General features: G+C 40.9%; 2 protein-coding genes across 6 annotated transcripts; both read left to right on the top strand.

Moving 5' to 3' along the window:
• Positions 1–24,027: 24,027 nt before the first annotated feature.
• Positions 24,028–120,029, top strand: OSBPL8 (oxysterol binding protein like 8). Of its 5 annotated transcripts, XM_075724807.1 has the most exons (25): positions 24,028–24,073; positions 45,294–45,333; positions 56,373–56,474; positions 61,864–61,900; positions 66,937–67,074; positions 88,703–88,773; positions 93,400–93,480; positions 94,394–94,495; positions 95,735–95,938; positions 100,536–100,620; positions 101,790–101,961; positions 105,097–105,331; positions 106,719–106,903; positions 107,676–107,757; positions 108,320–108,418; positions 108,852–108,948; positions 109,293–109,391; positions 110,576–110,673; positions 112,044–112,133; positions 112,720–112,856; positions 113,172–113,357; positions 115,886–115,973; positions 116,372–116,474; positions 117,050–117,155; positions 117,410–120,029. In XM_075724807.1, the coding sequence occupies exons 3-25, from the start codon at positions 56,403–56,405 to the stop codon at positions 117,543–117,545; spliced, it is 2,703 nt and encodes a 900-aa protein (XP_075580922.1). In that variant the 5' UTR covers positions 24,028–24,073; positions 45,294–45,333; positions 56,373–56,402; the 3' UTR covers positions 117,546–120,029. The 5 variants fall into 5 exon arrangements, with proteins under 5 accessions (XP_075580922.1, XP_075580966.1, XP_075581103.1 ...); XM_075724851.1 differs by lacking the exon at positions 45,294–45,333; XM_075724988.1 differs by lacking the exon at positions 61,864–61,900 and having other exon boundaries at positions 66,940–67,074.
• Positions 120,030–121,856: 1,827 nt separating this feature from the next.
• On the top strand, positions 121,857–124,060 carry BBS10 (Bardet-Biedl syndrome 10). The gene is made up of 2 exons (XM_075724850.1): positions 121,857–122,041; positions 122,113–124,060. The coding sequence occupies exons 1-2, from the start codon at positions 121,857–121,859 to the stop codon at positions 124,058–124,060; spliced, it is 2,133 nt and encodes a 710-aa protein (XP_075580965.1).
• The last annotated feature ends 20,119 nt before the right edge of the window (positions 124,061–144,179 follow it).

The raw sequence follows: 144,179 nt of genomic DNA, 5'->3' as shown, positions 1-144,179 counted from the left end.
TTTAATATGGACCAAAAATACATTTTCCATTATTCTTCTTCTCAGAAATTTATCTTGCTGATTTTTGAAGTACTGTTGGAATTGTTTAAATTTTTGTTCTGTTTTGACAACAAAGGAATATAGCTGGCTACTAGCAACCTTCCCAACTCTTCAAGCAGCATAAAACTGGTTCCTGTGCCCCAAGCTGGTCACACCAAATGCTCTTCTTGCATTGTTGGTCCCTGGCTGACACACACTAGTTTCTCGAGGCTGTTGCCAGCCCACCTAATGCAAGCTGGCATATACTGCAGCTCTGTACTGGCTCTAGCAGACTCATGCAGACAGAGGGAACAATGTTTTTTGCAGGAAGACCAGGAAGCTATCCTAGACTGGATCTTCTCCCTGCTATCTTCACCCTCAGACTGTCTCCCACAACATTGTAGGAAGCATCACCACATTCACCAGGAGAGGCAGAGACAGACCAAGTATGGAGCAGCACTCACTCATGCCATGAAGTGAGGCTTCCAGGACAGGGAGCTTCTGCATGACCAGCAGGGTGGCAGCAGAAGAGTCTCCATGCCTCCCTGGAACTGGTAGCCGCTCTTCCTAAGCACAGCTGAATGGAAGGGTCCCTTCAGTGAAGTACATGCTAATCTGGATGTTAGCATTAGCCAAGGGAGGCTCTTGAGATCACCATGAAGGGCTAGATTATTACCCAAAGTCATATTGAATCAAGCTGGGGTGGCGATATTCACTGCTGTGTCACTATAGCACAAGTTTTGTCACACACCCCTACCACACCACTTTCAGCTCTGCTCTGTTAAATACTTACTTCTTCACCGTTTTGGCTTCTGAAACAAGGGATGGGGATCTCCCTCTCCATTTATCCCTCTTTTCTTTCTATCATTAGATTTTATCAGCCTCTTGGACTTGCTCATAAAGTATCCCTCTCCTTCCCAGAGATGGTTCCTGATGCCATCCCATCTCCTCAACACAATCACATAATATCCCAAATCCTGCAGTCATTTACAGAGAAAAATAACATTAGGAAATAACTGTTTGGCTGTTCATTGATGCACCTTAGTACCTGAGGAAAAATCAGAATGAGCGCTCCAATGCTACTTTCTGTGCATAACCAGCAATTTCTCTATGAAACCTAGATATGTGACTCTAGCTGTGACAGAGAAGCAGGTGTGAAAAGGAAGTATGGCAACATCCTCCAGTGTCCCACCATATGGCTGGTATAGAACTCACAAGGTGAAGCACTAAGGAAAGGAATACCTGTATGGAAACCATGAACTACCAAAGTGCATCCATGGCTGAAAGATTGAAAAATTCTAAGACTGTGTCCCAGGGCAGAGGAAAGATCACTGAATCAATAGATATTATTTCTTTTTGGGGTGTTATTCCCAAGTCACTCCCTCTGCTAGCTCTAGAAGCATCCTCCTTCTTCCTGTCTCCAATCTTATTCCATCCCCCCCAACACAAGAAGCTACCCACCTTGATTCTTCACTCCCCCTGCACCTTGCAGAGAGCTCGACTGTGCTCACAGCTTCAGTTCTGAGCAACAGAGAGGATAGCTGGCCATCTTGCAGATAGTTATGCCCAGAACACACAGCAAATTCACTTTCACCCTTCCTCCTCTTCCTTATTCCCAGGTTGCACAACAGTAAATTGCTTTTTATTTGCTGGGTCTGCTGCTCTGACCAGCAAGTAGATCGAAATGGAATCAAGGCTCTGCCCTCTGCCTAGCTACATATGGCGAGGGGAATCATATTAACAGCTCTGAACATTCAGGTGTCAGGTCCTGGCAGCACCCTTACGGTTGTACCTGAGCTTCTCATTTCCCAGCACAAGTATATGGCTTCAACACAGTCTAACTCTAAGTCTAACCCTAATCTGTGGGGCTCTGAAGCTGTTAATTCCTGCTGCCTGCCTGCCAGCTCCCGGCAGCACCAGCACACAGCAGAAGGCTCCAAATGGTGCTCTTGCTGTCAGTGAAAGCAGTAAATTCTGCTGGGGCATATTAATGCTGCTGTAGGTGAGAAGGCAACAGATGGAAAATAGGTTTAGAAGCTCTGGGGACATCCGTGATGCTCCAGGGACTGCAGATGGCTGGGAACGATCACAGTAAAAGCAACAGTAAAATTATTCAGGGCCTCTTACCTTACTAGAGCCAAAGGAGCAACTTGGCCACCTTTTAAACAATGCTCATGACAGATGGTTGAATATCTATCTATTCAGAAATTGCTAATACAGGGAAGTATTATGGTAAATGCTGAATTCTGCTAATCCACAAATTCTAAACCTGCACAAAAGATACATAGTAAGGTTCACTCAGAAATCAAAGAGCATAAATAAAACCTACACATCTGTAGAGATGAATTAGTACTTCCTTACCCTTATCTAACCTGGCTCATTAGAAGAACAAGAAAAATATGAGAGCTGTTTTTTTAAGTGACTTTCTCTCTGTTCCACTGACCTTGATTTTGAAAAGAATGCATGAATTCATGCAGATCCACACTGCATTCAATCCTCTCCTTCATGAACACAGGGGGAAAAAGTTCTTGAATCTCCATCTATTTTAAATTATGCTTGTATTAAGAGAACACAGACAGAAGCATTACCTTTTGTTGCAGGGTTTCACAGCGGGGCTGCAATTCAGTGAAGACACAGAAGCTGGTAGGAGAGCAGGGGACAGCGCTCTACTTGCTGAGTTATCCCATCAATTCTAACGGGTTGACTTGCAGAATAGGACACCATATAAGAAAGGTGCAAGAAGTAGACCCTGAAAAAAAAAGTATTTAACCACATATTTCTGTAGTTGAGAACATTTTATTTATTTATCATAAAAATCAAGCAACACAGAAAGAGTACCTGATAACCAGTTTCTGTTCCCCGTGGCTCAGGAAAACCTTCCAACGTGGGCTATTCTATGATTCTATGAAGTTTCTAAACCCTCAACCAACAAGTTCAACAACAAAATGGAAATTACAGGCAAAAGCCTTCTATCATGAAGGAGAGCTGTTCTTACTTTGCAGAGCTTCACCACTCCAAACCCAGATGTGTTCTGTGGTCCTGTGACTCCTCATTTTGTGAGTGGAGGTGAAAGAACTCCACTTAGGAAATGAAGGTAATGGTTTTAGTAGTCAGAATAAAATAAGAATTTAAACACACAAATCCACCTGACACAGTAGGAATATGTTAGAAAAAATAAAGATCTATCTTACTTCTACAGGTTACTCCTGCACATAGTTGTTTACACATAGTTGTTTACATGGAAGATAGTAGGCCTAAGTCTATTTTGCAACTTTAGATTTGTACCAGTACAGTTATAGTGGCTGAACACCTTAAAGTAAATAAACAAAAATGAAAAAAAATAAACCTACCTAATCTACCATTTTAACAAGAATGAGCGGTTATTCTTAGCAAACCTGAAATGCAGCATTTGGTAGAAGATGAGATCTCAGGAGTTATTTCAAAGTTTAGCTAAAAGGACGTATTTAGATAAAGAGTTCATGCTTACAGTCGATCTTCCTAGCCATCATTCCTAGCCATCAACTGTCCTCTATTTTATCTGAGCATCTAATAAAGACAAAGTCATCCAAAGAACATATCCTTATCTCTTGAGGGCATTGTACCCAATTTGCAGGTAGAAAGCTGAAAAACTGACTGATGAGTGACTTGCCAAAAGACATACAGAGAATATCTCTATCGATGCCGGGAGTTTAAAAGTTGCTGCCTTACCTACCAGTTCCTTCCCCACATAGCAGTGAATAAGAACTTAAATAATACCTGTAGCAAAATTTTCTTTCCTCACATTGTTTAAATAATTTACTAGAGTAAGTAACATAGCAAAGTATCATAAGAGCAGCCATATAGGGTCAGATCAAAGGTCTGTCTAGCCCAGTATCCTACCTCTAGCAGTGGCTGAAAATAGGTGTTGAGAAGTATGGCACCCAGAAGGGTTCAGATCAGTGGAAAAGTTCAGACTCAAAAGCTGAAATATCCTTCTACTTGGCGCATTTTCTTATCTGATCTCCCTAAACTGCATGTCAAAGCTATGTGGAAAAACACTGTCTGTGGACTTTCATACATATTACAGACAAGTCCTGGCATTTCAGCTGTAGTTTAAACCTGAGCTACATGGACTACTGCTGGCAGTCCTGACAGGTAACTTCCAAATCTTCTCCAGCAGCTTTTGCTCTCTACTGAACTCCTAACTCCACCAGATTTTTTAGGAATCTGCAAGTCAAAAAAGGATGGAGATTGCTTCTTTAAAGATTAGGTTTCAGGTGATTCTTCTTGCTGTTGCTGTTGCCTGTTTGTAGCTGAGAAAATCCTACCATCTGCTGGAGAGAAGAAAATAGAATCATAGAATCATAGAATAGTTTGGGTTCGTCTAGCCCAACCCCCCTGCAGTGAGCAGGGACAGCTTTAACTCCATCAGGTTGCTCAGAGCCCCGTCCAACCTCACCTTGAATGTTTCCAGGGATGGGGCCTCCACCACCTCTCTGGGCAACCTGTTCCAGTGTTTCACCACCCTCATTGTAAAAGATTTCTTCCTTATATCTAGTCTGAATCTACCCTCTTTCACTTTAAAACCATTACCCCTTGTCCTATCGCTACAGGCCCTGCTAAAAAGTCTGTCCCCATCTTTCTTATAAGCCCCCTTTAAGTACTGAAAGGCTGCAATAAGGTCTCTCCGCAGCCTTCTCTTCTGCAGGATGAACAACCACAACTCTCTCAGCCTTTCCTCACAGGACGTGTTCCATCCCTCTGACCATTTTTGTGGCCCTCCTCTGGACCCGCTCCAACAGGTCCATGTCCTTCCTGTGCTGAGGGCCCCAGAGCTGGACGCAGTGCTCCAGGTGGGGTCTCACCAGAGCAGAGCAGAGGGGCAGAATCCCCTCCCTCGACCTGCTGGCCACGCTGCTTTTGATGCAGCCTAGGATACGGTTGGCTTTCTGGGCCGCAAGTGCACATTGTTGGCTCATGTCCAGCTTTTCATCCACCAGTACCCCCAAGTCTTTCTGGTTCCTGCAGCTGTAACTACTCTTCGTCTTCCTGCACCTCTTGTGCTCTTGTTTCATCTTTGTTTCAGCACCCTTTCTGTTTTGTTTTAAGTAAGCTGATGGTTTAATTATACTGTGTGCACAATAATTTGGCTAAGTCATTTTGTGTGCGTACACATGCTGATATCTCAGATGTTCACTCTATTTTGCAACTCCCACTGCTGTTTCACAATAAGACAAACACAGCCTCACAGTAATTAGAAGCTTCATGGGGGGGGGGGGGAGGGGGGAAGCTTACTTCATCATATTTTTATTACTTCTTGAGATATAAGGTGACTTGATCTAGTATGTTTCTGAAAAGCAGGATTTTCATGCTGACTAAAACAGAATATAAGCAAATTAACCCAATAGTAGTGCTCTAATCCAGTACAGCTCTTTACTTGTCACTTGTTGCTCCTGGGAAGCAAGACCAACAAGACTACTTGTGCCTTTGTCCGGGAACAGAAACAACCCGAGTCAGCTCTTCAAATTCTGGCCAATATTGCAAGCGGACTGAGCTGCTTGAGCAAAGCACTTGTCACAGCAGATACTTTTTCATACTTTAGCGGCCATCTAAGCATGAAAGCAGAGAGAAGCCTCTGCACTCCATAACCTGCTGCGAGGTTTGCCCACCATTTCTTCTTAAAGCACACAGCAAACGCAGCACCGACCCATGCACTGCCTGTCGCTTGCAGCAAAAGGAGTGCTGTGGAAGACTAACATGGTCTGACTGCTTTTGGTGAACAAGACATCTCACCCAGAATCCAACTCTTTGGGACCCTTTTCACAGCCAGCTCTCTCCAAGACCCCAGCCCAGTATAGAGCATATGCCCGTTACATATTTAAAGCATGTGAACAGTTTCTCTTCATCTGTCCTGCCAGCCTGGTATCTGTTTCAACATAGTTCAGGTTATCTGAAGAAAGAACATACTGTAGAGACCCCCCGCCCCCAGTCTATGTTAATGCATTAAATCTTCATTAAAGAAAACAGAAGGCCAGCATATCTGTCATCCCTAGCACATGTTATTTACATCCTAGTTTAAACACAGGACACTGCTTTTTACATGCAAGCACGCATGCATGCCTACAGGCTTGTTCATGCATCTGGGCTCCAACTGCCAGGGGTTTGATGGATGCATGGGTAGGAATCAGAGCAATAGTTATGACCCTCTTAGCCTTCTCCACTAGCACCATCCTGACTCCTACAGCAAGCCCAAGAGCAAAGACACCAAGAATGCATTCTTGGATGGGCCTGCTGGGGTCACTTGGAGCTTGGCCATATCACAGACATTTATTGCAACTCTATCTGCCCTTTTACCCATGTAAATCCTCTTGGTATTTTCTCTTCCAGCTAACCCTAGCCTTTGTGCTACGATATAGCATAACAAAAGCAGGAAGCCAGGCAGACAGAAAAATGTTTTTCCCCCATTCTCCCTCAGTTTTACCAAGGCCCAAAATGTAACCCCAGAATTTGCCATATATCCATTTACACTCCCAGTTTTCAAACACTATTCATAATGACATACTGTCCAAGAGTCCAACTCTTCTATGACTCTGTAAGTCACAGGTTTTAAAAAAAATAATAAATTTTATTCATTCTACCATGTGTAAAGCAAGGAAACCAAAAGCTAAGTGACCTATATTTTGAACATTGTTAATTCTGCTTTGGGTGTATGCAGTAACATCGTCAAAAGAAACAGAATGATTTATGGCCTAATATGTAGCTGTCTGCATTATGAAACAGTAAAACAGAAAGGAGCACATAAAAATCCAGGCAGGTAGCGAAAGTATCTTTGATGTCATATATTATTTATCTCTTCAAGTACCTAAAACAAAACAGTAGATTTTGCTCTGCATTCTGTGCATCTTATACCTAGAATAATAATACACAATCATGTAAAAAGACCCTTGTCTAACAATCCAAAATCCTTTCTATGAAAAGGCAAAAGTCCATCCAGCCCACAGCTGTTCCTTTCTGGACAGCCAGGGAAAAATGAAAGAAAAGATGAGTTCTGCAGTGTATCCAAAGACTGAATAATCTAACTCTGGCAGATGATTGAGTTCCCAGGGAATTTTCTACATAAAGGAAGTCAAGTACAAGCTGACAGGGAACGAGGGCTCTGGGAGATTTTATTACGAAGCTACAGCCTGGAGCAGTAGTTGCGAGATGCCCCTCCACCGATTTCTGTTCCGTGCAGTTGCAGCAATCCAGCAGTTAGCATAAACTTCAGCCTGACTAGAATGTGTTGGGTGTTAGGACATTTTTCTTGTTATGAGCTTGTTCCCACTGCTGTAGATTATAATTTCCTTGCATCATTCAACCAGAAAGGAATATAATGTTGGAATCTTTTGATGCTTTAGGTTCTAATGGAAATGGCTTCTTCTGATCTAAGGCCACATACAGAGTTGAAAAAAAATGCTAGGAAAATATTTGTTTGCACCAAAATCTGTCCCTTGGTGCACATAAGGCAAACTAAACAGGAACATCATAGATTTTCTCAGGGAGTGTCAGAAAGCAATGTTGTAAATAATTTAAATTGCATATAACTAGTTATGAGATGCTACTGTATTGCAAGGAGATGCAGGAAAGATGTAGAAATAAAAAAACTGGAAGAATTAGAACAGCGAATTCTTATGATGTTTGAGTAACAAAGAGCGAGGATAGAAAATACACACTAGAATCTTGCCTGTGGACACACCTCTATTACTTCAGCTAAATTATAACTTAAATTGGCTTATCTAATGTAACAGCTATATATAGACACCCACATTATGTTATCATTTATTTAGATAACCAGCTTGAGAAAAATCAACATAAAAAAACTTAGGGCTACCTACATGTTGGCCTGCACTGGTATAATAAAACAATTTCTAAAAATGTCATTGAATTCTGTGTATGGATAAGACTTGAAATATCTCACTGCTTGATCACAATAGCAAAAATACTTACAGGGAATTCACCAGTATCAGTTCCATCATTCTGGAAACCAAGGTTAGAGAAAAATGCATTTTTTCTCATAGGCCTGTGAGTGAAATGACTATAAGCATGTCCTTGTTTATAGCTGTTTGATAGCTCTTGCTCCTTGAGACACCTAGGAATCTCAGCACCGCTCAGGTTTATGCAGGCAGGGCCACACATCCCCAAAAACTGGCATCAGAAGAACATCAGTGCTTGAGAAATGCAGCAAGAGCCAGGAAATGACCAAGAGAAGGGTGCCTGTGCTGATTAGTTTCATCGTGTGCATGTGACAAGATGCAGTCTTCATGCAGTACGATTACTTTTTCGGATCGGGACTCCTGCCTGACACAGCGAAGAGGACGTACCTGCCCTGGGGATAAGCAAACAGTAAGCAACGGGTAAGGAAACAACAGAGGCCTTCAGAGATCAAAACAGGGATATCTTCAAAGGTAACATATGCTAGTAATAACATTCAGGCACTGGAGATGTTAATTCAGTTTCTAAATCATGTTCAAAAGGTCACCATCATTAAAAATTTCTAAAGCTTTTTTAGTTAGGAAAAAACCACACCCACCAGTGGAGATGAGAATTCTCACCTGAGCCTACCCTTACCAAATCAGCAAGTTAGAGTCAATGTCTCTCACAACCATTCTGCTTAGCCTTGCTCCATCTATAGATGTCTTGCCCTCACCCTCAAGCTCTTTTCCTCCCAAACCCTAAGGCTTTCTGTTCACCCTATTTTTTTTCCTATAGCCTTTTCTCTCTCAGAGTGCATCATCCCATATTACTCCCTCTCTGCAACTGAGACAATTTTAGGTGCTTCCTTCACCTGCTGTCTTGCACCCCCCCCCAAGTAAAAATTTCCTTGAAAAAAACTCAACATGTAGCACAGCCAATCTGCATTTAATGTCATTTATTCCAGACATGATTGTAGAAACCCAATCCAAAGCCCAAAATACTTAACAAGCAGCATGAAAATAGCTTCCTATTGCCAGCAACAGAGCAAGAAGCTGTGAATTCTTTTTTTCTGACAGCATGTTGTTTATAGTAAGCAGGCAAGCACAGGGGTGACTGCAAGTGACACCAGGCCAAACAGAATGATGGTGAAATCTGTCAGGATATGAGCTCGCCATCACTCCCTCTCACTGAAAAACAGGGAATGAGGATTTTCTGCCTGATACTCCAGGCTTTCAAATAGCTTGCTCTCTACCTTGATAAGAGTACAAAATAAAGCAGGCATTTCTTCCTGCAGTGGAGTGATCAGCAAAATGCTGAGGCATGGGTTTTCCTGAGGGTTAAGTTCAGTGTCTTGTGCTTTTTGGCAAAACTCTTGCAGTTTGGGATGAGTTTCCCTGCCACCTCCTAATGAGTTATAATGCCCAAGATGCTGAAAGAAATAGCAGGCAGATGGAGCTAGTGATTTACGCATCATCGGGAACAGAGGATAAGTGTGAGCGTTTATAGGAGCCATCTGCAGCTTTATACACTGATCCTACATTCATTATATTTGGGCTTGACACCAGCAAGAGGATCCTTCGGTACATAAGCAGCAGTGAACTATAGTGAAACTGTAGTAAGATCAGTTGTAACGAAGATTTTGAGCTCCCTGGGAAGAGTAGCTTCTCTCAGTCTTTTGCTGAAGAAGGAAGCTCCTGCTGAAGATAGCCCAATGTAACAGACATACTAGTCTTTCCAGGGTAAAGTTTTCCTATGTTTGAGAAACAAAGTCATAAATCTTGGCATGCTTATCCTGTGTAACTCGGGTTGAATCCTTTGACTTTCTACTTCAATATTTCCATCTATGAAAAAAGAGGATACTTTATTTACCTTATATAGATATTGTGAGGACATTTTTGTATTTCTATATTGCTTTTAACATGCGAACACACTCTACAGTGGAATATAGTGCATATTACTTTGAAAGGCCACCAGCCCACATTTTAGGACTTATGAAGCATGTGTTTCAAAACTGTTTTTCTTATGCACAGTAGAGATGGGTCCAAATTATAGTAATTCAGACAAGGCTCACACTATACCAAAACACTGTGTTATTTAGACTTGGAGTTCAAGGTCAGGTCTGCCTCCTATGAACAGACACTGTTCATGCATTAGAAAATACTCCATGAAAAGTGAAATTAGAAAAAGATATAAACATTAGTTTTAATATAACAGTGTGCTGATGTATTAGAACTGGAAAATAATAATCAAATGAGGTCTTCCGAGTGCTCACAAGTGTTTTAAGGTTCTTTCTCTCTATCCACACAGCAAAATTTGTAATGACATTCTTCCCAAAAAGTAGTATCCTAATAACTACCTTTTTACATGGGAAAAGTAGAAAGGGTAAAAAGAGTATAGAGAAATCCCATGGCATCCAGATAAGGGTAAAATCCTGGTCCCATTGAATTTAATCAGAATTTTGACAGTGGTCCTATTTTAGCACTTTGGGATGGAAAGTTTTGACAACGTCCTTTTGTTATCCCTCAGCCCCTGGCCCATGGATCTGGGTAAGCAATATTATGTTCCGGACTTAAAATAGAAAGAGGACTATTGCAGTGCATCCCTACAGCTCTCGAAAACTATAGGCTGGAAAGTGCTGAAACAAATGTGGTAATTTATCAGGGAGACATTTTGCCCTGTAATTCAATACACAAAGGGAGGGCCCAGGGCTAAAGCACCTCTTCACTGATGTATACAAATCTTCAGTGACGTCTTGAAAAATCCTGAGCAAGCTGGGATAGTCTTGACATTGAGGAAATGAGGAAATGTAGACATTGTTTCATTAAGATGCTAACTTAGCAAGAAAAAAAAAAAAATATCCATTTAGTACTAATGGCAAACTGATTTCTGAGATTGTCCTTCACCTGACATCTCTGAAAGTAAAGCAAGAGGGAAAAACTTTGTGCCTCTGGGGTTTTAGATTAAGATCGCTTAAGAAGGCAAGGCATTTTTGCAACCAGTCATCACCCTCACAGAGTGGTATCACAACTAATGTTTTCTGTAGTACACAATTTGCAGAGACAGAAGAAAGCAGGTCACATCACAAGAACTTTCTCTCTTTTTCAACAAAAAAACTTAGACTTCTGGGAACAAAAATAAACTTAGCTACCACTTGATTACATTACTTTTTACAAGTGGGTGCCCTAACAGGGGCAGAGTACCTGGAAGTATTTTGCCTTGATTTTGGTTTGCACCACATGGAGCCATATGTTGCAGAAAGGTTTAGTAAGAGGCAGTCTCTACCCCATCATCAACAGGCTGATGGCTGCTTTTAGCAGACACAAGAGTTGTACCTGATGGAAGACAGAGGAGGGTATTTAGAGGCGGAAATATGGAATTACACCTGGATTTGGTCTGGATGTAATTAGTAGCATTTCAGATTTTTTCAGTTTAAAATTTTTTAAAAGCAACATTTTCTTTTTAAATTTTTTTGCATGTATGTGACTAGTGGTATCAATAATTCTACCAGCAGCCTGCCTAGCCATTTTTGCAGTACCATACAAACCCATGGATTTACCAGAAGGAAAAGGTATTTAAGACCTCTGTCACAGTTGGGGATGTCATGGAAGATGCAGCCCCAGGGAGGCCTAACGGGGAGGAGAAGGGAAGAGCAGCAGAGCACAGCCGTCACACACCAACAACCACCACCTCCCCGTGGGACGACTGAGTGTGACCCACAGTGAAACAGGGGACTAGGACAGGGGCAGGAGAGATATTTGGCTAAAGTGGAGCCCGGGGAAGGAAAGGTGTTTCTTAAAGTGTTGAATTATGTTCCCTCTTTTTTTTTTTTTCTACCCAATATCCAAATAAGTGATCAGAAGCTGGTGCTAACTGGCAGTAAATTAAATAAAAATTCCCTGAGTTGGGAGTGTTCTGCTTGTAACAGGATGGAGAGAAAAACCCACAAACCCAGCCATCTCCCCTCCTTGCAATTCCTGGAAGTTCAAAACTGTCATGTCCTGTGTTCCCCCACGCCCCCCTTTTTTTTTATAATTAATCCAACAAATGGGCTGGTTTTGCTGACACTCACAGGCTGGGTACCTGTCTGCAGTTATTCTCTCCCCTTCCCACTTGTGCAGCCCTGCCCTTCATTGTCCTGCTGTCAGGCAGGCTCTCTCCTTTCCTCTCATTTGCTTTCAGGTCTCACCTCCACATTTTTTCTCCTGTGCCTATTCGTATGCCTCCCTCTGCTGTTGATTTTATTCTATATTTCACAGCTGTATCATTTGTATGAAGTACTGCATGAAGAGCAGGACAAAACACATTCTCCTAACAGGCAGGGCTCTTCAGAGGAGCACAGGGAGTGCTGCAGAAGGGGCTGGTGGTTTTTGTCCTACTCATAGTTACGCTGCACTGATCACTCCACTGACTTAATAGAATCCTGCCCATGAAGGCAGGATCATGTTCAGAATCACTACAATTTATTAGAAGTAATCTTCTAAGTTCTGATTCGGCCATTTTTAGTGATGAGAAGCATTACTTAATAGAGCTATTTGCTAAGTTAAAACTTACATTTAAAAAAGAAAATATCAGGGAAATCCTGTTTTTCAGCTTTCTGGATGCACTAGGCTTGAATCTGCACCTACCCCCACTGGTGCAACTCAATTGGAAGAGGTGGGTTCATTTCTGTGGTATAGAAGTATTGTGGAGCAGAATTGGGTCAGAAATACACACTGGAGAATAATGTAAAAAAGTGTCCAACTGCAGAGTTTGGGTTGTTTTTTTTTTTTTTTTTTAAATATATGTTTTCATGGCTTTTGAAGGGAATTGTAATGGTGCAAATCCTTTCCTTTAACAAATAAACACTGTGCATAGGCATGTGAACATGAAGTTGCCTTTACACAAGCAAGAAATTATTAATGAATGTTTTTTAACATTCCTATTGAATACAGCCAAGCTTGTTCAAAACCAGGAATACTGTGCCGACTTGCTATGTGGGATTTTGTAGCTCCACCTGCCAGGCAGATATTCCCAGTCTTCCTCTGTATTTTTTCCATTCCTCCCTCTCTTGGAAAATTTTTGTTAATAGAAATTGGCTTCAGTTGTGTTAGCAAAAGACTTTAATTCAACAAAATATTTAAGTGGATTCCAGCCTTCTTCCATCATAGTTACATAGGGCTAAATTAAGGTTGGTGGATTCCTCCTATGTGTCTTTCTGTTCTCCATTGGACTTTGTTGTAGATAAATTATTCAGCACTCTGAACTGTTATAAAGACTTAATAATTTGCATTTATTTACATCAGGGATATGTAATTCTGTCTGCTTTTATATTAAGCATTTACTAGACCATTGTACCACATGACACAAAACTAAGTTGAGAAAAAAATTCCAAAAAATTCTTTAATTCCAACTAGAGTAAAAATGTCCAGTGAACTAGATGCTTAACATCATTTTTAGTTCCCCTAAAATTTTAAGCCAGTCCTATCCATTGCCAGACAAAGGATGCTTCACTTAAACATGACCAAAACATAACTGCTATAAATGTCACTAGCGACTAGAGAGTATTATATGCACAGAATTTGGAATGGAGCACTACTATGCAATGATTTCTTCTTTAAATCATTTGAAAACATTTCCTAACCAACTGAACATTGACTACTGGTCACTTGAAAAGTAATTGCTGGATGCAATTCTGAAAGCAATTGGTCCTATTAGTCACTGACAACCTCTCTTTGAGCAGAATAACACCTTTAATATCAAACACATTCAAAAGCAGTAGAAAAAAAATGACTAGATTCTAGCTTTCCTGTTTTCTCAAAAGAAAAATTACCCATATAGGCAAGCCAGATACCAAATGGTACGGAGACTGATACTGCTGATCAACACAGTATAAATATTACCCATTAGTCCTACTACTGTAATTAGCAATATAGCAACTCAGCTAAGAAAAGTCAGTTTGGAACCATCACTGAGGGATTAAACACTACCATCTTCCTGAATGCCTGATTTCCAGATACCACCTTGACCCGCATGGGTACTGAAATTCTGTTCATAAAGTAGGAGTTGTGTCAGGAGGAAGCAGCATTTTTTGTCCTGTCAATAAGCTTCATGGACCACCTTGGTAGCAAGAGCATTTACCATTCACTAGATTTTTGTATACTATTGGAAACTTTCAAAAGGTTTTAATCTGCTAGTTAGATGATTTAACTATGAATCCCACTGCATTACACTTCTTGGAAAGACTTTCTATTCAAGCTAAACAATAAGTTAAATTTATGGCCTACTGCTGGGCTCTTATTTGTTCAAAAGTCTGGTTTTTTCACAGCAACTCCTGCCCAGTGTGCTACTTGTGCAAAACTAACTTCTTTTCACTTTGTGTTGCTGCTTTCCATAGTTTAAAATTAATGATAGAGGAAAATGAAAGCCAGCATAACTATCACTACCAGAGAATTTTCACATTCATTTCAATAGAGAACACGGAATTAAGGATACTATCATGTTTCCTTTAACCCTTTTCTAAAACCCCTAGGAGCAACTGACAACTTTCCTGTTTCTCAAACCAGAGAATTAAGGGTAGATTACATCCCTACCTTACAGATGTTGTATGTAGACTTACCAAGGTATTACTAAATTTAAGACATATCACATTGACTTCTTCCTATTCAGAAAGTTCCTCAGGTAGAGGAAATTAGGGTAATTTGACATGATTTGTTCTGATTTTTTTTATGCCAGCTGTTGCTCATCACCTTGTTATCTTCTAGTGCTTACACATAGATAATTTATCCTTGTCTATTTCTAGGAAGGGAAAGTGGGCTAAGCGTAATTCCCTTGGTTGTCTTCTTCTCCCCTTCCATCCTTTCAAAGATAGCCACTGTGTTTTCCATTTTGCAGGGCTCTAAAATTTCCCTTGTCCTTGGTGATGTATGTTCTCTTCTGCAAATAAATAAAGGGCTTGGGACTCCTGGGCTGTGACTCATGGGCAAGCTTCATGACAACTGTACTCACACAGATAAAACCTAAAAGGAAAAGACAGTTCAGATATTTCATGAGACAGAAATGCAGAACCATCTAGGCAACTTCCAACTAGATCTGTAGACAGCAAGGTTACAGCAGAGAGGAATGACAAGAAGTTTCCTGTAGCTGTGGCAATGATGAGTATACACATTGTAATTCATTTGTGGCGTTTATAGCTAGCAAACATATGCCAAAACGAAGGGCATAGCTCTCAACTTGTCAAGATCAGCCTGTCAAGGTCCAGGTGTGAGACACTGGCCTTGAACATATTAATAAGGTAACAAAAACATCGTGAAGAATGAAAAATAGCATTGCATAACATGGAAAAGACCTAAAAACACATGGGATGAGTGCTTTTACATAGTTTTCTGTGCATCAGGCTTTCTTATGACAGAAATAAAGTGTCAGATAACACAGGAGCTAAAATAGAGAAAATTGCCTGAGTTGCCTTTCCCTGATTAGAAAATGTTTCATGAGTTTCTGACAGGCTGGAGACCACATAATCACAACACACATTTGCAGAGGTGGATGGAGTCTTGATTCAATTGCCCTACTGCTAAATAAAAATCTTAACAAGACTCTGAGAGATGCCTGTGCTTTGTGCTGAATTAATGAATGCCTGTCTGTGAGAGGAAAATCAAATGTGACAGTAGACTTTTTTTGACAAAATCCCCCAAGTGCTGACTTGATAACCACCCTGAACAGTGAATATATATGTTTTGTTTTCAGTAATGGTGTGCTAGAGACCAAGTGCTTATAAGCTAAGTGAACTTAGCTATCTACCAAGAAAATGAGGGAACTGAGACATGGTCAACCCCGCTTAAGGTTAAGATGAGGCCTGGAAACAGAATATGCTTTGAGGATTATACATTAAGGACATTCAATAAAAAGACATAAAAACTACATACATTAAGGGTATGAATCGAGCTAGCAATCAAGGGTCAGGAGGGAGGCTTACGGCAAGACACAAGCTTTAATTTGCAATCTGCTAGGGATCAATTGCAGTTGCTGCTTCAACTGAAGCATTGATCTCAACAGCTAATCACCAGGGGGACCATATTCGTAGCTGTCATGGTCTAGCTGAATGGGCTTGCTTAGCCAGCAACTGATAATAGGTCTGAGAAAAGGGAGGGCCTGGGCTCACTGTGAGTTAAAAGCACTTGCTTTTGTCCAAATTTAGGCCATAAAATGGTATTGCATCCGATAGAGTAGACAGCTATTGAAAAGATAACGGGGAAAGAATGATCTCAGGGAACAAAAAGAACCACCACAAAAAGAGACTGAGAAGAGAGCCTTGATAAAAAGCCTATTATGGAGGGACCAGCAGATATTGCCCACTGACTTGACAAGGGACCAGAAAGAAGCCTCGCAGCTATGGAGGTCCATTCCTCCCCCCAGAAGTAGGTTATCTCCTTTTGGAAGAAAGCTGTATGACTTTGAGTATGTTTTCTTCCATTCTGTACAAGAGTCCACACTGAGAAGGAAAATACAAAGAACATGTCAGCAAGGAGTTCTGGAAAAGAAAGTTCAACCTGGAGCACCTTGATCTTAATGTGCGCATGTCTTCCTTCCTTCCTGCAAAATTCACATGTGGTGGAGGAATTGTGGCAATGGGTTAGCCCCAGCCAGCAGCTCAGCACCACACAGCCGCTCACTCACTCCCCCGCAGTGGAATGGGGAGAGAACCAAAAGGGTAAAAGTGAGAAAACTCGTGTGTTGAGATAAAGACAGTTTAATAGGTAAAACAAAAGCTGTGCATGCCAGTAAAGCAAAACAAGGAAATAATTCACTACTTCCCATCGGCAGGCAAGTGTTCAGCCATCTCCAGGAAAGCAGGGCTCCATCACACGTAATGGTTACTTGGGAAGACAAACACCATAACTCCTTATGTCCCCCCTTCCTCCTTTTTCCCCCAGCTTTTATTGCTGAGTGTGATGTCATATGGTATGGAATATCCCTTTGGTCAGTCGGGGTCAGCTGTCCCAGCTGTGTCCCCTCCCAACTTCTTGTGCACCCCCAGCCTACTCACTGGTGGGGCAGCGTGAGAAGCAGAAAAGGCCTTGACCCTGTGTAAGCACTGCTCAGCAACAGCTACAATATCGTTGTGTTATCAACGCTGTTTTGTCACAAATCCAAAACATAGACCCATACTAGCTACTATGAAGAAAATTAACTCTCTCCCAGCCAAAACCAGTACACAATGGTACTCCAGCAATCCCACAGATCTCTGTAAAAGCTGTTGCCTTACACTCTTGACAAGACATGCAAGTATGGAGTAAGTGCTAGACCACTTACACTCCTCCCACTCTAACAACCCACCACTTGGAGTCAGGGGGCGGCAGATAAGTGGGGTGCTTAATGGTGGGCTTTGAAAGGACAAATGTTAGGATCAGATGGGAGTCCCTGATCACAGTGTCCACCTGAAAACAGAGCACATGGATGACAGCAGTCAGTCAGGTGGGATAGTCTGTGCAGAAGACTACCACCGTGTAGTCTTCCAGGTGTGGTCCTGGCCACGAGTTTTTTTGCCATGGCTCATCACCTTTACAATGTAATGGTGCTTCTGCAGTAAATGTTCTGTGAAGAATTCCAGTTGTGATGGCCTGATGACTGTGATGATCCTGGTCCTGGACTAGGAGAAGGCTGGCACCACAAATTCTTGACAAAAATATACCCTTGGAAGCAGGGGAGTTGACTTTGAGCAGACACTAGAGAAGCATATGCAGCACCTGCAAGAATCCCATCCTGTCAGCATTGGCTAACAGGTTGAGAAGAATTAGATGGATCTCAACCCTACAGTGGTCCAGTTCAGAAACCCACTTAGGATTTCTGTGAAAACATTACAAAGACTAGAAGTTTCTCCCTCTGCAGTGAGTCATAATTTAAGAACTTTATTTCATCAGTGAGGATCTTTTTTGATTTTTCACTGAAAAAGTCTTTCAGATTACTTTTTCAGATGGGGGGGGTGATATTAATCATTTAACTATTTTTAGACAGAGGAAGAATTATCTACGCTTCTACCTAGGAACAAGTGCCAATGATATGTGAAGGTGCAGAACCAGACCTATACTCTTCAACTGCAAAATTCAGATCTGGATTCATTAACGACTGTGTACTCTTGGCCTAACAGGTTCTGGTCAATACTGCTGTCAACCAGATATAACTGCATGCTAAGAAGTGCACTGGGGCCTTTCACCTTCTCCCTCTTTGTTCCTCTCCTCCCCTTCAAGACCCTGGCCAATCTGAACTTCTCAAAACAAAAAGAAATGTTTCAAACCTGGGGAAGAGCTAGTCTGATGGTGCCACTCAAGCCTGATGCATCTGGTATTGGCAGAGAGCCTTATAATGGAGAGTGATGAAATTTATTATTGGCAAGGGTTATTTCAAACCCAGGAGAGAGCTGACATTCTATATGATGTGTGAATGTTTTACATCCTTTATGTACCTTTACCCTTTAGTGCAAGAGTGGATGCATTTTTGTCTTCTGTTTCCTCACAATACCAAATACTAATACAAAGAGTTCTGGGAAAACTGACTGCAAAGGTATGCAAGCTGAGTGGCAGGTGAAACGGGTGCATTAGGTCTCCTTGCTGCCAAGAAATCCCTCTCAGGAGGATTACTGGATTAAAATCCTACTGATACAGCTAAATATAATCTTATCAAGCTCAGTTCATTCTACATGAGAAATGTGAGGTTCTCTACATGAAGGTTTGAGGCTAAAAGGAGACAGATGGGGAGAAGGAGCTTTTCTAAGGCAGAGGAGCTGATACAGCAGATACTTAAAAAGGACTTGTCAGACAAGAGCATACTGAAAACTGCAAAAATGACAAGACAGATGAGGGCTAAGAATACTTGAACACTGGGGATGCAAAAGAATAAAAATATGCTGGTGCTTGAAAAATGCCTGAGTTGAATTAAAACTCTTATAACATCATGTCCCAAATAACTAAATATAATGCAGAAGAGCAGGACTGACATATTTCATAGAGACAAGCTTAGATCTAAAGGAAGGAGGAACATACGTAATGGCATTCTGGAGTGCCAGTGCCTGTGACAGAATGAGTAGTTCTAGCATCTTATAAAATAAAAATGTGATCTAACAGTGGAAAAATAAGTTTGTTTGGTTTTTTTATGTTAGTCCCGTGAATGAATGGAGTAAATGATGGATTACTCTGGACAAGAGTAATTCATAAGGATAGCAGTTGTAACTGTGAGCAAACTGAAGACAATGAGAATTACTGTAATGTAAATTAGAAATACTTCAGATACCTGCAACGCAGCTTTTTGGATCAGAGTTGAAATGTTGTCATCTCGTTTTTAATTTTAATCAGTACAACCACGCTGACTCCAAATCATAAACTCAAACCATTCTTAGTAATGTCAGCAGTTTTAAAGCTTCAAAACATTTATTCTAAAACAACCACAGGTTACCAAACTTGATGATAAAGAGGGTACTACTAAACGTTGTCTTCTGTCATGAACAATGTACTTACAACCAAATAATAACCCTTTTAAATTTTAATTAAAATTTTAATTTTACTAATGCAGATAGTGTCTCTAAACCAGAACAGAGCAACGCAGTGAGACAAGAAGTGTTCAGTGGCTGCAGAGCTGACAGATCCATAAGCAGTGCTAAGGCTCTCCCGCAGAGGGCAACGCAGGACCTTGGAAACTGGTTTTCCTTCCATCAGAAGAGGCTAAAACCATCTTAGGCAAACATTTAGCTAAAAAGTCTTTTGCTGCTCTGTCCAGCCCCAGCTGCTTTTCAATTATAACCAAGTTTTGCTGATTATAACTAAAGAGCCCAATTTTTACTTTTATTATAAATATTGTTTTCAAGCTGACAACAAAAGCCTCAATTCCCTTTGAGATGTGGGAAGCTGAAACTTCCAGGAAAACCAAGGAAAGGGCAGCTTCCCAGAAAACATAAACCCATTGATATCTTTCATAGTAATGTTTTTAATACAATATCTCTAGTTTGTTTCTGGTTTGGTTTTTTTTTTCTTTCTTTCTAATTTTCAGAGCTGTGTGTGCCTACAGATATAGCAGGAAGCTATACTATACACTTCAGAGAAACCGGAAAAAAAAAAAAAAGAGGGGTACAGAAGGCTTCCTTGCCAGGACTGCACAATTCTCACTTTACTTCAGACTCTGCTGTTGCTTTTAGTCTTTCTCTGTTTTCCTTTACCAGTAAAGCCCCATGTGGTATGTGTTACCACTAGATAATAAGATAACACCTAGCAAGGTTACAATGAATAATCCTCTAGTGACTCTGCAAGTATGTTATCTGAGAATAATGCCAATTTTCTTATCTTCTTTTCTGAACAGAGCTTGTCTGCATTCTTATAGCACCTACAGGCCCTAATCATAGCCTGCAAAGATAGGCACAACCACAAAACAGAACGCTCTGCCTTTTTGTTGTTCACCTTCAACTCTGAAGTACTTTATCTTGTTTATTGAACATGCAGTAGAGAACACACGAAGCGGGGAAGGAACCGTGAGATGGCGGTGCTGTCATGAGCTCCCACGCTCCACGTGGAAGATGTTCTTGCCTGCCGCTGAGCCTCACACCTAGCATTCAGCTCTTCTGCTCACCATTTCACCCTTCCTTTTGCAAGAGTTGAGTCAGGAAGGAGCGGCTGTAGGTCACTGAGGTGAAAGGCTTGCCTCAATGTATTATTGCAAATTTTACCCTGTAAGGAAGAAAGGGGCTAGATGAACTCTTTGTGGGTCCTGAGTGCACTAATTATTGCCGATAGTATTCTTTTATATTCTGAACATAATCCTCTGTTCTCAATAGATCTTCTATGACCATGAGATTGATCTTCATGAACAAGATATCTTTTTTGATAAATATCCTATAGGAAAAAGCTATGTTCAGGATATAGATATTGAAACCATATTCTGTTAAAAGAAAATGATCAGTTCAGTCTTACAGTAGTCATGTTTAACAGTCCATGCATAGATGAAAATCACAACACAGCATTGGTTTTTAGCTATTTATTCAGATCTACTCTCCAACTTTATTCTCCAATTCTGCCGAGGAAGGAATGGTATTGGAGTATGTATACTGAAGACTAATACACTTATAGCACATGGATTTTAGCAGATTATAGCACTCGCACCCATGGGCCCAGGAGCTCTATTTAAGCTCAGTCCTGGGTCTCCAATCCTCATCTGAACTGTGTTAGAAGAGTACTGCGTTCCAGTTCAGTTGTGCCTGTGCCATAGCAATTCTTGACCTGGGCCTCAACCTGTGGACTGTCTTCCTGGCTTGACTTCAGCCTGGTCTCACTGCTACGGCTCTGCCTTGGTGGTTGCTGGACCTGATCCTAACCGTGACTGAGGGATTTTGCTCCTGGCTTCTCCTCGGGCCCCTCTCTTCATCACGACGTTGCCTTATGATCTGGACTCCTGGCTGAATGTGACCTCTGTCCCCGGGTCTGTCCTGCTTAGGTGCTGTGAGAGTGGGTCCTGGGTGGTGAGGTCCCTGCCCTGCCCCATTAAATTATCCACTTTGGCTCCCAGCTCACTTCTCCTTAGGGAACAATCCTGTTCTTGCTGCTCCCCGACAACCTCAAACATCAGGTGCACCCTTAAGTCACCTGAATCCCTGCTATTTTAAAGGGGGTGGAAATATGCCCTAACTAATAAGCCTATTTCAAAGCTGGAACAGAGCTTCTCCCCTTTCATGCAACAGTCTCCGCCTCCTTTTCCTGACCCCCCACATTCACAAGGGTTGGTAGCTGTAGTCTTCCTACAGGAAAAATAGATCATTCTTTCTCTGCTACCTGTGGGCCTCCTGCTGTTTTACACCCGGTTGCAGGTGCATGCAATGCAGGCAATGTGAATTAAACCTCTACAGTGAGAAAGCCCATGTGTGTAACTCTTGTTGGAGTGAAGTATCTCAATCCAGGGCCCTCCTTTAGGGAGAAGTATTGTTTAATTATAGAAAGCTTTGTACAAAGAAATGTCATACCTAATGATGAAAACGAAATTGTTCTCTGTATTTTTCAACATTTTATACCTCATTGCTGAGAAGAAAAAGCAATCTTCTGCAGTCAGGAATAGACACCTATCCTTCTACAGAAGCATTAAAAAGAAAAAAGTACTGAGGAAAGAATGCTTGGCCTTTTAATTAGATTATTCAAGGAACAGAATGAAAAGATTGTGAGTGGAACATTAGCCCAAGATAATGGACTCCTAGCGACACTGCTACATAATTGAGGTACAGCGGATAATTCTGTGAAAAATAGATTGAGCTAGAAGGCTTATTTTCAGAGTTGGAAACATTAGTCCTTTGACAACTTTCCTGTGTCATTAGTTAGCAGGTCGGTGCTGAAGGTGCCAAACGTTTTCTGAATGTACTGACAGTACTTTCCCTTGAAATAAGTGGAAAGAAGATGCTCAGCGTTTCCAAAAGTTATTTGGCATTTTGCAACTGTTTTCAGCGATGTCAAGTGGCAGGTGATGAAAACGTGAGGTACACGCTGTTTTTATTTTAGAGATGGTAACATATGTAAGCTGCTCGCAGTGGTTTCACGTTACCAGGGACATGTTTAAAACTGCTAGGAGGGGACGCATTTTGAGATGGAAAATAAAAATCCAAAGCCGGGTTCCTGCTAATATGTTAATCGGCAACCACCTCTCTTGCTGATTTATGGGTATGCTTCAGAGCACATTTTATTTCTGTTGTTACTACTTTTTGGCTGCCCAGGTTAGTACTTCAAACCACGCCTGATGATGAATACAATGCTGGCGTGCTGTTTATGACTATACTTTTTCCATCACTCTGCACAGTTCAGAGTTCCTACTTGAAGGAATAGTGCCGCTTGAAGGAAAGGGGTTTTCTTTTATGACAAAGAAGTGCGGCATCAACACCATTGTGGTGGGTTGACCCTGGCTGGATGTCAATTACCCACCAAAGCCGCTCTATCGCTCCCCAACTGCACAGGGGAGAGAATATAGAACAAAAAAGCTTGTGGGTTGAGATAAGGACAGGGAGATCACTCATCAATTGCTGTCAGGGGCAAAACAGACTTGCCTTGGGAAAAATTAGTTTTATTACCACTCAAAACTGAGTAGGAGAGAGGAGTGAGAACATGTGTAGGGTAATGAAAAATAAAAAATAAACCTTAAAACACCTTCCCCCCACCCCTCCTTTCTCCCTGGGCTCAACTTCACTCCCAATTTTCTCTACCTTTTTAGCAAGGCCTGTCGTGAGAGGACAAGGAATAACGGATTTAAACTAAAGAAGAAGAGATTTAGAGTGGATATAAGGAAGAAATTTTTTACAGTGAGGGTGGTGAAGCAGTGGAACAGGTTGCCCAGAGAGGCAGTGGAGGCCCCATCCCTGGCAACATTCAAGGTGAGGTTGGACGGGGCTCTGAGCAACCTGATGGAGTTCAAGCTGTCCCTGCTCACTGCAGGGGGGTTGGGCTGGATGGCCTCTAAAGCTCCCTTCCAACCCAAAACATTCCATGATTCTATGATTCTATGGTTCTACCTCCTGCCCCCAAGCAGCGCAGGGGGACAGGGAATGGGGGTTGCGGTCAGTTCATCAGGCAAACCCCAGCTAAAACCAGGACAACTGTGAACTTCAGCAGCTTCCCCTACAGCGAGGCCTCTCCCTCCGGGCGCTCCCCCCAAAAACATTTTGGCTTTGCCCGCTGGCTGACATCGTGCCTTGCGGAGCGGCCTCCGGACCCTCGCTCCCCGCCTCAGCCGCGTCGCGGATCCAGGGCCCCCTTCAGCGACCGGCAGCCCGCCCACCCCCTCGGAGAGGGGGGGGGGGTGTCAGCCGCCTCCCGGCCCCAAATCCGCCGCCGTTCCCCTCCCCGGGGCCCGCCGCAGGCTCCGGGGCCCGCCGCAGGCCGCCGCGCCCGGGCAGCGCTCACGCCCGCCCGCCGCGGGGTGGCGGTGCCGCCGCCGGCCGCTGCCTGACGGGGCCGGATGAGCGGATCAAGCGGCGACCGGTAGCGGGAGGGAGCGGCCGGTGCCGTGCGGCGGCAGGCGGAGCCCGCGGCGGGAGGGGAGGGGTCCCGGCCGCCGCTGCCACCGCCCCCCCCCGGGCCGCCCCGCCCCGGTGCTTCGCGCCGTGCCTCCCGCCTGGAGCTGGCTGCGGGGAGAGGTGAGAAAGAAGCCGGCGGGGGGCTGCGGCCCAGGGCCTGCCGGGGCGGGGGGACCCCCGCCCCGGCAGGCCCTGGGCCGCAGCCCCCCGCCCGTAGCCGCAGCGGGTGGAGGGTGGCGACGCCTCTCAGGCCCCCGCCGGTGCTGCCGGGTGGGAGGGAACTTCTGGGACACCCCCACCCCCCCCGGGGTCCCCGCCAGCCCCTCGGCCCGGCGCCCACCCGGGGCGGGGGTGGTCGTGGCGGAGCTGCGGGAGCTCCCTTGCTGCCTCAGGCGGGCCGGGCCGTGCGGGTCGAGGCGTGGCGGGGTTCTGAAGGGCTCCGGCTTTATTTAAGGCCGATGGTGAGGGGCACCGGGGCGCCGGGTGCCTCGGCTTAGGGGTGTTTGAGGCGCTTCGCCATCGGCTTTGCTTGTCTTTAATTGCCTTGCTGGGGCCCGTGAGGATCCGCAAGCCGCGGTTTGGTAGCGGTGGCGTTAAGTACCGAATGCGGGTAAAATTTAGCTCCTTTGATTGTCGGTAACCTCCTTCCCCTCGCCCTGGGAAAATAATCTTCTGATTTAGCAATGCCCCAGGGGAATGAAACCTAAATCCCTATTATTGTCGCTAGTCCCTTACTGCTGCCAGCCGCTCTTCTGTATCTTTATTAGCAGGCCTTATAAATGGCTCGCTTCCAAAAGAGCGCATCGGCGGGTTGGCGAAAGGCGTTTCGCTTAACGCACTTGGTGGTAATTCAGATGAGCTTCGGGCATTTGCTTGCAATGATACTCTTCGTAAATTGTGCGCTACAGAAACGCTGTATAGAATTCCTTTTCCGAAAGGAGGAAAGCCGTCGATTCCTGTGTGTCGCTGAAGATGTTTCTAATGTGAGATATTGCTGCCTGTGTGAACGCCTGTCCAGACAAAACAGAGTGCTTGGGACTGAGGACAGGAAACCTTTTAAAACTGCTGATTTTCATCTGGAAGTTTTCTTAACTTCGGTCATTTCAACTTAATCGCAGGAAACGTAAATCTGTTTGATGCATTAAGTGTTAACACAGTTGAGGCCCTGCTGGTGCGTGTTTAACATCGACCTGATGTTCGAAGTTTGGAACAGACAGTAGTTGATAACTGAGTTGTTAGCCCGCAGCAAACGTTAGGGGCGGCAGGAGAAGTGTGTATGGAGTGTTGCTCCCCACTTGTCTTTGTCCGGCCTGTTCTCCAGCTAGTGAGAGGTTAGAGCTGGTATAGTACTGGCCTTAAATGAAGGGGAAAAAAGGAGAAGAACACGGTTTCACTTGTCGGCTGTCAAGTAGCTGTAGAAGGGACTGGTGAAATTCTCTGTGCGCTGTTTCATTTGGGCGTTCCCTGCAAACTTCTGAGGGTGTTTGTTGTTTTAGCCATGTACTAGTTTTTCATCAAAACTCCTGAGCTTTGAGGTGATTTGTGTTGTGAATATATGACTTTCTAAAACTAAGCTGTAGAGCCCTCCTTTCCAGATGCTGATTTAATGCAGTCTGCTTCAAAATTGGAGCTAGTTGAGAAGAGAGAGATGTGTGATTGTGGTCACTTGTGGGCTCTTTGGCTTTTTTTCTGTTGTGGAGTCGTGAAGATGTTGTACGTAAACTGAGTTTGTTGAGACTGATATAGCTTAGACCTAGCAATGAATAGATCTTTTTCCTACTTTAACCATGGGTCAGGGAAAGAGCTCCTTTTAAACATGCTGCTCTGTCAAATTAGTTACAAACTGACTTCAGTAAGGGCCATCCAGCTCATATTTCTGCCACAAGCATGAACTTCTGGGGTACTTCAAACTCTGGTTTTTAAATGCTTGTTAAAGCTTGTTAACTTTTACAACATAAGGAGGAATTTTCTGACATTGCGGGAAAAAATGTTGGACTCGTATGCTTTTTACAGGGAACTGAATCAGGACAGAAAGTCAGACTGCTGTGCTCCTGTTCTTTCATTAGTGCTTACGGTATTATCTCAGGGGTTTACTTCAAAGGGAAATAAAATGCTGCAATTAGTAAAAAGTAATTTGGGGGGAAAAGAAATTTATTGAAGACTGCTCTTTTTTAGATTTTTTTTGTTTTTTTTAAATTCTGTTGAAGTGATCAAGAACTGTCTTGGGTGATGCAGTACTTACCCCTTTTCTTTTGTCTGCTCTTACACTTTCAGATAAATGTTTGTGCAATTACCTAGTACAAGAAACTGTGCAGGTTTTCTATTCTGTGAAGTTGTGTTCCAGCCCCCTCTCCCTCCAGTAAATCTTTGCATGGAACACTCGGCCAGGTTTTAATAGACTGTGTCAAGTCAGTTATTAGGCTTGCATCTCTTCTACTACTGTTTTACCACCTGCACACCCCCCCCCCCCCCCCCTTGCATTTCCCACAACTTCTGTTTCCTTAAGCCTGCAGGGGGGTTTCTAAGGGTTTTTTTTCTCCCTTCTCCCTCCCCATGCTGTGAAATTTCGTCACTTTAGGCTGTCAAGTAATTTATCTGTTAGTCTCTTGGGCCTCTGTTTCTGAACAGAAAATAAACTTGTTGCAGAAATTACATGCCATCATATAGTTAAAACTTCCAATGGGCCAAGCAGTGTGGTTTGTTTTGGGGTTTTTTTTTTATTTGTTTGGGTTTTTTCAATGAATCTACATCAAGCTCTGGGTTACTCAAATTTATGATTAAACACAAAAGAACAACTTCTGGTTTTCAACAAACCAGAGAATTGTGAAGAGAGACAGAAAAAGACCTTCAGTGGAGAAATAGAGACAGCTGTTTTCTGGGAAACAGGATAGTCTTACTACCTAAAAGTTGGGTTTTTCTTCAGTATGTGCAATGTGATAGAAGCAGTACAAGCACAGAAGCTGATGATCCTATTCCCCAGACTGTGATGTGGAAGTCTTGGTCAGGTAAATTGTGGTTCAAAATACAGTATGCTGTTAATGAAGATCTTGCTTCTATGGTAGATGTACTCTTGGGGAGGAGGGGAGCGGTAGCTGCAAGCTTTTTGAGGTGAATATTTTTACAGTCCGTGTTTTTACAGGAAATGAAACAGCACAGTTCTTCACCTAGGCTGTTTTGGTGAATTGGTGAGGAAGTAAAAAAATACTACTTCTAAATCTCAAACAATTCTTTACTGAGTGAACTGTCTTTTTTTTTTTTTTTTCCCCTTCCCCTCCCATTCTGATGTGGTCATAATGATGTTGAATTAATAAAGCTTTTCTATTTTGTTAGCCTTTACAATTAACTTTTATAATAACAGGTAGTTGATGGCAATATAGTTCAGAAATGTATCTCTTTTTAAGATGCAAGAGGTGATGGGCACAGTCTTGGTAGTGTTTTGGGTTTTTTTTAAACAAACAAAACCCACAACAACAACAAAATGTTTTTTCCCAAAGGCTTTGATTCATTTTAGAGGACTCTTTCTGGATTTTGCTTGAGTGATTTCTTTTGCTGTTGTCTCGTTTTGGGTAAAGTTGATAACCTCTCTGTTTAACTTCAGCTTGTCAATAGTTTCCTTCCTTCCCTCTGCCGCTTACAGCTCTTCCAGTAGTAATACAGAGTGGAGAGTCATGCTCAGAGTCTGCAGCTGGAGCAATGTAAAGGGCTTTGTAAGCCTCTCGCTTTCATTGAAAACGTATGAGCAAATATTGAGACTAGTGTGACACTCACAAGTTTTCTCAATGTTGGAAGGTCTAATTGTAACCACAAAGTAGAAAAAATAAGTTATTTACTTTGAAAAGTTAACATTCGCTTTCATGATATTGGGAATTAGTAGAGGAGATATATTGTTACTGCCTTGTGGACTTACTTTGACCCTGGACTTGAAGAATCTGCGTCATTTTGGGGATGTTTTTATAAATTAACTTCTGATCAAGGAGATGGTTTCGCTGCCTAAGAAACTCCATTGGTTTCGACACAGTAGAAGCAGCTCTGTGTAGCTTTATCTTAAAACAAACACTTGGCCAGCTTGTGGGAGCAGCAAGTTGCATGCTTTTCTGGTAATTTGTCTCAATTAATTGATTTCTGTAATTTCATGCCATAGTAGAGGGACTTGGTGGAGCTTGATGTTTTGAGGACTGACATTGACTTTTAAAAGGAAGGCGTATGTGCAGTGTTGAACCCCATAACCTGTGTGAGTGATGTTTAGGAAACAGTGCTCGTAATAGGGCACTGATTAGCAGCAGATTCATTAGTCAGAAGTGTTTTGCTGAGAGTAACTGATTCTGGATTGTACACAGTCGAAATCCGGTGCAGTATTTTGCTATGTTTGTTATAAAACAATGTTTTATTCCATCTGTACTCTACAACAAGAAAATCTGTTGCAGATGTAATGTATATAGTAGCATAAGAAGCCTCCTGAGAGCGGCTAAAAGTGTTTGACAGATGGTAAGAGGCATTTGGGAAGTGAGACTTTCGTTTTGAGGAAGTGGCTTGGACTTCTGGTGTTAGGAGAAGAATAAATAAACCTCATTTTCTTCACACTCTTAATGGTGGGTGTGAGGTTTTGTCTCGGCTTGTTCCCTCAGCACAGGGTGCAGCACTGATCCTTCATCCACTAAAAATGTTATGTCTGTCTCCTTGGAAGTTCTGGTGGTTCTAGTGACTTTGACACAATGCAGGAGTGTGTGTATCTGATCTTCCTCTTTTTTTCATTCAACCCTTCATTCATCCATTGTAAAGCGTTCCTGTTGCATCTAAGCTTGGGCTGGTTCATATGCTATCTATGTGTTCATACATTTTCCAGTGCAATAATCCTGTCACCCAGTGTTTGTATTGTAGTACTGCAGAAGCTATTAATATGACTGTTCAGTTGAGATAAGGGAAAACGGCTTGTTTCTTCCAGAGTTATCTTTCACTTGCCTGCAAACTGAAGCCATAGCATTTTGAAGGTTATTTTAAAGACCAGCAGGTTGCTTTTTACAAGGCTTGGACTTGGAAGTGCAGCTATATTCCTGGTCCTTTAAACGTGTGAAAAAATATTTTTATCGAATTCAGTGTCCTTGCACAACTTTGGCAAGCATGCATATTGTAGGTGATTCACAGTTTTAGCTGTTTAGGGAATTATGCATCAGAAGAAAGTAGGTTGGTTTTAATACTCATGTGTTTGAAGCTGATAGTAAGCAGGTGGCCCAGTAAACTGAGTTGGGTACTTGACTGTGGCTGGGATTTTACTTATCTTAGGAATGCTTTATTTATCTTAGGAATAGCTTTAATAAATTAAAGGATAGTTTTCATCTCTCCTTTCCCCTCCAGAGTAACGAATAACACCTGTAAATGATTTAATTGACTCTTCAAATGGCAGAAGCATCATTCCAAACCTGGGTTTGTCTCATGTACAGTGGGTCTTTTTTAAGTACCTACAGAGCGCCTCATCTCAGTGGTTGACATATTTTTTCTCAAAAAGATGTTCCGTAGATGTTGTACTTCTTATAGATGGTTTGGAGACTTAAGACAAACAGCTTATTACTTATAACTAGATGATGCTACTAAAAAGAGTGTTGTGTTGTTGATACGAGATTTGCGTGGTAAATTATAGGTTCAGTTGGTGTCTGGTTCATGAGCTATAAAATATTTCTGGCTGCCTTCTAAAGGAGAAATGTGACATTTTAAGATTCATGAAACACTTATTGCCAGGTACACAGCAAGTTCCTTTGCTTGAAATTTTACGTGGAATTTTTGTTTCTAATTACTGTTAAGACATGTAGTAAAAAGGATGCTTTTACAGGCAAAGTGAGTACTTTTCTAGGTAAAACATGGGCAACATTTGCTTAAATATTGCATTGACTGGTCTCATTTTTTAGTTAATATATTCAGATTTTATGGTATTGCAGTCTTTGCAAATTTAAAAAAAAAAAGTATGATGATGCTGTATATCTGTGATTAGATACTCCTCAAGTAGCACTGAATTAAGAAACGTGTTTGCTTGAGAACTTAGCTTCCCTGGTCTAGTTGCAGTATAGTGGAAAAGCTCACTCAGTATGAGGACATGCAGTAATGGATATAAGCCCTTTTCAGTACTAAATAGCATATTTTTTCTTTGTTCTTGCATGCTAAATTCTGATGTAAATACCTGCTTATGGAGCACTGTTTCTTCTTTGAAGCAGGCCATGGCATGAGAGGCCCTCCATGGTCTCTTTCTGCAGGTGATGTAAATACTGTAGAGCAGATGCCTGGAGTGAGTGAAAAATACTGCTCTCGGATAAATCTCCACCAGTTTGTCACCCCCTGCTGAAGCAGTTCCTTCCAGACCGGTCTTAGAGGTGGCTGCCCGAGGGCCCTGGTGCGGCGTGCTCCTCCGTGCATGGGGACATGTGGTGGAAAGGAGCAGGGAAAGGAGCAGCGACCAGGAGTCTCGCTCCTGGTGCAGTGGGATGCCGGTGTTGCCGAGAGGAGGAGGCGGCGGCCACTTGCTCGCAGTGGAGGTTTTAGTGCGACTTGTGAACCTTTACGCTGCATAAAGCAAATACTGTTCTTAAACACAGAAGGGATAACTAGGATATTGTTTAGATATTAAACCAGTGAGTCTGCATAAACTGCAGTTTGTTGTTTTGCCGCTGTGGGAGTTGAATCCTGCAGCGCCATACTGTACCAGGAGAGTGGGTTTACCATTGTTCGCCACTGGAGAACTAGTCTAAGAGAAGGACTACAGCCCGAAAACAAATATTTAATGTGGCTCTAGAAGATCGCCAGCCTCTTTCTTTGTGTGACTTTACCTTTGTCCGATAAGAGCTCCATTATAAGGCTTTCGATGTAGGCAGTTTCTTTTGCATAAGTGAGACCTCTTATGGTATTTCTTTCAGTATTTTTTCCAGTGGAAAGCAGTCACAAGGACAAGTTTATTTGTGTCTGTGAACTGAGCTGAGCCAGTTTAGATACCCATTCAGAGTAGTGCAATCAACTGCATAATGCATGGAAAAGGTTTTGGTGGAAACAAATGTATTACGACTCAACGTATATAATGCAGTGTATGTTACCTGGGCCTGGCTCTGAGTGTGATTAACGTTTTCTCCCCCCTCATCCTTACCCTCACATGTTGTAGCATGAAAATGAGGCAGCTCATTTGCTGGGTGGATTAATTTATTTGTCCGCTCTTAGGCAGTTTACCATTGGTGTATCACTCCACTTGTAGAGAGGGACAGATAATCTTTGTGCTTCTTGTGTAGGAAGGTGGCAGTAGCGCCGACTCCTTGTCTGTATTGCCACCTGCACCCTGGCTGCTGAAGGTGAAGCTGCGTTTGTGCGTGTGCCTTACTGAACGTTGCCTCCCTGGAGTTACCATTGGGAGCCAAACTAAATGTAACTGCTAGGAGCCGTGCTGGGTGCAGGACCCGTTGTGGAGGACCAGGGAAGCTTTGTCTCGGGCTTTGCTCATTTCCAGGTGAAGAGAGCCTGTGAAGTCAAGCAAGCACTTTAGAAAGTGGACCTCTTTTCCCCTGAATAGGTGGGTGTATAATTTAATGTTTTGGAAAGAAGTCACCTGCTCTATGCTCTAATACGACTAGTGCTAGTGTTACATTGTTTTTCCAGTAGTCCTGGAAGCTGCTGCACTGAGGAACTGTGGGACACTCAAGATTACTGAATTATTCTTTTTTTTTAATAATCTAGAAGACTGAGTAACTTTAAAAAAAGAATATATACTTTAAGTACTTGAAACACGCTGATCTTATTAATACATAGTCCATGTATAAATACAGAATACAGTATCCACCAACATTAAGATGATGTGTATAGGATGGTAGCTAAGGGAAACTAACTTTTTCTAATATACTAGTCCTAGAAATATAGGGGTGGTCCCGAGTTGAAATATTAACATGATGAAAATGACAGAAATTGAAGAAAAGTGGCACAGCTATTGTTCCTTTTAGCAAACAGTCTTTGAGTAATTACTAAAATGTTTAATCCAAGTCTGGAGGAAACAAAGTCTGCGTAGAAGCTGAAGCAGAGTTAAAATAAAAAAAGCTTTAAAATGATTTGTTGAAGACCTCAAATAATAGCTAGTGTGATTGGGAGGAAAAACTGCAGAGGAAAAGTTCTGTAGACTTGGGTCAGAACCAGGCATCAATTCGGTGTGAATTCATTGTTCCTAACAGCTCAGTCTCTTTCCAGTTGACATTAGCATGTGGAGGTACAGCACATCAGCTAAGCTTTGTTAACAGTTTTTGCACTGTAAACCTGGGGCAAATGTAGTGATAATTTGGCTTTGACTTGTCTCTGTGGGCTTGTTACATGCACTAGAAAGCCAACATACATTTATTCTGAGTATGATATACCAGGTTGTATCTAATTTTGGATAATACGTAAAATTTTGCTAGTATGCACTGTACAGTTGAGTAACTGGTTATGCTGCAGCGGAAGTTAATGCAGAAATGCTCTCTTCCCTTAATGCTCATTCTTCTTCATGCTCTCTTCCCCCTTTGGGAGGGGAAGAGAGAGGTCTGTGCATCTGAAGAAGTCATTTAGGTCTTGTATTGGGTAGCCAAGATCCAAGGTCTACAAGAATAAATTTCAGGATCAGTAATAGCGTTTAGACTTGCATGATTTCCAGCTCACCAGATGCCAGACAATGAGTAAGTCTCTGAATAAGATAAGTGCTCTTCTGCTGTTTCTCTTTCTTGTGGGGAGAGCTTACAAATGTCCTGTGCTTCTCTGTGCTATTGCCTTCTTTTTTTCCCTTGGTCATACTGGTTTTCCAATTCGGGCAATGTCATGAAAGTTACGTTGATGTGGAGGAGGGGAGCAGAAGAACGTTTGAGTAAGGCTGTTAAATTCTTACCTGAAGCAGCAGGTAGCGTTTAGTGTGACTGAACAGCTGGCCATGCTTCTTGTAGCTTGACATCTAATATACTTAAGGTGGATCTAATGTGCATGTCCCTACCGGACGAGTATCTTTTGTGAGCGAAGGTGACTTGCATCACTTTCCTAACCTAATGTCATCTTCTCTGCCGATGTTGAGGTGGCCCTTTTGCTTCTCTTCTGCGTAAGTAGGATGGTGATGGCCTTCTGCTTGTTAGTTTTATTGAGGAAAAGACATCTAGGATTATTGTTTTCTTGTGATATGTGACCTGTCTGCTTTCTCCTGCAATTCCAGCTACACAACCTGTTCCAGTTTTGTTGGTTACTTGCCAGCTTTGTCCTGCCTTGGTCTTCTACACAGATCATGGTTAAATTGCTGCAGGGCATTTTCTGTCTCATTTCTTGTAACTCTAGGCACCATCTGACTCCTCATGACTTTATCTGTTTTCAGAAGATTATAGTTTTAGAAGAGGGCATGATCATAACCTTGTATTCCCTCCAGATAGCTCAGACACTGCGGAGAGCTACTAGCTGGGGGAGGGGATTGGGTGTTTTGGGTTTTTTTGAAGCAATATGCTTGCCTGTGTTATAGACAGTGGTATGTGCTGTCTATATGTGATACTGTGCCTATGTAGTATCTGCGTTACTTCAAGGACTTGCTTAACCTGTCAAACATAATGTGTGTGTGTGCATGTATGTATTTGTGTGTATAAAAGTGTACTAGTAATACATCAGAAACCGATAACCTCCTGTAAACTGCTAGCTGGCAATCCTCAGTGTAAGACTCTCAGATAGGTCTTCAGGCTATCGCAACAGTAGGGGTAGCTGTGACCTGAAGTCTTTCATGCTATTTGCAGTCTCCTTTAGAAAAAGAAGCTTTTTGCATGGATAAGCAAAGCAACTTTGATTAATCTGTAGATGCAAATTGTAGACTTTCAAGGTACCTCTTTGCTTTGATTATCATCTTTAAAAAAAAAAAAAAAGAATTCTAAATTGTGTCTGTACAATACATGAGAAGAAGTTGCAATTCTAAGCCAGTAATTCTAGCTTCAAATTTACACTAAAGATTTTGGTAGGCTGTCCATTATGACCTCTTAGAGGCTGAAAGATTCATGTAGCAGTATGTATTTCCTGTACTGAAATTACAATTTTGTGATGTTTCTTTTGTGATCAAATGAAAGTCTCATCAGTAATTAAAACGTCGTCTTTGTGATTGTAGAGAGAAGCCAATAAACTAACATTTGAATCTTGTTTTGCACGCAGAGTTAAGGACCCCATGCTAACCTATCTATAAGGATTTACTGCTCACTGTTTTTAAAAACACTGCCTCGATTCTAGCTTGCAAATAGGATAAGTTATATTTAACTGTCGCTAACCTGTGCTGCCTTGAAAAAGGACTAGATAAATCTTAATGCAAATAACTACATTAAAATACCAGTGATAGAAAATCATCAGGGGAAAATGCGGGCTTAAGGCCTGTGGTATTTACAAGCAAAAAGAAACCTCCTCTACACAAATGCTGATTTGAATAATGCACAAAATTACTGAGTGTAAGGAGAGGTTTTAAGATGGATTTTTGAAATCATCAAGAAGAATGAACGTTTTCCCTTGATGAAACAAGTTCTCTTTCATTAAAAAAGAAAGCCTGCTGAGGCAAAGAAGCGCTGAGTAGAAAGCTTATACATGCAAATCAAGGTAGAAAACAGAATGGAGAGTGACGAGCTGCCCTACAAAATAAGGGAAAAACTGGTGAAATATAAACCTGAGAGAGTATACAGATGAGTCTGTACAATGTCAGCTACTTGAATTAAATATTAACTATACAAGTTTACTGTCAGTGCTTTAAAGAACAGAGCTCAATATTCCTCTCTAGGCATAACAGGAATATTTTCTTTTAAGCTTAATAATCAGTTCCTTTCAGTGTCATCAGCTCCATTTGGTTCTCAGCTTGGAACAGGAAAGCATGCTTGCTTTCTATGTTAGCTAAGAATTGGTATAAGGTAATGAGGCCTATGATGTGAGAAGGTTTGGTTTTTGGTGGTTTTGCTTTGTTTTGTTTTTCTAAATTTGTAGGAGACCTGTGTCCTGGTCACTGTCAGATCACAGGTTACAAATTGTGCCACTTTGGTTTTCAGAGGCATGTTCTTGTTGAATTAAACCAAGCTTTAGTACTTTTTTCCCTGTCTTTGGCATATAAACAATATTTGTCTTCAGTGAACTTTAAGAAGTTGTCCTTGTATATCTTAACTGTTGATTTCCACTTTCTTCCCAAACAGAGTTTGATTTATATCAGAAAGAAGATTAAAGATCTAGTAGGTGGTCGTTACTTTCAAGCATAATAAATCAATGAATGTATGTTGTACCATTTATTGAGTATAAATATTTAATTTTTGTTAATAAAAAGTGACCAGAAGAGAATTTTTATGCATATTTTTTGACTATGTATTTTGTTAACTATCAAATAATACTTGATCCCTCTTTATGAAATGAAGAAAACTGGTTGTTTTTTGCTTATCTTAAGCCACTTTGTGACTGACAGATTGTTTTTGTAAATACAACCCACTTATGAACAGGACTTGTGTTAACTTGTAATGTAAATATACTGAAATAACTTCTGTTTTATTAATTGTCATATAAGCAGCATAGATGGAATCAGGGCATGAATAGAATAAGACAAAAGCGAACATCCAGCTGTACTGTTTCAGTTGCTGTATTCTGTGAATGCTTCCCCCTATCACTTGTAGTCTTTAATTCGAAAAGAGAAGAAATTATTTATCTTTACGTCCTATATAGATTAAATACTTGCCAATAGGAAGCTCAGAAAAATGTATTACAGATGTCACTCTACTTACCTTCCTGCATTGTAGTTCCTCTTTGTTCCTTTATGTGGATTTATTTCTGAACTCTGTTCCTTAATTATTCTGTATAATGAATTGTGGAGTCTTCCTTCCTCTTATTACAGGTACAAGAATTCATTATGCCTCTGAAATTCTTGCCAGCACAACAATACTCATGCTGTGGACAGTTAAAAATTGTATCTTTCTGTCTAATACATTTGTTTTTCAGCAGAACTCTTAGCGATTCCTTATGCATCAGGTTATTGAAGATCCAGCAGAAAAATTACACTACTGCATGGCTTAGTCTGCTTTTGGAAAAAGAGACCACTAACTCTTCTGTAACGCCGTGGTCACTCGGTATTGCTGAGTAGCAGCGGGAGGCTCAGGCCTCTCAAACCTCTGGCTCTTTTGGTGTTTTTTTTCAATTTTAAACTTCAGGAGGATAACGCTTGTTGCATCTTAAGTAAATAGCGTAAAGGGTAACTTGATTGTGTGTTGTTCATGAGAACTGTAGACTAAAGACAATGAGTTTTTAATTTTTTTTAAAATTCTGAATGCAGGATATTGTCTGGCAGTTGACCTTTTGTGAAGATGGTATGTACAAAAGCATTTGTGCTGGCAGGCACGGTAGAGGAAAGGGAAACTAGAGTGACAGAGACCTGACACTACTCTCAATGTATAGAGTCCAAAAGTGATAGCTGAAACATGTCTGAGATATTGCACAAAAGTCTAAACTATTACTCATTGTAAGCATTTTTTTAAACCCACAAAAATGTCTACAGAAATGCCTATATATCCAATCTTAGCAATCAATTTAATTTCATTAGGTTTTTTTTTTTTACTGTTAGTTTCTTGTAGGTGATTAAAAAGTAAACTGCTTGCTTAGCAGATTTCTGTCTTAAAAATGCAGACTTAATAAGCTTGGGATGTCTCTCTTGCAAGATGAGTAGCATCTGTTGTGATTTATACGGCTTTAAGGTGTTGGGGGAAGTGTTGTAGAAGCAAGCTCTTGACTCATAGAATGATTTTTCTGAATATAGTTGGAATATAGTTTAGTGCCTTGACAGAGATGATGCTTGAATTTGAGCCTCTAACTGAAATGTTGGATGGCGTGAAGGAAGGGAGGTGGTTTTTTGGTTTTGTGTTGTTTTTTTTTTTTTCTTTTCCCCCTGGTGTTTTCATGACTTGTAACTTGCTATAGCTGACATTCCACAGCCTGCACTGTGTGTTCTGTGGCAGGGCAGCCCAGACAGCAGAAATTCTAGACTAGTGAAAAGTAATTGCTACACAAGTTTTATGTCAGTGAAAACTTGGAAAAAGACCTGAGTGAAGGAAGGTGTGTGTATGTTATCAGGGTTTTAACTTGCAATCTGAAAGCCCTCACTGAATCCTCACCCCCTTCTCCTGTGTCAGGGGTCCACAGAGTTGAGTCTTGGAGGAGAAGAGAGGATGGGGCTACACTTAAGGGTGCAGTAGATACAATTTTCTGACTTCACTCAGCACCTGCCCTCTTGTGACACAACGTTGCTGTTGCCATCCATATGGAATGAAAGCCTACTTTAGCTCTGGCAGGCTTATTCTCTGTCCTGTTACAGGGTCATGTTTGCTTGAAATTTATTCTGTGTTTTTAAAAAAAATAGCATTTTTTAATTTCCATGTTTGTCCTGTTGCTCTGTGTCATTAATCGTTTCAGTTATACTCGTCTGATGCTTTTAAATGCCTTTTCTCCATTCCAGCTTTATTCTCAGGTTTCTGCTTGGATAACCATGTTGTTTAGCATCACACCCATCACACCTATGATTAGCATCATACCTTGCATTACCATCTTCCATGTCCATAATAGTTTTATCTTTAGCCCCATGCACCTCTCTCTCTCTTCTTTCACTTAAGCAGATAGTAGCATATTTGTTTTTCTTCTTGGCTGCTATCCTATCCGTCTTAGCAACTCAGAAACCTAGTAGCATTCTTCTGTGTTTCTTTACTTTCTCTGGAGAAAAATACAGGTGTTCACTGATTTGAGCTTGCCAACATACATGCATATTTTGCTGTTGTGAAATGTTAAAGGTCTCTGCTTGAATCCTGTGTGTGGCAATCTTTGCTGCTTAACTTGCAAAGGTCATGCTATTGTCACAGTGTGGGAGAATGCAGCGGAGGTGTTTATGTCAGGAAGTATATCCTCCCTCCCCAAACAAATTACTACAAGCAAAAGCTGTACAAGCAAAAATAGTAACACTCTGCTCCTCCCAGTACTGTGTCCAGGGAGGTTGTTATCGGCATAAATTTACTTGCTAGGACCAACACTTATAGGAGCCAAAATGCTGATACTCTGGTGGAATGCAGTGATACCGGTCTGCTGTCCATTGCAGCCTTGGACTTTGTTATATATGCAGGCTTAACGAAGATGCCGTGTTATTGTGTCTTGGCTTCTGCTCCTCCTTCATCACCGTTTCTGCTGTCTCATGCCTCTTGTAGTTCCCAGCAAATATTTTGCTGAGTAGTGATGACAGTAGTTTTGATCTTAAGAGAAGCAGGCTGTCCTTTCTCATAGGACATGGGAGTGCCAGTCTTTTATGAATTCTGATTTGTAAGCATTATGACAAGAAGCTCTCATGCTTGGTGTCCTGGGAGAACCTGTTTCAGCTAGCATTTATGTACTTAGCTTGAGGTGTGTAATGAGGCTGACAGCTAGGAGAGAGTTTTTAGCTGGGGGAGCATTGAAATTGCTGTTGAGGTGGTTCCCAAAACTGTTGACTTGCTAGTGACTGAGCCATTTTTCTACCCATTATGAAATAGATATGAACCCACCATGATGGCGCATGGGATGTTCATAGTTGTGCTCTTAATTCAGTCTGTGCAGCAGAATCTGTAAGAGTTGTAGCAGTGGGATGTAGCATAGTTGCCTTTTCTCAAAGAACTCCAGTTAAAATTTTAGGAAGAAAGGGAATTACAGGTCAAGGCAGTATATGCCTGAATACATGTCACTGATGATTTCCAGGAGTGAGGGGTGGTTCATTTTTGTGAAGCTCGTGCCACGCCTGTCATGAAGTGGGCAAAGTCTCCTTTCAGACAAGAGTGACTGCTTCTGGGACGTTCTGCACAGAAAGCTCGTTGCTGGCGGACTAAAGCCATCTTAAAGGAGTTGGAGAGATTAGTGTGAAACTCAGGTGTTTGCTGTGTTGGCCACTATTTTCTGGAAAGTCCGTGCCCTGATTCCAGGCAAATTGGAAGCCCAGAGGATCCAGATGTACCTCCTACATCAGAACAGCACTGTCTAGTCAGGAATTTGAGTCTATTGCAGAAAACTTATTTTGATTTTGGTCAGCTGAAGTAAAGTGTGTGTGTGCTCAAATCCCATACACAGGAACAGTTTATTGTGGGACTGTGTTTTAAGGGTGTTATCTCACTTGCAGTGACTTAGAATTTTTATGTTTAATTGGCATTATGGTACACGTCTTTAGTCAGCTGAGAAGGGACCAATATTTTGTTTTTCAAATTAATACATCTTGCATACTTTCTTACTCTGTCCGGTATGTTCTGCAAATGCTTAAGCTGAAGATTCTTGCAGCAACCTTACAGGATATTCTCTATATTGTGCTACTTAACCCCAGGTTAAGGTAGAGAGCTGAGCTGTGTAAAATACTGCCATCTACAGCATGACTAGGTGCAAGAGCTGTCAAGAGTAACTTACAGGAGTTAAATGTTTGAAATATGTCTTGACATGAAGATGACTCTGACTTTCAGCCACCTCATAAAGGGTCTGCTTTCAAAATGAATAGCTAATTCAAGCATGTCTAAATACCTGAACAGATGCTTGTTAAGCAAATGTATTGTGTATATTTGAAAATAAATTAAAAAAAAAAAAATTAATGCCACTGAACTCCAGTAGTGAATGAAGTTATACTAAGATATAACATACAGATCACTGGAAACAAAACTCTGATGATAAAACTGAGTAGTAACTATACAGCTCAGATTGACTAGAGAACCAGAAATCACTTTACGTACTTTCCCTTCTGTTGAAAAAGAAAAGTTATGTTTCTATCTAGTGTTTTACCTGGAAAAAAAACCCCATGAATTTATTTGCTCTGACACTAAACACTAATAATGATGATTAATGTGAAGGAATAGATGCAACAAGAAACTATAAGGAGATGCAGATTTTTCTTCTGTTGTCATGATGTGACAGCCTCCTATACAGAATAGCATGGAAAAATTGTAATGTTATTAAAAGAGCAGGGTTTCACACCTGGCTTAAAATCTTTTGGTATAATATGAATTTCAAGTTCAAATGGGAAAGTGTGGAAACCAGGAATGATAGTAGTAATCTACTTTTAAGCAAAGCTACAGGGTGCTTTTGGTTTGCACCTGTGACAGTATTTGTCATGCAAAATAGCGCTTGTTCAGAGTCTGGATACTCTGAAAGGCTCTTGTAAGTGGCTGGACGTTGGTCTACCCTAATCTTTTGTTCCTTTCGTTATTTAGGGGTGTGACTATAATCTTCTATTCCCTTCATTATTTAGGGGTGTGGTAATAGAATACCATAGAGATTGCCCCAGCTGCAACAAAACCAAGGGGTTGAAAAGAAACCTGATCATCAGCTAGAGAACCACATGCATCTGAATTTCACTGCAGGTCAACTTGATTTTTTTCTTTTTTAAGAGGAAATACGATACCCATTGTATAGTTGCTAAAAATGCTTTTGTCTCAACAAGGAAGAAAAATTTAATATTCAACAAAATGTTTTAAAAGTTCAGAATCACTTTTCATCAGTCTAGAGTACCTTGTGTGTCTAAACTGGAATGCTGTTACTCTTAGAGATATTCTTGAAAATGGGCAATTGTTTGTAGTGTTGTGGTATTTCTTATTATTTTAAAGACAGTTGGATTTACAGAGGCGATCTCCAAGGACACTCTGCCACTCTTAAATGTGCTTTTATATTTTTTAATGAAGCTTTCAATATGTAGGCTTTTAGTTGCCTGTGAAGTCTGTCTGAAGCCTTACCTTGCAATTAAGCATGGTAGCCCAGGATTTTCCTTGCTTTTCACATCTAGGAAAGAAGCAGTTAGAGAGAAAAATGAGAATTGCAGGTCCATCTGCCTGTCTAGTCGTTCTGCTAATTTGAAAATGGCAACCATAGAAAAAGCAGGTTTGGCAACATAAATTTTAAATAGCTTTCCTTGTCAATACTCGATCCAGAAGGCAGAATGCATAAGGGTACCTTAGTGGGGGAGAGTGAAGTTAAGCTGTGTGGATGTGATGTGCTGTGCAAGCTGTGAATGAGTTCTGGGCCATATTGATATGATTAATATCTATTGTTATAGATAAGCATGAAAAGGCAAAATCAAACTTCATAGTCCACCTAGCTCGTCTTTATCCTTTGTTTCTGTGCCTAATTTTTTCTGTTAAACCTTCAGTTTTGCTAGGATCAAAGGGTTCCCTTCATCAACCTTAAATGTTTCAGGGTCTTCATGGAGAATTGAAGAATTCTTCAATTCTTGTTAAAATGTGGTTTATTTATGAATTACAATTTTTAGTAAAACAGCTAACAGATCCTTGACAGTGTCTAAGGAGACAATCGTGCTTTGCTTTTTTTTTTTTAATTGAATGCAGTATGCCATTCTGCAGTCCCAAAGTGGATAGACTGCTTAGCATTTTAATTGGTTTTCAAGCTGAATTCAGCTTTAATGTTCAAGGCCAAAGACAGGGTTATGAAGGTTAATTGTACTTATCAACATTTGGAAACAGTGGATTCTCATTGTATGTGAAGTGTTGGCACAGTGCTTTTCTCCTGGGGGGAAAGTGGCTTATTACTTCATGATGTAACTGGAATGCTTGTGTGCTTATCTTGGGTAGGTGGTTTTGATGGAGAGGCTTCTCAGTTATTTTACAGTTCAGTGCTTATAAATGGCATTGAAATATTCAAGTGGCTATTCACTTACAATCTGGATTTTATGAAGTTAGTAGCACTACTGGAGTTACCAAGTCTTAATTTCGTGTTCCATGTGTGTTGCAAACAACCTGGATATGAAAAAGCTTAAGTTATGAATGTCACAGACTTTCTAAAAGCTGTCATGGGAGCGTAAAACATGCCATTGCATTAAGAACTACTGGCTTATTGCATTTATTTCTCAAGCTGTGATCATTAAGAGGAGAGGGCAGCTCATCCTTCTCTGAATTCTGTTGAGGGCTGCAAAATGAAGGAACAAAATCCTTTCTTATGGGAGAGATTATGCATGCCTAGGTGTTTTTGAGAATAAGGGGCTCTGCACACTTCTTGCTTTCATTGAAATCAGTATTACATGTGCTTTTGCTTGACAATTTTTGGGGGAAAAAAAACCCAAACAAGCCAACAAACCTTTATTCTCCCACGTGTTCATTATGAGACTACTTGGAGAAATTAGAGTTTTCAAAAGTTAAAGCCTCTAGTTTTAAGTACAGTGTACCTGCTGAAGTTTGCTGTTTGTATCTGTGACCACTGGTTTTGGATATTCAGTCTGGGCACTCAGTTAAGAATGGATTGAAAACGCAAGACATGAGATTTCCCCGGTCTCCCCTTTTAGCATAGCACACGGTTGGAAATGTGTAGGACCAGTTATTCTTACAGCTATTCCTGCAGGAAATCTAAATGGGTACATTCAGTTTTCTTCCTTCTGACATGGCAGTGCGGTGTGTAAAAATGAGCGTCAGAGATGGGATGTGTTGGGACATATGTTTCTGTTCAGTTATAGCTCCGAGACCTGAGCTATCGCTGTCTAGCTCCGTTTACATCATGAAGCATGGAAATTAGTGGTTCATTCTTTCCCTGAATGCTAGACTTTGAAATACATGCGTAAGCTGCCTTCAAGGGAATAAAACGTGTAACGTGATACTTAGAGGTGTAGTTAACTGCTGTGGCAGAGATACAGGGTATTGAATTGCTTTATGCTAATATTATCTTGTTAGTTAAGCTAGTGTTATCTTGGTATTGTGTGTGATTTTAAATGTGAAAGTAAACTATAGACTGCTATTAAACTGATAACTCTTGTCAGTTCCAGTGACAATATTGGAATGAGGTAATGCCGTGAAGGGAAGGATGTAGTTTTTCTCTTCTAAAAAATAAATGCATTCTGTCTTGGAAGCATTCTTTCCCTTATTTATTTATTTCCTTATTTATTCACCAACTGCATTTCCTGAAGCTCACAAGTGTTGCATCCTTCCTTCCAGGCATTTGGGTCTGTCTTCTGTTTGTCCCTGGGCTCCCAAACTGTGTGATGTCTCACACAACCTGCACCATGCTGTTCTGCCTTCCCTTAACTAGCTGAGTATTGAGGGGATGGATAGAGGATGGTGGGGAAGCAGGATTCAAAACTTCGTATCATGCAGTCCTATGGGATTGCACAGCTGGGAGGATAGCATTCATCTTAAATCACATGCTCAAGCTATCTGATGGGCCCATTAACCCATTTTATGGGAAAGAGAATTCCCAGTACTTGAGTAGACTGGAAGGGGCAGGAGGAGGTTCCTTGTGCATTCAGTATTTGTTTGGTCCTGAATTCTTTGTCCAGGATGCTAGGTTTTTTTCTCTCTTTGTTTTCTTCTCTGAAGCATTTCAAAGAACTTCCAAGGAAGTGTCCAGACTTTGTTTTCCTGGCTGTGCTGTGTGAAGTGATCTTGCAACCACTCCCTGGTTGTCAAGGGACGGAACCCTGTTGTCCCAACTATGACACATACTTTCTTTTCTGTTTGAATGAATTTAGTATCTTCTATATTGGTCCCTGAAGCAGAATGTTAAATGTACCCTGATAATGTGTGGTTCTTGCTACAGAGGATCTTGGTGTCTCCTCCCAGTACCGGGAGCAAAAAGCATTCTGCTCTTCAGAAATGGGATAGCTTTGGGAACAAATATGTTTAACTCCTGTGCTTGAGGGCTGGCTTTGAGTTGCGAAAGGCTTGGCTTCTATTTTCAGCTCTGGCAAGAATTATTTTTATGTAAATTGCTTGTTTATTGTTGCAGATAGTGTGAGCAGTTACCTAACTTAGATTAGGCAGTAACATTGAGCTAATATTGAGATATTGAGGACTATGAATTGCAGGTAAGTTGGCACTTGATTACACTTACATCTCTTCCGTAGCTGCTTGTTGTGGCAGGCTAGGTGCTTCTCATCACCCAAAGAAATGTCATGGGGGAGCATCTAATTTGTTGAACAGAAATGGGTGGGGAAACAAGAGGTCTAGTGCTAGGTCACTTGCCAAGCCTGCAATGTGACAATATTTTACAGTTCTGTGGATCAGGTTATATTGTTTAAATGCTATTGGTTCATCCTCTTAAACTAAAAGCTATGTGAAATTCTTGCAGCAGTTACAAATCCAAGTTGATCAGCAGTTAGCTTCAGAAGCAGTAGCTTCAGAAAGACAAGCTTGAATGTTTGGTGCTAAAAGCACTAGTCCTTGTTAAGCCTGTACATAGGCTATTTGAAATATTTGTTTGTGACTTAAAAAAAACCCACAAAACAACAAGAACGGAAAAACAAGAACGGAAAAACACCCACGAAAAAACACTTCCCCCACCCCCAAAAAACCTCCGAAAACCAAACAAAAAACCCAAACAAAAAACCAACCCCCCAAAAAAACCTGTGAAAGATCATGAATTGCAAACATGTAGAATAGCACTGACACCTAAAAAAACAGAAATAAGGTTCGTCAGCTCATTTTAATTAGGCAAGCAGTAAAGTGAAAAAAACCTAAACTTGGCATAAACAATGGAAATCTAAATTAGACTTTCTAAATCTTTTTAATAAACCATGATGTGTAAGCCAGATACTATCGCTGCCTGTTTGAACCTGCTGCTACTTTAAGTTAGAATTTCTAGGGTTTTTCCTATTGCAGTAGGCTTCTCTGACCTTTTGTTCTTAAACTCTCATACAGATATCCTGTGTCTTAAAATTGTGGAAACTACCGTCTAGCACTAGCCAAAAGAAATCCAAATGAAGGCCATCTCTTATGTCATCAACTCTATTTTAATATCTTTGCAGCAGTGTCTCTTCTTGATAAGACAACTAAACTGTACATGAGAATAAACATTAGGTTCCTGTTTGAAATAGCCACCATGTTTAATCCTGCAGAAAGTCCTTCTCATAAAAACCTCTCAAACACAATATAACTGTATTGCAGTCAGGCACAGCTTGGCTGAGACTTGTTTGTCTGTGTTAAGTCTTCTTTCATGTTTTTAACATTAGAACTTGCATTGATTTTTCTATTTTATGTATTTCACGTTAGAGCAGAAATTAGGATTGTAGTTACTGTCTTAGCTGAGTCCCTGTGAAGTGTGTTCATGGTTCTTATTAGCAGGACCCAGAGAGGTAATCTCAGTTCTTTGGTGAAACTAAGCCATTGGGCTATAGAAAAGTGATTCTGTACTGGTAGGTCTTTGGGAGCTCCAGATGAGGAAAGATGGTCTATTTTATTCACTTCACATTAACGCTGTAAACTAGTAGCCTGTGGTCCAGTGTTATTTCTAAATGAATGCACTTAAATGGCATCACAGTAAGAATTTGAATCGTTGTATTCTTCTTGGGCAGCTCTTAGTGAGTCACCTAAGTCATATTTTGAGATTTCTTTTTTTTTTTTTTCAGTGCACAGAACCAACTGCCTTCCCCCTTTATGAAACTTAAGGTATGAAAATTTAAAAGAGCTCTTAAGTTGTATTTCACCTTTAAAAGTGAGTTAGCCATCCTTTTCAGTTCTGAGAAGCAGCAAAATGCACAGTGCAAAGGAAAGATTAAAAACCTAGTAAAATTGCCACTAGGAAAATTGGTCCTTTGCACTGACTCAATTTTGGAGGTATATTATTTGTCCTATGAATTTGGTTTTCTTCTTTTTGCTGTAGATGTGCATTAAGATGATTCTCTTCCCCTTCAACTCTCCCTCTATTCAACAGTAACTGTTTATATTGCTTTGAACTTGAGAACCCTAGTCACATTTGGATCAAATTGAACTCGATAGCATACAGCTATGGAACAAAAGGATAGTTTGTACTCGATGTAGCTTACAGTCAAACACTGACATTTACTCTTCAGTTAAGAGATACAGTAAGAATAGCAAAGATCAGTATCTGCTTTGGTTAGCTATTGTAATTTCTGGGAAGGCTATGGTGGAACCTCATGTGGTACCAAAAATCTGATAGTGTAGGTCACTTGTAGTCACCTCCTTACACGTTCCTGCTCTTTTGAAGGTGTGTGGGTTTTGGGGTTTTTGGGTGGTTGTTTTTTGAGTATGGTCTGTCCTGCATTCTCTGAGCTTTGACCTTTACGGCTGGGTGATTCAGAGGGTACGTATAGCTATGAATGTGGTATTAGTTTGAATTTGCTTTAGTTGCTTTGGATCTGTGTCCATTGTCAAGGAATGTACTGAGAAAGATTTGATCAATTTTGAGGACAGTCATCCCATCCCTCCAGGTGTATGTAACTCCTGCACAGATGAGGGAGAGATGGTAGGTGAGAAAAGGTGGTGGCTCTCCTTAAGCAGAGGACTGTGTAGTCTTTTCGACACAGTCTTGGAAAAATGTTCTTGTCCGTCTGCCAACAACAGAGACTTTTTAAATGTAAATGGTATTGTAATATGAGTAATACATGCTCTAATGCCTGAGATAATATGGCATTTTAACGGTGTTAATATGTCCTTTTAAAACCGCAAATTGTTTGTAAACTCTTAGTAAGCAAAATGTTTTACAATGACTGTCTGACCAGGTACAAATTCTGAAATTGTGACAAGCTGGAATCCTGCTTGTATTTGCTTAAGTCAGCTCAGAGAGAAGCAATGTAGGAAACCAGCTGCAATAGCTTTTGATGTGGCAATGAACTGTCTGCGTGATGGTGCCTATCTGTCCAAGCAAAGTCACTGCAGTTACTGAAATGCAGAAACTTTACAGTACTTTAAGGTAACTTTTTACTCTATTTGCAATAGGTTAAGAGCACTCATCTAGTCACATATAGTTCATCTGGCAGTTGGTAATTCACTGATCTGCAATAGTATGATTACTTGCAATCATTTATATGTAATGTCAGAATAGCTCTCTGGAACTTTATTCCTTATGAAGTCAATTGTATTCTTGACCTGCACATGAGACTTAAAATATTTCTGTATCTATGATTGCATTATAACCAAGATGTTTAGGGGGCTTCATCACTGAAGATAGTATTCTGCATCATTTGAAGTATTAAAGTAGACTTTTTCAGCATTCCCTTATTGAGGCTTTTTCAGCACAATGAATTAGTTCTTATATGCTTAAAGTGTTTTTCATAGGCTTGAAATAGTAAGTGTCCTTCCTGCACACACCCCCCACCCCCCTCTTTTTTAATGCTTTGACTCTGTATTTGACAGTAATGTCTGTCAAGGGGAAAAGAGAAAAATGTTCCTTTTAGGAAAATCAAGGTTGGTTTTTGTTTTGGAAAGTTCCACACAGAGGAAATCCAGATCTATCTCATGTCTCAGGACAGCAACTGATTCCACTTTGGCATCAGAAATGGAAGGACTTGTTCTGCCACCTATCCATCTCGTCTGCGGAAACATCTCTGCTGACTTATCCTACTTTTTCATTTCAGAAAAACCTTTAACAACAACATTGCTTTTCCTTTTGCCTTGGCTTGTCTCCCTTCATTTCCTGCGGTAGTTTCCAGTTGGTGTTGGGCGACTCTGTAGCTGTAGACATAGTCCATGCTTGCACAAACTGTTATGATTGGAATGGAGGTGGGTTAAGAGGTAGCCCTCAGCTGTTCTTTACCACTGCAGTGCCAGGCCTGTAAGCAGAAAGGTAGATGCAAAGTCCCATGGCTTAGCTCAGTTTAAATGATCTGTGTTTTGAGAGTGTCTGGTTTAAAATAATTTGCAATAGTGGGTGTCCCTCTGACAGAAGGGGGTTAGGGAGCACCTGCACAGACAGGCCTGTGGGCAGGTCAGAAAGGCAGCAGCTGCAGTGGGGAAGGCAGAGGCAAGGACCACGTGTGGAGGACTAGTAATCTCTTAACCCCTTTCAGCTGTGTCTAGAGGAGCATGTCACGCTGCAACTTCATACAGCTGCCAACATGAGAGATGAGAAAACACAGGGAATACCAGCTGGCCTCTCATCACAGTGTAGAACAACTTTTTATTTTACTCTGAGATATTTAGGAACATCTTGGCTTCTAATGCAAACCTCTAGATGAATATGAATTGACTAGATAGATGGGGGGGGGTGTGTGTGTGAGGCTATTAGTAGCTATCTTTACAGTTGTGAAAGAAAACTTCCAACACTGTTAGAAGAAAGGCAGGATTCCCTGACTTAAAATGCTTACATTTGTCATGTTGCTTTCTTAAACCTTTTTTAGTTTGTCGGCTCTGGGCAGGAAAAACACAAGGCCCAAATAGCAAATTTTTCTTTGTGTCTGGGGTGGAGTTGAAATCAAAACAGTTTGCAGTGTGTCTAACCATTTAGTCTGACTGCATCTTTTTTTTTTTTTTTTCTTTTTTTCTTCAAAGGCTGTTGTTGACCAACTTAACCTTGTTTAAAGAGTGCTAGTATTGATACAAGTATATCTGCTGTAAGGATGGTTTGGCATCCACTTGGTTATTTTGCTGGTTGGTACTGCAGGAACTTGAAATGTGAAATAAAATGCTAGATTTGGCTATGTAAGGTTTGATTGAATCTTCTTTTCCTGCATCATCACAGCAAAGCAGAACAAATCTTTTGAATATTTTATGAAGCTTCATAGGTGCTCTCTGGTTCAAGCTTAATAAATGCAAAGAATTTAATGATTTAATGCCTCTCTTGTTCTTATCCTCAAAAGTTAGACTGAGCCCTAGATAAAATTGGCCTGTAGAGGCAAAGTGCATAATGGACTAGGTAACCAGACACCCTGATGTGAAGAAATAACCATTTTTAGTATTGAGACCTCCAGCTCCTTTGGATTGTGGGAGCAGTCTTGCAAAATACGCATCATGAAGACTGAGACAGGCTGGGGAGCTCTGAAGTGCATTTTAATGGCCAAAGGGCTCCAGAACACTTGGGACTTGAGCTTTGAGAGGATGCTGGGTTTTAGTACCTGGAGGTGACTCTTACTACCCCTTTCGTACTCTGTCATTTTTGTCAGGACAAGTTTACCTGTGGGACACCTGTTTAAGGTAGTAATTTATTAAAGTTGCAGTGGCTGTTCAGAAGTTTTCTATCCTTTTCTTGGCATTCAGTGCCATCTGTCACTCTCAAAAGATAGCTGGGGTATCTGAACTATGCTTCTGCTTTCCAAGCTTTTTCTAGGTGAGAGATATTTTCAAGTCTTGTTCTTAAGCACTTCAGCTTTTCTGGACTTCCTCCCCCCACCTTGAAAACAGCAATTCAGAAACAGAGGAAACATCTTTCTTTGCACGTGGACTGTTTATTCAGGAAATGAGAAGACAGGTGATGAAACTCGGGGTGGAAGGAAGCATTTCATAAAGGTATATTTGGTGGCTGATAGCATTAAGTGATCACAGTATGCTTGGGGGACACACATGAGGCAGTTGTTGAGTCTGGTGTGGTTATGCCTGTAGCAGACGTTTCAGCATTCAGACATTGCAGTTCAGAGTTAACATAACTATGCAGTTAGTCATCTATGACTTTCCTTATATTATTACTGGGTTTGTCAAGCTCTCTTATTTGGCCTGACTTCACAGCAGAAGGAATTGAACCTAGAGATTTACTCAGCTTTCAAATTTCTCTTCTAGAATTGCAGAATAAAACCTCTTCCTAGTTCTTCCAAGTTCTTGTTAGTGTGTAAGATGCTCTAGTTTGAAAGTTGAGAAAAATTTGCGATCTCTTTGTTTACCAGATCTTTTGCTGAATCTTTTGACCCTGTTGGTTCCACTCCATTTTTACCAGTAACTCAGCTTCAGTTCCTGCTTTCTCAGAACTGGTCTTAACAAACACAGGGTCCGTGGTGTGTGGTGACATTGTGTCATGTGCAAGAAGCTGGCCAGATCTGTAGCTTGTTAATGAAGTGTACTTGGTGTGTGGACTCAGGAACCGAGACACACAATCTGTGGCCTTGTACTACAACGAGGGAGCTGTACTTCTCTGGTGCACTGGATTCAAAGAGCCTTGAAAGTAAGACATGTACTTTTATTACCTTCTGTGCTATTGCTGCTCCCCCACTGCATGGAGCAAAGTGAAAGTGCCTTCACCCTGTCATGTGACTTCTGAATAACACTTAAATTATTTGAGAGCCTTGGTTTGATCACCCTAGTTACATTTAGGATGTAGATTTCCTTTAATCTCTTAAAACTGATCATATCCCCATTAGCTCTTAATTTTTATGAAACTTGTTGTTCTTTTTTTTAGCACTTAGATACCTTTCTCAAGGATTTTACCTTAAACTTCCTTATGGACCTTATTGAAGTGAATGTGCTGATAACCACACCTGAGAACTGCTTATCTAGGGGTCACCTGGTGATCCTGACAGGCAGTGAGTTGAACATGAGCCAGCAACGTGCCCTTGACACAAAGGAGGTGAATGGTATCCTTGGATGCATTAGACAAAGCATTGCCAGCAGGTCGAGGGTAGTAATCCTTCCCCTCTACTCAGCACTGGTGAGGCCACACGTTGAGTGCTGGGTCCAGTTCCGGGCTCCCCAGTGCAAGGGAGACGTGGACATACTGGAGAGACACCAATGAAGGGCCATAAAGATGATCAAGGGGCTGGATCATCTCTTACATGAGGAAAGGCTGAGAAAGCTGGGGCTGTTCAGCCTGGAGATGAGAAGGCTTGGGGCAGGGTGGGTCTTATCAATGTGTATAAATACCTGAAGGTAGGGTGTAAAGGTGACAGAGCCAGGCTCTTTCCAGTGGTGCCCAGCAATGGGATGAGAGGCAATGGGCACAAACTGAAACACAGGAGGTTCCCTCTCAACATCAGGAAACACTTCTTTACTGTGAGGGTGACCAAACACTGCACAGGTTGCCCAGGGAGGTTGTGGAGTTTTTGTCCTTGGAGATACTCAAATGCTGCTTAGACGCCCTCCCGCAAAAGGGGGGTTGGACAAGATGACCTCCGGAGGTCCCTTCCTACCTCAACCATTCTGTGATTCCCTGTGGAATAGCATTTCTCTGGTACTGTTGTGACTCTGTTTTCCAGCAAAGACCTAGGTAAATTTTTACCTTTCTTGATGACAATGTCAACAGCTAGGTTTCCTTTCTCTAAGTGTGCCTCGCCCATGCTTGTTGCCACATCAAATCAATGTATTATGCCTGTGTCATCTTAAAAAAAATTACAATATACTCTTATCTGATACCTGTCTTGGGCAGTTTAAGTGCATTAACTTATATTAGGCCTTAAGGAAAGAAGGCAGGCATCCAGCAGAGCTTAGCAGGTCAGTTTTGGAGGTCAGAGCCCTGGAGAACACTTCCCCTTTGGAAAGGCCAGGTCAGCATGCAGTAGCTGTTTCATTCTGCACTCAGCGCAGCCGCTTAGCAGGTCACAGGTGAGGCTGTACCTTGCCTATGAGGTATGATGCTGGAGAGTAAGAGGGTACTCTGATGCTATAAGAGATCACAAAACAGTGTCAGAGTGCAAATGCCATATCTAGTGACTGTAGGTGATAGTACCTAGGGAGAAGGCTAAAACCTGCCTGTATAATACAGTATGCAGGTGTTCAAGTAACTTGGTCCATTGATTAAACAGAAAACATATTGCATATAGGGGTCATCTCTACCACTTCCACTTTGTGGCTGCACCTTGGCTGAAATTCAGGAGCTCATGTCGGGGGGCTGTGAGGATACAGGCCATGAGATCAGGCAGAGACTTTTGATGAGATTCTCCAAATTTAGTGAAGTGTTTGAATGGAAGCTAATCTTCTGTGGGAGAAGGGGAAGAAGAGTCCTTTTGTGAATTGAATTACGGTTTTAATGTGAGAAATGTACCTCCAATAGGGTATTACTGCCATGTTCCAGGCATATTAGAGTTTAAACCTGACTACAAGTTACATATTTGGTGAGGAGCCTTTATTATGCTGGAGGAAAAAAGGGCTTGTCTTTCCTAATAACCCATTTATTCAGTTAAATGAACACATCCCTACAATAAATACTGATATAATCTGGTTAACATATGGAATTTATAAGTCAATACAGAACACCGCCAAATCTACTTGTCTGTAAAGGTGTGAATAAAAGGCATGCTGCCACAGAGACTTCTGACACGGCCAAGGCATCTGGCTTCTGCTGCTTTTGGTCTGTGACCTGTGCAACTATATCTCAGAGAATATCATGTAACATTATAGAATCATTTAGGTTGGAAAAGACCTTTCAGATCATCGAGTCCAACTGTAAACCTAACACTGCCAAGTCCACCACTAAACCATGCCCCTAAGTGCCACATCTACACATCTTTTAAATACCTCCAGGGATGGTGACTCAACCGCTTCCCTGGGCAGCCTGTTCCAATGCTCAACAACCCTTTTAGTGAAGAAATTTTTCCTAATATCCATTCTAAATCTCCCCTGATGCAACTTGAGGCCATTTCCTCTTGTCCTATCACTTGTTACTTGGGAGAAGAGACCGACACCCACCTGGCTACAACCTCCTTTCAGGTAGTTGTAGAGAGCGGTAAGGTCTCCCCTCAGCCTCCTCTTCTCCAGGGTAAGCAACTGCAGTTCCCTCAGCCGCTCCTCGTAAGGCCTGTGCTCCAGACCCTTCACCAGCTTCATTGCCCTTCTTTGGACACGCTCCAGCACCTCAGTGTCCTTCTTGTATTGAGGGGCCCAAAACTGGACACAGTATTCCAGGTGTGGCCTCACCAGCGCCGAGTGCAGGGGGACAATCACCTCCCTGCTCCTGCTGGCCACACTATTCCTGATACAAGCCAGGATGCTGTTGGCCTTCTTTGCCACTTGGGCACACTGCTGGCTCATGTTCAGCCGGCTGTCAACCAGCACCCCCAGGTCCTTTTTGGCCAGGCAGCTTTCCAGCCACTCTTCCCCAAGCCTGTAGCATTGCATTGGGTTGTTGTGACCCAAGTGCAGGACCTGAGGCATACTCTTATGGCTTTTGAGTTTTGGTTTTTTTTTTTTTTTTTTAAAGGCTGGAAATTGAGAAGAGGTAGGAAGTCACATAAGACATTTGAGTATGCATATGTATAGATAGATAAAATCCTGTTCACACAGAGTAGTAGCTTTCATTGATGCGTACTGTCCTTTGCTTCTGTCAGAGACCCAAGCAGCATTTTCCCATTCTTAAGGTGCAGCTAACTGAAAACCAGACTGTTACAAAAACTGATGCAACCTGCTAAAATAAAGATGAAATACAGATGTTAACAGGACAGGTTGTCGATCATGTGATAAGTAGGATGCATTTCCCTTTTGCTTTACATATATGCTTCTGAGCTGATCACCCTAGATCCTTTTCACAGTTGGAAAGAAATACCTTATTTTGTGGCATGATATGTCTGATTGGTACAGCTGCTTTAAAATGAGCAATACCTTTCGAAGTGCTGGTTTATATCCATTGTCTATAAAAGAAACATAGGTGATTAGCTGGGATGCCATCATATAATTATTTTCAAATAATTTCAGTTTGCGTGTGCCCTTCTGAACATTTAAGCTCTTAAGAGCTGTGATTGTGAAGTAGGAACGTCTGTTAATTAAAGCTCCAAGCCAACCAACCAGGCAGACAACCAAATTGCAAACACTTGTGAATGTGGAGAGAGCAGTAAAGGCATGTCATAAATGTCCCCCAAAAGCTAAAAAGATGATAATTTAAATTTGGGGTTGTGTCTTCAAATCTAATGGTTGGGTTAGCTGAGGTAGAAAAGAGCTCACTTATTCATGGAAGCACGCCTCATAATAACCTGGCTGCATTTGCAAATAAATAAATAAATTACCCTTCCCTGCACTGATCAGAAAGTTTTTTCAAAGCCTTGGGGCTTGGATGGTTGGAAGCATTCTGTAATTTTCAAAATAAATCTGTTCTCCAAGTTCATACTTACTTGCCTTTTTGGCAGTACTGTTTTGCTGAGAGATCCCTTTTCCCTCCTCGGTATTTATTTTGGCATATTTCAGAAGCAATATTGTTCACTTTCAGCCTTCATTTTGCCAAGAAAAATAAGCCAAGCTGGCTGTCTGCTGGTAAGCTAAACAATGTGGGGAAGGTAGTCCTTAACCATTTCTGCACCTGCTGTACTCTGTACATCTGTTCAAACATGAGCAGGCAGAATTTTCTCCTTCCCTCTCCCAGATAACTGCTCTGCATTCTTTGGGACTCTGCTGGATTATGAGTTTCCTGGGGACCGTGGATGACCATGACTGCTAAGAATTAGACATTAGGGTACCTGTCTGGTACTATTCTTGAGACTGAGATCAGGAAGGATGTAGTAGTGGTGGTGGCTACATGAACAAACGGAGGAGCAGAATACACCATGAGTGCTGACAATAAAAATGATGAGTTAAAAAATGTCTGTTAAAAACAGAGATGGGTTTAAAACTGGTTTAGGGTGAATGTTTCTGTGTCAGGAAAGATCTTTTCATTTGGGTAACTGAGTATGGTTGCAAGTTTGTAACTAAAAAAACTGAGTGACTGCTTTGAATACCAGTGTATACATCTGTTTGCAATGCCACTCATTTTTCATCTTGTTTAAGAGAGTTTAGTGTTTCTGTAAATTGGCTGTGTATGCAGCCTGGTGTTGCTGAATTACCTGCTAATAATAGAACCTAAAATGGATGTGGGGGGAGAGGTGACAAGGAGCATCCTCCAAGAGACATTACCCAATTCTGCATCCCCATGCAGGTGGGTGGAAGGTGCATGCTGTGGTGCCTGCCGCCACGGGAAACAGAGCTTCTGGGGTGCATTCCTCTTTCTGTGGTAATGCCATCTTTCATTTTATTAGTGCAAATTAATCACTTGTAGTCATCTCCCTTCAGATGTCTACTGTTTCTAATTTACATGAAAACATCTAGCCATACACCCCCTGGTTATGTGTCACCTTGGTAATTACTCAGGTACTTGAGTAAGATCCTCTTCTTTGAACTGAGTCATAGGGAACTATAAACTTTGCAGTTTCTTTAGCACACAGTTTTTTGTAAAACTTTTTATGTGTTTTAACACATAACTTTTTTAACGTAAAACTTCCTTTTGTGTTTTAGTGGCATATGTTATGGTAGCTTGCTATAGTGTGTTAATACTGTATGTTCTTCCTAAGGGATTTTTAATTCTAATGTGCTTTACATAATACAAGAAGAAAAAAAAAAATAATAAAAAAAATTGAAAGCAGTTGAACAAATGGTTGTTCTTTGTAGTGAGTTTTGTTTTCATGAGTGTGTATTTCCGGAGGCAGGCTTTGAACCACAAGATCTTATTGTGTACTCTCCCGGTCCTCTCCTTGCCCTCCTCCCGTCCTGCACCCAGATGCTCCTCAGGCTCCCTGGACAGTCTGTGATGCCTCCTCCCACCTCACCCCCCTTGCGCCTGTGTACTCAGTTAATCTGTTTCTGCTAAAGCTTGACCTGAAGCTATAGCTTGATGTATACCCTAAGCACAATATGCTAACGCCATAGCTTAAAAAAAAGTCACCTTTTCCATGCTACCTCTGCTCTTGCACAAGTGTTGGTTTAGCAATCTGGCTTGTAACTTAGCTGCTTCCTGCCTCCTCACCCCACCCAAGACAAAAAAAAAAAAAAAAAAAAAAGTCCTTTTGGGCTAATGGGCTAATTCTCTGATCAAACGCTTGCTCTGGCTGGACGGAAGGGCAATGTGGGCATGGGCTTGGGCATGGCTTCATGGACGGTGGGACTGCAGGGTTTTGTCCCTGCGGGATGCTGGCTTTACTGTTTTGAACAGCCTAGCTTGCAGCTGCTGTGTCCACTTGTATTTTTTGCTGATAGGAGCCTTGGAGAGAGAAGCAGAGCAATGGGCTCTACATGGGCACCTCTGCAGGCATCCCATCCTGATCTGCTTCCCTCCTCAAATCCATGAAATGAATGAACGGTTAAGGCATGTTTTTTCCGCCAAGTTTTGCTTGATTCCGGACTGTTTTCTTGTCTCACTGGTGACTTCAAATGTGGTGTGAATACTAAGGTTTATTGTAGCTTTCGTTCTTTAGCAAAAAAAAGTAAATAGGAAATGTCTAGAGAACAAGGCATTGCTTTCTGGGTGTGTGTGGTGACAGCCAGCTGAGCACCCACTCTGCCACCTAGGGTGCTGGCTTGCACAAATGATTTAATTTCTGTGTCTCTGTTCCACAAAGGAAAATGTGGCCATTTCTGGAGTTATGCTGGGAAGCCTTAAACTTGTGACTGCTCCAGAATAACTTTTATGTACCCAAACAGCTTGTGTGCGCATGCCTGTGGGATGGGAATGGTGTGCTGCTGCGGACTCTGGAACAAGGGAAAATACAGGGCAAAACCTGTGGTTTTCTTTCTTTCTTTTTTTTGCTTGTGGTTTTCCAGCATCCTTATTTGATGCAAGCGTAGTTAAAAGTAATCACTTGACTCTGTGAGTTGCTTTTGTTTTGGCCATTTTATTTGAAACTATCTTTTCCCTTCATTCCTAAAAAGCTGATTTTTATGGGTACTGTGCACGTTTTGCAAGGAACCGTAATATACACAGTTTACAATAGGAGACTGTTTACCCTCTTAAAACATAGAGGAGAGAGAGTGTGGCTCTTTAACGTATTTCAGCCACTGAAAGTGAATTTTTGTATTTTTCTTTCCCCCTCCAGGATCTTGAGTAGCAGGATGGAAGAACTCTGATGGAGAGACAGACAACTTGCCCTTTCAGCATGGAGACTGTTCCGGTCGATGGGGAACTTGATAGAAATTCAGTGAGTAACTTAAATGTGACTTCATGTAATCAGATGAATGTGAAGATGCTTTTGCAGGGAGAGGATTAAATGGCTTGAATCTATTCTAGTTTGGTTTGAATTAATACTTTTCTGGTGAATGCATTTAGAATATCATGTAGTATCACCCATCATTTACTAGATTCTCATGGCATGGGCTGGATATCAAGAAACATTCAGTTCTTGGATTTGATCCTTGGTGTCTCTGAGTCCCAAAAGAAAAAGGCATTCTTCTCAGTCTTGCTAACTGGCACTTTACTAGTTAGTGACTATGAACAAAAGAAAAAAATAATGTATTTCTTGGTGGAATGAGGAGCAGAAAAGGCAGGAGGAGTGATAACTGTATGTTATCGGAATCATTTCACGTGTAAGAGTTGATAATCTGTGCTGATTATAAAATTTCTGAAGTAGTGAAAATACCAGCTCTTTCTTTCTAAGCACAGTTTAAAACCAGGAAAGGCTAGTGGGTACTATGACATTTAATCATCATCATAATGTTGAAATTATTTAAGAATTAATTTTTTCCACAAGCTGTGTTATATGTAAGCACTCTAATAGTGAAGCTGGAAATGTTGTTTAGTTTCCAAAGCTGCTTTCTGATACAAAGCACTGCCTCGCAAAAGCAAAATAGGATATTTTTTCTGTAACTGAGGTGAAGCTCAAGTTTAAAACCTGATTAGTGACCAGCTTTATTTGTGACGGTTCAACTACCGCATGGAGCTGTTAATTTGATCAAATGTTTTATTACTGTTTTTATCTTAAGTGATGAATTTGGAGACAAGCTGTTTTGCAGTGCATTAAGAATATGCTTGGCTTTTCTCTGTAGTAAACACATTCACTGATTCGTTGCAGGGCCAAGCGTTCTATATCCCAGGTGCAACATACTATGAGTATCGTGTCAACTGTACAATAGGATATATTTTTTACAAAATCCTGTCAATTCAGTTGCTGTGCTCCTTGTTTCCTAAAATAAAAAAAACCTACCAGTTTACAAAAAACTTTAAAGTAACTTGAAATGTGCTAGTTTTCTTTTTGTGACATGCCTTCACAATAGCATGATTCTAAGAAGCTATCTTGAAATGAGGCTCGATATGTTTTACCAGCTCTGCTTCAGAAGAATGCTGCGTGTAAGGATAGATTTGCCTTTCACCCTTTGTGCGTAGGCAGCTGAAAATAAAGTGTCATCTCGGGATAATTTTTTTTAACTGATGGCATACTGTCATTTGCTACTCTAAGCGTTTCTTACCAAAATATCATTTAATGGGGTAATTGTCTATCATAATTGCAGTTACAGTGTGAAGTTTTGTGTGTTGCACTGCAGCTGTTAAAAACATTTTTGAAAGCTTATCTGGGAGTCTAATATCCTTGGTCTGGTGTACACAGTAGTAAACAATTGAAACTGACATAGTTAAAAAAAAAAAAAAAAAGCATGTATTTTAAGAAAGATTGGACCCAGTAATTTTGAAGACCTTGAGTGTATACAAATCCTGACACTTCCTAGAATTTTAAATTTTTTGAAGGGCCGTGTTTGAGATTGTTCGGTATTCAAGTCTTTTAGCTGCAATCTAATTTTTTTTTTAAGTTCTATTTGTCTGATTAAAATTCATGAAATACATGAGTTGCAAACATGCATGAAGAACACTGATCAACATTTTGCTACATGGGTTAAGTCATTGGGGAGTTTCTAGGAGGTACCTGAAAAAGCCTTTTTTAGAGGTGTCAGCTTTCTAATGTGTTTTTGGTTTGTGTGTAAAAGAAAAATGGAGGAGGAGATCGCAGAACTTAATATCGTGGCCTTTTCTTTCCAGAACTAGTCTAGGGAGAAAAGTCTTGTATGAAATGCTTTTCCTGTCTAGTAATTAGGTTTATATACACTGTATCTGAACACAAATTTTATGACACCTCAGCAAACTATTTTTGTAGTCTGGCAACATTAAAGTGGTGCAAAATACTAGACGCTGGTTTGAGTTCTTGTTTCAGAACAGTTTTTGCCTATGTTTCTAGAAAATAATAATTTAATTTAAACAAGCCTCACTGGCCCAGAACTCAAAACATTATATGGGAATGTTTGGTGTAAACCATTCTTTTTCTACATTATTTTTTTAGAAAACTTTTCTAGTTGGCTCTAATTTTTACCATAATATCTATTTCATAAATACATTGCCTTTGATATAACTTTTACAGTCAGTCCTTGCTATTTAAATACATCAGCAGACACAAAAGTACCTTTTTTTCTTTGAAGCATAGAATAGAGGTCCTTTTTACTGATCAGCTTTGCAGGTTGGGTTAGTGGTCCTGCATTTAAATGTGACATGATTGATCTTAGTGATTTACACATATTAGAGACTGCTTTCAGGAAAAGTCTGTCTTCAGCAGAGTGAAAACTTTGCTTTAAAACATTCATTTAAACTCTATTAAGAATTTAGCTGTAGGTTTAGATTGTAAATCTAGTAAGTATTTTTAACAAATTTATCTTTTGTAGTGTGAGATTCAGACATGTTAGCACGACATGTTTTTGCTTTTACCCTAATATTCAACAGGAAAAGGATTTTGTTTTATAGGACAAGTTGGCAGATACAATTTTAGGTTTAGTAGCAGTTTTAAGCTTTATTTCTGAGAAATGAATGTCTAAAAATAGTACTTTTCTGAAGAACAGAGCTGCTTTTATATGAAAACAGAATTATGGGTGCTGTCTCGTGATGGTTTGTATTGCTGGTTTTATTCCTTAGTCTTAATCTAAAACTGTACTGGGAGGAGGGCTAGGCCTTGTATGTTTTGGTAGTAACATTTTTAACTAAATGTGCCTCAGCAGAAGCTAAATCAGTTGTGTAGTGTTGAGAACTTCCCTTGTCAAAGGACTTGTTCTGTAATCTGTAATCAAAGTCGTCAATTAAATAAACGTGAAAATAAGGATAGGCTGTGTCTCTGGAAATAAGTGTATGTTTCTCTTAGTTTTGTATATTTAGGTTAAAAATTGTGGGAGATGATGGGCAGGGATGCCCTGAGGGCATTCTTTTCAGAGAAAACATTGAAGTAGTGAAACTGTCACGTTTTGTTCCCTTAGGGGTTTGAATCCGTGACCTGCAGTGATATGAATTGCAGATGATAGAGGTGCAATAGGCTATTGGAACATGAAGAAGTCTTTTTGGCTGAAATAGTCTCATTTCAGTATCGTAACATCTTGCATCAATATTTAGAAATATATTGTCTGCAGGTTTTAGGGAAATACACAGGCCCAAATAGTTCTGATGAAGAGAGGGGTTGACCAGCAACGGAGGCAGTTTGGTGCGTAAACAGAATGTCTATTGGAGAAGATCAGCGACAGAGTTAGACAGGCTTGTGTTTCAGCCTCTGGCGTAGGAGCTGTTTGTACCGGTTCATAGGATTAACCATGCAATGCTAAAATATTTACATAAAAAGCCCCTGCATCGTCTCGGGTGACGGGTTGCCCTGCTCTGTGGTGTCATGTTGTATCTTGGTCAAGGCTGCTTGAGAGGCAGGCAGTGAGACAGGACCTGCTACGGTGCTTTTTCACTCTCTTTCTTCAACACGTAAGTTTGCACTGCGAGTGAACATGCTGTCTGAGTCTCAGAAACTTCTGATCCTGTATGTCTGATAACAATTTATTTTTCCAGTTCTCTTGTTTCCAACTTTTAGTATGAAATAAAGCAGACCAGTGCTGAACAGTGGTATTCCCAGTCCTTCAGTCAGTTGCTGGATCTCCGTACAGTTACTGCAGGCTCCTTTATCTTGCTCTCTTACCAGTCACTATTCTCTTGAATCTAAAACCAGCATAGGGTAATACAGTTCCAGTCCAAACATAATTTGTTTCCTAGTCTGCAGTATGTTACCTGTACATTAAAAAGAAACACTTTGCCTTGAAAACCATTGAATTCTTGAATGCATTTAATGTACTAGTACCTAAACCTGTCTGGTAAGTTCATGGGTTCTCTTAGCAGTGTTTCACTCTTTGACCTAAATTTAGTCTCTGACAGGGATAGAAGGTTGTTTACCAAATGCACTTATAATTTATTTCAGCTTCTCTTGTTTAATCAGGTCCTTTTCCAGAAAGTGCAAAATTATGAAAGAAGGGTTCCCTCACCTTTCCAATGATGTGTACTGCATTCTCATTGCAGTACTTTACATTTGCATGTTGCAGTGTCAATTTAATCCCCCTAGGCAGCTGTAAGGAATAAAAATCTGTGTTTTGAGATCAGGAGTGTAAGACAAGACTCCTGCCTGCTAAGATTTTTATTTTTCTTTTTTACATTTCCTGCTGTTTAGTCCTGATAACAGAGAGGCAAGATTGGATCCTCTTTAACGCAGGGCAAGGATTTCTCTCCTTTGTGGAGCAGAAGTTTTTTGTTTGGGATATAGAAGATATAGCATGTTTGGATTTATTTTATTTTTAAGGAGGAAATGTTCCTGCTGATCAGTATGCTTGTTTTCTCCTTCCTTTCTGTTATTCGTGGGTTTCAAAGGTAGTAAATCCTTTAAGACATAGGTGGAACTTACCTTAGATCTGCACATGGCTGAGCACAGTGGGATCTTAGCCCCAATTGTGGCCTTGGGTAGCAATGATTTATAAAAGATTCCAGATCAAATGTCAGAAAGGAGTACAGAGTATTACTGTATAATTACGTTCCTGTAGTGCCTGTATTTGATGCATACAGTGGGACAGAGTGATTTTGAATACAACTTGATTCTTTGGAAATACTTTTATATAAAATGTCCTCTTAAATTTAAAACTGCAATGCTTGTCTTGCATCCTAAGCAATTTAAAATGTTACCTGTTCTTGTAGATGAACTGAATCTGTGGCTTCTAAGTTTGTGTTTGTGTGCAAAAGCAGTTAGGCTTGGATCTGGCATTAGTAGGTGCTTGCACATTACTGATGGCTTATAAGTTTTTGTGTTTCCAAAACACCTGTCTGAAAGTGGAGCTGTTTTGGCAACAAGTTTTGTGTTATTTCAGCTTTCTTCAGAGCTTTAGCCCTCTGACAACATTCCAGCTAAAAATTTCTTAAAAAATCCTGTGTATCAAGTCATATGAGCACTAAATTGCTGATGGAGAGGTTCCACTCAGAATTAGCAGTTGGGCCAGGTGCTGTTTACTAACCATATACGATGATGGCTTCTAATAATGGCTTCTCTATAAGCATATTTGCCAGTTTTGTTGCTCCAACTTTTCTGAACTGCTAAGTCTCTTGAGGTCTTGCCTTTGGTATTGAGGTGCATGTTGTATTTTAGTTATGAACTAACACTGTTTTCATTGTCCTTCTTTCCCGCTGCTGCTGCTTTTGTGCACTTGCTTCTTCCTGGCCTGGATTTTTTTGTTTGCTGTTCTTCGTTCTTCAATTGTATGTGTACACAGCATCATGGTGATAACAGAGACTTTCATGGACCAGCAAGTAAGTGACTTCCCTCTCCTACAGTATGTTTGTACATATTTCCATAATGGTTAGCGTATATCTTTGCATGTAGGCTGTTGGGCTAAATACTAGGTTTTCTTCTGTATTGTAATTGAGAAGCTGAAGTACAATGAAAACTTACTGTTGGAAAAGTATTTTACTTGGCATACTACTTACCTAAATGTTTCCCTACGTTAACTATTTTTTTTAGTGGGAAAAGTTTATTGTTTGCCTCTCCCAGTCATGGCTAGAAAAAAAAAAAATTCTTTTCAATTACTTACTTGGAAGAGGAAAAGGTATATTTATCAGTTTGAAATGAAACCTTCAAATGTTATTGTAGTATAGATAATAAAGACATGGAAATGGTTCAGAAACAGTTTTATTTTTGAGCTTGTCTGTTTATAGTGCTATATGGTTCACTTAATTTCAATAGATTTACATCTTCAGAAATGAACAGGTGCATATACTGTAATACTCAAATAAGGATTGGATCTGGTGTGGTGACAGGGAAAACTTCAGTGTGTGCATGTATGTGCGTGCACGCAGCCAAAGACTTATTAGTGCCATTGGTTCATGGGCCTTAGTATGATTGTATGATTGGCAGAATAATTTTGCCTGGGGTTAAGACTTTGCATATGTGGCGAAGGGAAAGATGCAGGCACAAATTCTTTCTTTTTGGTGAGAAATCTGTGCAGAAGCCGCCGTCTTAGCCGATATCGCTTATTATAGACGTGAAAAAATAATGCAGAACTGAATTATAATAAACCTTTTCCTATATCTGATGTCCTTGTGCTATTTTCAAGGGTGTAGGTACTTTCACATGCTCATTATAGAAACAGAAGAACTGAGAATCTGCCACTTCAGATATTTTTTTTTTCATAGCTTTATCTGATTAAATAAATTGGCTGTAAAGACCCCAATTTGTGTTTCTTCTGATGCATGAATCTTACTGACAAGCTGTATGTTAGTAATTTTATGGCCAGTATGAGGAAATTGAACAAAGTATGTATTACCAACTTTAATAGTTCTGTTGGTATTGAAATCTGCTCTCTAAGAAGTCAGGAGAAGGCTTTGATATTTACTAAGTGATGTTTCTTCTCTAAAATAACCCTCTGCTCATTTTTAAGGAGATAGATGGTATGGGTTTAAACTCACTCAGGTAAAGGAGGGGGTGAACGGAGATGGTCTTTCTCTTGAATGAGTACTGTGAAGCCTGAGTGAAAGTCTAAAAATAAATCACCACTTTGAGGCCTTTGAGTGGGAAGGAATGGTTGGCAATGCTAATGTATGTCTTGTCAGAGACGTTGAGCGTATGCCTACCAAATCCATCTTTCAAGTTGCAGAGATGGCATGTGAAACCTAAGAAGAATTAGAGTCATAGAACTGTTTGGGTTGGAAGGGACCTTTAAAGCTCATGTAGTCCAACCCCACTGCCGTGGGCAGGGACATCTTCCACTAGATCAGGTTGCTCAAAGCCCTGTCCAGCATGACCTTGAACACTTCCAGGGATGGGGCATCCACAACTTCTTTGGGCAACCTGTTCCAGTGTCTTATCACCCTCATTGTAAAAAATTTTCTTTCATATTTCCAATCTAAATCAGTCGTCTTTCAGTTTAAAACTGTTGCCCCTTTTCCTGTCACTATAGGCCTTGTTAAAAAGTCGTTCTCCATCTTTCTTATAAGCCCCCTTTATATATTGAAATGCTGCAATAAAGTCTCCCCAGAGCCTTCTCTTCTCCAGGCTGAACAACCCCAACCTTCTCACCTTTCTTCATAGAAGAGGTGTTCCAGCCCTCTGATCATATCCATAGGTGAGATGTTCCCCAGGAACATTTTTTTTTTTAAAAAAAAAAAGGTATTTTGATTGTCCTCACCAAAACTCACTAGCAAGTGTGAGTGCTTTGAAGATTAGACAGAAACTAATTGTGGTTTTTGAGGTACTCTGCAGGTACATGGGAACACTGTGAGTTTCATTTTGGTATTTTGGGCAAATAAGAAAACACGTTTGACTAGGAACATAATTTGTTCATTCATGCTAACTTTTATTTCACAAGGAGCACGGTCACTAGAGCAAATGACCATTGCTCTCTTTCAGTATCACTGTTGGTTTTATTCTGTGAATGTAGTGAAATTCCAGGATAAAATCGTTCCGTGCTTCAGATGAGTTCAAAGTTAGCTATAGGACCATCAAACATTGTCAGTAAATGGATGACTTAAGCATGTACCATACATTTTTATAGTGTTTATAAAATCAATCCATCAGAATCTATAAACAGGAGCCTCTACAAATTGCTGAGTTATCTATTAATATGTACTAATTAAATCCACTCTCTTAAAAAGATCTGCTTCCGAATGGTAAGCATTTGATTTAATGGCATCTTGAAAACTCAGGTTTGTTGCTAGCATAATTTTCCCCCCTCCTCTCTCCTTTCCAAGTACTTTTTCCTTTGCATTGTAATAGCTTGCTTTGTTTCCATCTCTTTCTTTTAAGGTTCCAGAGCTCCTGCCATAAGATGCATAAGGCATATCTTTACAGAGCTCGTTAACTGCCTGAAGGTCCTGCTGATTTTACAGTTGTGATTACACAGGCACCTGTAAAAATCAGGTTATTAGTCAGTCTTTTAGAGAAAAAAGATGAAAGCCTCTCAGTAATCTTATTCACTCTCCCCTGCTCAAAGCAACAGGTACATTCTGCCTTGCCTTGTCTTCGCCCTCACCCCAAAGCAAACATCTGAGCATCAGGATGAGGCATTTTGAAGGAGGGAGACAACATCTTCCTAGTGGCTGCTGCAGTGTGGATAGACATTTATGTTCTTAACTGATTTATTTCCATTTCTTTAGTACTTTTATAATAGTTTGTATAAAAAGGAGATTTTAAAACTCTCCTGCTAATTATCCTTCAGCTTTATAGATTGAATTTCTCAAAAGCCCACTTGATTTAAGAAGTTAATCTTGAATCCCCAGGCATGCAAAGTGCTTACCACAAGATATTCTATGTTAGGTGATACATAAACTCTGTTTTGTAGGACAGGAGCCTTTCTGACATGGCTAGCAGTCTTTGCAGGACCCAAGTTGAGTCTGCAGACCGACAAAGGGGCATGAATTTAATAGTGAACTTGAAGCTTGTAAGGAAGCCTGTGGGTGTTAACTGAGTTAACATCACTGAGTTCAGTTGATGCTTTGGTAAAACTTGTGTGCAGGGCTTGCTTACACTCCAAATTACTGACCGGTACTACCTGAGAAATGATCGTGTCTTGACAACTTAAAAAAACTTCAGAATTTCCAAAGCTTGAAGCTTAAAAATTAGTTAGCAGTGCTGGATGCTGCCTGTTCAGAAATGAACCTTCTGCACAGGTCACTTGAGGAAGGTTGTTAGTGCAATTCCTGCTGCAGAGCGGGTCTCCGATGTGGCTGGCGGTGTGGCAGGCGAGGCACCCACCCGTGGAGTGCCCACCCGTGGGGCACCCACCTGCAGAGATGGAGCGCTGCCCACGGCAGGGGGCTGGCCAGGGGCACCTGCGGGAGGGGCTCTGAAATCCCGTTCCTATGGAGCTAAATGGCCACTGGATCTTCAGGAACAGCTTTCTGCTAGTTGATTGAAAGTCGGGTGCTACTTCAGTGCACCTTAAACATTTTTAAAACAAGCGAGTGTAGTTCATCCCCCTCGAGGGGACCCATTTTATGCGAGCCTGTGAAGAAGCTGTTTCCTCGTCCCCCTTTTATTTTTCAGTTCAGATAGAGGACCTTTTGTGGTGCAGTCTCTTGCCAAGACTTCAGAAACTCACCCACTCCCCCCCTTTCCCCTTCCTTGTCGCTGCAGGAAAATAAAAAGCTTGTTTCGTGGTACTACAAGTAGAGCAAAGTCAGTCACTACTTTGAAGTATTGGCTGCCTGGCATTGACAGACTTGAACTCTGAACTGGTAAAATGAGCTCTTTACCTCCCTTGTCCATCTCCTCATGTATTTTTCCTGAGCAGCAGTCTGTGTAGGGTATAGTTTGTCTGGAGCAGAGCTTTAGATGGTTTATCTGATGTAGAAAAATAGTACAGGTGGGTATCCTGGCATCCTTGCATTCTTCATACTGCCTTGTGTTTATGCTAGGCTTTGCTCAAAAAATGTTTCCGTTACTGTAATAATAGCAGAAATAAAGCTACGAGGAGGGCCTCTGTACTTTGCAGATTCCATCCAGAAAATGGAACTTGTTTGGTTAGACTAGATCTTCTGCTGAACTTTTAAAACTGTTTGAGGAAATTTTAGGAACTCTTAAAATGAGCTGTGTCATAAGTTCCAGTCTTTTAGGCAGGCTCTCCTTTAGTAAGCATCTTTTGTTTCCCCCTGTGATCTCTTTTTGTCAGTACATCTACTTCCACAGGACAGGTGTTACTGAGTCAGCCATTCTTCCACTGTCAAAAAAGGTACAGTTTTGTTGTGTGTGGCTTAAGGAAATGTACAGACACCATTAACAGGATGGCTGGCCAGGTGATCTCACAAATAGCTAGAAGACATTGAACAAGTCTTTCAGACTGATAAGGTTCAAGGAGAGTAACTCTTCTGCTTGAAACCTTTCCCTTGGACAGAGTCTATACATGATCTTTATTAATAAGACTTATTTCTTGTGATGTGTGTATGTTCATCTTAGCTTTCTGGGGTGGTGGCACAGCTTGATCTGGCAAGCTGTTTCCTGGGTTGGCTGTGTTGTAGCTAGTTAAACCAAGAACTATCACGAAAGTGGTGAAGAAAGCAGGATTTCAGAAGTTAAGTAACAGCTCAGTGCTGTATCTGTATTCAGTAGCAGCCTTTCCTACCTCCTCCTAGTTTTTGCTTTCATCTTCTGCTTTGTGTCTTAGACCAGTCTTGTCAGCTCCTTTCTGCTGTCCACCCCAAAGCAAATCTCTGGTTTGAAATCATCATTTTCTAGAATGAAAAATTTTGCAAGACAGCAGTTGAATACCAGTTTCATAAATAATTAAGTTGTTAATAGAAATCTATGCACAAGCACATAACATCATTGAATGAGCATCCATTTTGTATTTCAGCAGTGGTAACAAGCAGCGATGAATCACAGCTTTTAACTCCAGGAAAAATGAGCCAGCGTCAGGGGAAAGAAGCCTATTTTACTCCAACCAAAGAGTTATTCCAACCATCTCTCAGCCCAGGAATTGCCCACAGTCATGGTAAGACAAAGCTATTTTTTACAGACGTTTTAACTTAAACACTGACGTTAATTATCTGTTCCGAATGTTGATTCAAAAACACTGCCTTTTATAATAAAGAGGTAAGGAAGAAAGCATATTGAAATATTGTATGTAGTTCTTTGTATCCATATGTGTTAATCTGAAAGAGAAAAAAATGCAATACGTGGTGCACTAGTTTATTAAAGCATGCTATGATTTGTGGGAGAACAGTCCACATGATGGTAAATCATTATGTGTGTATAATCCTGTAACCAATGGTCACAGTAATGTCTCAGGTATTTAAGTCATGTCTTTACGCAGAAGCATTATGATACACCACCTAAGCCTGGAACCTTTGTGTAAAGATCTTTTAGCAATTACGTCCACTGAACGATCCTTCTCTTCAGGAAAGGGGGAAAGAAAAAAGTCTCAGCACTACTTTTTGCCAGCTTTCAAACAGTCCCTCTGCCTTGCTAAACCTGTTGAAAACAAACTCAGTGCATCCATGTGAACTGATTGGGTGCAAAGTGAAACTGGTCAGTAGTCCTGACATGTTGATAGTCTGTTTAAAAAACAAAAACAAGCCATAGTTGCTCTCCTTGTGTGTATTTGCATTTGACACTGCTTGTGTTGTCCTATTGCCTAGGATATCATTAGACATGTTTGTTATGGTGTGTGGAGTCCTTAGTGAAAACTTCAGGCTTTTTTTTATTAATATTCTTTCTCCTTTTACTCTTGGCAGTCATGTTAGTCATCTGTGCTTCCTTTAGTTCTTGCCATGAGTAGTGTTCCTGAGATTTCTTTTTTTTCCCTAAATCCCATAGTTTGCTTTGTCAAAGTAATGATATTAGTCTGTCAGAGTAATAAAGGCAGTTTCTCAGGTAACTTCGAATCATTTTCCTGTTTTCCCATTCAGTACAATTCAGATAAAAAGCAAAAAGCTTTGAAACCAAAGATAGTTGTTACTGATATTGAATCTGGTAGTCTTTTAGTGTAGTTTAAGAGTTATTATGGTAGTATTTTCAGTGCTATGCACAGCTAGCTCTTATATATTTTCTAAAAACTGCTGTTATCTCACTGGAACAGCACTTGATGTTCTCTGGCTTGCATTGTGCTTAGTCTGGAATTATTTGCTGTAGAATATACATATGTAACTTGTTTGTGATTTTTATTAGGTTTAAATAAATTTTTGGTTGTTCTCTCTATGCACTGTGTTGTATCCCTTACTAGACAAATGTTGTAGTTACATAAGTGTATTTGAATATTGTAGTAAAGTCTTCCTTTTAATGTTGCTATTCCCACTAATTTATAAAGGCAAACTTGGGCTTTTTTAAGGGCCTTCACTCCTAAGAAATTCATTAAAACAGGCTTGAAAAGCACTAAGACTTGATTGTGCTACGTCAAACTCTGTGCAGATATTAAGTCTTCTCTTCTGATTTGTTTTTCCTCTGATTACTTCAGGGCTTATACAGGTTATTTTAAGCTGGTTAAATGCATCTGTGCCTTTTTTAGCATCAGTCATCACTGACTTAGTCTTCCAGGAGTGCTACTAGAAATGAGGCTGTAGTTTTATGAACCAATGAATTTGGCTTGAAGTCAGTTTCAGCAGTGAAAAGGTATGATGTGGGCTAGGCTTCAGCAACCTTTAATTACTAACTTCTAGCCTATCTGCAACTCGGGAGGTGTAGGTTTGATTTTTATAGAAGTGGTTGACCTGCATTCAGAAGTTGGGTGGTTATTGTGTGGTATTTATTCCTACAGGGAAATTACAGTGCTGGTGAAACTGTGAGCTTATTATGTAGGAAAAAGATATGCTGTGCAAGCCTGAAAAATATGAATAGAACAGAGTTTAAAGTGATGGAGTACTTGAGGCTGACTGTTGTAACTGAAATCCAATTAATAAAGGTCTTTACAATACACCTGTAATATTGTATGATGAGAATATGCAGAAATATAGGAAATGTTTAGATATAGTATTTAAAGGCATTTACTATGAACTAAATGGAGATACTTTTAGTTTACTGGCACCTTGTTGTGATTTAACCCTAGCCAGCAACTAAGCACCACACAGCTGCTCACTCACTCCCCCCGCGGTGGGATGGGGGAGAGAATCGGAAGAGTGAAAGTGAGAAAGCTCGTGGGTTGAGATAAGAACAGTTTAATAGTTGAAATAAAATAAAGTAAAATAGTAGTAGTAGTAGTAATAATAATAATAATAATAGTAATATTAATATACAAAGCAAGTGATGCACAATGCTGTTGCTCACCACCCGCTGACCGACGCTCAGCCAGTCCCCAAGCAGCGATCGCTGCCCCCCCGGTCAACTCCCCCCCAGTTTATATACTAAGCATGACATCATATGGTATAGAATAGCCCTTTGGGCACTTTCGGTCGGCTGTCCTGGCTGTGCCCCCTCCCAACTTCTTGTGCGCCTGGCAGAGCATGGGAAGCTGAAAAGTCCTTGACTAGCATAAGCGGTACTTAACAACAACTAAAACATCAGTGTATTATCAACATTATTCTGATCCTAAATCCAAAGCACAGCACTATGCCAGCTACTAGGAAGAAAATTAACTCTATCCCAGCTGAAACCAGGACAATATCCACCCCTTATTCTATACCATCTGCGTCATGCCCACTCTTTCAAATACATCCCAATTAATCACCACCACCTTTGCTGTCTTCTGATATATACACACAGATATCATTCCCTTTGTCTATGGGCCGTCCCTCTAAAATGTCTGTTGAGTTCATTTAGTCCATGACTTTGGGCTCCATCTGTCATAACAGTCCTCCGGTGGAGGAGAGATGGTGTGTGGTGTTGGATTGTTGCATGCTGAAGCCAGTCCTGGTTCCATCACCGCTGCACTTTGCTCAGTTTTATCAAAGTTCATTCTTCATTAATCTGGGTGATTCTTACTGTAATACCATTGATATGGTGTATAGCAACCATAGAAGTGATGCCATACAGTGTTATATAGCGATTAATACTGTACCATTCAGTTAATTGGCTATTTTCACCCCAAAATCAAATCCCCTTGAGGTACACATTGGACCTCTCCACCCTTTCGCATCACCCACCAAGTGCACCCAGGTCCTTGAGCAGAAGCAATCCCACAGATACGTTTTCCTTTGCCTGAGGTGGGAGTAACCTAGACTGTCTTCCCCAATGTATTTTTTACATGCACTACAGGGACTTTATCCCCATCTACAGTATGTAAAAGTTTTGACTGCACAGGGCCAGCTCCATTGGTAGATCCCCTAATGTTGACTAACCAGGTGGCTTTCGCTAAATGTGTATCCCAATGTTTGAGTGTCCCACCACCCACTGCTGTCAGGGTAGTCTTTAACAGTCCATTGTATCATTCGATTTTCCCAGTGGCTGGTGCATGATAGGGGATGTGATATACCCACTCAACACCATGCTCTTTGGCCCAGGTGTCTATGAGTTGTTTTGGAAGTGAGTCCCGTTGTCTGACTCAGTTCTTTCTGGGGTGTTATGTCACTACAGGACTTGCTTTTCAAGGCCCAGGATGGTGTTCCGGGCAGTTGCGTGGGCCACGGGATATGTGTTGCTTCCACCATGGTGAGCACATAGCGCTTGCTTTGGTGGGTTTGTGGTAGTGTGATATAATCAATCTGCCAGGCCTCCCCATATTTGTATTTCAGCCATCACCTTCCATACCAGAGAGGCTTTAACCGCCTGGCTTGCTTGATTATGGTGCATTTCACATTCAGGGATAACCTGTGCAGTAGTGTCCATGGCTAACCCCACCCTCGATCACGAGCCCATTTATATGTTGCATCTCTTCCTTGATAGCCTGAGGTGTCATGGGCCCACTGACCTATAAATAATTCACCCTTATGTTGCCAGTCCAGATCCACCTGAGCCACTTCAATCTTAGCAGCCTGATCCACCTGCTGGTTGTGTTGATGTTCTTCAGTGGCCCGACTCCTGGGTACGTGAGCATCTACGTGACGTACTTTTACAACCAGGTTCTCTACCCGGGCAGCAATATCTTGCCACAATGCGGCAGCCCAGCCAGGTTTGCCTCTGCGCTGCCAGTTGCTCTGCTTCCATTGCTGCAGCCACCCCCACAGGGCACTTGTCACCATCTATGAGTCAGTATAGAGATAGAGCACTGACCATTTTTCTTGTTCAGCAATATCTAAAGCCAGCTGGATGACTTTCACCTCTGCAAACTGACTTGATTCCCTTTCTCCTTCAGCAGTTTCTGCGACTTGTCATATAGGACTCCATACAGCAGCTTTCCACTTCCGATGCTTTCCCACAGGACGACAGGACCCATTAGTGAACAGGGCATATTGCTTCTCATTTTCCGGCAGTTTATTATACAGTGGGGCCTCTTCAGCACATGTCACCTCCTCCTCTGGTGATATTCCAAAATCTTTGCCTTCTGGCCAGTCCATGATCACTTCCAAGATTCCTGGGCAACTGGGGTTTCCTATTTGAGCCCATTGTGTGATTGGTGCAACCCACTTACTCCACGTAGCATCAGTAGCATGATGTGTACAGGCGATCTTCCCAGCTTGTTTATTATGCTCACCAGTTTACATAGCCATTTCAGAATTCTAGTGTTGAAGGCTAACTCAGCTGTATATAGCATTGGTCCTCAGATGGACTTGTAATTTTAATTATTGTGGACTTAATTTATTTCTGCCTTACCCATCATTAGGTAACTAGAGTGTCAGAATAAGCCAATCCTGATCATAATGCTGCGATTACAATTAGTTCTATAAAATAAATTTATTGAGCCTCCAAACGTCAGTGGCTTTAAGTTGGAGAATACCAAAATCCAAGTGCCATCTACTACAAAAGCTGATGATACTCGGATGTGTTGAGGTTCAACAGACATCAAAACAAACCTAAAAACTAGCTTTTTGCATCCACAGTGTGCAAGAAGGGATTTGATAAAGGCACAAAGTTGGATTAAGTAGACAACCTTTCACATTCTGTGTGGCACCACTGTTCCTAGAAAGCCAGCAATACAACTTTTCATGGGAGCCCTAAGCTCAACTACACAAAGGAAAGCTTTCTGATTATGGAGCTTCTCAGCATCGTAACTCAGGAACTCCTTGTGAAAGTGGCCTTGAGCAGCTCCACATTGAGTTGATCTTGAAAACTTTTACTCATTTTCCTCACTTTTCAGTCTATGCATTTTTCATATAGAAACTGAATTAACAGCTACTACTACTCAAAGGAGGAGCAGATCCTGTTTCTGATCTCAGCTCAAGCTGAGATTCATTCTATACGTTTAAGAAAGTGGTTTCTAGATTCTGTCACTCAACAGCTCACTCAAATGAGCAAAGCAAAACTTTGCTTCTCAAATCAGGGTGGGAAATGATCAAACAGTGATAAAGATTTGGCAAGAATTTGCAAGATCAAGCTTTCTGAAGGAAATAGTTCTTTTTTCCCCACATACAGTCTTTAATTCTAACTTCTGAAGTCTTTAATTGTCCTTTCATAACATCTGCCAAGTTTAGTCCCGTCTCTAATTTGTCAATGCTATATATTGTACATGAATGTTGTCTTCCGGTGTGTTTTATGTTCAGATCATTGTTGTTTTTCTTCTGCCTTATCTGCTAGGCAATGAAAGCTTCCTACTTCTCCGTGCCTTGAACATACTAAATGATTGTACTGTGGTTTTTGCTAAATATTTTATTTAGAATTGTCAGACTTGGAATTGGATGTAAATAATTCAGTAGCCTGTTGGTGGAAACTTTAATGGGTTTGGGGAGTTAGATTTTGCTGTAAAGCTTTGCTTATGTTTGTGGGGTGGTGTGTTTTTAGGCTCTAGTGAGGTAGTGTGGTCTTGCCAACTTACCAAGGCCGTATTTTTGTAAGTGTAGTGCATATAGATGTTAGGACTGCTAAAACATCTTTCAATTCTAGCAGTTGACACATAGATTGAACAATATTTAGTTAGCTCATTTTCTGTGTTTGCATTCAGTGGTTGAAAAGGCTATTAACTTTTAATGGGCAAACAACTAAACTTTTATCAAGTTTATTTTGGGGTTTTTACTTTTTTTAACCTACCGTAAGTGCAACCAGAAGGAATCATTGACAAAACTATTTTATTACAGTTAAAAAAAATTAACATGAAAAATACAGAGTCCAAGACTGCATTTTCAAAAGCTGTAGAGCAGAACTCTGCTTGCTGATCTAAGCTGTTAATGTTGTTACACAAATTATCCCAGGTAAATTGGATTCTTGTAAATCTTGTTAACTCAGACTTACATCGGGATACCGCTTTATTTGTTTGATAAAATGGATTAATATAGAAATAGTGATCACTTAAAATTGATGAAAAATTCAGAAGTCTCCTCAGAGGGGGTTTTTAATATTTTCTAATTTTCTACCAGTATTCATATTGTCTGTTTATGGCTTTATTTAATGAGAGTTTGTGCTGCTGTTCTTTGTGTGCCTTTGAGTGTATGTTATAAAGTATACATGATGAAATGCTTCTCTAGTTTTTCACTTGCTAGTGAATTACATATGTGTTTATTTGCTTGGGAGATAATCTCTGGGCTTATTTTTTAAGAGTGTAAGGAGGTGAAAATCCATATGAAGAAGAATGCAAAATTCACAACATTCATTATAGAAAGATTTTGCCATTTTAGATTTTTGTGGCTTTGAATGAGGACTGTAATTTGCAGGTGGCACTAATGGGAGCGTCATCCATACTTAAACAGGACCAAATAGCAGTGTTGTTTGTGTTGACAGTATTGTATTTGATACTTCAAGGCAGGCAACTCAGCAGATAACACATTAAGATTTTGGAGCTCTAGTTTCTGTGTTTCATCTGGAGAAGGGCGACCTGTGCAGACAAGCTTCCCGGCTCCTGAGCTTGACTGTGTCAGCCCTCAGTGTTTTTCCTATATTTATCCAAAGCATTGATGAGATGCAGATGGGGTGAAAATGTGAGTAGTATCTGGGAAAAGTGTGTTAGGATGATAAAGATTAAGGAGGATATATTTTACAATAATGTAAATCTTTGAGCTAAATTAGTAGCATCTTGCTGTGGTCTGTTTTGTTTTGTTTTGTTTAAGTCAGCTTGTCGAGTAAAGGTAAGCAGTGAAAAGTGTGTGCCCAGAAGGAGCTTGAGCTGAGATAAGAAACAGGATCTGCCCCTCCTTTCCAGTGGAGTAGTAGTAGCTGTTAATTCAGTTTGCAGTATGATGAAAACGTATTCTGTGTTAAATGACTGAGAAACAGAAGTGGCTTAGGTGCAGGGAGGTGGATTGGCAGTGCAAGCAGAATTACAGGTCTGCCAATAATGGTGATGATCAGAATGAATAGAAAGCAGGAGGGGAAGCTGCTTTCAGTGGAGAGTAAGGGCATTTCTGGCTGTGCTGAGCTTGTACGATAGGCTGTTTGCTCCAGAGTAGACATCTGAAGGACATGCTATTATTTTAAGCCGTAGGATGCTGCATTTGGGGACAAAATACAAATTTAACTATTTTTGTATGTGAGAGAAGGTGGAGAGTGAAAAACAGGTATTTTCAAGCACTGGGTCCTAAAGAACACTTATTAACTACTGAAGGGATGAGATGCCTTCAGCATGATGGGATGATAATGACCAAGAATATGCAAGACTTGGACATTGCTGTCTACCTGAGGCAGCTAACAAGTGAAACATGATTTGTTGTAGACCTGTACAACTTGCAGCCTTTAAAAAATGTTTGTTTCAGGTGTTTGGCTCAGTTGACAGCAACAGCAGCAGAATTTATTTGTCTGGGTGGTAAGAAATATCTGGAGCTCCTGACTTGTCATCCCTGTTCTGGCTCACTGGTGGTCAGTGTGCACGAATCATAGAATCATAGAATCATTTAGGCTGGAAAAGGCCTTTAAGATCATCCAGTCCAACCATTAACCTAACACTACCAAGTCCACCACTAAACCAATTAAGGGTAGAGTAGTAATTTCATGTTTCCTGGCTTGGCGGCTGGATTATTTTTTAATGAAAGTAAAAACTAGGAATCATTAAGGTTGGAAAGGACCTCTAAGGTCATCAGTCCAACCACCAACCCAGCACCACCATGCCCACTAAACCATGTCCCAAAGTGCCACGTCTACCTGTTTTTTGAACACTTCCAGGGATGGTGACTCCACTACCTCTCTGGACAGCTTGTTCCAATGCTTGACTACTCTTTTCGTGAAGAAATTTTTCCTAATATCCAATCTAAACCTCCCCTGATGCAGCTTGAGGCCATTTCCTCTCGTCTGGAAAGAAGCAGGTCTGGGGATGTAGCACACATCTTCTTTTAGCAGCTGTTAGGGGAAAGAGGGATTACTGTGGTCTGGTGCAAGGGAAGATACAGCCCTGTGTCAGTGAAGTCGAAGCTTTTTCAAAGCATTAGCAACGCTTCCTGAGATAGGCAGTTGGCTTCAGTGCTTTGGCCAAGTTTCTGCCAGGAGGTCGTGAGAGCCTGTTCATTCATGTGGGTGCACGAGACTGAAGCCGCAGCGGAGAGGTGCTGCGTTGGAGCTGGAGAGAGAAATCCTGCATGCCTTTTGGTTATAGCAAATGCATGCATTGAGTGTGGGGGAGGCTTTAACTCCAGCGGTAGAATACTGATCACTGCTTAAATGCCAGCTCCTGCTTCTCTTTCAACTAGCTCTTTCAGTGTGTTAATATTTCTTTTTGATAATAGTATTTGGCTTTCAGATTGTAAAACCTTGCCAATCTATCTGGTTCTAAATCAAGCTGTTTCCTGGGTAGTTGGGTTATATCTAATCTTTGATAATGATTTCTGTTTTTCTTCTCATGCTTCCTTTGACTTTACTCTCTATATCTAGACAGACTTAGTCATGGAAGTAACTTCATGCCATCTCCTGTTTCCCTCCACTATATCTGTCCTTTGAATGGAGAACCTGAAGAATGGCTAAAAAATTTATTGTCTTGACACAGTAAGAGCAACTTATCACTAAGCATGCCATGCTTTTTTACCTCACTTCATCTTTCTGTAAGTCTGTCCCACTGTCTCAGCACAAGAGAAGAAACTGCTGGAGGGCTTGTTGAGGCTCTCCGACAAGCTTATTTTTTAACATTTCCATATTAACAGTAAATATTACTTCTGAAGTCGGGCACCTTCTCTGTAGAGTAAGTGCTTCTAATGTCTTAGAAAAATGTTTGCGCTTTTGCTTTCTCCTGCCGTGTGGGAATTGTGTCTAAAACCTTGCAAGCCCTTGCACTTGGAGAGTCTTGGTCTCTCTTGCTGTATTCTTGGGAGGTGTTTTAATTTGTCTTACCTTGTCTTTTGATGCTGAGGAAGTATTTTGTAATCAGCAGTGTGTAGGAGCCATGTGGACTGGTTGTTCTTTTGGTAGTTCTGGATTAGTATCTGTTGTACTGCTGCAGGGACCTGACCCCAGTGACATGGGTGGTCACTTTTAAGTTTCATGACATGATGGAGCGTACATCACGGAGGTGAAGCCCCGGTTCTGCAAAATTGTGTGACATGACTTGGAACGGCTTTAGTGATGCTTGTCTCAAACGGGATGTGAGTGAGGTTCTAGTCACAGTGATCAAGGAAGGAGTTTGACCCCTAAATAATCTGGGTTTAGCTCGTGTTACCAGGCTGGCTTTCTTGTGAAATGCTTTAAGTTCTGCTCTGTGTGGTTAGTCTCCTGAATGTATTATCTTGACCTCCTGCTTTCTGACTGTAATGCACACTCTGGCACATTCCGCTCTGCAAGTCATTGTGTGTTTATTAAAACTTGCCATTTCTGAAATGCTACTCCACCCAGTATTTGTGGCTTGAGTAAATTGCACGTACTCCTTTCTGTGTGGGTTATAGCTTTATGAAAGTGCGGTACTGGGTTTCAAAGGCACAGCAGGGGGGATTACTGTGAAACTTCTCGAGCAAGTTCTCTTTCTCCATGACAATCTCTGCGGAGCTGGCCTACTTGAACCTGAACTGTGACCTTGAGAATTTCATAAGGGCTGAAATGAAAACTGTTGAAACCTGAGCAGTGAGCAAGCCTATTTACTTTGGGTGGGAGGAGCTGAGCAGGAGTGTTAGCAAGCGAGGAGGTGCAGCCAAGTGCAGTTGCCAGCAGGGCACTGGGAGCCTTGGTGTTCATTCATAACCACCATCAGGCATGCCTCTGGAATTACTACTTGGCTAAACTGCACTCGACTTGGAAATACCAGAGAACAGAAGAATATTTGGTGAAAGAAACTTGTCACTGTAAACTACTGACACAACTTGTAGCGTCATGGTTCAGACATTGTTTTTCTAAATCAAATATTGGTGTCTGAAGGCAAGTATATCTTTAATACCCATTCTGTTAAATAGGGGAAAACCACTTTCACTTCAAGTCCATGTGCAAAAATCCGGTGTTGGATAAAACTCATTTATAGGTATGATAGTCTAGCAGTTTGCTTTTTCTGTTTTCTGCATATCACAAAGCATGTATACTGCATGTAGAGAATTATTCATGACCTTTTCTTCTGTTGGACTGGGGGAGAATTCTACTCAAAAAGGTAGCGTTGTCGAGATGTCAAGGCAAATTACTGTCAGACTTGAAGGGCGAGTCTAAAAAGCTTCTGTCTTCTCTGCTACACCATCAGTTTTCCTTCCTCCTTCTTCTCCCTTTAGCTTTTACAGAGTTTGGTTTTAAGAAGGTTTTGGGTTTTCCTTGTATACCTCTAAGGGGAAAAAGAATATTTTTTTACTGTGCATCACTAGATATACTCTTAGTTGTATTACTGCATCAGTGTCAGTTTGTATAATATGTTCATTATTTTAAACTTCTAAAACCTATATAAAAAGGGTTATTATATTTAAACTTCCTCAGTTGAATAGTTTGGAATGTATTTGATTTGAGTTCAATTTCCATGCTTGGAATTCATACCTGTACAATTCAGAGAGGTCTTTTTTGATAAGCCTATGGTTTTTTTCAGCTGTAAATATTTTTCAGGTGGAGAAATGTTTTAAAACTAAAACCAGGCTTTGTCAAAAGTGTTTGTGCCATATTGGAATTGCATGTCTTCTATTTTTGTTTTGTATACTGAGATTGAAGTTTTGCCCCAGGCGGTATCCTAGAAGAATGTCTTAAGCATGGGATTATGGTTTGTTTTTCAGCCAGCATTTACTACTGAAGAAGCCCTGACTGAGTAGCTGATATGAGAAACGCATTCTGTCCTTTAGAAAAATGAATGTGTACAACAGATAGGTTTTCATCTAAAGAGGTGTTCAACAGATTGACTGAGAATGGATTCTTCCACCATCCCCCCCACCCCCTGAGAGAGATGAACTAAATATTTCAGTCATGGTTTTTTTTGTCTTCCTACTGATTTGGGTATTGTGTAAAACAGAGAAACCAGGAGACTTTTTCTTCCCTTTCAGTGACATAGTTAGTCTAGCGCCTGCTTTCATGAAGTACTTAACTTTTGTTGTGAGGAATCTTATTTTTTCATGTACAGATACACTGTGGCACACACCTGATGCATTTAGGCTACAGTGCAGATACTTTAATGTTTACGCAGGCTTTTCAGCTATGTCTGGCTTTTGCAGTTAGACTTGGCTGTAGTTCTATTTGTGAGTATTTTGAAATTGGGTAAACTTCCAAGCTGTGTATGTTAGTGCATTTTCTAAGTATATTAATTATTAAGGCACTGGGAAGTGATATCAAAAGGATAGAAGGCTTCCTGGGACATTAGTGTAAGATCACCTAATGAATGGTACTAATTCCGATTTTATCACTAGAGGGACCTATTCTGTCTGAATTTATTTTCAGGGAGGGGAGAAGAGGAAGAAGGATTTTTTTTTTGTCTAATATGTGATGGCTAATGAAGTGCACCTTTCCATTGTCATGTACAGAACATACAAATAAAAGCACTTCCAACTACTTAAAAGTATCTCTTTGTCCTTTCAGGAATCAAATGTATTGCAAGGAATTAAAAGGGTTTCTAAGAGCTTTGGGCGCTGAGTGTGTGGAGAGCAGAAACCCCTTTAATATCACAGGCTGATGCTCAAGAGTTACAATAAACTTAGATTCACACCATGGCGAAGAATGCTTATTTTTATTAAACGTTACAGATTCCTTTTGATCTAACAGCCTTTTGGTTGTGTGTCAGCTATCTCTCTGGCAACATGTACTGCTTTGAAGTAGTTGAAGCAAATGAACATGTGTATACAAGTATTAGCAACTATAATAAATCACAAGCTGTTGCAAAGGCGGAGAACTAGTGAATTTTTACAGCCAAACCATGTAATTAACTGTTTTACCACTGCAGATTTAAGTGAAATATGAAGATGACTTGGTGGGGGGGAGGGAAACGAAGGAGGAAGCTTAAATTAGACTTTTTTTTTTTTCTTTTCCCCCTCCTTTGCAGTGATGAGACAGACATATTTTGGCAAAAGGCACAGAGTCTGCATCTCCTATATTGCTGATGAGTTAAAGCAGAAGGTACTTAGTCAGAATACCTGGATAATGGCTTCCTTCGTTGGGAGATAGCTTCAGTGTTGAAATTCTTAATTTTATCTACCCAAAGATTTCCATTTCACTTCTAAATGGAGAGAAGGGCACAGGAAGGAGAAAGAGCTTTTTAATCTGTTCTCTTTTACATCTTGGCTACATGAACAGTGTCAAGGGACCTGAGAGGGCATGGAGAGAAATAAAGGGAAGACCTTCGGGATTACATTGTTTCATCAAACCCCTGGATGTCTAGCCACTTTTTGGTAATGTGAACATAATGTGGTAGAGAATACTATGCTGGGGAAGAACCTGGTAGGCTGGCAGAGTCGTGCTCAGTAGTGGCTCCAGAACTGGCTGGCACAGTGGCTGGAGGCAGATGCAGAAAAAGCAGCGTGGGTGGCTGGTGGTGGAGCCTCCCGTTAGTCTGTGTGACCCTGCCGATCCGGTACAAGACGTGGAAACGTCCTGATACCAGTGTCAGCAGAGCGTTCCGGGCAGGGTCATAGCCCTGACTCTGAAAGACAAGATAGCAGACCCATTAACTGGGAAAGATAGGCCTGTAATGAGAGGATACAGTTCCTTCTGTGTGTAAAGGGAGTTTTTCTACTGCAGCTTTCTCTTGGTTTTAATTAGAAAAAAGAAAATGCGTATTCTGAAGAGATTTGGACCAAGGCAGTTGCTCTGTTTTGTAGTTAGGAAGATAGATTTGGAGAAGTGATGTGGAGCTGTGTTTGTTTAAAAAAAAAAGAAGAAAAAAGTGGTGTTCTCCCCCCTTGCATTTCCTCCTCATTGCCCCACCATTCCACTCCCTAAGTTTTTCAGCTGTTCTTTCTGTTCCTTCCGGGACATCTGGGCAAGGACTGCTTCAGCTGAGGGAGGTATGAGACACAGTAATGGATAAATGGAGACAGGCCTGAACACAAGACATGCTCATGCAGTTTCTCCCCCTCCCTGTGCCCAAGTGAATAGTTTTTCACTTCTTGTACAAAAGAAGTGAAGGTTATGTATCACATATAATGGTTTCTACTGATGGCTCATACTTGTTTTTTTCAGTTACATCTTTTTTCTTGGCATGTATTGGGACATTAGTCTGTTAAGAGGCATGAAGAAATTCTAGTGATTCATAAGATCCTGGAAACTGCTATGTTTTATGCGGTGTTTTCTGCATGTGCCTTAGTGTATATATCTATAGGTACTAACGCACATACACTCTGCACAGTTAAAACCTTTCATAGGGGTTATAAAGTACTTTGGTCTACTGTATTATCCTTGAGCCAATGTGAACCGAAATTACTGAGCTACAAATAGTAAGTACACTTCTTTGCATAAGCAGCAGGAGTAAACAGTATTATTTGAGGATTAATCAAATTCACACTACCATTTATTTGATTTGTGGGATGTGTTTCACTTTGTAAGAAGAGGAGACCTCTAGTATGGAGTAAGGGAGACAGCAAGTTCTTATTTTCAGGCCAATTCTTAGTGTCTTATTTTTCTGCTTTCCAGCAAACAGAGTAGGTTTCAAAACATATCTCGTCAGAAATAAGGTGTGGTGGGGGAAAATGGGGTCAGCAGAGAAGGACCAGGCAGGAAGGAAATTCCACATATGGAAGAGGGTGGCCATGCACGCTAGTCGTCAGGGAAAAAAAGCAGCCTATCTAATGAGCGGTGGATGAAGGAGGTTAGAGAGAGCTTATTTGACTTTGTTCTGGGAGCTATCAGCAAGAGCAGTTTGGATCAGCTGATTTCTAGTTTTGAAGCATAATTTACCGGGATTTTTTATGTTTAAAATTTAAGTTGGTTCATTTAAGTGTTTCATTCATTGCATAAAGTATTTGGGGCATTAATTAAAAAAACCCTTTCTGTGGAGCTTATTTTGTGCAACTCTTCCAGGAGTCAGGCTGGTTTGTATATATAAATATGACAGAGTCTTAGAGAAGAAAAAGCTATTACCCCACCTTTTAAATAAAAATAAGAAATGAAGATGCAGAAGCCACAGCAATCAGTTGATGAAAACTAACTAGGTAAGTGCCTAAACAGGGAAGTTCAACATGGCTGCGTAACACAAAACATTGTCTCCCTTTTCAGATTCCTGTAGCATACCGCAATATCAACAGGGGAGCCACATAGCTCATGAATTGTGCTTTGTGCAATATAAATTTGGGACTTGAAAGACTAACAGAAAAAAGAATTGATTTAATAAATCTTTAAAACCAAAATAATCACCATTTTTGTGTGCTTAGAAAGCAGAGACGAGTAGGACCAAAACTGAGATGTAAAAAATGAGATGCCGTGTATTTGTGGAAAAGAGGAGCTGAAGCAAAGCCATTCTGCTTTAAGCGTCCTAATGGGTTTGATGAGAGGAGTATAGTGTTGCTTGGCTTGCTGCTGATTTGGCAGCCTCTGTCTCTTCACTGCATTTTTCATGTGTGCCCTTCGTTTGTTTCTTTTTTTTTTCCTTTTGTATCTTACTGATCAGAATGTGAGGTAAAAGGCTGTTACTGCAACACTCTTGTTCCAAGCAGCTAATGCTAACCAGCTTTCACAGAGAACATAATCCTTACACAAACACCTTAACTCATGAAGGAAGAGGGTCCAGTGCGACGTAGGTTTTCTTCATGTGCTGGGATCTCATCTGTGTTCTCTCCAAGAGCTGATGTCCGAAAGCTTGTCCGGAATGCTTCATTTGGAGGATATAACGAACTGTCTCCTGCTTTACCAGGTTTGTTTTGGTCTTGCATTTCTTAAAATGTACAGAAGATAATATAATTTCTGCCTCAATTTTTTCAGCTTGAATTAAAGTACTGAGACGTTGGTAGAAATCAGGAAGAATATTGCTTGTATGCATTTAGATAACAGCTCTTTGTAGTGGCAAGATTTGTAGATAGGTGAGTAAGTTACCTTATACCGCAGCAAATCTCTATTTAAAAGGCATTTGTTTATTTGGTACTGGCTGGCATATTTGTTTTGGTTGTTTGGGCTTTTATGACTGAAGTTCTGTGATGTGGTTTAAAAATGCCTTCCTCCCTTGTACTTTCCGCTCCCCCCCACACACAAGGGACTTGCTTTAAAATAGTAAGGTACAGCAGAAGGTTTTAATTTGGCTAGAACTACTGAAGAATTTGTGTGCTTGTCATCAGTGGTTTGACAAAATTACAAGATAGGAGTTAAGGCTAAAAGCATAGCCTTGCTAGACTCCGTAGTGCAAGATTTTTAAGCCATTTAACACCAGAAAGGTCTTGATTCTCCTTTTGCTCAGATTTGTTGTCTCCTGAAAATCAGTACTGGAATATTGAAATGAATTTCTAGAGTTTCGTTGTCCATAATAAGCACGTCTGATATAGGTACCCGAATTTCAGCAGTTTACTTCAGGAAACTTCGATGCTTGAAAATGTGTTACAAGGTTGCCTCTTCCTGAAAGGGAACATTGTAGAAATTGTACATTCTTCCCAGAATTACTCTGTATGTGTGATTTGTCTTGTGCGTGCGCACATACACGCTTTGTTGCATAGTCCCATGGGGCCAGAATGTGGGGCGTGGGGGGGGGGGGAGTGGGGAAATAAAATAGTTTTCACTTTTCATTGTATGCCGTCTGCAGAATGGCTCACTGAATTTGTAAGCCCTGGCTCTGAAGCCAAGAGTTGGGGTGCAGAGCACGGGGGGAGGTTGCAGGCTGGCGATGAGGGAGCTCTCTGCATCACTAGCCGGTGCTGGCTTGCAGAATCACTGGAGCAGCATGTTCAGCCTCAGGCAGGTGGGGGCAGTTGCTTGGGACACCACGTTCTATTAAGCTTCATGTTTTACCCTGTAACATTTCCTTTCAGTTGCTTCAGGAAACGATTAGCCTTCTACCAGGAATCTAACACTGAGTTTTATTCAAGCTGCTCAGGAAATAAAGATCTCAAAGCTTGAAAGCGTGGAGTTGGCAACTAGACAGATCCTCCCTACCTTTAAAATAAATGTGTGTAGTCTGGTAATTACTGAAACAAAAAGGGATTCATTTTCTATTTGCTTCCTTCCTGTATAGAATTCTACATTAAAGCTGATTGCTGTCCATAAGTGGACAATGACTGATTTCTTAAAATGCAGAATAAATGGAAAGAGTTTTTAATGAAAAAAAAAGAAGTGTAAACATGTAACTAAAAGAAGTTTTCTCTTTTGGAGTCTTCCATATATCTGAATAATTTAAACAATGTGCTGGAAGGTGTACTCTTTCAGTTTGGTTTAAGCAAGGAGTAGTTACTGCCTGCCTAAAAGATACTCATGTATAGTTACAGTGAGGACAATCTTTAGTTCTTGTTGTTTCTTTTATATGGTGTTTGCAAAAGAAAACATGACCGTGAGAAAATACATAAAAGGACTTTGCTTGCTTTTCTGATTACTTCAGTTTCAAAATTGATGGAGGAATCTGAATTAGTTAATATGGGATTGTATTCTTAAAACTGGTTGTCAGCAAGGTCTTGAACATCAGTCAGTTAAGAAGACTATTGTCTCTTGTGTTCAATTCTTTAAAAAGATTTTTCCTTTTTTTTTCTGCCATGTTTATTATATAACACCAGTATTGATATCTCCCACTAAGTATAGCTCATAGTTCTTCCAGAAGCATATAGTTTTTCAGCTCAATTACTTGTTCTTCACAACTACACATGCACACCAGTAATCAAATCAGGCTGTCACTTGCTTTTTTATTTGGAAGTCAGTAATATTGTTGCTTGGCTTGCTATTTGTGATCTTTTCATGCATGGCATTGCTTTTTTACAGGTTCTTCTGTTTGTTGGAAAAAAGCCTCCAGTGGATAGTGGTTCTTTCTTTTTGGATAAAATAGGTCCGACATTAAAAAGTGACATGTTTTTTCTGATGTATTTTTCTCAGGTATCCTAGTTGCAGATGGTATTTGTTGAGAGGTACAAAACCAGCATTTGAGATGTAGGAGATGTTATGTGGTTGGTTTTGGTTTTTCCCTTCCCTCAAGATTGATTGAAGGGACAGATTGCGGGTGCGACTTTAAACAACGATACCTGTGTTATGCTTCAAAATTAAAATCTCTTAACTAAACAGTTTTGTTTTAAAATGTACCCTACCACAGACTTTATCCTAGAGATTCTTTAATGCTAATCTTACAGTGTATATACTCCTCAATTGTTGAAGACGATGTTTTAGAGGATTTTTTTCTTTTGGTATTGACTGCGTGTTCCAGCTCAGTCTTTAAAGAGGCGCTGTTTGATTTTGTTTCATTGACATCTTGCGTGTACAGAGTTCTGGTTGCATGTGGTTGTCAGGCTCTTGCCTCTGTCTGAAAGCCCATCATGAGTTTTCATGTAGATTTCCACCTGCAAGGTTTGGAAGGACTTGCTGAGTGCTCACAGTAAGAACGTACTAATGGACAGTTGCCCTTGGCTTCTAAGGTCATACCATGAACTGTGGCTGACTGCGCTGGGGCTGGGATCAGCTTTCAGAGCCCATGGGGCCTGTGATGTTAAGACAAGGAAGGTCACACTGGGAGAAAGTTTACTAAGACATAGTGTTGCTCTGAACACAATCCCTGATGTCCAGAACTGCTTTAGAGGCTACAGTAGTGGAGCTTGTGTTTAGAAAACATTTTTTTTTTTAAATCTGCAAGTATGTTAAGTAATACCGGCAGCTCAGTCTGCAGCTCTGAAGGTTGATTCAAATAGCACTTGCTCACTGTCTCCTAACTCTGAAGATTGCTTTCAGGATTTTAGGTAGAAAATGATACACAAATTCAAGAGATTTAATGGAGAGGAAGTTACAGAAAGGGACTGCATCTTTAACACCTGAATTTCTACATTGTGAAATGTGAGCTCAGGTTATCTTGTTAAAGAGTTCCTGATTGAATTGCAGGATGGGAAACAGCAAGTAAGCTAAAATATTAAGCCCAAAACTACTGCTGATAAACATTGAAAAACTTGAAACTAATTCTTTTTATTAGACCCTGCCTCTAGCCTCTCATACTCTGGCAGTCTGTGCTCCAGACAATGATTCAGTGACTTTTTGTGTTACGATTTTCAGTACCTCTGGGGTGAACAAAACTAAAAAAAGAGTAATAACACAAAGCATCATTTAGAGGCACAGCTTTTTTGGCTTTGTTGTTGTCTTTGTCAGAAATCCATAGAGAAATTTATTCTTCATAACTGGTAGCAGGAAGGGAAAAAACAGTATTTCTTGTTATTGATTCTATGAATATAGTTGTTCTGTTTGATGTTGTTGTTTCCTTGACCAAGTATTTCCACAGCAAAGTGTGTATCTTCCTCAGTTTGGGCCCATATATAGCTTTTTGTGATGTTTCAGTACAAATTTTGCTGGAGGTATTCGTATAAAACTGTTCTTGTCAGAAGTAAGACTGCTTATGGTATTGAGGTCTCTCCATCTTAATAGAGGCTCCCTGGAAAACATGTTCTTACAGTGGGTGAGGCTGTGTCTGGATTAACACCTGAATTATGATTTTTTTTTTTTTAACATGCATTTTAGCACATGGGAAGAAAAGCCTTCTATCTGTATTCTGAATGGGCTTATCCCTTCTACAAAGAGGGAGGTGACAAGTAGGATGGTGTGGGATGTGAAGCTGACTTGGTGGGGTTTCCTCAGAGACCAGGATGGAGCTGTGGAAGGTGTTCCAGGATCTGCAGCACCCTGACTTGGGTTTGCTAGCAAACCTTTCAGGCAGCCCTTTGCTGTGTGTGTGAGTAAGGGAGGGAACAGTGAGTGTGGTGGTGTGTTTATAAATCAGCAAGCACGCACACCTCTTGGGCTCGAGATACTGGAAGCAAGGAGGTGTAGTTCAGGGAAACGCAACTGAGCTTTGGTCTTCGTGTCTGATTCTCGGGGACAGAGTACTTCATTCTGTTTTCATTGGTGATACCAACGGAAAGCTTGTTTATGAAAATAAAAACATATGTTAACATACATGTGTTAGATCTTTAGATAAGAATGTGTAAAGCCCTTAAAGCTGCTGTGCTTTAGAAAGCAAGCTGTGAATTATAGCTTCTCTTGTGTGAGAACAATCCTGACTTAGCACTTCCTCCTTGATTCCCATCACTAAGTGTTCTGTATGTGCCTATAAATAAATAAGTAAAAACTGGAAAGCCATTAGAAAATTCCTGCATTACATTTTCAGTGGAACTTGGTTCCTAATGAGGGATTTCTTTTGGGTATGGGGGTGAGGAGAGAACCTCATTACTATGGTTCTGGTGTGTGTTTGACTGCCTAGGACAGGCATCGAATCTAGTAACCTCTCGGTGAACTAAGGCAGGTCAGTCCTCCAAGGCTTGAAGCGACCTTTGTTTTGTTTCCGCACCTGATGACTGGTGCTGTAGAAAATGTGCTTTTGTATTCGGTGTTATATAGGAAGTGTGGCCTCTGGCCTCTGGATCATGGCATGCCATTTTGGTTTTTTTCCGGATTCCCTAGTACTACAAATCTTCTGCCTGTCTAAGTACTTCTTCCCTGTGGTCAAGTAGTCTTCTGCGTTACAGGTTTTCATCAGCTGAACAAACCCATCACAGATGTGTTGGAAGAATTTCAAAAGGAAGGGTTTAATGAACTGTGCATAGAGGGGCTTCTATAAAGACATGTAAAGGTTTCTTTAAAGTCATGTAAGGTTTACTTGGTGAAAACATGAAGTGAAATATTGTATTGCAGTGTATAATTTTAAAAAATCTGGTCTTAAAAAAGAATCTCTGCAAAAGGTAATAAATGTAAACAAAAAACCCCAAAAGACTGATTACCAGACCAAAGCTAAGAGGAATCTTGGATTTCTCGTGTAACCTGAAGACCAACCTAATGCCTCTATAACTCAGTGAAACTTCCCAAGATGCGTATTTGTGATAGATGAATCAGTTATGTCTTACTGTTTCTGGGTATTGTAAGTTGTTGAAGGGTGAAGATACTAATTAAAAAAAAAATCCTACACCAAACAAACTACTCAACACTGCTACAGAGAGTTAATAAAAATTCTTTTAAAGCTCATAGTTTCCCCACACCTCCACACACTCCCCTGAAGAATGTGAAATCAAACTGTTTCTCTGATAAATCTTCTCATTTTAGAGACTAGAGTACCAATTTCTATTTCAGAGTTCGGAACATGTTCAAAGGGAAGCTCAGAAGAGCTTTTGGTGTCCGTTTATGCAATTTATCTGCTGATGTAGTGACCTCTGGTGGGCTAAAGCTCTAGGGTACCACTGTCAGAGCTATGCAAGGCTTTTCAGCTGCATGGATTATTCCTGAAATTCATGTATGACTTAATATTTATCTGCCTGCTGTCTGGAGGGTGTGCAAATGATGGCATTTTTATTTACTCAGATAAATACATTGCGCAGTTTGTTTTATTCCTGTTTATCTGCCACCAACCTCTTCAAAGAAAATGGATCACTGAGGTGTTCTGTCTCATAACCAGAGTAGATTATTTTTCCTTAAGAGGATGCTAGGTTCTCAGTATATGTTCTGGGGCACGTAGCAGCTGCGCAGCAGCACTAATGCCAGTTGTGACCCCCCTTTCCATTGTCACACATATACTGGCTACAGCCATGTCTCGCTTTGCTTTTTGGATACTGGGAAAGTATGCGGTTTGTACTGTGAGTCGCTCTCAGAAGGTAAATGTGGGATTTCGACAAGTGTTTTAATATAAAGCCTTGTAGTTACGCTTATGCAGTGTCAAGTTGAAAGTATAAATTCAAGGCTAATGTAAGCAACCTTTTTCATTTTCTTGCAAAGAACTGGCTGGTGATCTTAATCAGTGTTTCAAATCTGCTTTCATGTAGGTGGTATTTAACAACTATTTCTAGCTACAGAAATGAACAAACCAAGAAAGGCTTTATTTAGTGTTCTGCTTTGTGCATGCATGTACACAGATAGGGGAGAATAAGAAGATGAAAGGACAAAAGTTTGCACACCATATTCACAATTCATCTGGTTATTGGGTTGGGTACAGCACCATCCAAATACAGTGGACCGTTCTCGCCTTGTAGTGGGTATTAAATTAGTTTATATTGTAGTAGCTGATACGTTTTTAACTGATGTGATGGACTGGTATCTATACATTGTTTGAAACAAGTTGCTTGCACTTTTTTTATGCTAAACACAATTTGCAAATTTATTTCAAAGGCTAGCTCATATAAAATGTTGTGTCTTCAAATAATTTGCAACAATGCTGTCTTTTCTTTAAGGTTTTGACAGAGGGAAGGACGATGTGTCACAAAGCAAAGAGGATACAGCACATTCTATGTCAAAGAGCAAGGTAAGGAAAGCAGCCTCCTAATCTGGTTTAAAAAAGTCAGTGTGCAAAGGAGTTGAGTGCATTTTTAATTAAATGCAAATGTATTTAACTTTTGTTGTAGATAATCCTGAAGATTACTGTTCACATTTAACAATAGGCAAAGATTAAAGGGAATTTCTTAATATAGTTCTCAAGATGACATCACATGAAAATCTACAGTTTAAATTAGTGAAAATGAAATGTGGAATCTTCTCGTCATCATCTTGGGGTGGGATGTTGCCTTACCAAATGTAACGATGGATGGAGGCCAAGTCTTGCTATGGAACAGAATTTAAAATCCTTTTAAGCTGTAGGTGCAGATACTGTTCACTGAGCTGTAACAAATCTTCTTATAAGAATAGTAAGGAAAGTGTAATTGGAAAAGGTTTAGTTTAATGGCTTAAATTGCCAGAGTAAAACATAGTTAAGTGTAATCTGTTGTCTCTTCTGTTCCAAAGGCTTCTGTACCTCAGAATTCAAGTATAAAGGCCCATTTCGTTGAGGCAATGAGAGTGCAAAGGAAAGCATGCTCAGTAGAACATTAACTAGATATAATTGCTATGCATGTTTATGCTTTCTGGTAGTCTAGGTAATAGAAATGGAAAAGGCAGGAGCCAGGCAAATTCATAGACATCATTGTGTAGTCCCAAGATGGAAAAGGCTCACTGAGATGCAGTGAGAACTGAGAACATCCAGAGTGGAGTTGGGAGATGGACACTGCAGTCACCAAAACCATAGCATCTTGGGGTGGCTAAACGTTAAAGAGGAAGAAAATATGAATTGCCTGAGCAACCAAAAAGACTCTTTTTGTGTAGTGATCTCAGGTCTTTTCTCTCTAGAGCTGTGTTTTGTTCTGATTGCAATTGTTTACATGAATAGTTTGGAATAGCATTCTTATTCAGAATAAAATGTTCTTTTCTGATGGTATAGAAATAGTATGCACATGATGAGAGATTTGTGTAAAAAGTCATCGTAGTAGTGTAGAGAAAAATCTACCATAGCTATTTTTTTCCTTTCCCAAATCCTTTTAAATTTCTAATTTACAGTTATAGAAGCTGTCAGTTTTAGAGCATCGTATGGGTCACTCAGATGATACCTTATTTATTTGTTGGCCTATTTTAACTCTTAAAGTGCGTGAACATTTTGGTCAGCAAAAGTGCCTGGCATGTCAATACACTAAACTTTTATCTAGGGATTTTTATGTATTAAGAATGTGGACTTCCAGAAAAAAAAAAAATTTCAGTGGAGTGTCTCATAAAACAGGTCGGTCTCTCTCTTCAAGAAATTAAAGAGAAGAGGGAAGGACTGCATTTCGCAGAGGAGGAGGTTGCGTATGGTTTGATCACTGAACGGAGTAGCTAAGTTCACTTGTTTTTCTTATTTAGGCATCGCTACAGGATAGAGTTTAAAGGCTTTAAATTACCCAGCTGTGTGATTTTCTGTTTTCTGCTAGGATGTCTGCTGTTTTTACAGAGGCAAATGTGGTAACAGGCGCTTAAACAGATTGTCAGGGCACAGCAGGCGTGGGCTGCTCTGCAGGGGAAGGGGAGGACCTGAGCTTGGACGCAGTTAGCTCCCGAGGGACACGGGGGAGATGCCTTTTCTCACCGTTTTCACGCACGGCTCTTTCCACGGGGGTCAGCTCCAAGGTTATCGCTGCAGGCTGTCAGAGCTGGCCCTGGGCACCAGCAGCCGCACCCCTAGGAGACAGAGGGATTGCACTCAAGTTCTTGACACAAATTTTTCTGTGATATTTCATGTGTCAGCCTTAAAGAGAAATGTTAAAGAGATACCGAAGGAAATAAAAGCGACTTAAAGATTTTAGTAGCATTTCCTTGCTGAAATGGTGTCATCAGAATTGCACTGCGGTGAGCAGGTTAGTTTCTGCAGCTGATGCTGCAGTTCTGTGGTGTGTAGCTAAGCATTTCAGGCTGTTGGTGTCTTACACCTGACTTGGAATCACAAAACTTTGCGTCTTTGAGCTTTACTGCATCCTAGAGCCTCACTTGTCAGGGAGATCAAGGAAGCATACTTTACCATCCAGCTTTCTTCTGATCAAAATATTTGTGTTGGTCCAGAAACCTCTAAATCATTTTTCCTTGGGAATCAAGTTAATACTGTCTCTTTTAACTTGGATCTATTTCAGACTCTGTTAATCATTTCTCTTTGACTATCCAATTTGTTTTTTTCTATTCCGTATATTTATTTTTCTTCGTTCTTGTCTTTCTAAGATCTTCAGTCTTTCTGTGCTTTGTTGTTACTTTTGTTTGTGTCTTTCTACTATCAAAGATGAGAGCAATATTCCTACTTCTAATACATATTTTTCTTCATCTGTATTTTTCCAATTACTGCATGTGGGGCTTGATAAGACTAGTCTTCCTTTATAACCCACAAATAAACTTCAGTCTAACAGAAGATGGTAACTGTCTGTCACAGCTGTGGAGGTGAAGTAGCAGCCCTTCTTTGTAAGGATGGATGGAAAAGCAGTGATGAGACTTGCCCAGAATCTGGTACTGAATGTACCTCGCTGGGAGTTGCAGTAGGTTCTCTTAAAATGTTTGCTTCTTTCAAATTTTGATCCTATCCACTTTGTGTGGATGTAACACTGAGTAAGTTAGTAGCTTAAAAATATACAAATCACTGATCTGTCTCATAATCATGGATGGGTAAATATGGACCTCTACTCAGTGTTATATTAGTGAGCTTTAAAACAGAGATAGTGAGAAAATGAGTTTTTGTAACCTGTGATACTTACTGGTTTGGGGCTTTTATATGCATGATCTTTAGATTGCATTGTCTTTCTGTTAGTGAGCAACTAGAATATTTATGAATGTTTTACTTAAGTTGCTCTGTTATAGCTTGCATAACGAGTTCATTACCTGTTCTTATGTGACAGTGATAAGCATTTTTCCCTCTTCTGTTATTACATTTAAAGTACTGTATTTCCTTTAACTTCTAGACAGGGGAATTAAATTTCAAGTTGTATGCTTGTCTTAAAGCTAAACTTTCAGTGTTAAGAATGTATCTTTAATACAAAATGAAGAGGTTGCCTTCATTTTTTTAAGATGTATATGGAAGTTAGAGAACATCTACTTATCGTTGAAATGATTTTGAGATAAAATTACTTTTTGCCAGTTATTGCACATATCTTTTTGATGCTAGTATCTAAGTAGACTGCTGTAAAGTCTTAGTTCTGAATTAAAGGTGTCAAAGTAGGATCAAAGTTAAATTGCTTTGTTCCACTTGTAAATCTTTAATTTTTCTTTGGTTTGAGCAGCTTCTCTGTTAAGAAGAAGTGCTCAAGTGCACTGTTTTTATTATTTTAGTAAGCTTTCTCAAAACTTGCATGTTTTTTGACTGTCATTTTGTAGTATTCCAAAATAGAAATTTGGTGAATAGACTTTGCAGTCTGAAATTTGAAATGACTAGTCAGAAATGTTGAACAGCTTCTCCTAAACTGTCCTTGAATTTACAGTTTAGAAGGTTACATTGATTTTTGCTTTTTCTTCTTTTTTTTTTGACTAGGCAGGAACTTTGGGTCCATCAGGCTTATATTTCAGTGCATAAAGAAGTGCAACTCTTCACAATTTATCTGAAGTGTATACATAGTGGATACCTACTCAGTGTTCTCTGACTTGCAGTAGGAATGACATGATAACTGTGTGATAGACTCCTGTTTTTTTTGTTGTTGTTGTTTTTGGGTTTTGTTTTTTTGTTTGTTTGGGGTTTTTTTAAGAGCTCTGTATCCCAGGATGAATCTTTGGTGTCTGTAGTTCCCTTTCAACTTGTAGGCAACAGATGCCAAGGAATAAACTTTGAACCTTACAAGATGAGGGGAGAGGCAGGAGGGAGAAATCATGTGGTGCTGAGGCAGCATATTGTCCTGCCATGAACAAGGACTTGGGTTTCATGAACAAACCTGGGTCTCGTTCCCCCGTCTATCGCCGCTGTGAGCTTCTTCTTGAAGATGACTTGCAAAAAGTAATCAGAGCGTGGGATTAGGGAGGAAGGAGCAGAACAAGTGCCACTGGTGGGCAGTTGTACTCTGATAATTTATAGAGCACTGAATCCTAGATTGAAGAGTTTGTATTCTCCTTCATGGGTCATGGGGTAAGTGCCTCTATAGCAATCCATTTGGAGGAGCTGTCAAGTTGTGAATGAAGATGTTGGGATTTGTATGTCATGGGAACATGGGAATGACTCCTGTGTTTAAGCACCAGGATTCTCCTAAAACCTTCTCTCTCTGCTAAAATAATGCCTAACTAGTCAAGACTGCGACATATCAAGTAACAGGCTACATGGGCTAAATATTTACTGTGTATAGTTGAGCTTCTGGAGGAATCTCAGACTTCTTTCCCATAAAACCCTTATGAAAAAAGACTCCATAAATAGGTGGTGAACAGCTCGTGTTACAAGTTGCGGTTTGTTGGTTTTGGTTTGGGGTTTTTTTTTTGTTTTTTTAAGTGGGAGAAACAGTAGAGAAGTGAGTGGGAATGGGAACCTTACAAACATAACTGCACTTCAGACACTTTCTAAAGTGCCTGCAACAGTGATATATCCTTGTATCTATCATTGTAATTTATTTATTATGCGTTTTGTGAATTTCAGTCTGAATCCAAGCTTTTCAATGGCTCTGAAAAGGACATCTCTTTATCTTCAAGCAAACTTACAAAAAAAGAATCTCTCAAGGTGAATTAATTTCCAAGTAACTCCTCATGGACTATAAATGCATTCACATAGTTTTACTATCTTCTATTAATGCATTCAGGTAGTTTTACCATCTTCTCTAACAAGCAGACAAAAATGCCAAGTAGTGATGAGACCTGTGGAATATTTAAGTATTGTGAGAAGTTGTGGTGTTGATTCTCTTCAAATCTTACTGTACTCTTACTTGAGTATGGGTTTCTATAATGCAGTCTTTAAGATGGCACAAGATTATGGGATAACTGAGAAGATTATAGATAATTCAGGTTGGCAGGGACCTCAGAACATCTACATGCAATGAAATGACAAATTGAATTATGAAAGTTACAATTTGCATGCAGTACCTCTGGTTTTTCTACTGCCTTCTTCCCCCTTTATTGTAACAAGACCAAACTCCACTGTTTGGCAGATACCATGTCAGGAGAAACATAAAATTATTTGCCTCTAAAAGAGGGAGATACATTGCTGCAGACTTCTGTTGGGGAGGGAAAGTAACTGGTGTGTAAAGACTACTGATCAGGTAACATAGCTGTAAATCTGAATCTAGCCCAAATTTGGTTTTGTACTTTACACCAGCAAAGGAAGGAGGGGAGGAGGCTTGTTTGGTTGGTTGGTTTTCCCACTGTGATTCTAACAGGAGTTTCAAAGTCCTCAGTCTTAAAAGCAAATTGCAGAAGAATCTGAAACAGGTTACGTCATAGCTGCTCTCAAAACAGAGCATGAAATAGTTGTTTGCACCTTGAAGTCAAATGCTGTGTTTTAAAGCTACTTCTCTGTATCAGTGTTGCAAATTGAATTTAGCAGGTTTTTCCACAGCTTACACTGATAGATGTCTTTTTGTGCTCTGATTACTGGGTTATGGCTGTGGCATTGTAAATATTTTTATTATTATTTACAGGTTCAAAAGAAAAATTACAGAGAAGAAAAGAAGAGAGCTACAAAAGAATTGCTTAGCACTATCACAGACCCATCAGTTATTGTTATGGCTGACTGGCTGAAGGTCAGAATCCAAGTGTGAAACCTGAGTGGAAGATGTAGCAGCTGCTTGCTGCTTTCTGACCAGAATAGAAAAGGCTCAATCTTTTACTTGCTGTTAATGTTTTTCTTCAAGGACGGCAGCCACTAACTGCGTCCCAGAGTCTCTGTGCTCAAGTCCTAGGGGAATAATAGAGGAACCTAGCTCCCACTTACTGCAGTCACCACAGTCACATGCATCTTGTGTGTATAGCCATTAACTTCAGATGAGTTGGTTTAAGATTCGTATTTTGTCCTTTTTATTTTACATTTTGAATTGAAGCTCTGATGGGTTTGTAACAGTAGTGAAAGTGGTTCAGTCATATTAGGTATTTGCATACAGATTTCTTTGTGTATTTCTGCTAATTTTGCTTTCCTCTCTTAAGAACTAACTGTTCTCTAGTACTGGTACAAAAAGTGAGGAATTAATTTCTCAAAGATAGCAGTCAGTATCATCAACAGTAGTGCAGTTTATATATTTGTATATAGTTCCTTATGTTTGCAAATATATTCCTTGGAAATTGTACAAGAAAAAAGATCTGTTACCCATTTATATAGTTAGCTCCAAACAATAGCTTGTCTGGAAAAAGTTTCTCCAGTTTTGGCAAAAATCTTATGTAAACAGGCTAAACGATTGCTCAGAGGTCAAGCTGGCATTCAGTCCTACAGACACAGAAGTAATTAAAATCCAGAGTTGACAGAATTGATGCAAGCAGTCTAATCAGATGTGCAAATTCAGGGACTTGAAAGGATCTTACATTTCACATATGGGTTGAAGCTAAGAGCTGTTATAAGACGTTTTATCTAAGAAATTCAAATGTATCTGAGTTATTTTGTGAATATCCTATTTTTCTTATCAGATGTCTGCCCTGTTTCCAGAGGAGCTCTGTTTCCAAAGATTATCCTGTCTTCATGCTAGTGATAAAATATGTTCCAGATAGGAAAATGCATGAAGGTTTCAGATGAATTGTCATGCTTCCAATATCTGGGTGTGTGTATACCCATTTGTAAAATAAGTATTTATCAAGAAAGAATAGAAGAGTGAGCATTGAAATTGTGCCTTTGTATTGTCTTTGATAAACCTGGATAAACTTTTGATGGACTTGATAAACTTTGCTTGAAATAAAAGCTAGGAAATAATTTCAATTTTAATTTTCATTTTGTTAAGGGGTATGGTTTTGATATTGGCTCCATTGAGGTATAACTGTAACTATTTATCTTCTAGATTCGTGGTACCTTGAAAAGCTGGACCAAACTGTGGTGTGTACTGAAACCAGGAGTGTTGCTTGTTTACAAAACCCCCAAAAATGGCCAATGGGTAGGAACGGTGCTCCTGAACGCTTGTGAACTCATTGAGAGGCCTTCTAAAAAAGATGGCTTCTGTTTCAAACTTTTTCATCCTTTGGAGCAGTCCATATGGGCTATAAAGGTTAGTGGTAGCATATGTGGTTCTTAACAGATGACTAGCATTAGCCAGCTATAAGACAACCTTAACGAAAAGCTGAACTGCATTTTCTGTTATAACTTCAATGGTTTGTTTATTCTGAATATAAGCCTTCAACATCTAGTCCTCTTCATCACAAAAAGTATTTGATTTATGCTGCTCTGTATATGTAAATAGCTTCAGAAGTGTGGTGTGCAGATTGATGCCATTAAAGAGGTTAATGCCATCACTGGCAATCATGTAAGCAGAAGGAATGAGTGTATAACATTGTGTTTTACATCAATCAAATCTGAGAAATTAAGGAGGGAAGTGATTTATCAAAATGAAAGAGTTGAGATATGTTACAAACATTTCTTGGCTTCCAAACCTATATTAATGTAATAAAACGTCAGCCTTGTTCAATTTGCTGGTAAGAGTAGAAATTCAAATGACTTCTTTGTGCACTAATAGCTTATATTGCAACTTGTTAGCCAATTGTGTTTCTTTTTGGCTACAATTTTAGGAAGATAAATGTTTTCTTTCAGTTCTGGTGTCTGTTTGCTTTGTCATACATGGCATAATATCATGAGCAGCTCTTATCTGTAAGTGTTGAAAAGCATAGTGTGTTCTGCACAGCAAAAGTTTATTTCAGTTTCTCATAAGACTCTTTAATGTTTGCTATTACTCATTGTTTATACTCTAGTAAACAAACTATTGTATTCCTTGTTTTGTGTTTGCATATGGAGAGGGGGTGCGGAAGCACAGCACAAGTGAACATACTTACCTCCTGAAATAGTATCTTGCTTTAGATGAAATTACTGTACAATATTAGGACCCTTGTCATAATAAATTAATTATGCCCTCTGCAACATACATCTTAAGATAGCTACTAATTGTGAGATGGTATCTTCTGAATCTTAAATTGATATAGATGTACTGTCACATCTGTAGAATATGCTGCATTGTTTTTGTCTTCCTTATCTCAGACTGGGAAGTCAGTCAGCTAGTATAATTCCTGATGTTTGTTTCTGGTCTTTCTGAATTGTTATCCTTATCAATGTTATCTAAATTTACCAAACTTAGACCATCTTTTATAGTTACTTTTGAATGATTTTATTTTAATATTGCTTAGGAGGACTTTTGACTAATTAGTGGTGATCTCACATTTGCAGAACACAAACTTCATATCCTTTTTCAAAGCTATAGGGTTTGGTGTTAATGTACTTTAATTATTTATGATCATGTATACATACATTGCAAAGTGGTGGCCTGTCTGCAGAAGATCACAAATCAGTCTTATATTTCTTTATTGCTTGGCAATGAGAAATGGATTTGTTTGTTTTTTTAACTAGATATTTAGAATTTAGAGGACATGCCCCACCAGATTTTTACTTTTTTAAGGTAGGTCAAATTTTGAACCTGAACAAGTTGATATTGTCCATTCTAAATGTGCTGAGAGCTGGAGTGGCGTTTGTTCATTTTGGTATGGCTATTTGCAGTTGAGAATTACTGGATTTAATTAGATGAAAGGCCTTGAAGTTTGAAACCTTTTTCTGCCTTGTTTACCTAGTCAATTATAATCTCCCAGTTACAGATTTATTATCATGAGGCAAACTTTCATAAGCATAATAGCAATTGACTGATTTACAGAGTAGATTTACCAGAACAAGCCTGAAGTCTAAGGCAAAATGAGCCTTGTTTGCGGTCAGTGCAGGAAGATGACATTGCAAGAAACGTTTACATAGGTATAAGTACTGCAGGAGATTTTCTCACTTGAACACACTTCCCACGGTGTGTCCTTCTGGCACACTGCAAATTCTCTTCTGCAGTAGTTTGTGGCCAGTCACTTCACACGCTCCCTTAAGCCTGTTGCTGTGGTCTTTGATGTTCCTCCTGCACTCTGACGTAGCTGATGCACTGCACTTTGTTCTGTCTTCCTCATGTGCCTGGTCCTGATGCCATTTCAGTTTTCTAAAATTAATAACTAGAAGAGTTACTGCAAATAATTTTTCATGAGTAAATTTAGTCCAGTGTGACTGCTTATCAGTTTTTATTGCTTTCTCTGGATGTTCATGGCATTTGAGTTTTATTGGCATGAATATTCTGTAGGAAGTAAACGTCAAAGTTGTTTTTAATCTAGTCTAATTTTTAACTTGCTCGTTACCTTGCATTGGAGTAGTTGTACCATCATTCTGTCAGGAACAGAGACGGTTCAAATAAAGTCACCTAACAAATGGAAACTAATGTCTCTCTTGTACAGAACACTAACATACTGAAAACTGATTTTGAAACCATAATGGGTGATATAAAAAAAAAAAGTCCAGTGCTTTTGGAACAGTAATCAATTAGAGGAAATCAAGATCCACAAGCAGTTATTCCAAAATAAGTCAACCTACTTAAATGTTTGCTGCAAATTACTCATTCAGTTTTAATCAATGTATTGTCAAAGCACCTAGGGAGTATAGCTTTCCTGCATTAAAAAAAAAAAAAAAAACAAACACCAAAACCACACTTCATCTCTAAATTATAGTAATTTGGTACAGAGTAAGTAGTGTACCCTGCATGTCCACAGTATAACTCTAAAGGGGAGAGCTCATGGGCAGAGATCTGCCCTTAGTCCGTGTCCTGTGACCCGAGAGTTTTGAGGATTTGTGATGGCCGAGGTGTTTGCATGGCACTGGTGCACCCTTGGTGCCACGGTCCCCTCTGTGCAGTGCCCCAGCACCTCTCCCAGCCCTGGTGCTGGACTGTGCCTCGGTGCTCTCCCCTCCCCAGGGGCCCGCTGAGAGTGAGACCTCTTCCCTGCCTGCCCACCCTTGGGGCAAGGGTTGCTCATGCATGGAGTTGTCCCTCCTGGTTCTCATAACTAGCTACCTCCTAATCCCCATGTTGCCGCTTCACCAAAGACTTTTCGTAGGCACAACTTCCTCCCCGCTCGGAGGGGGACTGAGGTTTGGAATCTTGTTTCTAACACCCAAGTTGCTGCTACTCCGTACTGACTATTCGGGAGTTTCTGAACATCATTTACATCAGCACTAGCTTGCCTGTATTGGTATTAAGTGCCACCAAGACTCCTCGTTACTTGCCTCTCACCCTCAGAAACGTTCTGGCTGTTTCATTTGCTTGCTTCTAAAATATCTGCCTTTATCTGCTTTTGCTCAAAACTTCTGCTGGCTTTCCAGTTCCCTCTTCTAAGCCTTGTACTGGCTTTTCATTAGGCTTCTATCTGGGGGAAATCAGTCCAGACCAAAATGTGTTAACTCATCAGTTAGGCAGGCTTAACCCAGCTTTCAATGATAGCTTCAAGTATGTTTAATACAGCCCTCTTTGCCTACCAGTTGTCTTAAAGTTACCATAGGTAAAGTTTTTTTGAACGGGCTTTAAAATGGTGTTTAGCATTTTATTCCAAAATGAAGCTCGACAGAAATGGAAAGGTCTTTTGGATTTTTTTTTTTCTTTTAATTTGGAATGTGAAGAACTTCGTAGTGAAAATTAAACTTTGGCATTTGACATCCTCTGTGTGTCTTTTAGTTGAACATAATGTCATGGTGTTCTGCTGATACCCTTTATAGAGAGACTTAAGCATCTAAATGTCTTTTATGGACCTGTGCGTCATCTTTTTATTTAAATGCCAAGCCTACAGTTAGGCACCTAAATATTATGTGGAATTGACTACTGGATAGGTAGAGAGGTTGAAGGGGAGGGAGGGAGGGAGAAAGGATGAGTGGGTTCCTATAGCAATACATAGTGTTTGGGTGGGAGAGATATTTCCATTTTATTTAAATATCAGTTGACTCATCTGTCTTCTGAAGACAGGCAAAAATCGTGGAGTTCTGGAGCATAGGATGCTGCTGAGACACCAAGCACGTTGTCATGTAAAGTAAGCATGAAGTGGATCACTGAAGAGGGCCTCCTGTTCTCTGCAGGGGTTTGGCTTGCCCTCGTGTCTCTCTGTGCTATGAACCATAACATCCTCACAGGAATTGAGAGGAACCTTTGCTCTCATCCAGAACAAATGAGACTGGAGGGGGAAGAGCCAGTTGCTTTACAAATGTGGGGTCTTTGACTAGGCAGCATTTTTTGTAAATCAGCTCTCTTAAACCACCCCACAGACATGTCTTTTGTTTTGCTTGCTTTCAATCTTACCTCTTCAGCTGAAATATTGAGCTGAAGAGGAATGGCTTGTCCCTTGTGATCTCTCTATACCCATCTGCAGGAATCCCCGGACAGTGAGGGTGACTCCTCTGTGGCATTCGTTTTGATGCTTTTGTCGTTTTGCTATAAGTAGCATCAGCAGAGCATTTCCAAGTTGCTATGCCAAGTCTGATTTACAAAAAAAAACCCGCCAAAAATTATTTGAATCCCAAAGACCGTTCTTTTTAAAGTGGGGTTGAATTGGGAGCTATTGGGAGCTTAGAATGAAGACTTTGAAGAAGAAATCCAGTAAAAGAGGGCTGTCCATCTTCCCATTCATGTCTTCATTAGATGTTGCTGAGTGACAGTAAATGGCCCTGCAGTGTGTCAGCTTGTTATTACATTGAATGATAAACTGTAAAACTGAATTAAAATGTCTGATGCTGTTGCTTGTTTTGTGTATTTCAAGGGTCCCAAAGGTGAAGCAGTCGGTTCTATAACTCAGCCATTGCCCAGCAGTTATTTGATCATCCGAGCTGCTTCAGAATCAGATGGTAAATAGATATTTCAGTGGTTTTCTGCAGTGACAGCAGTTAGTTATTAGAAAGAGATGGCTTCAGTTGTCTCACCATGTCTATTACGGTACTGTGATTGCAGTTTAATCATTAAGGTTCTCCCTTAACTTAGTGCATTCAATTGTGTTGGTACTAGTAGTTTTTCATGGTTATTAAAGGAAAAATTTGGCATAAAGAAACTGTCATTGAACTCCTTGTGGTTGCCTTGTGTTGCCTGGGTAGAGGAGAGGGAAAGGTTTATTTCAGATTTAACTACATTAAAGTATGTCTAAATAATCAAGCCTAGTGCCTTTCTGAAGTGCTGATGTGGCCTTCCTTTTTTCTAATGAAAGCATTTGTGTATTACAAAGTGCAGCAGTTGCACAGAGTTCTAGTAGTAAAAATTCCCTCCAACTATAGTTTTGTAACACCCTTTGTCACTGGGAAGGTGGTGGTTGATGTCAGTGCAACCATCTTCAAAGGTTACAGTGTGGAAACAAAATTTAAGATGGTTGTGTAACCTGTCTAGCAGCTGCTTTCCTTCTACTGGTTACTTAAGCATACCCCTGCAGACTTTAAAAATAGGACTCTATTTGCCTTCTGTATTGAAAAATGGATGACATACATGGAAATGAAGAAATAAGGAGTGGAAAGAACACACAAATTTGTTTAGTTACTTTTTGCCAAAAAAAAAAAAAAAATTAGAACGTCTGCTATTTTATATTGAAATGGCATTTATATGCTATCATTATAGCTGCTTTTCCACATTGTTATTGTATTACATGAGCAAATTTTGTGAACTGATGAAGTTACTTAGTCTTAAAAACTAGAGCCAGGGCTGCAGGCAACTTTGGAGGAATTCAACAGGCAGGCTCTGGATGGAATCATACTTGCATTAAGGAAGAAAAGCTGGAACATGCTCTAACAGAATCATGATTTACCTTGCTTGTCCTACCCTGAAGCATCCCTTGTACCAGAGCTGGGTAGTTGTGAGTTGTTTTTATGTCCCCACCAAATTATAAAATCCAGTGCACGTAACATGGAACAACTCTGAAGTATGTCTTCAAAGGCAATGTAGGCAGACCAAAAGGATCATGAAATTAGGAAATGGAAGTTGTATAGTTCAGTTAAATCCTTAATTTTTAGCCTAATAATATATTTGTCTTTAGGCAGGTGTTGGATGGATGCTTTGGAGCTGGCACTGAAATGTTCAAGTCTGCTTAAACGTACAATGATTAGAGAAGGTAAAGAACATGATTTGAACTCTTCAGCAGACAGTACTCATGTGTCTCTCTATGGTCTGCTTCGTGCCAACAACTTGCACAGTGGAGAAAATTTACCGTAAGTGAATTAATTACTAAACCTGATTCTCCTTTTGGCAGAACCTTGTAGTGATAACTTCGTCACAGGGAAAATCTCTTTCTAAGGTTGCAGTTCTTTTTGCTTCTGAATTCTCTCTATCTGCCTTATTTGCACTGTGTTTTATATTGTATGGGGATAAAAAGAAAAAATCTTTTTTTCACACAAAGTGGATACAGAGGAAAGTTTGGCCCAAGCAACTCAAAGTTGAGTATCACATCAGTAAGTTTAAGTACTTAGTTAAACTGTTAAAGTTTCAAGTTCTTGTATCTTGAAGTTCATCTCTCTTGTTAGCTTCGCCTGAAAATAAGAAGTTTAGTACATGTGACAAGAGTTGGTAGATGTGAATACAAGTTGCTGTTTTTTGGTTAAATAAATTAATAATCTTACCATTATTTAAATGGTTTCAGCATGTCTCAGCTTTGAATCATCAGATGGATAAATAATGATTCAGTCACCCTATTATTATATTAAATTAAATGCACAAAAGTTGAAATTATCTGGTATCTAATGTCTGAGTGCCCTTGAATAACTCCCTGTTTATTTCAGTAAATACTTTCAGCCACATTTTTTGGAGTATAAGCTTTTGTGGAAATACATTATTAAGCAAGCATGGTGAATGAATGGTGTTTTCAAACATTTCAATTGTGGTACCAAAGTGCATTAGAAAATATAAAAGATTTAGTCCTTTATTTGAAATAATTGGGTCTGAAGCTTGCACTATGCAGAGTTTCTCTCAGTAATCTTCCACCAATTTGATGTGCTTTCAGGTGGACGTAAATTGATTTCAAATAATCCCTTCCACCCATGAAGATTTAGCTGCCCATCTGTCTTTTCTGGTGGGCAGGAATTTTGTACTGCTCTTAAGAGTATGTGCCTGTATTTGAGACAGAAGACCTGGACTGGGAGAAAAGCAATTCCTTCTGGCATAGATAGTCTGAGAAAAGCACAGAAAAGGCAAATTATTGCCCCTGGCCCAGATTGAAGGCCCTATCCAGATGACCAAGCAGACTCAGCTACAGTTGTGCTCCTTCCATTATCTCATGAAAGCAATATAACTGCTGTGTACAATTCAGCTGGAGATCTGTACTCATGAATAGTAGTTTAATATCAGCAGCTGGCCCAGATTACAATCACAGCAATTAGCTACAACTGTTAAGTCTAATTAAGAATAATGGTTTAATTAAGTAGATGTTTGGATATAGCATATTCTAAGCGTATTCAAGTGTGCTTAACTGTCTAAGCAACAAAACCTGCAGGCCTAGTTTTAATGGGGTTGGCAGGAGAGGGAGAAGAAAGGTGAAAGCAACTTTAGCTTCAACTAAGAGCTAGCTTAAAAAAGTACGTTAACAGCGAGAGGAGGTCCAAGGAAAATGTTGGACTGATATTTGTTGAAGATGGTCACCTGAAACATAGGGGTGAAGAGAAAGCAGAGACTTTCAATGTTTTTTTGCCTCAGTCTTTAATAATACTGGTAGACCTTGGGCTGCCCAGTCCTCCAAGTTGGAAGACCACAAGTGAGGCAACAGTGACTTTCCATTCGTGGCCACTGAAATTGTGAGAGACCAATTCTATCAGCTGAATTTTCATAAGTCCATGGGACCTGGTGGGATTCATCCCAGAGTACTGAAGGAGCTAGTGGATGTTATGGCAGGACCCCTCTCGATCATCTACCAAAGGTCTTGGGAGTCTGGGGACGTCCCTGCTGACTGTAAGCCAGCCAACATTATTCCAATTTACAAGAAGGGCGCGAGGGAAGACCCAGGAGGCTACATACCTGTTAGTCTAACCTCAATACCTGGAAAAATGATGGAGATCATACTGGGTGCTATTGAAAGACATTTAAAGAACAATGCAACCATCAGGCACAGTCAACATGGGTTCACAAAGGGAAAGTCCTGTTTAACTAATTTGATACTCTTCTATAATAAGGTACCCGCCTAGTGGATGAAGAGGAGGTGATGGATGTAGTTTTTCTGGATTTTAGTAAGGCTTTTGATACTGTCCCTCACAGCATCCTTCTGGACAGGTTGTCCAGCTGTGAGATGAGCAGGTTCACTATGTGCTTGGTGAAGTACTGTCTGAACAACAGGGCACTGGAAGGTGCTGTTGACTCTTGAGGGACGAGAGGCCGTGCAGAGGGATCTAGATAGATTGGAGCATTGGACAATCATCAATGGCATGAAATTTAACAAGAACAAATGCCAACTTCTGCACCTGGGACAGAGTAACACCAGACACAAGTATAAATTGGGAGAGGAGTGGTTGAAGACTAGCCCTGCAGAAAGGGGTCTAGGGGTGCTGGTTGATAATAGGCACAATATGTGGTGTGCCCTGGCAGCCAAGAGGCCAAACCGCATCCTGAGGTACACCAAACACAACGTAACCAGCCAGTCAAAAGAGGTGATTATCCCACTGTATTCAGCATTGGTGCGGCCTCACGTTGAGTACTGTGTGCAGTTCTGGGCCCCACAATTTAAGAAGGATATGAAGGTCCCTGAATGCATCCAGAGTAGGGCAACAAAGCTGGTGAAAGGACTGGAAGGCATGTCCTGTGAAGAGCGGCTGAGGACTTTGGGTTTGTCTAGTCTGGAAAAATAAAAGGAGGCTGACGGGCAACCTCATTAGTCTCTCCAGCTTCCTGAGGAGAGGAAGTGGAGAGGGAGGTGCTGATCTCCTTGGTGTCCAGGGATCGGAGCATGGCAATAGTTCCAAGCTGCACCAGGGAAGGTTTAGACTGGACATTAGGAAGCATTTCTTTACCGAGAGGGTGGTCAAACACTGGAACAGGCTTCCTAGAGAGGCGGTTGATGCCCCAAGCCTGTCAGCGTTTAAGAGGCATTTGGACAGTGCCCTTAATAACATGCATTAACTGTTGGTCAGCCTTGAGGTGGTCAGGCAGTTGGACTAGAAGACCATTGTCGGTCTCTTCCAATGGAACTGTTCTAAACTTGGTGTGTTTGACATCTTATATGTTTCCAGCAAAGCTAGTTTGACATTGCTGCCAGATCAGGCTTGATATTGGCAATTTTAGTGTGTATTTTATTAGGATACTGGTTTGGAAGCATGAAATCATTGTGTGAAGTTGAAGATTCATTTAGCCTTTATTTTCTTTAGGTTAAATGACAGTGAAATTGAACGGCATCACTTTAAAGATCAAGATATGTACTCTGACAAATCTGATAAGGAAAATGACCATGACCACGAGGAATCTGATAATGATGGATTGGGGAAAAGCGAAGAAAGTGATAGCGACACATCGGAGCGACAGGACGATTCTTACATCGATCCAGAACCAATTGATATCAAGGAAACTACTTACTTAGAACAGAGTCATGAAGAACTTGGGGAGGTAAAAGTGCTGTTGATGTAGTGAGCAAGCAGCTCCTCCAAATAGCAAGCTGATTTTTTAGGGGTCAGACTATGCTTGAAAGCTAGCTTGCAGGATTGGCTTTCATATTTTCAGCAATAATGGGGGGAAGAAGCTCTGTTCACCCATGTTCTGCTCTGCTTTGCCACTGTTGTGTCTGAGGTTTTGACAGAGATAATGAGATTATCTGGAATATTGCTCAGACAGAAGGAGCTCAGTTTGAAAGGGCCACCTGCAGCAGAAGTTGACCATGTCTACCTGTCATTTTGTTGTTACTTCTTTTTGCTTTTTATTAACTTACTCCTGTTTTTTTCTTCAAGTAAAAATCTTCAAGTTGAATATTTTATTGCAGGGCGACACCTCTGTTTTTCTGCTGCAAGAGAGGAGTTAAGCAGCCATGGGGTCTGCAGAATTCAGGGGCAGGCTTGCTGTGTTTCTGATGTCACCTTGCATTCTAATACAATGCCCCAGAGCTGCCATTTCACTTCTGCAGATTGCCTTATGTATCTACACAGGCAAATATGACAGGGATTTGTATGTTTTACTTGCTATAAAGGTACCAAAACACTTAGTAACAGAAATGGAGATGAGCTTTTTCACAGACCTCCCCTTTCTTCTCAAGTGCTAACTATGAGTTGGCCTTTTTTTTTTTCATACCTATGGGACATGAATATTTGTGCTTTATTGCTTTCTAGTGTTGTTTCTAGAAGAAGCAGTAGTTTAGGAAAAGTTGAGGAGTTGACAATAAATTCTTGAGTATGCATTTTAGAACTGTTCTGGAAAGAGGGATGCTTTTCATACAACCTTTGCTTTTCCTCTCAGAAACTGTAAGGAAGAATGTCTCCCCTCTTCCTGGACAGGAAGGAGCATATTGGGGTGCGGCTGCTGGTTTTGCTCACCCCTAAGTAGTGGTTTTCTTTAAGGAAAATCACTGATACTGTTGACTGGTCAAGGCAGTGAAAAGCATAAATGTTTCAGCTTTCATGGTGGGCGAAAGTTGGTAGAATGAACAGCCTTTTGCAATATAAGTCCTGTACATTAGAACACAGGGTAATATACTTGATGCCTAGGAAAGGACTAAGGGCGGAATTTCTGAACAGCATTCTACCTCAAATTTTAGTTTTAGGGCTGATGAAAACAAAATGCAGTTTTTAATGCTGAACAGTATGTCTGTCATACTTCATTAAAGATGTATCGTAAGTGTATTTAGAGAAACTTGATTTTTCTCCCATAGTTGCTTCAGCTTCTCAGAGTCGTGCATTTTAAGTATCCATTTTCCATTTTCACTGTGTCCTTAGAATGTGTTGACCTGTCTTCTGGAGGATTATTTTCTTTCTCCTTTCTGTAAGCAGTTTTTTGTTCATCCTAGGCAGGGGAGGCTGCTCAGACAGAAGTAGTGTCAGAAGAAAACAAAAGTCTGATTTGGACACTGTTGAAGCAAGTCCGGCCAGGAATGGACTTGTCCAAGGTTGTACTGCCTACGTTTATCTTGGAACCTCGTTCTTTCCTGGACAAGCTGTCTGATTACTACTACCACGCAGACTTTCTGTCCGAGTGAGTCAATCCTATCTCTGGTTTTCATTCCTTTCATTTTTTAAACTAAAATGGGGTAACAGTGTATACTGAAACGTTTGATCCGGTCTACTTAAACAACATTGTAGACCGCTTAGGGTTTGAATGTTTGTCTGACAATGTATCAGTCATCAGATATCCTTGTTTTCTGAAAGCTGACTGCCTGAGAGCTCATATGGTACACCTTGAAGTCTGGCCCCTCTGAGTAATAGCAATTGTGTTGCAGACATTTCTGGTTTAGCTTTTGGAGACTGATTAGAAGACTTCTCAAAATTAGTTTAATTTTTTTTCCTAGAAGGCATATTTAAAATGGTAAAAAAACAGTACCAGTTAACCTTTTAAACACAGTATTAAGTTCCATTCAGGTTTATAGTTGCCTGCTCAAATGTAGCTAACAAAGACTGTAAATTGAAATATCATTCAACAGCAAGTTCTGTACATGAGTAGGCTGGTTGTCTAAAGTAGTACCTTTTACAAATGGAAGAACCTCAGTGGGGGTGGAACAGGATTTAATGTCACAAAGAACAGACTCAATTATGGAAATACCATTTCTGATTTTTTGTTTGATTTCCATTTTCAGACAATTATTTGAAAACTTTGAATTTGATGCAATCAGGCTGAAAGTTTTACTGTACTGCAAATCACAAAACCTTTGTTTTAGTCAGCTCCTAGATACAAAATATATCATGACAGATAGCATGTTACAACTGAAATAATATTGATATTTGATCTGCGTGTTCTGTTTGTTTCATAGAGCTGCTCTTGAAGAGAATGCTTACAACCGCATGAAAAAAGTAGTGAAGTGGTATTTGTCGGGATTCTACAAAAAGCCAAAGGTGTCCTCTTGCATATTATTTTGTCTTTACTTTAGTCATTGTGTCTAGTTTGAGGGTTTAGGGTGAGGGTTTCCCTTGGAGTAGAAGTGGAACTAAACATTTTGTGATAAAGTTGAGCCAGTTCTATGCTTACTATTCTTCAGTGATAACAAGCTGGAGTTGGAGGAGTAATATTTCCACTACTTCATTTAGCTTTACACTAAATATTCTTTATGGTCATGTTGGTGGGAAACAGTATTGAAAGAAGAAAGTACCTACTACCTACCTTCAGACAAAAGGTCTGTAATAATTCTCCTACAAAAATTCTTATATTCTGTTTATCCTTATGTGTAGCCTGGAATAGTGTAGCAGATACACTAAATCAGTGCCAATTTCCTTAGAATGAAGAGCAGAGTAACTGAGCATAATATTAAAATGATGAAATCAAGTACAATGTGCTTCAGCATATATATATTATGATTTTTTGTGTGTGGGTCTTAACTTTATCGGTCTGTCACTGAAGATATTTTGTAAGTTCTGTTACCTGCATTGTATGGTTACTCTCTGTTCTGTTTCTGTTTAGGGACTAAAAAAGCCATACAATCCTATACTTGGTGAGACTTTCCGTTGCATGTGGATTCATCCAAGGACGAATAGCAAGACTTTTTACATTGCAGAACAGGTAGCTGCAATAACCAGCACAAGTATTTTGAAGAAAACCAAATATATAGCATTTTTGTGTTAGACAAACGATGTGGCAGTTTCAGAAAATGTATTTAAGTGTATTAATAGTATCCTAAAAGCTCTCCTGATGAGTGTAGGTTCTTTTACCGATGTCTCTTCTAGTGTGTCTTCCTAGACAGACAGAGAGGAAGGTGTTTCCAGCATTTCTGTTTCCTCTTCCTCCAGTAAAAGTCAGGTGCTAATTTTCTTAACTTTTGAAATTCAGTAAGAATGTTTGCTTGATCTTTATTTTTAAAGATTATGGTCACATTTTACATATATCAAGTGTATCTATTACGTGCAGCTTGAATTTTGCATTCAGTCATTATTAGCTCAAGGTTTATACTATGTTGCATGTTTTTTTTTTTTAAATATGTGGTTTTTTTCAACAGGTATCCCATCATCCTCCAATATCTGCCTTCTATGTTAGCAACCGCAAGGATGGTTTTTGCCTTAGTGGTAGCATTCTGGCCAAATCCAAATTCTATGGTAAATAATGGTGGTTTTTTGGTACCTTTATTGAGGAGTGTAAAATTGGTGCAAATGAGCTGTGTTTTGTGGATGAAAGAAGGCTGTTAGAAGAATCAGGGGTTTAATCATTGTATTATCCTTTCCTTACAAATTTTTGCTACTGATCTTCAGAATATTAATTTCTAGTTTTGGAGTGTTTTAATTTTTAATTGTAGATGTTGTGTATTATAGTGGCTTCACTAGGCAGGATAGATTGCAATGCTAAATATACTGATGTTCTTGATTTTATGGCTCAGTTATTAGGAAATGTTGACTGTTGGCTTGCAGGGTAAGAAATGTGATTTTCTGTCTTTGAATTTCAGGGAATTCGTTATCTGCCATACTAGATGGAGAAGGACGGCTAACATTCCTAAATAGGGGAGAAGATTATGTAATGACAATGCCATATGCTCATTGTAAAGGTAGTGGGATTTTTCATTCTCTAGATGGCAAAGTTATGAGAACAAAGTTTATTATTCTAAATAGTTAATTATTCTAAATAATATATATCAGAGTGTAAATCATGACCGCTTGTCTTCAGTTTCACTATGCTAAACCAGTCAGTAGTTTGTAAAGCTTTGTGGAAGGTCAGTAGTAGTACAAAATACATTGTAGAGTTGCTGATTTTTAAGCTGTTACTTATTCAGGTATACCTACCTATATATTCTCCGCCAGAATTCTCTTTCAGAAGCCTTATAGTCAGCAACTACAATATTTTCTTCATTTGAGATGTATGCGAATGAATTAGCAGAATTAGATAATTTGACATTAGTTTGCTAGGCTCTTCTCTTTCCATTGTTCCTGGATGTTTTTAATACTCTGTTGGATTTTTTTTTTTTTTGTATGGCTTTGGTGACAAAAATAATACTTAACAATTAAGAAGCACATAACATACATATATTCAAGTGAAACAGGAAGGAGAACTAGCATGACTAATAAAGCTGATAGAGAGGGAGAAAGGTGGAAGAATATGCAAGGAAGGAGAACGTACATGGTGAAAAAAACGTATTTGCACATGCATCCACGGTATGTAAAATATATTCAGTATTAAAAAGGCTGGATTGCAGAAGGAAAGAGAGTAATCATGGGAAAGTGTACTCAGCATTGTCAGCCTTGTACTTCCAAATATCTTTAGAGAGGTGATCAGTGTTGTCTTGTATTGGTTGCCCATGATTGTCTTCACCTGTGGTCTGATTGTACATACTGCTTCTGTCCAAGTGAAGTTTTTCGTTGCACTCTTTGTCAGAGAGTTATTTTCCTGTCTTTATTTAACCTCAAAAGCTTCCCTCCTCCAATCGTCTCCAATAAGCCTAAATACCACCCTTGCTAGAGCCAGCAGCATACGTTTCCAAAGATATGTCTTAATAAACTGTTTTTCCTGCTTATCTGTAATTCACTTAGATCTTTTTGTTTCTGTTTGGGTTATCTTCTTTGGCAGAAAGATCATGTTTATCATTAGGAAAGGTCGTCTGAAAAGATGATTTTTCCTCTGGCACAGACATGTTTACTCTAGAAATTGTGCCCAAAGAACTTAGGGTTTTTGTCTTGTTCAGTTATAAACATTCATTTTAGCTGGTTTGTTTTTTTTTTTTTTTTTCTCTTGCAGGAATTCTTTATGGCACAATGACCTTAGAGCTTGGGGGAACAGTCAATATCACCTGTGAGAAGACTGGCTACAGTGCAACTATTGAATTCAAGCTCAAGGTTAGTAAATGCCGTGAGTGAGCACAAGAAGGAGAAGGAGCATAATGAGAATTAAAATAAAAAATTATTAGGTCACTCCTTAGATATGATCTGATGTATTATGGAATTGTCTTTTTGGAAACGGAGGAATTTTCATTTTAACTATCACATATCCAGCTATGTGTATCTAGCAATTAGCGATTTTTTTTTTTAAAAAAAAGGAATTATATTGTCATCTCTTTTTTTAATGTATTCTTCTGGGTCCACAGGTTTTGACTGAAACTTATAGTGCTGTCTTCATCTCTGGGCATAAGAGATGCAAACATATTGCTAGTTGTATAAATCTTAAGAACAGCTCTAGTGGGGAAAAAACAATGGTCTGTCTTATCTCTAGCAGTAGCAACAGAGTGTGTCTAGGAAAGTGTAAGAACAGGGGAAGTGTTTAGCGATCTGATCAGTGGTTCAGGTATTTTGTTTATTGTTGTTAATAAACCTTGGTGATTTTTAATTCTCTAAAACTGTTCAGTGTCTTTTTAAAGTCCTGGAGAGACCTTGGAGGAGAACTCAGACCCAGGTTCCCCTCTTCCATCCTGGGTAAAATTCAAGTTGTTCATAACACCTCAAATGAAGATGATGCAAAGGCTTTGGCTAACATTTATATCAGCCCAATGCCCAGTGCTAAGCAACAGTTTACATGGACTATTTTTGGCAGCTGTGCTTGCTGTAGGAGCACCTCCCAACTCACAAAAGCTAGACAAAGGTTTCTAAACTACTTAGAGATGACTTGCATTTCTGAAAAATACATTTGCCATCTTTGAGACAGAAACTGATTTAAAACTGAACAAACAGTTGTTAAGAAGTGTGCACATGGAGAGGGAAGCTGTATTCCGTTGAAATTATAGGGAAAACATAACAGTTAGGAGGCTGTGTTAATTGATATTTTGCCTCGTCAGCCCACAGGATACGTGTGCAGACTATCACAAAAGCCAAAGAAAATCCTTGGCAATCATTTTTGTTGTTGCTTCTGCAAGAGTTAATCTCTAGTAACAAATGGTCCTTGGCAAAGTGGTGAAATTAGTGTAGCAAATGACTATTTCCTCCAAGATATCATTGTGTCACTGTTTTCTGCATTATTTCCCGTTTTCTTTCCACATTGCTTAGAAAATGCTTTTGCTCAGCAAATCTTTTATGAAAATACAGCATGAGAGAACAACGTACTGTGGTTTTAGACTTGTCTTGGGGATTAAATGGGCAGAAGTTATAATGTTAAAAGCCATCAGGATTATTTACACCACATTTCATAAATGCACTTTTTTCCTTAACACTAAACATAAATGCAAAAATAATTTGCTATTAAAACAAACATGAAAGCATTTCTTTTTGATTTGCAGCCTTTTCTGGGTAACAATGACAGTGTTAACCAAATATCAGGGAAAATTAAGCTTGGCAAAGAAGTTCTGGCTATTTTGGAGGGTCACTGGGTAAGTAGTGAGTGATGGTATTTTATAAATTCTGGCTGATAGTTGAGACAGGTGAAAATAGCACTTAGTTACAAAAAAGACTCAAGTTTAAAAAAAAAGAGTTGATTAAGTACCACTTTTATAGAAAGTATCTCTTTACAGTTAGACAGTTCTTAAGAAAGTATAGAATCAACATAGTGTTATTTGCATCTGTTAAAAGGTGGAAAAGTTGTGTACATTTGAGTAGTTCATGAAGAAAATACATTTCAGCTTGTGAAATGTTTTTAGTATATGTGTTAGTACTGTGAAGAATTGTTATGGCAACAGCATGAAATGTTTAAACTTGTTTCAGTTCTGGTGAGATGACACTGGCACTGCTGGTTTTTGGATGTGGTAATGGTTCCATTGCATCTCTGTTCCAAGTTAGAACTAGCACAGAGTGCAGAAACTGAATGTTAAAGCTAGCATAACTAATTATTCTTAATTACATGCATCCAAAAGAAAAGAAATTCTTGTTACAAAAACATTGCTTATTCCTCCCTTTTGTGTTATTTTGGCACTCTTTGAGATTATTACAATTAGGGTAACTGAATTATGTATGTTACAGGACAGTGAAGTTACTATTAGTGACAAGAAGACAGATGTTTCAGAGACATTCTGGAACCCAACATCTGATATCAAGCAGCATAGATTACCTAGATACACAGTGAAGTTTGAAGAGCAAGATGACTTTGAGTCAGAGAAGTAAGTTCACTTTAGAACCGTGTGTAATTATTTTGACAAAATAAAACTCATCATCTTCTCCGAATTATGAACAAATTATGATTTCTTTCTTTCCCATGTTTGCTGATACTGGCCTGTAAAACACGGTTAAATGCAAGATCGTTACTTACAAACCTTACAATCATGGAAAGTCTTGATGGAAATATAGATAAAACATGTATTACAGCATGATAATATTCTATTTAGAGGTTGTCCATTTACTTAGCCTGTAATTAAGGAAATGTTTGCAATTATTTCTGTCAAGCAGATTGTAACTCTGTATTGCTCATTTGTCAGGCTTTGGCAACAAGTGACAAGAGCAATAAATAATAAAGACCAAACAGAAGCTACTCAAGAGAAATACGTTCTGGAAGAAGCTCAGAGAAAGAGTGCCAAAGAGAGGAAGCTTAAGGGTGAAGAGTGGATGTGCAAGCTGTTCGATCAGGATTCAGTCACAGGAGAATGGCACTACAAATATGCTGAGTGAGTTCGGAAGTGCTTGTAACAAAAACTGCTTGTTAAATGCTTGGTAGTGCTGCTGAGCCTCTTCCTGTGATTTCAGGAGCAAAAGAACTCGAATACATTGCTGAGTTCAAACTCGTGAAATATGCAATGTTATTTGATATTCTTATTTATGTATTTTAATTAAAATGCGTAATTCTTTAGCTGAACTTGGTTGGCCCTTTTAGTATTGAAAAGGCAGTGATTGCTAATGAAGCAAACCATGTTTCATGTAACCATTGCAATGGGCTTTTTCTTTTTTATCTTTATAGTTATGTGCCTCTACAAATTCGTGTTATGTTCTAGAGTTTCTTGGGGATGGCACTTTGGGATGCATTGTGCTCTTTTCCCCCCTCCCCCAGACTGACTAGAGCAGCTACCCAGATGTTCCCCGACTGGAAAATATGGTACATACGGACATACCAACTGGAAATCAGAAAATCTAGTGTCTGGAAATCAGAAAAGCCTGTGATTAGTTGAACTAAGCTATTTAATTTGTTGTATGTTAGAATAAGTCTGAGAATAACAGGTTGACAACAGTGGTTAATGCTGGAACCAGGTGGCTCTGCTTAGTTGTCAAATATGCCTTGCACACATAGGTGCTTGTGATCTCTTTGTGTGATGATCTGGGTCAGAAGATGAAGATGTAGCTGTCTCCCTGACTGCTGGGATGCATTCTGTGTTCTCACCAACACTCACAATGGTCAGCTTGGAGATGAGCCCTTTACTAGTGATGGTTTTCACAAAACACCCACATTCTGCTGATTCTTTTTCAATACCCAGCACACTTCTATACCGCAGGGATTGTAAAAGTAAAATATCCAAAGATGATACACTCTGAGTTAAGTAATTCTGAAGCCATGGATACTGGAAGTATATTCCCATGGCTAAACCTGGGAACCGTTCACCTTTCTGTACAAGAATGGCAATATCGGGGCAGTGATGTAAGTGTACGTATAGGGAAGAGTACAAGAATCCTGAGTACTCTTCATGTCTCCAGCAAATTTGGAACTTGGAGGTTTCCTGGAACCAACCAGGGATTCTGTGTATTTAGCAACTCTCAATAGATTTCTTTTCCATGAATTTCCCTGGTTTCCTCTGAAATCTGTGCAGACTTTTACTACCCAAAACATCCTGCAGCAGGGAGTTCTCCAACTAGGCTAAACGCTCTGTGAAACACACTCTCTTGGTTTGAACCTTCTAGTGCTGTTGATGCTTCTTCCTGTTGGAAGAGCTGTGAATAGTCCAGCCGACTTGGCTGCCCATACTGTTGAACCCTGTGTAAAACCATCAGGAAGAGTACTGAACTTTAAATCTGTTAGACTGCAGTTTTAAGACCTACCTCATTAATCTGCGTTATTTCTTGTCTCGACCTCTTGTGGTTCAAGGATGTGCCACGGAAATTTTACTATGTGCTAGAAAGCAGTCTGCACTGTCAGCAGTTGCTGGAAGAAACTTCTGTCTCCTTTTATGCAATAATGCCAGCACACTACCTGGTCCATGTAGAGAGCAGTCTTTTATGCTTACTGTGAAAGATGCGTACAGTGAGCTGTGGCATTTGTTAAAGTATCTGGATTATGGATTTAGACATCTGGATTACAGATACAAACGTCCTTTGGGAGAGCAATACCTTGTTCTTACCCACTTAGATGACATTTAACTCAAGTCAGGTTAAGCTAAGGTGTAAATGCAGGTCTGTGTTCACAACACCTGAAACAGCTACAGCTGTTTTAAAAGGCATACAGGAGGAGATGAAAAGAAATCCATGCTTAATCTGCTCTCACTATAGCTGTGCATGAGAGCAATCTTCATGCAGCTGACTTGCAGTTTTTATGCTGAAAAGGCTGTAATTAGTAGGGATGTCAGGTTTTGAGTTTGGCTGCTTGTTGTTCTCCAGTGAGCTATGTGTCTTTTGCTTGATTTTTTTTTTTTTTTTAATTCTGTATCAACCTGTACTTGGAAGAGCACTCTTAAAAATCAGAACAAGCAAACTGCATAGCTCATTAGTGCTTCTTGAAACCAGTCTTGATTACTGTTAGGCACTTTGGGATAAAAGCAGGTTTGAGGTGACTGATTCTTAACCTTTCCTTCCTAGGCATCTTTTAAAAGCAAAAACAAATAACAGTCCAAAATAATAATAATTTTTAAAATCCCCTAATTTCCCTGTAGTTCTAGAATAATAACTGTACATTAAACAGAAAACCTTTCCATGTTTGACAAATATATATCTCTAGCCAAATAATTTCATAATTATGTTGTTGGTTAATACAATAGCTTGTACTCTTATCAGCTGGCTGAGAGTTTGACCTGGACGTGAAGTTTATTTTTGGCTCTCTTGGACTTTCAGTCTAGGACTGGTCTATAGGTGAAAGATAGGACCACTTATTCCATGGCTGACTTTATACAGGGAGAGAGAGCTTTAACCTGTTCACAGTGAACAGTTTCAGAGCGGGAAAATATTTCTGATCTAAATTGCTGTGGTATTAATCAATTATATTCACTTTGCCTAGTACCAGACCATGGGACCCTTTGAATGATATGATTCAATTTGAAAAAGATGGCGCCATCCAAACAAAAGTTCGACATCGGACACCAATGGTATGTTCCAGTTCTGTTAGCAGGTGCAGCAAGATCCAGGGACTTGTATATATTGCATTATGTGTATAAAGGTCATCAAAGCATTGGCAGTGATGGGAAATACTATTGTTATCCTACAAAAATGTAGTTTACCCAGTCTGTAGTCTTTCATTTCTGTGTTGCATCCTAAGCGGTAGAGATGATTGGATAGGCATATAAAATATGAAAACTTGAACTCAACAGTTTAATGTGTATTTTCCCTTAAACGGGAAGATGCACATACTTCAGACTGCTTGTACATCAAAAATTTTAACTTGGACTCCTATTAGATATTGTGCTTTTAGCCATTACTGTTAGAATGTGCTGCTTTGCTACAGTTCTGGTTCTCTGGGAATAATTCATAAGTTTATCGATTGTAGGTTAATGTTCCAAAAATCAAACGAAAGCCAGCCAGTCAGAAGAAGGGGGAGTGCGGTTTCTCATCCCCGGAGCCTGATAACCAGGATTCCTCTGGGAGTGAAGGTAGGAAAAGATACATTTGCATACAGAAATAATAAATTTATTTGACAGTGAAATGGAGTTCTGTAGTCAAACATACTCTTCTTAATGTTTGTATTACGAAATAATGCATGCTTTAGATTACAGTTTTATCCAACGTGAAGCACATTCTGGAAAAACAAAAGAAGCAGAATGGCTTATGATTTTAATTGCAAACTTTCCTGTCCTTTTAAACGTGTAGTGCGGGTAGGCTTAAGTGCTGCACATATTTAGTATCTGGGGAAAAAATTGTGTGTGTAAACAAGATGAATCATTTTAAGTTGTAGATCAGTATGTTGCTAGAAGGCAGATTTTTGTTGTTGATAATGCTTGCAGAAATTAAATAATATAGTGAGTGTTTTAGGATACTTCAAGCGCTTACCTTGCTGTCCTTCTGTACTATAGGTGACTCTGAAATAAAGCTTTAGTTTTCAACAGAAGCTTAGTTAGAAATTTAGTCCTCATCTTTACAAGTGGTTGAGTTTGTCATTAGTAATTCATTCCTTTTTTGACTTAGCAGTCGCTTCTGTGGATTACATCTGGCTTTTGTATCTTTCTAGCACAACTTCTGAAGCATAATACAAGAATAAGGAAAAAAGGGGCAGACCTTGGTGAACTGCAGAGTGCCATTGAATCTATAAAAGAAACACAAGAAGACATTAAGAGGTATTACTAAGTAAAATGCTTTAAAATGGTTTAGAGTATACTAATTTTCTAGCTTTTTTTCCTTGGAGGTTGGTATGTATCTTTCTGCTTTAGAGCCTTGTTGTCTTTAAACTACCCTTCTTGCCAAACGTTCATTGCTCAATGATGTTTCATAATTTTCCTCAAAAACTGTCTTCTGTAGGGAGCCCTAACATACTAGAAAATGCCAAATTGTCTAGATTGTCATTTACAGGATATTATTTTCTATCTTACAGAGACATTATGGCTCTACGAAATAGAGTCACTTCTAATTCACCACCTGTGGACTACCATTTCTTGCAGTTTAAGCACTATGTCTTCATTTTACTCCTGGTTCTGCTGCAGCTTATCATTAATTTCTTGTTCAAATAGCAAGTGTGAACAAGGGCCTTTCCGAACTGCAATGATCGAACTGTTACTGGGGACCATATTTTAGGTTGGACTTTAAATGATGCAATATTATCTAAAAGAGGCCCGTAGCAACAACTTACAGAACTTTGCCTCCGCGTCCATGATTCAGAATCATGCTCCTGTCTACCCAGTTGAAGTAAGAATTGTCTAAGTGCCAGTACACTCTTGCTCCTGGTGTGTGCCTCTGTCTTGCAGACATACGACATCAGCCTTGTGTTTTATATTACGTCATATGCTGTACTGATGAATCTTCACCGCAGAATAGATGAAGTTAAAAATTCAGAGGTCAGACCCTGTAGGTAGGATGTGATTCCTGTTATGATAGAATGATAAATGAGCATACTTTGTTACATATAAACTTCCCATTTTTGTAACAAAGGAACTTTTGAAGTAGCCAACAGTTTTTGTAAATGGCATTGGGAAGTAAACTTGTGTTTAAGGTCAAACAAATACATCATTATACAAAGATCATGAGTGTTAGGAGCTGGCAAGTAAAAAGCTGAAGTCTTCGGGAATTCTGCAATGTAATGTCCTTGAATTGTTTTGGAAGTATGACAGTTTTTATCCTGAATTACTATTGTGGCTTGAAAGCCAGCTGTTTTATTTTTATAGTTTTAAAACTTCAGAGTCTTCATAAAAACATTCCTGCATCTACTGTGCAGAGCACATTTTTAACAGTACAGCACCTGGGAAGGTACTGTCTTGGTCCACTCTCTCTCATGAATTGCAAATGTCAAAGATTTATGGTATGTTTGTAAGTCTTGATAAGTCTACAGCTCTGAATTTACATTTGTGTATGGCCATGTCACAGTAAGCAGACAGATTGCTGATGCCAGGACTCTTTCTTATTTTTGAAACAAAATGTGCAGATGCAAATGTGTGCTTAGTATGTAGCTGGAGTTGAACGTCCCAAAAGGCAGACGATGTAGAACAGAATTCCGGCACCGTCATGAGTTCACTTGAAAATGAAACTGTGTGTGTTTACAAGGGGAAAATCTTCAGAAATTGTGGGATGGCTAACACCACACATATCAAAACAAACGAGAGTGAAACCCTAAATCTTTGTTAAATTCCTCCCTACTGCAGTGTATACTACCTAACAGAACACACGGATGCACCTATTCGTTACGCTGTAGCCATACAAATTAATGTGAAGCTTCAGTTTCAATTTAAAACCAGGGTCTCTAACATTTTTATTTGAAGAAATATATGCATGCATAGAACTTGTAAAATTCCAGCAAAAAAATTTAGTGCCAGTGTTTATCTGGTGAATTCCTTGTGCCAGTCAAGCATACCAAGTAAAAAAAGGGGCTGCAGTATTGTAAAGGTACTCTCAGTCACCCAGATGAGACAGCAGGCGGATGAGCGGCACAATGCAAAGGGCAGCCAAGTTTGTTTTCCGAGGATCCTCTCCAAAATCAAATCCATCCCAGGCAGTGGAACAGTTCAAAGGTCACTTCTGGCTTTTTGCCATGGCCCGGTTATCCCTCTGCCTCGGGCAGCCTCCCCGACTCTCCAGGTGATCTACCTTTCTGTTCTGCATCAGTCTCACCCAGTATTTAGTGAAAATACTATTTACTTGTGGTTTGTCAGTCTAGCTCATATATTCCCGTGGCTGACATCTTCACACACCTCCCCTTCTCTTTCGCCTTTCCCCTTCTTTGGGTCTCAGCTACATGAAAGTTTATTGCTTTTAAGGAGTCAACTTCAGCTTATTTCTTACAGCTTCATATTAGCATAGTTTGGTCTTGAATAATTTTCTGGAATGCGGTACCTTAACCAGAGTGACCTTGTATACGTGGGCAGGACCAAACTTATTGGACTTCTATTACATCTACAGCTGATGAGGTAAAATTTGTGAATATAGAAAGACCCTTGCTGTTTAAAAAAAAAATTTTAAAAAAATCCCTAAGTCTCCAAACAGAAACTGAAGTTGTTAGCCGTGTATAAAATGGCATAAAGAAAGCAGAATATAATAGCATTCATTTAATGTTCTCAGCCTGGAATTTAGCCATTTATTATCGCATTCAGATGTCAAAGCTTCACCTGTCTGAAGATCCATTACAAGCCTTTAAGCATACTCTGTACATGGGAGTAATACAAGAGGAAACGAGACAGAATTTGGGCAATAACTTCAGTCCCCTAAGATACTACTCTGCTACATTTGTGGTGCTGAAACTCTTGACTGGTAGTTACAAGCTTTTATCTCCCTGTAAACAGAAATGTCCTTCTGCCCTTTCATGTTGATTTTTTTTTAATCAGTTCTATTCAAGATCAGTTAATAACACAGTCTGCATGTATTTTTAACACGGACTGCATGGTAGTAAGTGTGGATTTGACCCAGCCAGCTGGCTGGCAGCACGGTGTTGGACAATGTCAGACTAAACAGATACTCCATATCTGAATTGCATGCTCAGCTCAAGATAAGTAAAAGACTTGAACAGAGCGAGACAAAATGCCTGTGCTTATTTTCCTTTTCAACTTAGCTTTTAACGTTTAATTCTGTTGTAAAAGTGGGTTTAGTGATGGTCCAGGAAGGTAAAGGATATACGATGAAACTTTCTGGAAAGTAAAATTGCAGACTTCTGCTTGACTGCATGATTAGATAACTTAAATTCTAAAAAGTACATTGAAAACCTAGTAACTCCTGTTTTGCTGGGGTTTGTATGATGTTCCCTCATGTGAGTAGAACAAAGAAATTTCTTGCCTGATTTTTACAGTGCAGCGGGTCATAGGCGTGTATGAAGCCTTTTCTCTAGCGCATCACCGTTGTCCTCCTGTTTAACCATGATGTGTAGCTGATCTTGAATATTATGTACTTAAGACTGTACTTAAGCTCTGCACATAGTTATAAAAATTGATTGTACAGTTTGCAGATGTTTGAGGGCTGTGGCCTCCTACTAGTTTTTACAGTTTAAAACAGCACCTGTTTTCACATTTGATTTACAAATCTTGTTTTGTTTGGGTTTTTATCTTGTACAGGAAATATTTTCAGAATTTGTTACCATGTGGTTTTGTTGGTTTGCTTTTGTTTTGTTTTGTTTTTTCAAATGCACTCTAAGCCTTTAATTCACCATTTTAGGTACAGATTGCCTAGTTTAGGTACAGATGACCTAAGGTAAGAAAAAGTAAATATGCCATGTGAAATGTAGCAAGTATCAGTTTCAGCAGCAGATGATGTTTCTTGCATTTCACATGTTGATTCCTTTTAAATAGGTGACATTACTTAGTGAGGGTATAGCCTGGTTGTTTCCCCACCCCCATTAAATCTCATAAATTATTTGAAAGGTTGTCCCATAAAATGTAGTGATGGTGGTTTCTTCCTTTTTTTGTTTGTTGTTCGCTGCCCTCCTGTGCCTTTTAATTTTTTTTTTTTTTTTTTTTTTGCTAGACTGGTATTTATGAAACAGACTTTGGATGCAATGTTTCATATAGTTTCTTAAAGGCTGTTACTTCACTGCTGTTTGTGTAAATAACATATAACAAGGATTCTGTACATCTGTAAGTTTTAATTATTGTTATTCCAAGGGTATCCTCAAATCACGGAAAATTTAGCAGATATTCAAGTATTGTAAACAGTGCCTTCTTGATGGGTTTCTTGCTGTTCTGAGACATGTAAAGAAGATTTGTCAAGTTTGTGCCATATGTAACATCTGACCTTGTGTGAGGGCTTCTGTGTTTGAGAAGTAACTTTCCCGCTTAGTCAGACTCGGGGGGGTGGGGGGGTGGAAAAAAAAGAAAAAAAAATCAGCTATTGGAACACATTAAATTATTCCCTCTTCTGGCCGGTGAGCCACGGGCGGAGGATTTTGTGGTGTTTGTTCCGAGGAAGCTGCAGTACTTCGCGGTATTACAGAAACAGTCATAACACAGCAACAGCCTCACAGGCAGATTATTTCGGCTTTTTCCAGCCTTACCGCAGCTGCGAAGCGGGGCGAGGAGGGAGGGCAGGCTCCGGGCCGCTGCCCCCGGTGCCGACCCGTGCCCCCCGCCCCTGCCCAGGCCTTTCCTTGCGCCAAGCGGGAGAACCAGCCCGCCCGACGCGGAGCCCGCCTCCCGCTCGTTTAGGGCATGTGAGCTGTTACCGGCCGGCGGCAGCGGCCTGCGGCTGGGGCAGGCCCCGCCGCCCCCAAATAAAGACGTGTCGGCCCTGGGCGCCGCTCCCCCGCCTCGGCCGCTGCCCCGGCCCGGGCCCGGCCTCTCCCCTCGGGGCGCCGCGCCGTCCGCCGCGCATGCGCCCGCCCCCCCCCGGCCTCAGCCTTCGGGGCGGCCATGGCGGCGCGGCCGGAGCTGGCGCTGCTGGCGCAGGAGGCGGCGGCGCTGGCGGGCGCGGTGCGCGGCGCCCTGGGGCCGCGGGGCGGGCGGGCGCTGCTGGTGCGTTCCGGCGGCCAGGCCCTGCTGACACGGGACGGGCGGTGCCTGCTGGAGGCGCTCAGCCTGCAGCCGCCGACGGCCAGGTACCGGGGCGGGGCGGGACGGGGCGGGGCGGGCGCGGCGCGGCGCCGCCTAACCGGCCCTGTGCCCGCAGGATGATGGCGGCCTGCGCCTGCGGCCACCGCGCCGCGACGGGGGACGGCGCCAAGACGTTCGTGGTGCTGCTGGCCGGCGTGCTGGGCGGCCTGCGGGCGGCGGGCGGCGGCGGCGGCCTGCGGCGGGCGCTGCGGGCCTTCGAGGCGCAGATACTGGAGCGGGCCGTGGCGCATGGCCTGCGGGGGCACCTGCGCTCGGCTCTGCCCGGGCGGCCGGCGGCGGCGGGCGCGCTGCAGGCGCTGCTGGAGGCCTACCTGGGCGGCCGGCTGGGCCCCGGCGAGCGGCGCGGCCTGGCGCGGCTCTGCGGCGAGTACTGCCGCCGCTGCGCCCCCGCCCTCCGCCCGCAGGCGCTGCGCCTCCTCGGCCGCCGCTTCGCGGAGCTGCACGCCGCCGTGGCCGGCCTGCCCGTGGCGAGCTCCAGGATCCTGCCCGGGCTCATCCTCCGCAGGGACTTCGCGGCCTACTGCCCGGCGAGCGGGGAGCTGCGGGCCCTGCTGGTCACCCAGCCCCTCCGGCCCGCCCTCTCGGGCCCCGGCGTCGAGTTCGTCGTCGACTCCGAGGGTCGGTATGAGGCCTGCCTGCGCTGGGTCTCGACGAGGACGGAAGCCTTAATGAAACACTTGCGGAGCAACGGCGTTAGACTGTTGCTGTCCAGCGTGAAGCAAGACGACGTCGTTATCTACTATGCGAAATCACACGGTGTGTCTGTGGTAGAGTGCTTATCCTCGGAAGAAGTGGCCCTTATCTGTGAAATCACAGGAGTCTCGCCTTACTCGCCTTTTGGTGATAACCTACACAGAGAAATCACTGAAACCGCAGTGGCAACGTTTTGCCAGCCCTTGCTGCTCGGCTCAGAGAGATGCGTTCACATTGGCCTCACCAGCGTGTGTGCCTTTCAGCCCCATTGCCTAATTCTTTGTGGGCCGGTCGCTGGTGTTAATGAGCAACATGCTGCTGCCTTACAAGGGGCATTTACCATGTTGCAGCAGCTGTTTAAAAGAGTTGATCGGAGGGAGGAATGCAAAGCAGAAGGTGAAAGCCAGAATGAAGCTGTAGATGCTTGCAGCTGGCGTTCTCCGGCTGCTCAGAAGCAACTCATAATAGAAAATATTGCTTGTAACACTAATCAGGTTTCTGAACAACAACTGGAAACGCAGGGGGATGAAACAGAGACACACACTGTAGACCCTGACTTGCAGGGAAGTGAAAATCCAGCATGTGGGCAAACAAACTTGCAAATACCCTCAAATCCCATCTCGCACATCAAAGAATTCAGTCTTGCCACTGAAGGAGATGGCTCTGCACGAGACGCGCAGAAGCCGCATGCAAAATGCGGGCGTCAGGGCGACGTGCACGAGAACTATGAAAGCGATTTACTTGTGGACAATCAAAAGAATTACAGCACTGCTGTATCAGCAGCACATAATGCTAATATAGTCGCTGCATGTGAACGCCTAGGTGTTGGCAAAGATCTAGAGAAAACAAGTTGCAATATAGTGCCATTTAAACGTGAAAAGAGTTGTGAAAGTATTGCACAGAATTATTCCAACACCCTCATAGAAGCAGGATCAGTTTTGCCAGTAGGAGGTTACTTTGAAATCCTGTTACATTATTACATTCAGTACTATGCAAAACAGTTTCAGCACTCAGAGGTAACTGTCGTATCTAATGTAGTTGCTGATGCGTTGCTAAGTATTCCCAGGTCCTTACACGGGACAACAGAACGAAACAGCTTCGCCAAATTCTATCTCAAAACTGTAAACGCACTCAGAAAAAATCAGCCACTGCCTGTGAATGAAAAAGGCTTAGAATCAGTGTATTGCAAATACCAGTTGGTCATTTCAGTTCTTCACTGTGTTACGGAGCTTCTCTCCATAGATTTAATAATTGGTGTTAAGCGGCCACTGAAAAAAATTGAGGATAATGACTCAGAAGATGACTTCTGAAATCATTAATAAAGAATGTTTTGATTACATGTTTTCCCGTGTCTTCTTGTCAAATGGATGTGTCTCAAAATTCAGTGTTAGAGACTACAAGATATCTTTGTAGGGCCAGAGACCTAACGTGCTTCTTTCCTCTTAGAAGAAAAAGAAGAAAAAGGCTGACCAGCTGAGATTTGTGGAAAACTGGCTTGTGAACAGCACAAACTTGAAGTTTCAAACATGAGAAAGTGTCGCTGATTTCCACTGCAGAATATCTGCGGTGCCTTTTCCATCCCCAGGCGGAGGAACCTGTGTACGTTCTAGCCAAGGGTGAACTTGGCCTCTTCTGGAGGTTTGCGTATTTATGCAAGTTAGATGTGATTAGTTTTCCTGGCATGTTAACAGTTGTCAGTGTGACATGAGCCACTGAACTTGCAAATTAAAAGCAAGAGGGTTTTTTTAGCCTTCATAATAGGCTGGATTGAATGTTATTTTAAATAAAAATGTTTTTGTGTATGTTGTGGTTTTTAATATAATGGGGAAAAACACAACTGTTAGTCTGTTCAGTGCTGGGGCAGGCAGGGGTAGGCCCCTGCAGTGTATCCCAACGAAGAATTTTCTCGCCAGGTAGGCGATGCAGCATTTTTATCTTCCATTGAATTCACTTCAGTCAAACAAGTAGAATTAAGAATAATTTCATATTGTGACTGGCTAGCACGTGCTCTGGCAAATTAATCTATGTGACACTACTGAGTACAACTATTAATTTTAACTGTCTTGGATTGAGTTGTGGTACCACTATAAAAGGCTGTGTAATCATGGGAAAAGTTTACACATGCAGTTTTGTGTGAAAAACCTGAGAATGTTTCCGCTCAGACTTCGATCATTTGGGATTTTATTCTGGGAGGTTTTTTATTTGGGTTTTTTTTTTTTCCCCACATAGGATTTTCACCCTAATACAATTTGCTTTAAGCTCAGTATCACCTGGATGTCAATATAGCTCCTTTTCTGTTGTGTCTTAAAAAATTCTGGTTTGGTGTGGGAGGTTTTGAGTAACTGAACAGCTGCAGCTGATAACCATATCGCATTGGTTCTCTATGTGCCATTGCCAGTATTGCATAATACTTAGAATAACTGGATTTTTTTTTAATCTGCTATGAAATGAAACTTAGTGAGGATATTTAAAATCATAAGCACAAATCATACTTATCTGCTATACCTGAGATGATTAAAACTGGAAATCAGATTTTTTTTTTTCTTTTTTTCCCCCCTCATTAATTTATGCTGTTGCTTTCCCTTTTTCAGTCTTTGGAAGAGTCTGTCTAACAAAATTGTTTCAGGTGTTTTGGCAGCAATGCTTTGTTTGACTGCAACTTCCTGTTGAAAGTTTATGTATATTCTTGGTAATATAAAATATTGTAATTTTTTTTTTTCCTGACCAGTACAATCTCACAGACATCTGCATATGAAAAACAGTGAAACTAGAGTGATTTATTTAATGAAGGACTAGGGACAGTAATTTTTTTTTTTCTTTTTTTAGAATAATTTTTGGTGGGTGCAGAGGTGGGGGAGAATTAAACACGGAGGAGAGGAAAGAAAATCACATTCTTGCTTTTGGTAGCTGCTTAATGCGACAAGTCCAGTATGAGCGAAGAGCAATCTCTGTTGTGGAAGAGCTGGTGTTTCGGAGCTGCGTGCCCTGCTTGCCCGGATGGCCTCGGGGCTGCTTGGGAGCTTCTATCAGCCCCTGGCGCTTCAGCAGGCACCTGGGTTCTATATTTTAACTTTGTAATGAGCTGCCAAGACAGTTTTGCTCTTGCACAAGTTTCTGCGTACTCTGTTCAAACTGCTGACCAACTTGCTGGCCAGAGATTAATGATTTGCCTCGTGGTAGTCTAAAAACTGCGGCACAGAGCGCGCAAAGCCTGGCAGCAGTGGGGGTTGTCTGCAGAAGGGGCTTTTGTATTCTGAAGCTAGGTATCCTCTAAATAGAGGTAAAATAAAGAGAATACTGTATCATTTCATGGTATTTTATACCATTCGTGCATCTGCACGCTTTCAGATTTACTGCAGTTCCTTGAAACAGGTTAAAACGAAAATATTTTAATGTGAATAGTCTTCTGGCTGTTCGATTTAAATTGTGTCATTCTTATAATTTAGAAGAAGAAAGTCCAAAAATTTTATGATATACAAAACTCTTATTTTTGTGTGCCAGAGACACAAGGGAGAATTCTAAAATGCAATTACATAAAACTTCTTTTTCTGACCTGTTTCTGGTGAAACCTCTCGAGTCTGAAGGCTCATTGAGTCAGGGGCTATATTTCATTGACTTCTCTGTCCTATTTTGTGAATGATCAGTTTTCCCTTTTAAACTACTGATTCCCTGTTTTATGTGGAGAACTGAGAACGTGGCATGCCTTTCCCGTGGAGAGGAATGTCCCTTCTTTGTCCTGGGCTGCTGGGGTGGATGCTTGTTCAGGACACGGCTGTTTGGTTTCCAGTCGTGGACTCTAAGCGCATTACGAGATGTGTGCTGGCTCAAGGAAAAAAAAGGCACTAAGTTTGTCTTTGGGGAGAAAAGCAGATTTACTGCTGGATTCAGCTCTTTCTTATCTTTAGGAGTCTTCTTCAGTAATTAGCCTGGAAGTGTAATCATGACCTCATCTTAGAAAATGTTTTGGGATCACTGCTGTCCCACCTACTCTTTAAGCGACAGGCTGTTTGGAGCCCTGCGGAGCGGCGGCGGTCTGCGCTCTGGGCTGTGGCTCGGGGGCTGTCGGTGCCGTTTCTCCTCTGCTGACATTTTTGACCTTCAGCAGCTGCCCCCCGATTGCAGAGGCTGTGGTTACCAAGTCACCCTACCCGGGCCATCACTGCTCGTTGGTACCTAAGCCTTAGGTATGCAGTTCTTCATGACATCGTGCAGCTATCCCGAATTTTAAAGCTATGTATAAACGTTCCTTGCCCTTTGACAGGTGACGTGGGGACGATTCTAAGAGTGATATCTTGGCATAGTGGCAGGGACAAAGGGGTTACCTGGGGCAGCTTGGAAGAATATGCTTACTTGGTCAAAACCACAGGGAGAGGTATGTACGGGCACGCACTAAGGTTGTAAAAGCCTATGGGTTTTTCTTCTTGCGCTGTTTCCCAGAGATTATTTCTATTTTGTGCTATTATTCTATTACTTCTATATTTCTAAATATGGATTGGCCTCCACACAACGTGAAAGTCACGTGCACGTGGGCATTTGTGTGGACTCGGGTCCAAACTCGAAATACGATGTAAAGTACAGGGATACTGGTGGTAATAGCCTAAAAATAAAAGAATGGTTTCAGAAAAATCTTGATGTTTAACTCTCCTTTCTGCAGCCCCTAGCAAAGCTGTATTCTACCTCACATGAAATTCATCAGAAGATTTTAAAGGCACTCACCCCAGCCACAAGGAGTGTAGGTGTATTTTAAGCAAGGTAATCCCATTTGTCAGGTAGGAGATTCACATATACAGGCAGGTAGTTTCTTCTTTTTTTAAGATTAAAAAACCCCAGGTTTTAAGACCCATGAATAGTAACATACAGTGAGAGTACATTGAAACTGCATCCTGCACACAGCTCTTGAGAATGGCAATCTCTTTACATGGCAAGGAGACACTGGGTTTATTTGTTGATTTGGGGGGGGAGGTCAAGTCTCAACAAGATGTTACAGGTGCTGGGACCGCACCAAGACAGCCTCCGTTGCCCGGCGCTCCTCCCGCTGCCTCTCCCCATTGCCTGAGCCCGGCAGCTCACCCCTCAGCACCTTCCCAGGCCCTGCTCGTTGATCTCCGGCGATGCCAGCTCCCCGTTTACCAAATGGGTATGGCTTAACTTCTTTAGTAGAAGTTACACAGCCCTAATATGGCCTTATATTTTCATCCATGCTTAGTTGATTACTGACTGTTAGCCTTTCTGGTAGCTATACGGAGAGCATTGCTAATAGGAACCAGTCGCAACAAAGAATATTACTCTTCTGTGTCACAAATCACAAGCTACTGGATCACATTTGCAAGAGGGAGTAAGGGAATGCAGTATTTTGTTTAGGAGCATAACTGTATAGTGGCATAACTCTGGTAATTTTATATTGTTTCTGTTGTTATCTTTGTAACAGCCATCTTCCAGAGTCCACAGTCCACCAGTCCATGGGTGATTAATCATACCACGTGAGAAGATTAAGGAAAATTAAATTTTTCACTGGCATATATCTCTTGGACTTCACTAGAATTGCATTCATCTGAGCCTGTACTTAATTTGCTTTTTGTTATGTAACAAATCTGCTATTAGTGATAGAGACTTCCATTTTTGTTTACTAAATTTATTTTTATGCTTGTTTAGGTTAATCTGACCCCTTGTGTCTTTTTTGGTGAGGTTCTTTTAAATCTCATGTTAAGAGAGAAATTTTTTCAGTGTTCAGTTGCAAAAATCTCTTTAATTATCTTGAAATCTGAGAAACTTTTTTTTGTCACCAGTAAAACCAAAGATTAAATACTTGTTTTATTTACTATGCTATTTATTGCATTAGTAGTATTTATTAAGACTGAACAAATCAAGAGAGTAATGTCTGAATTCATAAACAGTAGCTTTGGACATGTGTTGGCTGTAATTAACACGATTATAATTTTGCAATAGCATTTAATGTAAAGCGTCATTTAGAATCATTTAGGTTGGAAAAGACCCTTAAGATCATCGAGTCCAACCCTTAACCTAACAGTGCCAAGTCCACCACTAAACCATGTCCCTTAAGTGCCAGGTCTACACGTCTTTTAAATCCCTCCAGGGATGGGGACTCAACCACTTCTCTGGGCAGCCTGTTCCAATGCTTGACAACCCTTTCAGTGAAGAAATTTTTCCTGATATCCAATATAAACCTCCCCTGGTACAACTTGAGGCCATTTCCTCTTGTCCTGTTGCTTGTTACTTGGGAGAAGAGACCGACAACCACCTGGCTACAACCTCCTTTCAGGCAGTTGTAGAAAGTGATAGATGTTTGGATCTAGGATTATACAAACTACTTCCCTCTGAGAATATTAAACTACCAATTACTTCCAGGAATAAGAATTCTAATTTTAGCATTCCAAAACTAAAAATAATGATAGCAAAAATGTAGTAGATTTAATATATAGTAGCTCCTTCTTTATTATATGATTCAATAGAAGACTAGACTTTGGAAGCGATGCTTATTCCTGTGATAGATAGAGCAGTGCACTCTTTTTAAAAACAGTCCTGGCAAAAAGAATACAAAATAGTTTTCCATAGGAAACCATTCCTGCTGGTTCAGCAGACAGTTTATTTCTCATGGAATCACCAGCAGACAAAAGAACTGTTACGCTGAGGCTTTGGTTCAGTGCGGGATTAAGGGCACATCAGTAATATTGCTTCCTGTGTGGCTGCATCCTAAGCCACCTACAGCAGAGCTCACTATAAAATCTAATATTTCCATTTAAGGTATTTTAAAAAAAGCTGATGTTTTACCAAACAGAATCTCGAGCCTGTTCTGATTTTGAGGTTCCCAGGAAAACAATCCAGCATGGTGATCTTTCTTTTGATAATAATCATGACCTACTTTCAGTGGGTGTTTTCATTTTCCAGGCAAAGCATCTGATTAAATATTACCTTAAAATGTAAATGCAGAGAGTGAACACATGGCAGGGATTTCTTTCTCTATGTGAGGAAAAGGCAGCTCCAGATGAGAGTCATGTCCATTGAGATTTTAACATTAGACTTGATGCGTGTCTGGTATCGTGTATGAGGATTATATTTAGGCTTTTGGAGTAATGAAAGTCATTGTAGAAGCTGCTGGATTATATTCATAGGGCAAATAAACTGCATGGGATTCGTTTCCTAAAAGCAGAAATACTCTGAGGCTCTTGATTACCTATGCAGTACTGAAAAAAGTACAGACTAGTTACATAGTGCTGCAAAAAAATTAATCTGTTATCAGTGTTGACTGTACTGGAGATGTTTATTGGCATGAAGGTTTTTTAATGTACTGGTCTTAGGAATGCAATCCTGAGGACTGGTTCCCTGCGGCAGGGCTGCTTCTGCCATTCCCGTCGGTACCGGGGGTAGCTCTGCCCTTGCTCTCAGGCAGTCATCCCTTGCCTCACTTTTCAGCTTTTCTAGTATGTGTAGCTTCAAGTAATCTGTTGTTTCAGTGTGACTAGTGCCTTTTTAATTCATAGAACAAAAGGAAAGGCAGCTTATTTACTTTTGTGATTGATGAATTTGTGTGTGTGAAACCTGTCTTCAGAACTGGCACATCTAAAAAGAAAAGTTTATAACTGTGGTACTGTAAAGACAATTTTTAGTAAGAAGTAGCCAGTACTGCCCATTATAAAACTCTGGTTTTAGCACTTGTAGTTCGGCCTGGATGCACTCTGTCCCCACACTACAGTGTGTACAAGTGTTACAAGGAGTAACTGCTTCCTGGTGACTTACCTGGGAAATGTTGGCCAAGCGGTTCAATTGTTTCCAGAAAACAAATTAGAAAAGGTGTTTTGTTTTCCCTTTGTTTTGTATGATTGATCTTTTATTTGAGATTCTTTGCCATCCCTTTGTTTGCTTCACTGCTGGAAGTACAGTTCTCTACTTCTTCTCTACTAAAAGAGCTGGAAGGAGATAGGAACCAGGGAGCAAAAAAAATCTGAACCCAAATCCCCTAATTCCTGTCCTGGGTCTCTGAAATAACGTGCTGTTGGGCCTCCTCCTCACCAGGTTCACTCTGGTGACGTGTACTGAAAAAGCAAAAGCTGCTCAGTCACATATAAGAGGGGTCCTACTGTGCCAAGCTTAGATGCGATACAGTTCAGCTTACTGTAGTGTTTATGGATGAATTTGGGCAGCTCAGTAAACCTTGCAAGCTGCAAAGTAGGGAAGTGGAAGGGTTTTGTGGCGTTTCCAAACAACCGGTGCTTATAATGCAGCAAGTATCAGAAATTATGTTCCCTGTAATCTGAGGCATTTTTATCACCTTGCAGAATTCTTCAGTGAGATGCTTTTTAAGCCTTAGTGGTTATTAGCAAGTATTATCAGCACCATTTTGTTCTAGGACTCCCCTCTGTTTCAAAAGCTTGCCATAATCCTAAGTGTTGCAGAAGATACATGGCTTGGATCTATGAAGAGGAGCCAATCTGTAATCAAGCAGAAAGCAGGAAATTTTCTCCTCTTGTTTCACTGGATCACTGCTTCTACTCTCTGCTTGACTGTAGAGCTCATGAGACAGTGTAATACAGTAATAACTCCATGGGTGTGTGTGGGTGGAGAGGAGGGACAAGAATAAGAGAAGACAGGAGATAAGAAGACCCAGTTCAAAAGGAAGAGAGGGGGAAAGATGAAGGCTGAATGATGACTATAGCGTAGAAAAGGACCGTCATGTAGAAGGAAGAATGTAGTGTCTCAGATACGTGAGTGGGAAGAAGCAGCCCCAGCTTCCACATGTCCCTCCCTGGAGATGCAGTAGCAAAGGGAAGACATTAAGTTCTTCTCTCCCCTTGGAAGAGTAGCAAAAGACAGTTGCCAAATTGAAAAAAAACCAAAATCCACGAAACTGATTTTCTCCTGTGCTGGTGTAAGAGAGTAGCCACCTCAGAAAGCATTAGGAGCCGTGGAGACAGCCTGTCTGCGTATCCCAAGGCAGTCTGGGCTGTAAACTTGCGACAGAAGCCTTGAGATAACAATTCACATTTCTGTTCCCGAAGCTCAGAGAATCTAGGGGCGGGTGCAGAAATTACTGGGTATGGATTACACTTCTTTAGATAGCACATCTTGCCCTCAGTGGCCTGAGCCTCTGGAACATGCTTTGAACCTTAGATACTTAGAAGATAGAGGCTGGAGTCATCAATAACACTGTGTTTTGCTCCCCAGCCTCAGTGGAGAGGGGTTCTGGGCTTGAGCTTGCGTGGTTGCTTGTGCCTGGGGAGCACTGCGCAAGGTCATGTTACAGGTCGTGCGCTGAACAGCACGGGATTCTAATGGGAAGCTGCTGGGTTTACTGCTTTGAAAATAATTGTACAAACTCTTATTGAAGTCATAAATCATCATCTGATAAATTTGCCATCTGCTAGGCCTTAGATAATGAATTAAATTGATTTGTGTTAAAGTGTAGAAAGCCTGTCTAGGACCTCTAAGCTTATTTTTCATAGTGAAATATAACAGGCGTTCAGTGCTTTTAGCCTCCTTATGAATTGTAGGGAAAAATGAATTTTCTTGTATAGTTCTGACTTCTCATAAGACTGAAAAGCTTCAAGAGAAACAATTACTCTAAAAATCATAGATTTCCAGCATCTCAAATACCAGTCTCTTATTGGTAGTGTCTTGTTTGTTTAATAGCAAACACTCATGACCATGAAAAAGGTCTGTCCCTACTGAAAACAGCAGGTTTCTGCTTCTGCATATTCAGACCCCAAACTTCTAATCCAAACGTATTCAAGTCACTGTAAACAGAAGATACTGAATTTACAGGGTACCAGACCAGTAAAATTAATTACCTAGTACTGGAGCAGATGCTGATCGATACCAGTTTTTTTCCCCGCTTAAAAAAAAAAAAAAAAAGATGGTTAAAATAAAATGCATAAACAAGATCATAGATTGTTATATTGCTATTGTATTTAACATATTTGAGTTTTAGCCATTCATTCTGTACAGCCTATAGGGTTTTGTAAATATGATTAATATCTGATTTTAAAAGCTTTTTATTGATTCAGTAACTGCCTGACTTTGGCTGTAACATTTTAACTGCAAAGACCAAATTATAATAAAAATGTGGCAAGCATCTCTGAATATCTTGGAAATCTATTACCGTGATCCATTGGGGAAAAACAGTGAATTTTTTCTTCTGGAGTTTTATAACAGTGTATGCCTGAGGTTAGGACTGGGTCCCGAACTAGCAGCATCTGCAAACTGTGTTTAGTGTCTCATAAATTGTACAGCTTTTTAACACTTTTACCTTTACATTTTGGCACTGCTCAGTCTGAATCTATATCGAAATGCAGAGAAATAAATTTCTCATCATTATTCCCTCTGGATTCCTGTTGTCAGAATGAGTGGGTGTTCACGTCAGAAGGTAGAATAAATGCTACTGCCTTGAAATGCTGCCTCTGCAGCTCCTAATGTTATTGCACGTGTCATCATGAGCTTTCTAAATGCTCCAGTTTTGAGCTTGGAATAAATTTGTTCCACTCGTAAAAACACCCACATCTGTAGGAAGAAGTGTGTGTGTGTGTACCTTTCTTTAGTTTCCATAATGTGACACGTATTTTCCCTCACTAATTTTCCTCCCTTGCGCTGTTTTGATGTGCCATGTGACACTGGCCATTGTTTATCCATATTTTTTCCACAAGGCTGAGAGTTGTCAAGTTTTGTTAAAATCTTAGATGCCAGAATTTGTCTTGACTTACTACTTATCTGTTCACGTATATTTTAATCACCCTGTTCAAAAATTATTTTAATATAAGTCATTGAGACTCTTGTATTCTCTATAGAGAATAGCAGATATGAATATTCAATTTAAAGAAGGCTGAGGACTTTTCAACAGTAACAAACAGCACAGGATTAATATCTTAGAGCGGGTGATAACTGGATTCTCCTAAAACAGTTTTCCTTTACCAGAAATTTCCAGGATGGCTTTATAGTTGGACAGTATCACCGTATAATTAGTTTGCTGCTATTGGTATAATTAGTGCAACAGTAATACAGCAACCTCATTTCTTTTAAAAATAACTAGCCAACAGTTGGTCTTCTGCAGATATAGCTGTTAAATATCATGGGGTAAAGACATCAGCTAGAGGAGGAGGCAGAGGTTAAGACCTCAGGGTTTTATCATCGCTGGCACTGATTTACTGCAAAGCCTGGAGTAAGTCACTTCATGCCCATGTGATTAATTTTTCATCATGAGATAGTAGTGGGCTTCATATTCGTAAAGGTTTCAGGCTGTGCTTTAAATCTCTGGGAAGCTGAAGATGGATGCAGACGCAATCATTGTGCATTAAAAAAAAATAAATACAATGTATTGGACATCATCTTGGTCTCTCAGTTATCTTTTTATAAAGTGTGGAAAACTGTTTCTACTAGGATTGCAGATACTGTGTATTTTATTCTTTTACCCATGACTACTGTAGGAAAACTAAGATGTTAATGAGGAAGCAGACACCATTTCCTATGTTCCTTTCCCTTCTAATACAAGAAAAACTCCCTTGCATATTAAGGATCTCCGCATGCAGTATGGTGAAATGTTTAAAATGTAATGGTTTTAATGAGCCTGTCCCTTTCCCTTGATGCAGCCATATATTTGTTCTTCTGTTTCCCTGAGCCATTGCACATGACTTGGAACTCCAAGCAGCTCAGAACAAGTGGTAACCAGAATATCTGGCATAGCCCAGCTGGGACAGGTAGCAGTGACTTCCAAAATGTGCGAAGAGGAGCCCCGGGTGCCCCAGCTGAGCCAGCATTTAAGGGTGACCTGTGTCACCTCTGGAGCCGGCTGGAGGAGGCATATGCTTCGTCTTTCTCCATATGAGCATCCTCAGGCTCCTAAAAAGAAATATAGGCAGAATGTATTGCTTACATTCTAGGCAACTAACTCTCCCCTTTACCTGAAGTACCGGGCAGGTGCACGCTCATGGTGCAGTGCGGTGCAGAAATACCCAGCCGGCCGTGCCAGCCATGGTTCGGTCTGCGTGGCAGGGCACCGCGCTGGGCAGGGATGTTAGCATGGTCACGAGAGCAGCGTGGCCGTCCCTGTGTGCGCAGCACCATGCTCGTGTGCTCGTGCTGAGGCCTGTGCAGGTGGCACAGAGCTGGATCGAGGTGCTAGAAAAGTCAGCAAACTCAGAGGTTTTGGCCTTGGCCTCCAGTCCAACCGTTGACCTAACACTACCAAGTCCACCACTAAACCAGTAAAGGGCAGAGTAGCAATTTCATGCTTCCTGGTTTGGTGGCTGGATTATTTTTAATGAAAGTAAAAACTAGGAATCATTAAGGTTGGAAAGGACCTCTAAGATCATCAGTCCAACCATCAACCCAACACCACCATGTCCACTAAACCATGTCCCAGAGTGCCACATCTACCTGTTTTTTGAACACTTCCAGGTATGGGAACTCAACCACCTCTCTGGGCAGCCTGTTCCAATGCCTGAATACCCTTTCTGTGAAGAAATTTTTCCTAATATCCAATCTAAATCTCCCCTGGCACAGCTTGAGGCCATTTCCTCTCGTCCTATCGCTAACTACTTGGGAGAAGAGACCAACACCCACCTCACTACAACCTCCTTTCAGGCAGTTGTAGAGAGCGATAAGGTCTCCCCTCAGCCTCCTCTTCTCCAGGCTAAACAACCCCAGTTCCCTCAGCCACTCCTCATAAGACTTGTGATTTTGTCAGAAAGCATGTCTGGGAGTATAAGTTTATGACCCTGGAGGTGCTCTGTGGGTTCCCATCTCAGCTGAATGGACCATTTAATTATTGGTCTTCTGCTCCTCATCACCTGGATTGACAAAGGGATGTTTCTGCGCCCAGCTCCCTGGGCAGCCCTGAGCTGTTCACCCCGTGCCTAACATAGCCCAGCAGCGCTGGGTTCGGCCAAAGTCCTTTGCGAAGGTTGAGGAGGTCCAGGTGTCCAAGCTGACAGCTGATGGCACAGCACAGCAATTTGCCTGCAGTGTGAGCCTCACTGGAGCCCATCACCACCCACAGAAATGCTATGAGGAGCAGGTTCAGTGCCTCGTTGCTTTTTTGCCTAAACCTTCACGCCCACCATCTAAAGACGCCAGTGTTCGCTTACAGCCAAGTAAAGAATAACATTACTTTTGGAGAGCTAATTGGTGGGAAACTGGTCTCAAGGGCACTACACAGCATCTTTGTGGCTGTGCGACTGCGTGTCCTCACCCTGCATGACTGTCCAGAGCTCCAGCACAGCGTGTGCATGGTATAATGTTGTCCAGTTCAATTCTATGACCTTCTCCATAACCGACCGACTAGGAGTCTTGTCATACAGCCTGGCACCGGCTCTGTCTCCTAAAAGCAATGGAGGAGAGGCGTACGGAAAACCACTGCATGGGAAGCTCTGTCTCTTCTTCCCCTGCAGCCATATCTTTTGATTTATTAGTTCCTTAATCCAATTCCAGGTCTAATTTTTGAGGGAACAACACATGCCAAATTGTTATCTAGTGTGTCATTTGGTTTGCTATGAGAGGGCCTGAAGGGTGCAGCAGACTATCCATTTAACACTGGATGGTTATATTAGGATAAAACATATAGAGACAGAGACCTTTTAGTGGGTTATGCGTGTCACGTAATTCCAAGATGTGCTTCTGTTAATCATCAGCACAAGCAAAAATGTCTTGCGATTCTCCTTTAACTGCTAAACTTTAACAATCCTCATGAAATACTCTACATTTTGGAAGACTTATTACTGCCATTAAAATAATGAGTCCAACACCTACATATTTCTCATTTATCTATGGAATTTTGCTTCTTTCTCCTTAGATATTGGAAATCACATTTTTTTGAAAAACTAGAAACTTTGTGCTTACACTAGTAACAGGTCCAACCCAAACCTCTAGGTCAAAATGAGATATCTATCTGGGATCCTAATCCACAGTTCTTCAATTTCAATGCATCAACTCTAACGTACACAGGAAAAAGAAGCAATTTTGCTCAGATTTTTGTCCCACTGGGCCAAAAGCAACCTTTCTTTTTTTTTTCTTTTGGGTATGAGAGATGATTTAGGTTGCTTGGGAGGCAGGTGTATAACACCTAATTCACAGGATGCCATTTCTATAGCAATTCTTGTACTCTGAATGGGTGGAGTATTAGATGTTTATTCATAGACTTGGATATATTAGTTGTAGTCAGGTTGTTACGATGCTCTGACTTTGAACTTTAATTTCCACAGGTAACTTGACAGAGCATCTTAGCAGCAAGGAAAAGGACAGAGAGGTATGACTGTATTAAAAAGCTGACTAATTCTCCTGAAGGTTGTATGGGAAAGTGAGAGAAAACTGAATCGTGTGCCATTAGCAACTGAAACCCCAATTTTCTGTTAAAAAAAAGGTTGATGCATATTGTTGCTCATAAAACAAGCAACAGATTTTTGTCAAAATCCGACTACTGTGGCAAAGGAGATTGACTGGAGAACCACAACCACACCAATGCGCGGGTGACATTAAATGTCAGAGCATTGATGGAACTGGGAAGGAGAGGAAAGGTTTTTTTTTGGCTTTGCCATGCCCAGGAGGGACACATGGTCTCATGCCCTGGGTTGTGCATAGCTGGAAAGCTGCCTTGCCTTACTGCCTGCTGAAAGAAGTCACTTGCAATGATTTGTCCTAATACATAAAAATCAAATTCCAGAGTACAAATGGAAAAGACAGAGAGTGTACAGTCCTGGAGCCTAAACTCCCCTGTGTATCTGGTAAAAAGGAGATCTGTTTTAGGTTTTACGTTTTGTAAATTTATTTCCTCAATTCACGGTATTCCGCAGGCTGGAGCTTTGAAGGATTTGGGTTTATGAGGCAAGGGACAGTTGGGAAGGGCTGACCCTGAACTTGGTAGAGCTGATGAAATGCTTGCATTGACTCCACAAATTTGAATTCAGACGGTAAGTGATGTGAAACGGGCATAGGAGTCGGGGATTGGACTGAGGGGGGCTATTTGCAGTTTTCCTCAGTTTCGTTGAGAGCACCATGCTTGTTTAGCGAGCCAGGGATATCTGCTGTCTGCAAGGCAATGACCCCCAGTTCCTGCTGAGCTGCCAAAGCTGCAGGAGCCAGAACTGGCCGTCTTCCAGAGGGGAGCTACCAGCGCTCCCCATGATGCGGCAGCCTCCCGTGCCGAGGTTGGCAGTCTCTCTTTGACTGCTGCACGCAGCTCTAGAAAACCTTCCAAAGGAGAAAATATTTTAAAAAGAAACATCGCTTCATATTAGTAACAAGAACAGGTGTTGACCTCAGATGCCACGTCTGCTTCAGGTATCCTGGATGCTCTTCAGTGCCTTACGCAAAAGCAGCGCAGGCGCATTTATACCAAAAGAACCTAGCTCCCCTCTACCTCTTTTGTACCCCAGATAAAGGGAAGCCTCTTTCTTTTCTCTTTCCCCGGAGGCCCTTCTTCCTATCCCAGACACCGCATCACAGCATGTGATACCATGTAAAGGTTGTGCACACTCCGCATGTTGTTGGTCTGCTTCAAATGTCACCAAGTGATGATGGAGGAACCAGGGGTCCCGAGAGGCTTTGCAGGCATTTACTTGGGAGGTGTCAACCAACAGGTAAAGGTCTGGAGAGCCCCTTGGGCTGAGCTAGTAGTCCTGCTGTTATCTTCTGGTGCCCTTCTTCCTGTCCCCTTCCTTCTTTATTATCAATATATTTTTGTAAACTGTTTGCCAGCAGCTCTCACTGAAGCATCTGGTCTCCTCCAGGCTGCTTCTTGCTCCTGGTTCCTTCAGTTCTTTGAGGTTGAGAGGAAAACCAGCTCCAAAGTATGGAATAACATGGTGTTTTTGGTGATGGACAGGGTTTGGATTTTCAGGTTTCTTAATCCCTGTTTGTCTCCAGATTTTAGGTGTGAGGGTACGTGCACCCTGGGTTTGTCTTAGGCCAGCTGGATCAGAGGGAGCCATGAGCTCTACCTACTTCTCATGACAATTATGCAGTAATCTAGATTTTGGATGTGAGAGAGAGAGGCAGACTGCAGGGCTCAGTGTTTCACAGCTGTCTAGGCAGGCTGCCTTTCAGTTCACATTAGCTCCCTGTAAGACAGGCTGGCACAGCTCTGTCTACACCTAATATCGCTGATGGGGTGGGGTGGGAGGGAGATGAGCATGTCACACAGTCAGGAATCTGCCTAACACTCCCTACTAAATACAAGGCAGGAAAGGCTCCTCTTCCTGATGATTGCATAGCTGGCAATTGCACATAAATGCGCGCTGTTCAAACTCATACCTGTGCATAATTATGTTGTGTGCCCAGCTGACTTTGCCCACTTTTCTGCTTGGTTTGCGTACAGCATTTATTTAGCGTTTTTTACTAAATGGTGGTCTCAGGGCAGTTGGCGGTCACAAAAAACAGCAGAGGAGAAAGCTCCTTCCATAGGAAAGCCACAGATTAAACATAATGGCTCTCCTGGAAGAGGCAGTAGTTGATGCTGAAGCATTTCAACTTTCTTCATTTGCTAATGCTGTAAAAGTTGGCAGCTCTTTAAATTGATGACAGCCCTCTAAATTCATCAAGCTTTTTATTTTTTTAAATAAGTAATCCATCAGAATGGCCAAGTACCTTTGGAAAGAAGAGCATTGTGATATTAAGTTCATCTAGAAGTTAAAGAGAAAAACACATCCTATCTGTTAATTGTTTTCCTTCAATGCCTTTTGCTGATATTGAGAGCTTAGAAGAGCTCAACAGTGATTTCAATTACTTGGGTATAAATCCAGAAAATGACAGTGGAGTTGGTCCAGATTTACATAAGTATAAATGAGATTTTAAGAAATGTCTGCATAGTTTCTTTTCAGGCTTTAGATCTAATTATCTTAATTAGCCTCTCAATTCAAGGGTCTAATTTCCACCGCGGTTAATGAATTGCACTTATACTTGGTGACTGAATTATCTTGCCATTTGTTTAGGGAATATTCTACAGACTCCTAATGAGAAAAATAGCCTCAAAGTTCTCCAGTTTTGTTTTTCGCAGTATAAAGACTAAATATAGTATGCATTCCCCAGAAAATGTGAGTGACAGGGATTAGTAATTCATGAGTGACATGGCCCATTTGCAATCCTAACAGCACAGAATTCACCGTGGCATGGAGAACATCAAACAAAACAACTCGGTTGACTTTCATGCATTTAGAACAACGAGGAATGAAGGCTTAATCCAGGTTAAAACTGCAAATGCTCCCCGGGTTTAGTTAACACTGATAAAAATATTGAATAACAGCTAAGAAACAAGCTGAAAACTGAATTTTAAAAGGCTGAAAAATAATGAATAAAAGCCCCAAAGTATTAAGAGCTGTAAATGGAGTTGAAAATGAAGGTGTGTTCTGTGAGAAGGCTGTCATTTGCTCAAAGAAGCCTTTTAGAAAGTCCTTCCCAAACCCATGGCTTGTATTTAATTGTCAGTGTTTTAAATCCCTGCCAGCCCATTTTGAGAGGCAGCACACTGTCACTATGAGCAGCCCTTCGAGTCTATGGTATTTATTAGCGGTTGATCATTTTCATGTGGTTTTCTTTTCAAATAGATCTCAGTGCTGAGTTGCAGGGTCCCCAGTTCCTCAAGCCTCATTTTAGGAAGGGCTGCCCTTGCATTTTAAGCTTGACACCCTGGGTGTCAAGGGGTGGAAAGGAGAGCAGAGCAGTGCTCCTAAGCAAGGTGACTGTGTCCCACGTGTTACCGGCGGAGGAAGGTGGACTTGTGCAGCAGCTGCCGGAGGGGCTGCAGGCCGTCGAGGTGACGGCGGGGGCTCTGAGCGAGGACAGCAGAGCACGCTCCAAACCCCCGTGGAGGGACATGATACCAGGTAGACGCTACCATGTCACGCAGCACTCGAGTCCTGCAACCACCTGCGCGCCTTGCTATCTGTACAGTACTCCTGCAGTGCCAGCAAAGGAGCAGCAAGCTTCAAATGTCCTGAAATGATCAGGTAAGCTACTGGATCGAATAACCTTTAAATGATTGGCATAGCTCCAGGTCTTGAGATGCCTACTGCAAGCCCGTTTTTTGCCGTGTTGCCATAAAGTAGCAGGGTAGCTTGAGCAGGAAGTACTGTCCTTCCCAACAGAGGTAATGTGAATTATCCAACAAAAGCACTCCTACTCACCATCTTAAAATACCTCATATTGTATCCTCAGAACTGGCCCTTTCCCTAATTACCGCCTCATTTTGTTCTCCCCAGCCAGCTTCTTAGAGCACAACCCGCTACTTAAGCCTGCCTCCGTGCATGACTTCAACCCAGTCTTTTTCTAACGTCATGCTTCTGGAAAAGATGAAGGTCGTCCAGCTGCACCTCCGGTAGCTGTGAGTAGGAGAAGGTATTTGCTGGTTTCTGTTCCCTTATAGAAATAACCCAACCCCTTCTTGGAACAGATTTGCAACAGCGCCTTTGAGTTTCATTGTGTACCTCTGCTTTCTTTCAGATATAAATCAACCACAGCAGGCATTTGCTGCTTGCTCTACTACAAAACATCAGATATTATCCGTAAGTGCTGCACACAATTTTGCGGCGGTTCAGTAAACAGCATATATGGCTGCTGTGCTCCGAGTGAGTCAGAGCCCTAGAAATGAGCTGTTACTAAACAGCAGGGTATAAACTAGGCCTTTCTTTACTCAGCTGAAGCACGTAAAGCGAGTTATTGCTGGAAATAATTCTCTCTGGCCTTTTCTTCACTGCAAAAAGAGGTACATTCCTCTTAGAGATCTAAACTGCGTATTTGCCTTATTTATTGCAGCATTTTAATCTACTAGCTCCTGTGATGCTCATACAAATGAAAAAGGCACCTTTTCCCATGCATGGTTTTGCTCTTGGTGTATCCAGTGTAGCAGCTTTATCTCTGGAAAACCCCAAAGCCATCTTTTTGCATTACTTTTTTTTAACCTATTAGGGAAAAATCTTTATGTTTCTTGTGCTGGAATCTGCTAATAATCCTGCGCCTGTATGCCCCACCGAAGAAAGCAGCGTAGGATGAAGTAGCCCTCGCCTGGGCTTGGCCGCCTTCAGGAGCTGGGTCTGAAGGAGGACTTAGGCTGGCAACCTGGCCACCGGTCCCTCGTGGTACAGCTGGCTCTGGCCAAACGCCGACTCCGTTTTTCCCCTTGTTTCACTGCGTTTGGGCTGATGAGAAAGCAGCTGGTATGACGGGTGTTTGATTTGCCACTGTGCTGCAGTAACCCCTGGCACTAGAAAAGCGCAAGCACAGGTTTGCTGCTGAAATCTCCAGCCTTTCCTCCGGTTAAGCCCTGGGTTAAGCAGTAGGAGCCTCCTCCAGTACATGTGAATGGTGTAATAAAAACAAAGCAGATTCCAACTGTATCTGTGGTGGCTGACGGCAGAAGCCTTGCTGTGCCTCACCTTCCCACCTGGTTCTCCGTCTCCTGCAGTTTCTGTCTCCCCCTGCCCAGCCTACCGCTGGATCCCTTCCCTGCCTGACCCCGCAGCCAGCCACTTGAGCCCTCCTAGCCTCCTCTCAGAGCCCCTGAAGCAAAACATCGCTGGTCTTACACGTCACAAGCTTTGCAATCAGGAGGTCAGCTTCTGCCGCACCATGCAAACGATGTTCCTCCAGTCTTTAACACCACCTGCCATTTGCCTCCTCTTCTCTTTGGAGACAGAAGGGCTACAGTAATGGCAAGAAGAGGACAGATTCTAGTCATTTTTCTTAATGGAGTTTTGTTTCTTGCATCCCACGTGTTTGGGGAGGCACAAAGAAGCAGAGACATCATAGAATCATAGAATGCTTTGGGTTGGAAGGGAGCTTTAGAGGCCATCCAGCCCAGCCCCCTGCAGTGAGCAGGGACAGCTTGAACTCCATCAGGGTGCTCAGAGCCCCGTCCAACCTCACCTTGAATGTTGCCAGGGATGGGGCCTCCACTGCCTCTCTGGGCAACCTGTTCCAGTGCTTCACCACCCTCATTGTAAAAGATTTCTTCCTTATGTCTAGTCTAAATCTACTCTTCTTTAGTTTAAATCCATTATTCCTTGTCCTGTCACAACAAGCCTTGCTAAAAAGACTCTCCCCATCCTTCCTGTAGGCCCCCTTTAAGTACTGAAAGGCCGCAATAAGGTCTCCTCGCAGCCTTCTCTTCTCCAGGCTGAACAACCCCAACTCTCTCAGCCTGGCCTCACAAGAGAGGTGCTCCAGCCCTCGGATCATTTTTGTGATCATCCGGGCAGCCCCAGCTGTTTCCAGCCTGTGTCCTGCAATACCCCTGCGGACAGAGGGGAGGCTGCCAGTCCAGCCAGTTCATTTTGTTGGAAAATGGGAAACAAACCTAAATCCTCAAGGGAAGGAGCCAGGGAGGGCTGAAGGGGAAACCTGAGATCGCTCACTCGTACGAGAGACTCCCCTAAGAGCTGGTTAGCCGTAGATAAGCCCGCAGTGCTGGCTGGCGTGGCTCTCCTGTGCCGCTCTCTGCCTCGCTACCTGCCGACACACGGATCTGGCAGGGACATCGGGCGCTCAGATAATTGGGGAGTTGTTGAGGAAAAGCTTCATATCAGGGGATGTAGCCTAGGGTTAGATGCAGAGGGGTTTCCGATGAAAGAGCTGCAGGTACACTGAGTTGTCTATATGCTTGCCGTATACTGAAGCCTCTTCATTTACTGACTTGAGGATCGATACCCCTTGTCATTCCCTTCTCCCGCTGGAGTCCCTGTTCATCTGGACATCTATGTCTTCTGTGCCTCTCTGGTACATCTCCATGACCCAGCACAGAGCACCTGGATTTTTCATAGTAATTAAAGGGTTTTTTTTAATCACAGTTACTCATTTAATGTAGGCTTTTTGTCTATTCCTCCTAACTGTCTTGCGCAGGTGTTTTCAGGCTCTTATTCTCCTCCCTACCTTCTAATGAAAGGCATCTGTAGGGACATTTTCTCACCATGTCGAAAGAAAGGTTTCTCCTTTTTACATTATTTTTAATTGCCACCACTGGCCTTATCATGGGTGAATCTGTCTACTTGGTTTTTGAACCGAGATCAAAACCCTTGGGTTTTGCCCCCTGATGCAATGTATTTATAGTGCAGTGGTGGGTTGAGTGAGGACCCGCATCCTCTGGTTTGCGTTAACCCGAGTGGCAGATCGCTTTCTGTGTGTCTGTCCTAGGGGCACTAGGGATTTTATAGACCTCACACCCCTTTGTCTCCTTCATTTCTCATTTCCAAGCAGAAGAGTCTAGTCTTTCTCATACAAAGCCTTTCTATGCCTCTATGTTCATTCCCTCATTTTTCTATCCCTGCTATATACATACACATACATAGATTTAAAAGAACTGATTGGAACAGTGCGTGATACCTAAGGCACACACATGCCCAGGCTTGTTACAGTCACAGAATGGTATTTGCTCTCCTCCTCGCCCCTAACATTGCTTCCCTTGTGACCGTCACTTACCTCTGAGCTGGCATCTTGTGATTC

Source organism: Pelecanus crispus, chromosome 1 (assembly GCF_030463565.1).
Source record: "Pelecanus crispus isolate bPelCri1 chromosome 1, bPelCri1.pri, whole genome shotgun sequence".
Taxonomy (NCBI): Eukaryota; Metazoa; Chordata; class Aves; order Pelecaniformes; family Pelecanidae; genus Pelecanus; species Pelecanus crispus.
This window is presented reverse-complemented; position numbering and strand designations above follow the sequence as displayed.

What these genes read in the sequence shown, in the direction of transcription:
- OSBPL8 (XM_075724851.1), top strand. Translation starts at nt 56,403, where the DNA reads ATGGAGAGACAGACAACTTGCCCTTTCAGCATGGAGACTGTTCCGGTC. An exon ending in GTCATGAAGAACTTGGGGAG is followed by an intron (nt 105,332 to 106,718) that starts GTAAAAGTGCTG and finishes TGTTCATCCTAG; the next exon opens with GCAGGGGAGGCTGCTCAGAC. An exon ending in GATGACTTTGAGTCAGAGAA is followed by an intron (nt 112,857 to 113,171) that starts GTAAGTTCACTT and finishes CTCATTTGTCAG; the next exon opens with GCTTTGGCAACAAGTGACAA.
- BBS10 (XM_075724850.1), top strand. Translation starts at nt 121,857, where the DNA reads ATGGCGGCGCGGCCGGAGCTGGCGCTGCTGGCGCAGGAGGCGGCGGCG. An exon ending in CTGCAGCCGCCGACGGCCAG is followed by an intron (nt 122,042 to 122,112) that starts GTACCGGGGCGG and finishes CTGTGCCCGCAG; the next exon opens with GATGATGGCGGCCTGCGCCT.